Consider the following 140,916-nt stretch of genomic DNA (forward strand, 5'->3'; position numbering starts at 1 on the left):
GATCCGTCTGGAAATGCTGAGCATTGAAGCCTCACAAAATGAGTTGTTTTTTTTCCCTTCAGAATTTCTTCCATAGATAAATATATAGACACTGGTTAAGAGAAATGTAAGGAAGACTTGAACACAAACTCCTAGCTTTGTTGTAACGCAGAGACCTTGGTGACAGAGCACTGCTGTGCTGCAGGCTGAGCACTATTTGTCTCACCGCGCAGTGAAATTCCACATACGATCACGGCCCGGAGCCCTGGCCAAGCGGCTGCAGCCATCAGCCCCGGCTCAGACAGTGACATCACCCTGAGAGCACCCTGCATGCCTGGGATGAGCTCTGTAAGCTGCGCACGGTGTAGCTGCTTATTAAATAAATAATATAATAAACTCAGGTCCTGTTCATTTTTTATCCCAGAATAATTTCTTTAGCTCAGGCACGAGCCAGCTAAACAACTTTCTATTCAGCAATGCTGCCGTGCTAATTTTCATGCTTGCAAACACTGACATCCCAGCTACAGACTACAACAAATTGTTCAAAAATCATGTTGTTCTCTTAAAAGAATTCCTTCCCTTTGTGCGTGCTGCTTTTATGTTAAGCAGTCAGCACGTCTGCACGGTTAAGTTTCATTAGAGATTTTGCAAGTCTGGTTTTGAACTGAATATACCTTACAGCACCATTTGGAGCTGAAGGACAGCTCTGGGCTTCCAACCTTAGTGTAAGCCAAGGGATCCGGTCTGACCTGCAGTTATCCTCACCTTCCCCAGGTATGAGTGGCCAGCAGCGGCTCCTGGGCCCCAGTGCCTTATTATTAATACAGCAGTGCTGTATTAGATCCTAACAGCCATCCATGGTTTTAAAACGTGGTCTGTTAATGCCATTGTAAGCATTTGAGGCTTTTAGCAAAGCGGTCTTAGGAAATTCTCATCTGCTGGACAGGAGCTTTTCCAACCATGGCACCTCTCCTGCTTCTAAATAATGACACATCTCTACTTGCTCTTTCCCCAGAATCAATCTCCATATGGATGGCTGGGATCTCCTACCGGGTGATGCCACAAAGTCTCCAGCAGAAATGGATGGATGTGGCTGAGCTCAGCTGCTGTGTGCATCACACTCACTGCTTCCTGCCAGGTAACAGCGTTGTTAAGTCCCCGTGTCACGGATTCCTGACATGCACTGAACTTCCCGAACCAGGCGGCAGCAGAACACAGAGCTCCATACACAGCAGTTGTGTGCTTGTGGTGCTACTCGTAGCCTCAAACTGTGGTGGGGTGAGCACGTGCAAACCCTTCTGTCATGCTGAAGCAGGAGCCCTGCAGGCAGCGTGCCCTCATGGGGGCGAAGCTCAGAGGCAGTTGATCCTTGTTGGAAGGGTGATGGAACGCTACATCAGAGGGATGCAGAGTTGCATTGGGAGGACAGAGTTAGGACTGTGATGAACTACAGAACTGCTGTCACCGTGTGAGCGGATGCTGACCTACGGGCTCACACAGTGGGGTACAGAGTGGCGAGTGGCCCAACTCGGAGTGACGGGGCTTGGCTTTGGCCTTCACAGCGCTCTTATGGGGACAGTGATGGCAGGAAACGGTGGAAAAGTCGAACCGAAGCATCTGAGAGAGAAGCCTTCGGTGCTCGGTGAGAAGGGCGACGTGCAGGGTGAGAGCCCGGCCGTGCTTTGGAGCCTCGTGCTCAGCTCTGCGGGATTTATCGCTTCGTCGTGCGACTTTGAACGTGCAAAGCGGGACCGCCCCCGGCGGACTCCCGGGGCGCCCCCAGCCATCACCGCAGCCCCGACGGCACGGGACCCCCGAGCGGCTGCGGCCTCGCGCTCCCCGCAGCGGCGGGCGCGGCAAGATGGAGGCCGGGCATCCCCGCCCCGGCCCCGGCCCCGGCCCCCGTCCGCGCCCCCTCCTCCCCTCCCTCTCTCCCACAGGCCCGCGGCGAGACTACGAGTCCCAGCGCGCCGCGGGCCGGGAGGGCGGAGCGGGCTTTGTGCGGGCCGCGCGGCGGCATGCGGGGGAGCCGCCGCCGAGCCGGAGCCGGAGCCGGAGTCGGAGCCGGAGCCGGAGCCCGAGCGAGCCCGCCCCGGGGGGAGGGCGAGGGCGGCGAGCCATGACGGGCGGCGGCGCGGCGTGCTAGAGGGCGAGCGCGGGGCGCGCAGCAGCGCGGAGGGGCCGCCGCCGCCGCCATGGGGAACGCGGGGAGCGTGGACTCGCAGCAGACGGAGTTCAGGGCGCACAGCGTGCCCCTCAAGCTGCCCATGCCCGAGCCCGGGGAGCTGGAGGAGCGCTTCGCCGTCGTGCTGGTGAGTGCCGGCCCCATTGTCTGCGGGGCTGCGGGGCGGGCGGCCTCCGTGGCGGCGTGAGGGGCTGCGGGGCCGGGGGGCGGCGTGGAAGCGGCTGGAAACGGGAAAAGTTGCGGGCGGGGCCGCTCCGAGCCGTGCCGAGCCGTGCCGTGCTGTGCCGAGCCGTGCCGGGCAGCGGCCGCAGGTGGGCTCGGGCCGGCGGGGCGGAGCGGGCAGCGGCCGCGGGGCTTTGTCTGGCGGCGCCCGGAGCCGAGCCGATCGCGGGGATCGCTGCCGGGGGGCGGACACCTGCGGGCGGCTCGGGGACTTGGGCTCTCGTCGCCTCTCCCTTCACCTGGGGAGCACAAAGGGCCGGGCGGCCGGAACGGCGCTTCTGCGGCCGCTGCCGGGGAAGGGTAACGCTGCGGCCGGCAGCTGAAGTCGCGGTGTATTCGGTCGGTGGGTAGCGCCGGCGGGTTGCGGCAACGCGTAACTCCTCGCCGTAACTCTTTGAAAGCGGGGCTGCCAGGAGCCCCCGCCGGCATCACCGCTCTGCAGAGCGCCCCGGTGGGGACCGTGCGGGCACGTTCGGGATTATTGCCGGTTAGACCCAATTAGATTATCGTGTCTAAGAAAAGAATAAGCCTATTCAGCCGGGAACCCCCACTGGTGAGCCAAATGGCGAGTGAGATGTTATGATTATTAGTGTGCTGGAAAAAGCCTGATCTCATCCTGCTTTGTCGGGGAGAGCAGCGGTGGTTGCGCTGCTGGGATGTGTTGGAGGCTTTGGGTCATCGTGCTACCAAAAGGAGCTGGCTGGGGCCGTGTGTGCAGAGCAAAGTGGTGGTTTTGAGTTGGGACTGAGTGTCTGGCTTGGTTAAACGAGGAGACGTCATTTGGGGAAGGTTTCTGGAGGAGCAGACTCCAAGGCTGTGATTAGTTGTTTTTTTTCTGCAGCTCGGAGTGCTGTGCTGCTGGTTAACCCCCAGCACTGGGCAGCCATAGGAAAGCGGAGATTAATGAGAAAGGAATGGCGGCTGGGGGCAAACCAGGAACGAGTGTGTTCTGCAGTGAGAGCCGAGTGTGGAGGCAGGAAGGCTGAAGTTTGCAGGACTGAATCTCACCTCTCAGCATGACACAGCCATGCCTTGAACAGCGCTGAGATCCAGAAGGGCTTTGCTGACAGCAGTGATTTTCTTCTTGCTAATGGTGCCCCAAAGACCGTTTTTGATGCTGACAGACACGCAGCTTAGTGATATTGCAGCTGCGTGCTCCGTTTGTGTATAAACAGTGGGGCCATGCAGGAAAGGTTCTTCCCGTGCTGCCTCACCAAAGCACTGGGAAGTTTCATTCTTCTGCAAAACCAGCGTGATGATCCATAGCCTTCAGAACCACACACACCCATAAGTGGGTGCAGAATGGCCACGTTCATACTGTAAATGCTGTGATTTAACCATTATCTTATTGTTCCATGTGGAGCACGCTGCCCTGACCTTCTGCAATCCCTCTGTGGTCTGTGCAGCCTGCAGCCCAGCAGCACTGCACTTGGCATGGTGCACATGTGTATGAGCTGGTCCTTGCTGTTACCAGCCATCCTTTGGCTGAAGGTCTCTGGTGAAGAGTTTGCCCGCCTCCAGCACACACGTTCATCTTGTTGCCTCCTTGTTGGCCTCGTGCTTTGAGGTCTGAGATCCACACATTGCAGGATGTGATGGAGAAGTGCTCCAGATTGCTGCTTTTTCAGTGAATCTCTCAAATCCATCGGTGCCGATGTGCTCCTTCACCTGTAATGGTGCTGTTGGCATTACTGAGGATGGGCTGAGCCTGTACGCAGCACACAGGTAAAGGATGGTGGTGCCAGCTCCGTGCTTCCCGTCCCTGGGTTTTCCCTGGGTTTTCCCTGGGAATGTGTTGCCTGCTGAAGTCAATGTGCTTCCCTGGGTTCCCTGGGGCAATGAGATTTTACTCTTTTCTGCTTGAGGCCCACAGGGGTCATCTCCTGCTGCGTTTCAACACAGTGCATATGATGGGATATTAACATTCTTTTTAAAAGAAAAATGTGGAAGGTATCTTTGAGAGAGATCCAGGTTTGTCTCTGTGAGCTAAATGTCATTTTTTCCATCCCATTCAGCTGATGAGAGTTCTTCCCTTTTCTTAGAACGTGAGACAGCCCATTGGTTTCAAGCCTGTGCAGGACGGTAAGGTCCAGTGTGGTGGCACTGTGCTTCCATCCTCCCTCCTGTGCGTTCCAAGGTCCCATTGAGGGATGCAGGACAGTCCAGCAGTGCCTCGTAGTGTCCGTTCCTTGGCACCCTCCCTCATCATCCGTGTTGGATTTTTCTGGTCTTCTGCTACGGACACGTGGGCAAGTGTGCATAAATCAGTCATTGTAGTAAGCAGCCCTGATGTACTGAATGGGAAGCCGTTGTGCAGTGTGTGCACATAGACTTGACGGCACCGGTACCTGATCCAGTGAGGGGAGAGTGTGGGGCTGCAGGAGTGAGCAGCTCCCGCAGCAGGGTGGTCTGCCTTGAGCCGGTAACGGGTTCACATGTTTGCAAATGACACATGGTTGGGAGGAAGCAGCCGGGACAGAGTTGGCAGGGTGAATTGTTGCCTAATGAGCTGTGATTGACATAATTTGACTGCTGGATTACATATCTGTGGTGAGGCTAACAGGAAATATCCTCTTACCCCCACCAAGCGGTGCTCTGCTCTACAAAGGAGGTTTCTGTGCCCGGTGCCGGAGGACAGAGGGCTGAGTCTGCAGGGCACGGGGTGTTCTGCTGCCCTGCTCCCAGCTGAGGGGATGCTCCTACCTGGGGGCAGCGTGTCAGTTCTGCCTCTGGGAGCTCCTTCGTGCTGGCTCAGGTTCCTCCTGCAGGGAGGTGCGTCTAAGCATCATTTTCCAATCCAGGCAAGAGTTTCGTAGTGTCTATTGCTAAAGAATTTGAAAGCTCAGTGTGAAAACTCTGTAACATTTCCCAGCTGTTCTCCATTCTTTTCCCTAATCCTCTATCAGCTATATTATGCATTGTTTTATAATATAGGCAGTTTAGCATCTGCAAACCATTAAGGAGTGTGACATCGTTGCAGGAGGTATCTGGGAGGTGGCATCGCTGGGGCGCTGGGCTCTGTGCTGTGGTTCCTCAGCACGGCAGGGCTCACAGATGGGTGGCAGTCACCTGGTCCTGGATCAGGCAGAGTTTGTGCTGGGTATCTGGGGGTTTGGCAAACAATGGATATGAGAGGTGCTGGGTTAGCCTCAGGAACAGCGCTGGGAAAAGCAGATTCCTCAGATTTAACTATTGGAAGGATCTGATGTGTTTTCTTGCTCCGGCCTCTCTGGCTGATTTCTGCCTCTGGGCTCTTTCCTCGGGGTCTCATTTGGATGATTTGAGCAGTGACACATTTTTTGTTTGAAGAAGCAAGCTAATAAATCACATTGCTTCAAACCAGGTATTTCTGATGGGTTACATTCACAGGGTGAGCTGTCACTTCGTGGTAAAACATCCATCAGGCCGGCATGTGAGTAAATGACATTTGTAAGCCTTCCTGCCCAGAAATGGCAGTCGAATGCTTTTATGAGACTGCACAGCCCTGTTTGTTTGGGTGGCTGAGACACAGGGGTGGTCAGGGGGTACTGAGCTACCAGCAGGAGAGTCGCCGTGCTGAAACTTCAGTGCCTGGAAACGTGGAAGACTTCACAAATGGCCAAATGGGCGCAATATGCACCTATTTTCCAGCTTGCTTTAGTTCCACGTAAAAATAATCACCTTAATTTGTCGGGTTGCTGTGACGGAGGTATGAACTCATTCTGTCAGACTGCGTGTGTCACCTCCCTGTGACTGCGGTGTGCTGGGGGCTGCGGGGCAGTGGTGTGTTGGGGGTCCTGCAGGGTGCCTGGGGTGCTGGGTGTGGAAAGCTCCCCCCTGGCTCTGTGCATTAGCTGGCATTAGGTGGGGGAGAGCTTTCCTGATCCTTTTAATGCCATCCTGATGTTGTGTTTCCTTCCAAGGGATGCTTGGTTTGGGTGCCTGTGCTCCTTGCTGTTACAGCTGCCCTGAGCACAGCCCGGCTCCATAGGGCAATGTTGTTCACAGGCTGCTCACAGCCCGGCTCCATAGGGCAATGTTGTTCACAGGCTGCTCACAGCCCGGCTCCATAGGGCAATGTTGTTCACAGGCTGCTCAGAAGAGTGGCTGAAGGTGCTGTCAGCCAGCAGGTCTGACTGCAGGGCTGTGACTGACGTGCGGCAATCCCTGGTTTTCTCATTACAGTGAAGCTGAGCTTTGCCGTTCACTTTCTGATCACTTGTTCGGCTTTTGGAGCATTACTGATTAGGAAATCTAGTGCTGGTTCTTAACGTTTCTCCCAAATACATTCTGAATGAGGAGCAGTCAGGATTTGTGCTCATTTCTCAGCATCACTCCTTCCAACTTGGTAATAGAAAAGTGAAAATGAATCTGTTCTACCTCTCATTCTCAGACATAGGAAAATCCCCATGAGTTTCCAGTTTCGCTTTCTCTCTGCCCCATTCATGCTCCGGAGCAGCAGCCTGGGAGCAGGCCTGGCCGTGTCCCATGGGGCACAGTGATGTCCTCAGCTTGGCTTCTCTTTAAGCTGCTTTTAAATCAATTTGCTGAAGGGCTGCTCCTAAACACCATTCCTAAATAACAGAAGCTGCGCATTTAAAATCATTTAATGAGTACTAAGTTCCACTTGTCTCTTCTTACAGAGCCGCCTCCCTGGGCTGGGTTCTGTGTGTGCTGGAGCTCAGCTCTGCCTGCAGCACGTGCAGGAGCTGCACCCTGACCCTGCACGAAGCGCCGACTGGAGAGCTCTCCACAGCACAATGAAATCAATTATGCAAAACATGCTAATTCAGCAACACTCTCCAGCACCAGTTTATTTTTAAGCATCTGGGCCGTCTCACGCGTTTGAATGAAGCGCGTTATGATCAGCCTCAAAACGCTTTCTGATGTGGGAAACCATGAAGAGAATAGCAAGAGCAGTGGTTAGGTTTGCTGGTCCCCTTCGGGCTGTGTGATGCCGCAGGGCAGGGCTGCTGCAGTGTTCTGCCTTGTCTGTAAGTGGGCATCTTGGTGGGACCGGCACGTGGAGATGGAGCCTTTGTCACCGCGGAGAGAAATGCAACATGCTGCCAAAGGGGTTTGCTCTGGTAATGCACAGGAAGCCTCCAAGCTGGCTGAGAGGCAGAAATACATGCTCTCTTTTCTGATGGAGGGCTTTGAATCGCGCTTCCCAGCAGAGATTGCAAAGTGACAACTGGAGCTGCTTGGGAGGTTCTGCAGCCTGTAGCGTGGAGCTGCGTTTCAGACAAACTGAGTTGAATTATTGTTTGTTTTCTTTCTTGTTTGTTTGGAAGAGTCCGTCTGGGAATTTGGTATGGGAAATAAGTGACATCAACTCACTTAATTTGATTTATAATTGTGTTAGAAAAATGTCTGGCACAGGCCTTGAGCACCCCAGAGCTCCTGCATCACCGGAGCTGAAGGTCTCAGCCTGCCAGCCAGGTCAAGCCAACTTCAGCTGGTGTTGCTTTGGAAAATACTGGTTTCCACACAGCACACCCTGCCAGTTTCCGTTCTGAAGGGTCAGTGTGATGAGATGGGGAGCGTTTGGGCTCTTAGGCTTCATGTGATTGCATCAGGTGCCGCTGAAGGGCTGAGCTCCTGGTCACACTGCCGTGCCCTGACACATGTTCTGCCCCAGCCTCGGGCTGCTGCAAGGTGTGCTGACCTGTGCTGATTAGGGTGAGATGTAATGCCTGGAAGTTGTGTCATGGGAGGGTTGGGATGGGAACGAGGAACCATTCCTTCTCCAAAGAGCAGCCAGGCATTGCACAGCTGCCCAGGGAGTGGGGGTCACCATCCTGGGGGTGTCCCAGAGCTGTGGGGATGTGGCACTGAGGGATATGGGGGGTGGGTGGGGGTTGATGTGGAGATCTGAGAGGGCTTTTCCAGTCTTGATGGTTCTGTGGTTTCCCTTGTTCTGACCTTGTGCATTCTCTTTCTATTTTTAATAACTCTGGATGCACGGCATAATGTGTGGATATGTTTGAAAATGTGAGCATTAATTTGTCCCAGCCACCATCTCTTCCTAAAATAGTCCTTTTGCCTTTCTCAAGTGTTTCATTGCATAAGGACTCAGATAATGTATAACTTGATTCTGTGAGCTTGCCCGTGCTGTGCTGTAACTAACATACTGTAGAAATTAGAGACATGTTGGTTTTCAGTCTACCGTGGGATCCCTTGTAACAAAACAAGTGCTTGTCTTCTGTAACTGTGCATCTTTAAACATATATTTGGGGAGGATATTCACAAAGCAGCACAATAGTCATATTGTGTTGGAAATGAATGGTCTTCAGATGAGCTCTGTGCAAGGCGTGGACCTCCAGGGCTGTGCCTTGCAGCTCTTGAGATTGGCTCTGTGTGCTGGGACGTGAGCTGGGAGCGTGCCCAGCCGTGCTGGGGACAGGGGGACACCTCTGAGTGAGCAGGGCTGGCTGGGGTAGGATGGGATTCATCTGACAGCACCAGCAGCATGCAGCCCTGCAGGGACGTGGCTTAGTGGTGTGGGGGCCATGGGTTGGTGGCTGGACTTGATGATCGTAGTGTTCTATTTCAACCTTAGTGAACTGATTCCATCAAGGAATAGAATGCATGAGATGGTGCTGTCATACATTCGTGTTCTGCACATGGGTGCGCTCACTGCAGCACCCTGCACTTCTGTCTGGAAGCATGAGGGGTGTCAGGCAGGAGAGGTGCAGAGCCTGTCCTGCTGCTCAGGTGGAAGAAATGGTCAGGTAGGATGGTGAGAGGTGCCCTTTGTGCTCCTGTATGAGTGCTAGTTTCACTTCTGCAGTGCCTTGGAATGAGCATAGGAGGATGCTCCAGCCTCCGTGCATGGACTGTTCTGTGCCACAGAGAAAGCTGCCAGGTGAGAAGGAGCCTCGGGCCAGAAACTGCTCCCAGACAGAGGTTGCAGAAACCTCTGGGAGGCAGTGAAGAAGCCTCAGTCTTTTTTAGGCTTTTTTAGGCTTTTAGGCTTTTTTTAGGGTGTATTTGGGTGTTGTGGGAGAGATCTTAAAATACAGAAATCAGTGTTGTTGTTTTCTTTTTTTCTTTTTCTTTTCTTTTCTTTCTTTCTTTTTTTTTTTTTTTTAAAATACATGATCTGGCCAGAAGTCATTTTACTATAAAAGGACTTGGGGAGAGTATACATTGTACATCTGTTACTTGTTTGCCTCCTAAGTGACTGCACGGTCGAGGCCAAAAGCAAAGAATAGAGGGTTGCACAAACTGGCAGAGTTTCTGGGGATCTTTCAGAAGCCAGTAATTGAAATGAGGAAGCAAGAGATTTGCTGCACACTTTCGGGTTGCTCACCCATCTGATGCTCTGTGGGCTGCTCTCACAGGAGGCAGGGCTGTGCAGTACCAAGGCTCTTGGAGATGATGGATGTCATTCGGCAGAGCTGGCGTACAGCAGTCCTGCGACAAACCTTCCCAATAGCTCTCTGTTTGGGTGTGCTTCACAGGGCTCTGCCCAGCTCTGGGAGCCTCACAAGTGAGGAAGATCAAATAAACTAACTATCACAAATATTTAACTTAAAGCATGGTGGAGTAGGAGCTTTGATGTGGCGTATGAGACCCTCTGCATGGCTGCGGATGTGTTAGATGACTGGTGTGTTTTCCTTCCCTCAGATGTAGAATCATAGGTTGGCTTAGTTGGAAGGGAACTTAAAAATGATCTAAAATTATAATAAGCCTAACACTGTGGGTGCAAGTGGTGCAAAGGAGTTCCCATACCCATGGGCTGGTGTGATGCCTGGCCCACAATAGAACGTGTGTTGAGGGCCAGGATCCACCTGGAGCAGCATCAGTCTTCCTGGCAGAGGTTGGCCCTGAACAGGTGATGCTCACACTGTCATAATTCTGATGGCTGCCCCTACAAGGAGCATTGCCTTGGAGATGTACCATAGAATGAAATAGGTTGGAAGAGACCTTAAAGAGCATAGAACTGCAGAGTAGCTAGCTTGGAAGGGACTGCAAACATCATGGAGCCATGAGGTGGTTGGGTTAAGGGGGGAATTGCTGTGTCCCAACTTGCTGTAGCCACTAGGGAAGGAAAAGGGCCATGCTGCAGCCCCCCAGGCCATGTGTTGGACACATTGGGAAGCCTGCTGTGCTGCAGCTCGTGTGCTGATGTGAGGCCTGGCAGCTGGCATTTGGCTCTTTGAAGTCACCTTTGTGGATCCATATGAGCTTTCCTTTCAAGTCTTTCATTTGTCTCGCTCCGTTACACAGAAGTTGAAGAGCAGCATTTTAGTTTATTTTCTGGCATTTTAAGGCATCTTCTCTCTTTGATGTATTTAAAAATCTCATTTTGTCATCTCCTCTGCTCTTCTTTGCTTTTCACCTTCTGTTCCTGTTCTTTGTTTTCTGTTGTATCCGGAGGTGAAATGTTATTTTTTGTCCTGTGTGTGTGTGCATGTGTGCTGAACCATGTTCTTCTGGTGACCTCAGGCATATGTTGTGTTTTTTGGACCTGTGAGTCCAAATGAAGGTGGGGGAGGCTGCAATGACCTGGATGGAACTGTCTGGTGCTGTGGCTTCCCTTTGGGAAGCAGAGGAGCTGTGTTGGGTCCCACTGGGGAAAGGACGATGGAGGGCAGTTGTGAGGGGCTGAGCGATCATCTTGGCTTGGGAATGAGTTCTGTGTTTTCTTTCCATAGTAGGAAACTGATTTCTTCTTTAATGCAAAGGCTCCAGAGCAGATGAATGACATGCACAAAGCACAAGGGGAAAATGCTTTTCTTTGTAATTTGGAAATATCTGACACTGCTCCTGCAGCCCCAGGGATGCGGAGGTCACTGGTGGCAGCTGTATTTTCAGGTAGATGAGGATCTCAGATGCCCACAGACTTCAGGGAGGCGCAAATGAACTGAGCAAGAAGTTCCTGTTGCAGTGGGCTCGGAGAGGCAAGATATACCTGTGAGGGAGAAGGGCTTCTGGTAAAGCTCATGGCTCTGTTTGTTTGCTTACATTTATTTCTCATGAAAAATCTTTGCTAAAGGCAACTCATCTGTTTAGTGCATGAAGTGAGAACTACCCTGATGCACTTGAGCAGTGATCAGTGAGGTGCTACAGCGTGTTGCTGTTGGATGCTCCAGCTCTGAGCACTACAAAAAGTCCCGGTGTGGATTTGCTTTGCTTTCAGAAGTGGTCGGTTTCAGAATGACCTGCTGTGAAAACTCCCTGTCCCAGGGCTGTAATGCTGGTGTCTCACACGGAGCCCTCTCGGGGCTGCACTGAGCCGTACAGAATCACTCACTGTTTGTTGCAGCAAGAGCTTTTCTCACACAGATACCGGTGCAGAAGGAATCTTCTGCTGAGCTGTAAGACAGCGTAGCCAAAACACTGATGGAGGCCTTGAACGTGGCTGTGCTTGTCCTGCTGAGTGTGCGGTGTGAGCTTGTACAGCATAGACAAGCCTACATAAGCTGTCTGGATCCCAGCGATGCCGTGTTTGGCTGCAAGGTGCTGCTGCTTACTCAAGGTGCCAGGAGCCGCTGGCTGCTTCCTCCTCTTTCAGTTAGTTTTCTCAGTCCCTCGGTAGCGATTTCAGGTTTGACACGTTGCCTTTCCTTACAGAAGCAGAGGTGGGACCTGGGTGCTGCTCAGCATCACATAGCTGCAGCACTGAGGGCTTTGAGCAGTGCTGAGCACAGAGCAGCTCGGGAGGCTGATGGCTTTCACTGGCCGGGGTCCGTCCTTGGATGTGTCTGTGCAAGTCCCTGTGTAGCTGGCAGCACGCTTTGGTCCTCTGCAGGTGCTGTGTTTGCATGGCTCTCACTGCCATGGAACCATAGAGTGCTTTGAGTTGGAACGGAGCTTTTAAGGCCATCTGGTGTAGGGACACCTGCAGCTCAGAGTGCTCAGAGCATGGTCCAGCCTGACCCTGAGTGTCTCCAGGGACAGGGCACCACCCCTTCTCTGGGCAGCCTGTTCTAGTACCTCCAAGTCCTTATTGTAAAGAACACTTTTCCTTCAATCCAGTCTAAATCTCCCCCTTTTAGTTTGAAACCATTTCTCCTCATCCCATCACAGCAGACCCTGCTAAAGAGTCTCCCCATCCTTCCTACAGCCCCTTTAGATATTGAATGGCTGCTCTCAGGTCTCCCCAAAGGTTTCTCCTTCAGGCTGCACAGCCCCAGCTCTCAGCCTGTGCTTGCAGGGAGGAGCCGTGCTGCAGGCTGACACACCATGTGTGCCCCTTAGAGAAGTGAAAGGTGCCCGGCTGCACTGCAGGCTCAGCTTTGCCATGGGCAGGGCATTGCAGGCTCCGCTTAGGAGCTGCCTGCGCTCTGCCCCTGGTTATCTTACAGGCATTTCTGACTTTGTGGGAGGGAATGTGGCTGGAGAAACATCAACATGCTGTGAGCGAGCGCTGCTTGAAGTTTTTGTGTTAGTGGGAGGCTGAACTGTGGTGTTTCTGTCTGGTGGATGATGTTGGTGGGAAGCTGGGGGCAGGGCCTGCTGTGCTGCTGAGCTGCAGGGAGAGGCTTGACAGCACTTAGTGCAGCGTCATTCTGATGGGCGAAGCTGGATGCTGGGAATGCCTGAGCTCAGTGAGCGGCATCCTCACGGTGTGTTACCCCCCTGATGCTCTGAGCTGTGCGTGCTGTGCCACCAGGGCCCTGCAGACACCACCTGGAGCACCATGGCTTGTCCTGCTGCTCGCCCTGCTCACGCTCCTTGCTGCTGACATTCTGTCCTTTGCAGCACAGCTGTGTTGCTGTGATGGCACTCTGTTATACAGGTGCCTTGACGCACTAAGAAGGGCTTTTTTGTTTTTATGTTTTAATTACTTGGAAGCTGTGTGTGCCAGCACTCCATGTATAAACAAGATCAGCTGAAACGAATGTTATTGCCCTGCCCTGGTGGCTTTTGTTGCATGAAATGTGTGGCTTGCTTAGAACATCTGGTGGTTATTGCCTTGAATTGGAATGCTGCTGATGTTTCTGAAAGATGCTTTTCATTACATTCACGGGGCCTGGTTTCAGTGACATTAAAGGCTCTCCCACTCCTAGAGTGATACAAAGGCATCTGGGTTGGGGGGTACATGAATTGGGCTTGGAGTTGATTTAGAGCTGTGCTGTCTGGTCGTGCTTGGGGCCTGAATTGTGAGAAGTCTTTGTGCCAAGGTTGGCAAGGGCTGTTGGTGGTGATGTGTGTGTAGGTGCAAAGCTAAGCTGTTGCCTTCACCTGACATACCTGGGGGAGCTGCTGCATCCCAGTGGTGGCCTCTGCTCCTCCTCCCTGGTCAGCAGCTCGGGCTCCTGTCACAGTGTGGTAATACTTGGGATCAGGGAGTGGGCAAATGGTTTTCATTCACTTGTTTGGGAACATAAGATGAAATTAGTACCCACAGTTCTCTCAAAGAACTCTGCTGAGGCGGTTGAGGGCAGAATTTAGTCTGTGTTTTGTTAGTTTTAACGTACAGCACTCTGTATTCTTAAATTGGAGAGGATTCATCCTAGAAGTGCACACAGTCAGTGCTTCAAAATATACCAAAGCAAGCATGCCCCATGTTTCCTTTCTGGAGCCTGATGCTATCAGCATGCAAAGAGTAAGCGAGCTCATAGGTCAAGTTCTTTTCTTTCCGGTTAAGTAATGTCACTGAGAACCAGGCAGAAGTAGATACTGACTCAACCTTCTGCTTTAAAGCTGACGCAGAGTAGCAGAGATTGTTACACAAAGCTATGAACATGTTTTCAGCTTGATGGTGCTCCCAGCATGCAGGGGTGTCTTGTGCTGCTCATGGGTTAGGAGGGAGAATGGCTGCATAACGTTGGTTTCCAGCCCTGACTTTCTGTTGTCATCGTGAAAGCCAAGTGTGGAAGTGCCCTGGATGGTGTGAGCAGGAGCTGCTTGGAGGCTGTGGTGATTTGGTGACTGCTGGAGGATGGTTTGCAGTGGTGGATGGGGATGGTGGTCTGCTGCCCCGGCACACTGAAGGCTGTGGATGCATCTACCAGGCTGGATGTCCCCTCTGGGTCACCCATTAGAAATCACACTGGAGGGCTAGAGGTGCTGACAGCCCCAGCCACAATCATAGAGTCATTAAGGTTGGGAAAGGCCTCTAAGTCCACCATCCCCAGCCCACGGGCTGCTCATATACAGAGAGAGTTAGTGTATTTCTTTGGGTAGGAATGTTAGCTTCACTGTCACAGTTTTCATCCATCACGGTGAAGTCCAGCTGCTGCAGTGCAGGTCACAGTGCCGGCTGGGTGGTAACCTGGGCTTGGCTGGTGCTGCGTTGGTTGCAGGTGTGACTATGAACCCTATTGACCAGTCTGCTTATATCAAATCCCAAAAAGCTGTTCTTCTGAGTGTCAAGTCATTTTTATTAATTTATGTGTCGAGAAGCCAAGAAAACCTCAAATGAGATTTAATAAACTGTTACCAGTATTTATGTGTAAGATGAATTGAATAATAGAAAAAACACAGAGCTTTGTTCATGTATTCCCTTTCTTCTTGCTATCCTGAAAATGAGGTAGAAGGGTCGAGTGTAATAGAAACAGCACTTGGAGCGAAACAATGTTTGCTAATTGGCAGCTAATGGATTAGCAGCTTTTGAAATGAAGACCAAAAGCAGGCAGTCTCACATTCCCTTAGGTCACGTTTAATAATCACTTCTGGGAGAAGTCCTAATGAGAAAGGAAGCGCTGTCCTGTTGGGGCCGAGCAGCAGAGGCTTGTGAGCAGCCCAGGGTGCTTTGGTGGCCATGGCTGATTGCAGGTGACCAGCAGCATCACTTCTCAGCACAGCTCGGGATGCTTTCTCTCTGCAAATACGTGATGTGAATGCTGATTTCCAGCTGTCCAGTGAGCGTGTTGTGTTTGTTTTAACTTAGAATGGAAGAGCTAGAAATGCACCGAAGTTACAGCCGGGATAGATCACTAGGAAAAATGGTAAATGCTAAATGGGTCATGTCCCTGTTAAACCTTGGTGTGTTGGGGAGAGTCCTGTAATGTGTTTGCTGAGTGAGCAGGATGATACCCAGCGGGGCTTTGGGCTTTGCAGTCTGAGGGTAAGTGAACCATCAGCTGGGCCATGTCACGGTGCTCTGTGCAGGGGAGCTGGAACCCATTGGTTCCATTGGCTGGAACCACGTGTGTGCAGCTGGAGAGAGGCTGCCAGCAGCTGGCCCTGGGGAGCTGGGCACGGTGCTGCCCTGCCAGGCCTGGAGCTCTTTCTCCAGGGAAACAAGTTGGCCCTTCAGCCTGGGATGGTGGGGATGCTGGGCAGTGCTGCTGTACTTGGAGGGGAAGGCTGGGGCTCTCATGGGTGGGAGGGATGAAGCAGAGCTGTTCAATTATGCAGCACGTTTCTACACGGAACTGTACAGTGGAGGTTATCGTCACCAATATGAGTGTCCAGCACTGGGAGAATTCTTTCTTCCTCCTAAGCAGCTTCTCAGGATACACTTACAGTCTGTTAAAACAAAATCAATTACTTCCAAGCAGTAAATACCTTGTGAATACATTGAACTTCTATGAATTATTAAATACCCATCGTGTTCCTCACTTGCAGCAGCAGCTTTATCAGCTTGTTTTCACATTTGAGAAGACAAGGAAGAGATTTGCTATTGTCTGTTCCTTTTGTTGAATTTCTCAGCTGTATTTGTCTTGGATGCCCCCTTTTTCTTTCCGTTCCTTCAGTGACTGTGAAAGGGTCTCTTTCTTCCTCTTTTTCCCTTGAGGGGAAAGTCCATCCCTGCCTCATCTCCACTCTGCCAGCAGGATGTGGACTGGGTGGATGGAACCATTTAAGAGCAGGACTCCTGCACCGTGAGTGCTTGGATGCCATGTGCCACCTCTGGCTCCATCAGCTGCTCCCCGGTGATGCAGTAACTTCAGTGTGTGTGCCCCATCAAGTCCCTGTGTTCTGCATCCCCGCTGTTACACACAGGGAGCTTTGCTCTCACCTCAACCGGAGGACTGTGAGGGATGTAATTTACCAACATTTGGGCTCCCTTATCTCAGGTAGCAGCATGGTGTCTGAAAACTCCCTTTAATTTGGGAATCCCCTTTCCATCCCCGACCAGCCCCCTGCCCTCCTCTCCCCTCTGGCCCCTCCTGCATCCCCCTGTGGTTCCAGCGCTGTCTCTTCACAGTTTGCATGCAATGAGGAGAGTTTTCCAGCAGTTCCCTGCTGGGATATGCAGTTGCAGCCATTCTGATGGTGGGTTGCTGTTGCACAGCAGGGCTGGCCGTGGTGTCTTGGGGTGCTCCAATCTGGGCTCCCTGCACTGTGGAGCACGTAGCACCACTTCACCATCCCCAGAAGTGGTTGGTGCATGGCTTTGGGGCCAAGCTCGCTGCAGAGAGTCACTGGTGGGCTGCAGGGAACAGTGCAGGGAGACAGAGTGTTCTGAGCTGCAGCCTTCTGCTGGTGGGAGCTGGGCTGGCGATCGCTGCCCTTCTGCCAAGAGAGCTGGTTGGGAACCAACCTAAACACAGTGCAACGTAAAGAAGCGTGCCTCTGGCTCACAGATGTTTAGAATGAATCATGCTGCTTGTCTTTCCTTCTCAGCTGGGGTTAACTCCTGGACTATGGAAAATAAAAATGGTCTTTTTATTGCTTTGGAGGCCGCGTTGTTGAGCTTGTGCCATGGATGCTTGGTGATGAATACTGTAGCACCAAACAGCTGTCTTTGAGAGCGATACAATTGCGAGGCAATATGCAGTTTACTCCTCCAGCGCCAGGATGCGATTGAATCATGAATAGATACACAGAGCTTTGTGTTTTCTCTGTGTTTTCTGAGCAGGGCTTCTCTTCCAGTGATTTCTAAAAGATCAGAACTTAAAGAAATGAGCCAAGCAGTGCAACACACCCAGCAGTGCTCAGCCCTGCCGCGTTTCTCGTGATGAATGTCCGTGCGTTTCTTTGAAGGCAGCAGCATTCATGACGTAGTGAGAACTCAAAGCAGCAGTTATAACCTTTATAGTCATTAATTTCAGGCATGGATTGGAAAAACTGGGATGTTCCTTGGCTCCATCAGCCCAATGCTGGCTAACAGCACCTGGCCTTTCAGGTAGGGGTAATTCAGTGATGGAGGAATACATGCGTAAGTATAAACATACATAATTAAGAGGGGTGGCACAGCCTGGTTCCTCAGAGCAGTTGTTAGGGAAGGTGGGAAACAAGTGGCTGAGGGCAGCTCAAGGCAAACTGGTGATTGAAGATGCAGTGACAAGAGAAGGCAATATTTCAAGTGCTCCCACGTTTTCAGCAGTATAAAAGTTACCTGTTTTGGCCCATTTGCAGAAGTTGCCTGGTGATGGAGCTGCTGGAGTGGGGTGCTGCAAAAGAGGATTCACTGAAAGGTGCTTATTGCTGGGCATGGAAGATGTTAATCAGGAAAATGGGACATTCTGCTAAAGTAAATTCATGTAATTGCTGTTCAGATTTTCTGCACAAAGAGGGAACGATCAAAGTAATTTTACTGAAGCAGGAAGGGCATGGAGAGGCATCTCTTTGTGGCAGGCAGCAAATCAGTGATAGTTGTCACTGGAGGACCCCAGCTCCAAGAGTCCTGTAGCCCAGTGCTCATTTTGCTGTGCCCTTACACTTTGGGACAGACAATTCAGCCTAATTAGGCCTCATTTCTCAACTGGCCATCTGTTCACTGAGCCCTGCTCCCGCTGCCCTGCGGCCCTGCCTGGCTCTGGGCTGCCTTGTCAAGTGAGACAAGCCAGGCTGTGAGCCTACCCGGACCTGTGAGGAGCTTGCACTGCTGTAGTGGTTTTGGATGGACTTAATAAATGAGTCTATCTGGACAAGAAAAGACCCAAAAGACACACATGACAGCAAGTTAACAAACAGCTCCGGAAGACAATGGCCTTTTGCTCAGCCTCAGACTGCATGTCTCTCTGGCTGGGTTTCTTTTTGTGAAATGCCAAGGTTCTTTTCTCTCCTTTTTCCTCCTGTTTAAACTCCTTTTCTGTCCCAGATCTTCATTTGACTCCCAAGATGGGGTTTTTTCCACGCCTGCTGCAATGTTGTTTGCAGGCAGTGCACACACTGGTGATTAGTGCAGCTGATCAGCTTTCCTGGAGCACAGTGGGAAATCCCTTTGCTGTTATTGCTTAACGCAGAGCAGGGAGAAGGCAGGGCAGGTTTCCCCTTGCTGACCTGTGCTTGTGGCAGCCCTCAGAGCCTGCACTGCTGGGTGGGCAGCCCCATGTTAGTGCATCTTCTGCAGGCACCCTGCAGGAATGCGTCTCAGGAATCGTCCTGTCCAGCAGCAGCACTAGGTCCATGGATACCTGCAATCTTCTGGCCTCAGGAACTCAAGATGTGTTTCATAACGATGTGTTTTTTCCCCTTTGCTGTTTGGGTGCCGTACTAAAGGAGCTGCATGGCTGAGTTTTGCTGGGAGCCTGGCCTACAGGGCATAGCTTGGAAAGCAGCACATGACTTGAACAGCAGTAACTTGAACAGTTTTTCCTTTTCTTTCCTAATCGTTGCAGATAGGAGAGAATAGAGACACTGAGTAGCAGAAAGACTGTGGGCCTTTAGACGCAGAGGCAGTAATAGCTGGTTTTGCCTTTTCTCCTAAAACACAGCAGAGAGGATATAGAGATCTGACACCAACTTGAGCAGCCACCTGGCCGTGCCTCAGGGCCAGCTCTGTAATCACAGCCATCTCTGTAGGCAAAGCCTGGAGGTGCTGGTTCTGGGAAAGGGAAGGTTTGCATTGCTGTGTTGCAATGGCAGGGTGTAAGCGAGGCTCTCGGCATTGCAGAGCAATGAGCTGTTTCCCGGTTTCCGGAGCAGTAGCTCAGTTTGTAGGTACTAAAGACCCTTATCCCAAAGGAGTTGCGTCCTAATGTCATTTAGTTCTGTCATTGTAGACTGTTGGTGACTTCACTGTTCCATAGTGCCTGAGAGGTCAGAGTGAAGGTGAGGCATCCCCCATTTAGTTAAACACACCTGGGCCTGCTCTCAGTGATCCTCGGTGAACGTTTCTTTGGTGACATCAGTGATATTTTGATCAGTGTTGGGGCATTTTACTGGTGACACAGAATGTAACACAGAATGTAACACAGAATGTAACACAGAATGTAACACAGAATGTAACACAGAATGTAACACGGTGCAGGTGATCCATACACTTTGTGGCTTTTCCTTTTTTCCCTGCTGTGTCTTAGCAGTGCTTTGAGGTTAGACCCTTATCCGGTGTGCTCACCCATTCTTTATGGAATGATGGATCGTGGCATAATGAGAAACCAGCTTTTCCTTCATGGCATCACGCTGTACCTTGTCACTGCAGAGCTATATAGGAAGCAGCTTTGGGCTATGTACCAAAGGTTTCTATTTCCTGACCATCGCATGAAAGTTCCATCTGTGCAGATACAGTTGGTGATTTATTTTCAGGAAGGATGGAAGTTTTGTCCCTCTGGTGGCATCTCCTGAGTAATCAGTTTCATCCTTTGTATTTCCTGTGTTTTCCTTTTTAGCAGAACGCAGCCTCCTTAGAAGAGCTCCATTTCCATTTAATTCACATCGGGCTCTGTATATATTTGTGGTCATATTCTGTTTCCAGTTAACTTATAGACAACTTCACTGACGTCAGGAGGGGCTGTGCATGGAGCAGCGCGGCTCTCCGTGGTTGTGCACATTTATTGCTTTCCTTTTGGCTCATGGAGGGGGAGCTCTGGTGTCTGTCATTACAAAGAACAGATGCCCCTCATTTCAGACCCAAATTTATTCCTATCCCACACAGATCTGGTTAGTGTTCCTGCCCCGCTATTGTTGCACGCTGCACAAATGCGTGTGAAGTGGGAGGTCGTGAAGCCGAGCATACGAACGGTGATAGATGTTGAAGTTTTGCAGTCTCCCAGCATTAACAGTTTCTCACTCTGCTCTTTCCACATTCTTAATTTGGCATCAAGCTGAAGCAGACTGGGGGTTGTGTTTCTGTATGTGTGCAGGGAGAGGCGCGCAGTGGGTGCTGACCTGCTCGTGCCGTGCCCGCTGGGTGGCTGTAGGAGCATGGGCTGGCTCCTGCTCCCTGGCTGCGGCTGGGTTTGTGCATGTGAGTGAATCAGGAATCGCACCTTTCAGCTTGGATGCTTTCCTGCTTCTTTGATGTCTTATTTGTGAAGCAGAGTGAGCTGCAGGCGCTGCCCTGGTGCCCCGTGGGTGCCGCATGCATGTCGGGCAGCGGCAGGCCCTGCTTGTGGTGCTGGAGCCGTGCTGGCAGATGTGCAGGCTTTTAACCTGCTGACAGCCAATGTGTGCAGCCTGACAGCGGGCCCTGGCTGTGCTGGTGGGTGCTCTGAAGCGTGCAGGGATCCCTGAAGGAGCAGCTCTCTGCTTGGTGTGGTGGCAACTGCTGCTGTGTGCTGTATAGCTGTGCTAAGCACCGGCCATCAGAAACCAAAAAAGAACAACTCTATGTTTGAGTTGTTGTATTAATTGGAGAAGAGCAGGATGGGATCTGCACCTTTCTGCTTCTTCCCTTTGATGAGAAGGTGAAGCAGCAGCGGCTCTGTAGAGGCTGGGAGATAAGGGTGAGGCCAGGTTGGGTGCAGGTACCTGGCACAGGCCGGGGACCAGCTGGTGGGGCAGCCCCCAAGCATGGCCATGGAGCTCACGCTGGGCTGGCTCTGGCTCCTTCCCCTCTCCGCTCTGTTGCGGAGCTGATTTATAGATGCCAATACAAAGGCTCCCTGTTGAAGGCTCATTGAGTTTAATGAAGTCAGTTTGCTGTGCTTGGAAATGAAATAAAAACCCCAGCAAGTCAGTAACCTTGAAATAAAAGGAAGAGGGTGGTTAAAATGCTTTATCCTGAAATGTCTGGGATTCTGAGCCATTTACTGCCAGGCTTGCTGATTCCATAGGTTCCTAACTAAAAGTAACTATGTGCTGATACCAGAGGAGGAACATCTCCCATGAGTCACTTCTCCGGAGCCGCACCGCAGACACATCCCTGCTTCCAAGTCAGATCACATGTCTGAACATATACTTTTTGCATTTTTGTGCTGGGCTCATTGTAAATACCTGCCTCTCTTCACGGAAAGGCGTTTCACAGGAGCTTCTTCCTGCTGTGAAATTACACCTTCAGTGCTGGACTTGCTGAAACATATTCTTGCCCTCGAAGCTGCTGCGTTTTCCCCTCAGTTCCAGCCTGAGCTGGTGGGGGGCAACCACCCTATGGAAGGGATGGGGCTGGGGGCTGTAAGGACCCTTCCAACCCAACTGTTCTGTGATCTTTGAGATCCCTTTGAACCCAACCATTCTATGCTTCTGCTATCGATGAGGTCCCTTGCAAGCCAAGCTGTTCTGCAGTTCTTAGAAATCCTCATCTGCAAAGGTAAAACAAGCTTAGCCTTCCCTGCGTCACCTCCAACTCACAAAACACGGCATGTCCCCATCTCAGTACAAAGCATGTGGGTGAAAAGCAAGATGTGATGCAGAATCTCCCTGCTGCCGTGTCACAGCTGTGCTCAGCAGGCACCTGGGCTCCTGTTGGCCTCTCAGCCAGCTGGGGCTGCTTCATGGATCTCCGCTGCTGCCTTAAGTTAAGCCACATTAAGATGCATCCAAGTTGGGGCTGTTGTTGAGTAGAGGCAGAGAATTGTTCCTTGGGTCTGGCTGAAGGATGAGCTTCTTGCAAAGAAGCAAGAAAACGCGGTGTGACATGAAGAAATGTAAATGGCCTCGAGTTTGAGTGAGCTGAAAACAGCTGTGTGAATTCTTTTGTTTCCCTGAATGATTCTGTGTTGCTCAGTTTTGGGGTATTTTTAGATTCAAGCAGCTCTGCTGTGTTGCTGAGTAGATGAAGTTCTCATGCTTTGATGTGGCTGTGGAACTCCGAGGTGTTTGGCTTTCTAGGAGCGAGATGGAAGAAGGGAAGCAAGCCTGGGTTTCTTCAGCTCCGTATGGGAGAGGAGACGTTCAGTTGGTGATGGGCTGACAGCTGGACTTGTGATCTCAGAGGTCTTTCTCAACCTTAATGATTTTGTGATTATTCCTTAATTAGCTGCATGCCAGGGAAGTTGTGCTACCCGTCTGCCTGCCATGTGCAGCAGTGCCAGGCGCTTCCAGCCCTGGTGCAGGACTGCGTGCAGCTGTTGGCACCTAGGGACGGCAGGAACACGCCTGGATCTCCTTGTTTCAGAGATTATGTTAAGTGTGGCTTCACCGAAAACTTTATTTTCTTACGCCCACGTGTTGCTCACTTCCTTGCCGTACCTGGCTTTCGTTAAAAAAAATCCCCCGGCAAATGGCTGCTTTTGTTGTGGTTGGTGCAGTGATGGAGCAGCAGGTGATGGAGCAGCAGGCGCCGGGCAGAGCTCAGTGCTCTGGGCTGCATCGCTGCCTGGCTGCGTGTGCCCGAGCTGAGCTGTGGGGCAGCACAACGCAGAGCCTCCATTGTGCTCCTGGGGAGCATCCGATGGGGGCTGCCATTATACCCCAGGGAAGTTGGTGGGTGGCACCTGGATGGCAGTGAGCTGTGCTCCATGGACACACTGAGCCCCATGTCCACGTGCCCTTGGGGTGTGTGGGGCTGTGTATCCCAATGCCTGACACCTCATGGTGCTGCACGTGGCCTTTGGGGGCGGGTGGTGTTGGTGCTCCGGGAGCTGCCGGCTTACCCCGCTGCAGGGAGTTGCTCATCAGGAGAGCTTGATTGCAAACGAGCCAGCAAAGGCGTTTCCCTGGGAGCATTGATAATATATCGGGGTAAACAACTTTGGAGTGTAGCTGCAGAGACAGAAATACTTTTCTTCCCACGTCTGCTGATGTTGCAGCAGCCCTTTTCCCAAAATCTGGGAGCAGCAGCTGCCTCAGCCTCTCCATTCATCCTTCAGCATCACCAAGAAGGCACCCTCTGCCTCTGCCTTCCTTCACAGCTGTGCTGCCAACCCTGCCCGTATCCTCACAGCACTGGGCCGTTTGTGGTCACGGTGTCACTGGGTCAGCAGCACGTCGGCATCCTCGGCTGGCCCCAGCACTGCACTGTTCAGCCTTGCCATTGCTCTGGACACGCCGTGTGGCACCGTGCCATGGCTCCCAGGCTGCCTCTCACTGTCCTGGCTGGGTGCCGGTAGCTCCCTGGAGGATTTATGTATAAATCTATAAGCTGGTAATGCGGCGTGTGGGCAGAACGCGTTGGGCATCCTTGAGATCAGAGCAGGGGAGAAAGCTGTGTGAGCACATGTGGGGTGAGCTGGGGGCTCTTCTGCAGGGCTGGAAGATGTGCTGAGCATCAGCATGTGTGTGTGCCCTGCTGTGTGCTGGGGGAGCCTGCAGACAAAATCCGAGCTGGGCACTTCTGCAGCGAGCTGCCTTTGTTCTGCTGCCTCCAGTGCCCGAGCAGCCGCTCAGGTTTGTTTGTAGAGTGCTCTGAGATGTCTGCCTGTGAAGTGCTCGGCCCTCCAGGGTATAACAGGAAAAAATAAGGGCTTTCTTGGAGCTGCGCACCTCTCCTCCCTGCTTGTAAATTGCTGGCAGTGCACTTTCTTCTGGGTTTTAAGCCTTTGGGATAAAACGGGAAACAATCAGAGGTCAAGTGAAAAGAAATAGTTTTGCTGCAGAAGAAAAGAATGAGGCTGGGATGTAGGTCAGATGCACGCAGCACAGGATTCGAGCAGCTATTTTCTACAGCTAAATTGTACTTGGAGACTTTTTGAAGTTCACATCTGGTGAGCAGATTTAAGGTACGGGCCTTCAGTGTTTGCATAGTAGTTCCTTTGCTTGCTTTCTAAAAATATGACCTGGAGACCTCCCTTTAGTGAAACAGTTCCCAATCTTGCTAGGCTCCTCTCCCCTGCACATTGCTCAAATGACTGCGAGGCTCCAGAAGTGCAGCCAGTGGGTGGAGGTGTTCAGTGTCCGTGTTGCCAACCACCTGCTGCTTGGGCCTTGCTTAGAGTCACACAACCACAGAGCCATTCAGGCTGGAAAAGTCCTCTAGGATCCCCAGCCCACCCCCCTACCAACCTTCCATGCCCACTGCCCACATCCCTCACTGCCACATCCCCACGGCTCTGGGACACCCCCAGGGATGGTGACCTCCTGCTCCCTGGGCAGCTGTGCAATGCCTGGCTGCTCTTTGGAGAAGGAATGGTTCCTAACATCCAACCTGAGGTGCAGGTGAGGAAGGTGTCAGCAAGCAGGAACCGTTTTTTGTCCTGTTGAACCCCAAACCAGGGCTGTCATCTGCAGGAGTGAGAGAGGAGCTGCTGCTGGGGCAGCAAGGAGCAGGGGGTAGTGATGTCCCCAGAGCTTGGTGGCTGTGCTGGTGCAGCCAGGGGCAGTGGGAGCATCCTCAGGGACACAGGGGTGGGTTGAATGGCCCAGCGTTACTGCCCAGTAGGGCAGGGAAACTGATGGAGTTCAGGTGCAATGGAAAGAGGGGTGTCAGGGGTGTTCCCACAGTCTTGCTGCTCTGCAGCATGGGCCTGGCTGGAGGTGCTCCAGGCTGCGTCAGGCAGACAGTTCCAGCCCTCTTTTCTCTGACATAAATCTGGAAGAGCTCTGTTAAGGCAGCGGAGCTGCAGAAAAATATTTATAGACAGGAAGGGAATCTGGTCTCCCCCCACCCTTTGGCAGAGTAACTATCAGTTTCCTTAAGATACGCGCTTGGCAGCAGTGAATGTACTTCATCCCATTGAGTATATTTCTCCCTAGCATTCGTCAGATGTAAAATGTCATGGATTTGTCATGTAATTTAATTTCTTCCATTCGGATGTATGCTAGGAATGAAGTCAGCCGAAGGGATTACAAAAGGAGCATTGATGTTGCGGTCCTTCAGCACATCTAAAGGATCTGATTTAAATGAAAGCGTGTAGCTGGTGTGTGGGGCAGTTGGAAACTGTCGTGATCCTCTAAACAGTCAGTGATCCGTAGCTGTGGGTTCGTGCCCTGCTCTGCCTGTGTCTGGGACCAGGCAGGCTGACGCTTGGTGATGTTCTGTTGCCACTTGCAACATTTAAGGAACAGCCTTATACTGCTTCCTCACCTGTAAGAGGGTCATCATTCTCCCTGAAGCAACAAAATACATCAGAACTGATGTAATGGGAAAAGTTAGAGCAGCAAAAGCAGCATTTTCTTCTGCTTTTAGAAGGGATGCTGCTGTGTCTGTGTGTAGATGTGGCCTTGGTGAGATGCGTGGTGAGGATGCTCTGAGTGCTCGGTCACTGCAGTGAGGAGCAGGGGGGCTCAGGGAGGGGCTGAGAACCGAGCACTTTCCTGTGGCACAGTGGGATAGAGCTGCTCTCCGTCCTGGCTCAACCAGCAGCAGTGAGATGGGGCCGGGCTGTTGGAGGCACTTGGCAGGCTCAGGCTGCCAGCCGCAGGGCTGGGCTTCGCCAAGACCTATATTTGTTTGGTTTTGGTTGCAGTGGATTCGGTGTTTGCTCAGAGCTTTTGTGTTTTGTATAAATAGTCTTTAGCAGGCTTCAGATGAAGACATAATCTGTTTTATCGCTGCCATCTCCTCCATGCCTGCCTGCCCGTCAGCGCTTCCACTTTCCAGACTTGCTGCTCCATGGAGCTGCTGCCATCTGGGGCTGAGAGACAGGAGTGGGCTGCGAGGGCACAGAATAAAAGCCAGAAGGTGCCGTGGCTGTGATGTTCTGCTGCTGGGGACAGCCTGGAGCAACTGCAAGGGCAGGAGAACCAGAGCCCAATGCAGCCCATCTCTGAGAACTGCAGTGATCGACTCCTGCCAAGGGATGTGGTCACAGCTGACACCAGCAGTCGTTCCCCAGGCAAGTGCCCAGCCTTAAGTCAGCTGTGGCTTTTTGCATGCTGGCAGGGTAGCTGTGGGCTTGTTTGGTATTCTTTCTATTTAAACATGTAATGCTGGTGTGGGTGAGTGTACCTGATAGTGCTGGGGGCTCGCTGGGATGTCCAGCCCTTCTGTCACTTCTAGGGCCCTCTGTTCTCCTGAGTGGCTGTCCTTGGGAAGAGAGTTTCACCTGTAGCAGAATGTGCAGGGATTTTGTGCTTGGGATGGAGGGGAAGCCCCGCTGCCGCTGTTCTGATTATGCAGATTATGGAATAGCAGATCCCCATAGGTGTAATTAGATGCTTAAGTTGTGGGATGTGCTCATGGACTTTCTTCCTGGAGATCATACGTTTTTTGAGTAATGCCATTGTGCGTATCCCTGAAAGTAGCCCTTGCACAATCCTTTCCAGGAAGGGAAACGGAGCCCAGCTTGCCTCCCAGAGCCCAGCGGAGGAGTTTAATATCTGAAATTCCCTTTAATTAAAGGTGAGGAAACTGAGATGTGGAGATTAAGGACCAGTTTTCTTAGGGAGCGCAGCGGCTGCTCAGGACTGGATTTTCCAAGGAGCGCGGCTCCCATTGAAGTGGTGAAGGAGCAGCCAGGTCTCAGAGCATCCATCCATCACGCTGGGCACTGAGCTGGTGGGGAGTGGTGCTGGGGCAGAGTGAGGGCCTTCCTGTCCCTCTGTGCATGGCTGTGGGGACGGTCACATCCCAGCTGAGTCAGTGTAGTGCATGGAGAGACAGGTGCAGGTGCTTGGGGCTGAGTGCCTGGGCTGCTTTACTTCTGGGTAGGGTTGAGGGGTCAGACACGGAGTGCCCTTCTCCTGTGCATTGGCCGTAGCCTCGGATGTGTGGGTTTATATCATAGGACTGTGGTATCATTAGGGCTGGAAAAGACCTCTCAGATCACCAGGTCTGAACGCCAAATAAAACTAAGCCTGTAGCCGTAAGAGAGCCACCATCCACAGAAGGAGACATAAAACTTAGAGAAGGCACCATAATCTAATTTGGAGCCTTTGCTGATTTAGTACTGGAGATACTTCTTCCCTGAGAGCCATTGAATGCTGTGAAAAATAAAAGGGCATGAAGAGGTCTGAAAGCCAGTATGCCAGGTCACTGTTGCTGTTAAAAATACTGAACATAGCGACTATAAAGTGACACAAAGCATTTCTTTTCCGTGGTTTGTTTTGCATGGAGATCCCGATGTGGCGGAACTCCCCGAGGAAGGAAGGCAGAATGTGGCGTGCAGTGATATTTGAGGCAAATAGAGGCGTAGTAAATGAAAGAAAAGCAATTTTCCTGTCGAAGTGCTTAGAGTTGCAGTGTGTGTGCATGGCAGGAAGCTCAGTGCTGCAGAGCAGTGATGCAGAAGGCAGACCCTGCCCTTGTGCTGATTGCTGGCAGCCCCCAGCTCAGTGTGTCTCGGGGCTGTGACAGCTCCAGCTGCCAGCGGAGCTGCTCCCCCTTTCCTGCTCCTTTCCTTTTGGCTCAGCTTTGCTGCGGACCCCTGATGGCTGCTGCCTTCCTCCCTTGATGTGGCTGCGTTCAGATGGGTCCCAGCGATGCAGCTTCCTTTTATTACAAGGCACACACAGATGCCCACAGAAGTTGCTGTGTCCCCTCTCTGGTCCTTTAAAATCCAAGTGCAATCCCAAGTTGTGATGCAGATGTCAGCGGTTGCTGTGCCGCACAGCTTCAGTGCAGGCATTCACGTGGTGCTTTTGAGTTAGCAGGTTTTCTTCCCTTTCTTCTCCCGTGTCTTACTGTCTGTCCCAATCAAGTTGTCCTTTTCTCCCAGTTCCTCATTTCTTTTGAGAGGCAGAACAGTTCAGAAAGAAAATGAAGAGCGCTGCCTGTGTCCTCAGCTCATCCTTATTGCAGCAGGATGGCTCCTGCTTTTTTTTCCTGTTCTGTGTGCATACCCTCCATCTCAGAGCAAAAACCTTCATTACAATTGTGTTAATGATGGTACCATGTGATGCTGCTCTCCTTGCAGCAGTGTCCCATGCAGATGCAGTGTGTGGTCTGGCTGTGCCTGCAACAGCCCTGCATGCAGCTACCAGGGCAGAATTCAGCTCTGTTGGTGGAAAACACATCCCTTACGTGTTCCTGAAGGAGACCTTTCATTTTAGTCTGGTGGGAGAGACCAGCCAGTGTAAGGCCAGCTGAGCTGAGGTAACGCTGCATTGTTTGCCAGATGTTTCCAGTCAATGTATTTTTTTGGCCGCCTCCAGGAACTGACTTGTCTGATTTCACTGCTGGGCGCAGCAATCAGAACTGCCTGCACCTTTGCTGGGGCTGTGCTATAACTGCTGCATTCCCAGCTGGCACCCACCAGCCCTACATCATTCCCTGCCGAAATTTTCTTTCCCATTCCCATTTTCTTGTCCTGAACACCCCAGGGCTGTGCCCTGAAGCAGGTAGTGTTGATGTGTATTGCTGCAGCTCGCAGTTGCTACAGGCACCGGTGCATGCAGCAGGAAGGCACAGCCAGCCCTGCATGAGGCATGGGCTGCTCTGGGGCTCCACTGTCACATAGCAAGTTTTCCGTGGAGGGGAGGGAACAAGGAGGAAAGGAAACCAACAAATCAGAAGCTGATAGAAAGGTACGGCGAATCTGTGGCAAGATTGGAAGGGATGTCCTTTGTGTATTTCTTTCCTTTCTGAAAGTCACGTGCACCAGCCTCTTGTTTTAAACAGGTGCACAACCAGTACAAGCCAAACACAAAAGAGTAATAGGAGCCAGTTCCCTTATAGAATCTTGTCATCACTAAGGTTGGAAATGACCTCTGGGATCTTCCCACCCTCCCCACCCCCTTTCATGCCCACTGCCTGCATCCCTCAGTGCCACATCCCCACAGCTCTGGGACACTCCCAAGGACGGTGACCCCCCCAGTCCCTTGCAGCGGTACCACTGCCTGACTGTTCCTTATGGGAGCAGCTGTTCCTCATACCCACCCTGGCCATTCCCAGGTACAACTTAAGGCTGTCACCTCTCACCCTGTCACTGTCACCTGGGAGCAGGTGCTGTCCTCCACCTCGCTCCAGCCAACTCTCAGGAGCTGCTGGAAGTTGTGAGGTCTCCCCTCAGCCTCCTCTGCACCAGACTGAACAATCCCAGTTCCCTCAGCTGCTCCCCATAGGGCTTGTGCTCCATCACCAGCTTCATAGCCCTGCCACATCAAAAGGAAGTGTATATTTTATATAGGTCCTTCTGGTGTGCCATGGGTGAGTATAAGTTGTCTTCTTCTGTGTTGCACTTATCTAGTAAATGGCTCATGGATGGTGGCCCTGCTTCTGCTTCGTCCCTTCGTTTACTGAGAGCCTCTCTCACTGTTTCTAGCTGTGCTCAGTTTGCATTTCCAAAGCTTTGTGTTTTTGCTCCAGGACTGAGCTAAGCAGTGGAGCGCCAAAGGGCCAATGTAAAGTTGTTCTTATTACTGTCCAAAAGATAATTGTTTACTTTACCATTGCAAATGTATACACATGGCACCAGCAGCTGCCTGGAATTATTCGGGACCAGATTCTGCTTTTGTTGAAACTGGTGGAGCTTCCAAATCATTCCTTTGTCCTGTGCTGCAGGCAGCACGGGGCCCCTCGGAGCACGGACAGCTCCTCCATAGAGGGCTGTGAGTGTGAATGGGGACGAGTTCTGTGTTGCTGTATGGTGAGGCCACAGAACACACTGTGTTTGCTCTGGGCAGCAGTGGTGCCCAGCAGGATGCGCGCCATGGCCTGGCCATTGCTGTGCTGGGGCTCAGCTCTTGCAGCCCAGAGCCCACTGGGTTATTGTGCTTGAAAGGCAATGGAACTTATGTGCTAATTATTTATGCAGCTGGAATTAAGGATAGAGCGTAACTGTGGGAAAGCACTGCAGAGCAATATGCCTTTCTTGAGTGGTGTCAGGCACGGCGCCATACTGTAAGTGCATCCTGTTTTCAGTCTGGGATGCAGGGCTTTATGAAGCATCCTGCTGCATGTCCGTAACTCCAAAGGGCGCGCTGCAGGAGAGTGCATCCTGCAATGAGCTGGGCAGGACACTGCTGAGAAAGAGCCTGTAAAGCGTTGTGGTAAGAGGGATAGATTGGAGTTTATCCATAACGGTGAGCCATAAGCGAAGGACTCACACCAGACGTGAGCAGTTTCAGGTGGCTGTTTGTGTGCCAGCCCCAGCTGTGCTGTCATTAGTTGGTGTTCCGGGTATGCAGGCAGTGCTGGGATAGCTTCCCCTGGCCCCGGCTGCAGCCGCACCGCTCCCTACACCCACACTGTCTGCTCACCGAGCGTGTTAAAGCTTGACATCACCGCTCAGCCCCATTCTGGTTTCGCAATAATAAAAAGCAGAGTCTGGAGAGAGAGCTGCCAGTTGTAATAAGCGGAGAACACACCCAGCCAAGTTTACTTTATTGTTCTTGGGATACACAAAAAAAAAACTTGTTTGTACAATAACATATTTCGGAGGGTTTGGCCGATTCCAGCCTTTCCTGCCTCCTCCTTTGTTTTCCGGATACATCAGCAGATGTCCATGGAAGTGCTAAATCTGCACCCTGCCTGACCTCTGCTATTGAGGAAGGTAAATCACTTCTGGCAGGAGGCTGCCCAGAATATCTGCATTGCCGCTGTAAACAAATCTAATTAAAGAAGAGTCTTACAAGGATTTTTTTCCTCCCTGCTAATATTTTAATCAGTAACCTATATTGGCACAGTGCCTACGTGAGGTTCTTCTACATTGTGGTGCTTTCTCAGGAGGTGGAAAGTTTTGCCGTTGTTTCTTCTTAAAACATCTTTTGGGCAGAGAATAACTTGGAGATCGGGTCAGAGGATGAGAGATAATGCTTGGAACATGGCTTGGAGCAAGGTGCATTAAGCCTGTGTTCTGGGAGTGTAGCTGTGCTGCAGTCCCTGGGCTCTCTTAGCCCGGTCTGTGGCACTGCAGGGCCAGGAGGAGCCTCAGCTGGAGGGGCTGGGGGTGAAGCAGCATCCATGCTGAGCGCTCGGTCTCTGTCTGGTCAGGTTGGCTGCTCAGCCTCCCGCTGTTGCTGTTTCTATGGGTTGTTCTCTTGATCCTACCCATCTTATTAACAATTTTTGTTTGCTGTTTCATTGGCAGTTAAGGAATCCTGCTGGGATCTAAGGGTCGGCTCCTAAATCTACCTGAATTCGGCAAAGTAAGCATAGCCCCTTCCTAAGGTGCTGCCTGTAGGATGTGGTGCACGGACCTGCTCAGCACTCAGAGCTGGCTTCTCACCTCCTGCACAGATGTCCTCTGCTGGTCAATTTACTGCACTGATCAATTCAGTAGGACATAAGGGTGGGGAACTGCACCTGTCTGGAGTGCTGGTAGTGAAAATATTGACCTCTCGCTGCCTTCAGTGGGAGTTGTTGGCTTGGGCTGTTTGCAGCATAGCTCTCGCTCTCATATAATATAGTAAAATTATTATATTGATTAAAAAAATAAATAAGTCAAACCACAACTCCTACATATTAGCAAAATAAACACCGACATAAATATCAGGCTTTGTACTTTGGCTTAAAACAGCTCAGACAGGAAGCTAATACCAACGCCCATTTCAGCAGGAGTCGTGTGCCAGGAAATCAATATGAGGCATTTCCAAATAAGAGCCACGCTCTGCAGGCAGGGAGCCATGAGGGCACGGCGTCGTGCAGAGCTGCAGTGCCCATGGGAGCACCAGCCCTATGGGGCACAGCACTGCTGTGTGTCCCTGTGCTGGGGGGCTCCAGGTGGGGGGCTGGGAGGGAGCAGGCAGGGCAGAGATGGCTTCTAGGAGAGAGGAATGGTATTGCAGGGCTGGGGGAAACCAGGGTGAGCTCTGAGATATGCACAGAAGGTGATGGAGATGAAGTGTAGGCTTCATGGTGGCTGGAAATGAGGCATGCGGTGTGCGCAGGTGTCAGCTGATGGGTTATTGGTTTCCATGGGCTGCTTTTAAGGGATTGGGGCAAATGCTTCCTAGGTATCTGTGGCTTAGAATCTTTGTAACCTTAGGGGCAGCCCAAACTGAGGAGGCCCCTCACTGTGCTGTGTGTCTCCTCGACAGCTGTTCCTGAGCCGCTTTCCTCTGAACCTGGAAGATCCATGCTGAGATATTAAGGATCATTTCTTCTCCCAAAGAGCGGTCAGGCAGTGGCACAGCTGCCTATGGAAGGGGGTGTCACTGTCCCTGGGGGTGTCACTGTGGCACTGAGGGATGTGGGCAGCATTGGAGCTGCACCATCGCTCTGCTGTCACCTGCCTGTGTTGTGACAGCTCTGCATCAATGCCTGCTGGCTCTATGGATAGGAGTTCACCCAACCAGTTTGTCCCTTAAGCCCCTGGCTGATGTGCTGGCATCAGGAAATCAAAAGAGCAGCGTGCTGACACGCTGTGCTGTTTTTAAAATACTTGATTGGGGTTGTGGGATGGGTTGGGTGGCTGCTCCGTGTGTACGAGCACTGAGGGCAGAAGTTCAGCGTGGGTTGGACTTCCATAAGAACAAAACTAAGCTGAGTGTGGGGAAGGATATCTCCCTTGGGGCTGTGTGGAAGCCAGGTGATGGTAGGAATAGGAAATAGTTCTGCAGTCTGCTTGGAAACGTCAGCAGAAGTTTCTTTGGGCATTGGGAGAAATCAGGATCCTGCTGCATCCTAACCCTGTGTGTGTTGAGTTATGCTCTGAGAACTGTGCCTGTGGGAGCAGCACGGGGTGGGAAGGAAAGCGGTGCTGGGCAGTGAAGTTTTAAGTGCACCTAAATGGCAAAATGGATAACAGAGAACTGTGCTTCATTAACCTCATTGACATGGACTTAACGGGGTTCTGAGAGCTGCCTTGCAGCCTTAGAACAAAGCACCTGCAGCTTCAGACGGTGCCTGTAAAACTCCAGGACGTGCACAGAGTTTCATTAGTGGCTTTCCTGCTCTGCGTTAGATGTTTTGGTGAATATCACAAGGTCCTAATTGGTAAAACATGTTCTGTTGAAGCAGCCCTCTGCCCTCATGCTTGGCTGGCCATCCAGACGCTGTTTGTCAGGGAACATAGGAGGTGCAGGAAGGCTGACATCTCTTTGCAGCTACGCCCTGATGGTGCTGGAGCAGGGTTTGCTGGGCGTAGCTGCAGGAAGATGTGGCCCGGTGCCCGTGGGGTCCTGCAGTGGGCTGCAAGATCTCCTCTGGGCCTCTGGTAGGTGGGCTGGAAGGGTGCTAGGACAGGCAGTAGGTGCCGGCATCCACCACCAAGCAGCAGACCCCTCTCTGCCTGCTCCCATTTGGTTGGGGCACTGAGCATCTCCTTGTGCCCCTGTGGGCCGCTGGGCTGGGCACTGAGCATCTCCTGGTACCCGCTGTGACCGCTACAGTGTCAGACTTAGATTTGTGACTGCCGGGTGGGATGTTCTCAGCCTACAAAGCGCACAGTGATTTGGGATGGCCCATGGGACGTGCCTGGGTCCGTGGCTGCTGCTGCCTGTGTCACTGTGCCGGGTTTGGCTCTGTGCACTGGCTGCTTTGCGGATGAGCTCTGTTTCTGGGAGGGCTGGAAGTGAACATGGTTTATTCTTTTTCTTTCTGAGCAATTGAGTGATGTTCAATTTTGGGTGGTTCTGTTTTTCTTCTGACAAATGCTTTTGGAAGAGGACAGCCGCAGCAGCGGATTGCACAAGAGGTGCTGGCCAGCAGCAGCGGGGATGTGGGGGCCGGCACCTCCCGGCCAAGGGGAGAGGCTCTCTGTGTGCTGCTGAGCTGATCCCAGCACTGCCTTCCTCTGTCGGTACCAGAATAGCCTTAGATCTGGAGACACGGTGCATGCACTGAGAGCGTATCTGTGGAGCATGGGAGAGGTGCGACCACAGCCTGACTGCAGGCAGAGGTGCCAGAGGAGTTAATTAAGTGTCCTTCAACAGATACTTTTAGTCCATAGCGACCTTTTGTGTCTGGTCCTACCTGCCTTCTGGTACTCTTCCCATTTTTGGGCATATGGGCTCTTCTTTCTCATGCAGATGTCCTTCAGCTGCAAAATTCAAGGCTTCCATATGGAAGATCTATAGCTGCTGCTTCATAGAATCATAGGGCCACAGAGTAGCCAGGTTAGAAGGGACCTTAAGGAACCTAGAACTGCCGAATGGGTTGGGTTGGATGAGATCCCAGCCCTGCCATGGGCTGCCTGCCACCCAGCTCAAGCTGCCCAGGGCCCATCCATGGCCTGGGACACCTTCAGGGATGGGGCTCCACAGCTCTGGGCAGTGCCAGGGCCTCACTGCCTCTGTGTAAGGAATTCCCTCTTAGCATCTCCCCTCTTTTAGTTCAAACCCATTCTCCCTTGTCTTATGGCTGTCAGCTCGCTCTCTGCATGTTGCTTTGCAGCTCTCATAGAAGAGGTTTGCTGATGCTGATGGACATCACTGCAGAGGTGATGGTACAGAGAATGAGTGCAGAATGGTTCCCTGCAGGGCAGCACGTTGCTGAGGAGCCCCTGCTATTCCTCCCAGCCATTTACTGCAGGCTGTTGGCCATCAGCTGTCAGAGCCCGGTGCCTTGGGAGCAAACGTGTGTGTCTGGAAGGAGCATTAATTACCGCTTTTTGAGCTGTGTGATTCGGGAATTGATCATCTTTCCTAGTCCCTCAGTGCTGTGAAGGAGCCGGTTGCTTTGTGTTTTTCTTGGCACAGTGTTAGGATGGGCATTAGCCAGCCAGATCTGCACTGGCTCCTGCGGAGGGGAATTAAGATGGATGTGGTGCTCGGGGAGTTTCACACCGGCCTTATAATGCTCTCGTTCTGTCTCATTTTAAGCTAACAGCGCGTCATTTTGGCTGGTACGAGTGGTGTAGCTGAGCAGCAAAGCTGCCCATTTTAATGCTACCAATTGCAGTTAATGGGAAATACTGGCTGTGAAATAGGAATGCTTACCTCTGAAGGCGCCTCTCTTTTCTAGCTGCCCCTCTAATGAGTAGAAGCGATGGTTGGACTTGCCCCAGGACATTCAGTGCTAGCTGGAATATTCCCTCTGCTTGGAAGGCATGGGGAAGATTTTGGTTTGCAGAGATGGGCCGTGTCCCCATCCAGCTCCCATACTCAGTGCCCCTCAGGCTGATGCTCTGTGCTGCTCTGGGGAGCTTCAGGGTGCTTTGTGCTGTGTGTGTCCCCTCCAAGCAGGGTGACCCTGGTTGTGACTTGTGCTCCACAGCCCTTCCTGCTCCAGGACTCACAGGAGGGCCTGACTTCGTGCGCTTTAGAGGCTGGTTTTACTAATGCTTCCTACTAGACTTAAAGGAAAAAAGTCTTCCTGTTGTTCTTCTCAGCATTTCCCAGGACGGCCTGTGATCTCCTCACCCTTAGGGTGCTGTTCCTTTGCTGGATATCAAAGCCTGCACTGGGAGCACAGCCCTGCTGAGCTGGGAGGGGCCTTCTGGCATGGAGCAGAGAAGCACAGTGAGCTCATTTCCCACTCCTGAAGCGGCCTGTGGACTGAATTAGCCACCTGCTCCAGAGATGGGCCCTGAGGATCGAGCCCTGCCTCTGCATGTACTGCGACCCTTGCAGGGCTGGGGCAGAGCCCTGAGGATGTTTGGGGCAGAGCTGTGGGGATGTTTGGGGCAGAGCTATGGGGATGGATGGGGAGCTGTCTGTGCTCAGCCCCGTTGGCCCTCTGGAACCCCATGGAGTGAGAAGGAGGTGAGCTGAGGAGCAGAGCCTCTCCCAACACCTCACCTTCAGAACAGGACTTCAGGGCTGCTTCCAAGGAAGAATCTTTTGGCTGTTTCCTCTGTTACCAGGCTTTGCAAATATTTATAAAATAACACTGTGAAAGCTCCCAGCCTGTGAGCCGGACGTGTGGGGACCCCACACTTACACTGTGCTCCTCAGTGGGTCCCTTATAGCCTGGAAGCACTTGTGTCAAGTGAGTGGGAGCTGCACATGTGGACACGCACATCCTGACCCTGCCATTGCCTGGGATGCTTATGCTTCAATCCCAGTGCACAGAGGGGCATGTTCATAGCACACAGCCCAGACTTGTTCTTGTAAGCTGGATTTCAGTTTCGCACATAAATGGGCACAGGGGATGGGCAAAAGACCATGCAGCATCTGGGAGTTGGTCTATTAAAACCTCATTACCGCCTCATTTGGAGCAGGTAAACCTTAGAAAGCTTTCACTCGTTCTTTCTGTGCCTTTTTGACCTTTCGGTAGCAGAGACCTGGCTGCTTGTGCCTCTGACCTGTGTGGATGGGGGCACTGAGGTGTGAGCGTGGCAGTGGTACATGAGTGCAGGGAGGAGTATTTTTCCCCCTTGCCATCTCCATGGGAGGCTGAGGGCTGCATGCAGCTGGAGCACAGCGCTGGCTCTGCAATCCCTCTGCCAGGGTGCAGGGCTGCAAACACCCTCCCAGTATGGAAGTGTCCTTTTTTAATCCCTTTCTGTGGTGGATCCTCCCTCACCTCTTGGCAGTCTGGGGATGGATGGGGGCAGGCAGCTGAGCCCTGTCCTGTGGAAGCCTGTGCTCCTCTGTGTGCACAGCAAAAGGCTTTGGGGGCTTGCACCAATTTGCATGTGCTGCTTGCTCATACTAATACTTCCTGGTGAGTTGTTGCTTTAAGGAGGAAAAAATAGATGTAACTAGATCCCCCCAATCCCTTTAATAAATACCAGATGTGCTTCCATGAGAAATTCAGGTTTCCTGCTCAGCAGCCGGTCCCTCTTTTTGCTCCATGGTGCCAGGCAGGATTCATTCCACTCACCGCTCGGTGATGCTGCCTGAGAGCCGAGGCTCATCCTCATGCAGTGCCATGCCTGGTTCCTGTGTGAGTGGTTTAACCCAATTCCCATCCAGCGTGGGAAGCTGCAGGGAGTCAGGGCTCAGCTGCACGGCAACGTCTTCGTCCTGGCATTCCTAAGGGCTCTGAGTTCATGCAACTCAGCCATTGAAAGGACAGAATGTCACTGGTGCTGGGCGATGCCCTTTCGTGTAGGTGCCTCTTGGTTTGTGTAGCAGGCTGTGTGCATGGGAAATTAATGTGCCTCCACGTGGATGCATGATGCGGTGTGCAACAGGGACTAAAACATGCTCATGAGCAGAAAAGAGCCCCTTGGTAAATAGCTGTTCTCAGTTCTTGGTTGTCCCTGTGCCCCACAGCCTGCAACTCCAGGCTCATCCCAGACACCTCTGCTGACAGTGCTGGCGTTAATGGGGGTTAATCAAAAGAGCATTAGCACTTAATTTGGGGCTCTTAATGAATGGCAGAGCCTTCTGGAGAGGCATTAGGTAGCTTAGCCTCCTTTTCTTCTTCTTTTGTTGATGTTTACAGTGTCAAGGTCATCAAATGAGAACTAGAGCCGAGGCAGGGGAGGGCTGTGCGCTCCTGGCTCCCTTCTGGAGGGGTTGAGCTGTTTGCCATTGGCCTGAGACAGTGCTTCCCAGGAAAGCTGGTCTGGAATGAGACCCTACGTCCTGTCTGGACAGTTGTGCAGCAGCCCTGCTGCTCCCTGCTGCCGTATCATTTCCCACCGCAGTGGGTTGGATTTTCCCCTGCTACCTACAACACCCCTCGCAGTCTGCAGGCGTATGTCGGCCTGTGTGAGCTCAGGGCTGGGGAGCAGCGCGGGGGCACTGCTGGAACCTCGAAGAGAGAGCTTTTCCAGATGACAGTGCAAGCTGTCTGGTCTCCACACGCTGTAAAGAGCCCAGACAGAGCTCTTGAATGTCTCCACCCTAGCTAAGGGATGGGGCTCCCATCCCTTGGTGGATTGCTGGCATGAAAATAGGAATATGGGGGTGTATTAATTCCTAGAGCGTTCACGTGAGCCGGGGTTTATTTGTGGAGCTGTGGGGACTGCAGGGAGCAGCACAGCCAGCACAGCTCACTCCCCAGTAAATGCACTGTGTTATGATTAACTCAGGAGAGATTTATGGTCAGGTAGCAGGCAGCTTTCAGAGCCTAAGCTGGACAGTAATAAAACATCTGTATATTCATCAGATGTAAATACGACCTCGGTTTTGTTAACACCTGTGGATTTTCTCCATCCCCTTGGCACCGAGGGGGGGATTCTAGAAGGATCCATCAGTGCAGTCACTAATCAAAGCCATCCAGCATCTCTCCAGTCGCTGTGGGTAACACACTCCACAAGTGCCCTGTGAGCCCTGGTTGGTGCAGCCAGCCCTGCTCTGCCCACACCTACACCCTGCGGGAGGAGCTGCTCCAGGCAGGAGGTGCAGTGCTGCAGGCAGTGCCCTTGCACATTTATGGCTGCTCTAATTCATGTTTATCAACATACATCAAAGGGATTTTTGATGAAATACAAGGTTCTGTTTACACTCTTCACATATTGCGCTGTGAAAATGATGAGGCGGATACCTTGGTGGAAGCTCTCTGAGATTAAATGAGGAGTGTATTGGTGGATAAACAAAGGCCGTTGTAACATGTGTGTTATCATCAGGTGAGAAAACCTGCAGGAATAAGGAAGACAGTGGAAGTATGACTGGAGCCAATGTGCCCCTCCCCTGCTGCAACCTGAGGCCATCACCTCTCATCCCATTGCTGCATCCATTGCAGTGGGTTGCACCACGTAACCTGTGTGCAGAGAGAGACCCTCATGGGATACACAAAACACACTTAACTGCTTGTATGTGGCACGTATGAAGCACAGAGCTGTGTTTCTGGTGGCAGGTATCTGTGTCAGTGTGGTACCATTGCGGTGCTTCTGACATTTGGTGTTTGGCCTCTCACAGAGGTGAAAAATAGTATCCTGACTGGCCCACTATTTTCCAGCATCTGAGCAAAGAACTCGAATGTGCACATCTCTGCATTAGTTATGTTTAATGCGGTTCATGGCTGAGTGTGCCGTTGGGTGATGTGTGCCATGAGTGACTCAGGGACGTCCTGTGAAAGTTTATTGGAAGTGGATTAGAAGCAGCGCAGCTTTTGAAGCTCTGGGAAGATGAAATCCATGATGCTTCAGTGACTCCGGTGTGTGCTGGAAACTTGAGCGTGCTGATCATAAGCAGAAGCCCAGAAAATGTGGTTAGGGCTTTATTTGGAAAAAGTAACCTAGTAGAAGCTTTTATGGAGAAGCTTTTATGGGTCTAGCATTGAACTTTAGGATTGGTTTGGGGATGGCCGCAGTAAAAGTGTTTAAAGAATAACCAAACCTGTGCAGCCACTCAGTTGCTGCATGTCTTCCAGAGGGGTTTTGTCCCGTGTCTCAAAGCTCAGAAGAGTTTCTATGTTGCTGCAAGGGTTTTGGTGCCGGGCTCCATGTCGTTGCTTCCAGATTTTGGGAGGGAAACCAAACAGAGCTGCTAGGCCAAGGGATGTGGCTGTACATGTGGTAGTGTACTGATAGTGCTGCCTGTGCTGGGATGAACATCCTGGGGCTGCAGGGTTGGTGCTCATGTGGGGTGAATGGGGAAGGCTGATGTTTGGAGAAACTCCACTTCCTTAACCCAAAGCTGGGGATAGTACAGTGCATTGGGTCATGAGGTGTGCTCTGTTTGCTATGGCAGCTATTCATGTAGCAGTAAATTGTAGAACCATGGAAGCGTTAAGGTTGGAAAAGATCCCTGGTGTCCCGTGTCCAACCCCACCCACCCCCCCATCCCCACTGCCCACGTCCCGCAGTGCCACATCCCCAGCTCTGGGACACCCCTGGGATGGTGACCCCCACTCCCTGGGCAGCTGTGCAATGCCTGGCTGCTCTTTGGAGAAGTATTTCCCGATATCCAACCTGAAAGCTGCTAGAAACAGCGTTTGAGACTTGTGTAGTGCCCATGTGTGCCATTGGGTTGTGTTGGCTCGGTGCTGTGTGAGTGCCCTGCAAGGAATTGCACAGCACTCGAGGCCGCCTCTGCCTGCACCAGCTCCTCATTCATCTTTCATGGCAAAGTGTCTGGCAGTGTGTGTGCACTGTGTTAAAGCTAATGTAGTGCTCAGTTTGACATTGGGAATGCTGTACAATCTCCATCTCATGACGGTGAGTGAGCTGGGAGGCAGAGGAGGAGGAGGAGAGCAGGAGCTTTTCAGTGGGGATTACCTGGCTATGGACATGGGCAAGGACAGCCTGTGGCTGTCAGGAGGGGAATGGGCTTTCTTTGCAGCGCTGTGTTTTTGCAATAGTTATATTCCCAAATCGGGCCAAAATAACATGAGGGAAAATGAAGGCTGTTGCTTGGGAGCTGTGATGACAGTACAAAAGGAAAGAGCACTGCTCTCTGTCGAGGACATCTCTCTGCCAAGGGAAGCACTGCTGATGCAGCTGCAGCAGGAGGGGTCCTACATGCACAGGGGTCCTGGCTGGGGACCCCATCAGTTGGTATGGAGTCCATCCCCTTACTCCAGCAACTTCATAAAAGCCTGCAGTGAAACGGCTGTGAACGTTCCATCAGTGAATAGGCATGTTGGGGCCTTGGTGGGAGCAATGGGAGGGAGCTGGGGCTGCCCAGCACAGAGCAGCCTTGTTTGGGACAGGCCCTTGTGCAGTGCAACCCTGCCATGTCTCAGACCCATGTAGGCTGCTGCGAGTGGTTCATGTATTCAAAGTGAGCATTGAGTTCTCCCAAATACAGCCAGTTGCCTCATGGTATATGCAGCCAATTGCATAAACAGAGCTTTGCTGCTTATAGGTGATTTGCTTTACCTGCTTGTTGCAGGTGATGTTTAACGATGCTCTGGGGCTGCTGCATTCTCTCCTGGTGCTCTCAGGCTTCCCCACCTGCCACGGCTTTGCCTTGTCCTTAGAACACACAGGCAGACGTAGCGTAAGGATGGAGAGCCCTGGGGGTCAGATGTTGTGGGGTAGGAGATGGGGCGGCCTCAGTGCACGAGGAGTTTCTCATTACAGCTAGAAAGTCACACGGCTGTGGTTTTCTTTGGCCATTTGCCCCTTCTGTTGGGTGCAGTGGTGCCGGTAGTGGTCAGACCTGTAAATATTCCCAGTGTAAACCAGAGTTTATGGCATGCCTGTTAAAATTCACATGGCGTTGGAGCCTGGCGTATGGGAGCCTCTGCTCATGTTTACATTTTTCAGTATAACAAACTTCCAGATAAATTGCCTTCACAGTTCATCAAGTACTTGAATGCAGAAAAGAGGAGGTAAATAGTTTGCACTGTTTAAGAAGTGCTTATCGCTTCAGCCTGTTTTGCTGTTTATAGCTTCTTGTTTGCTTAGTCTAAAGCACCAGGTAGGTTTGCCTCCTGGAGTTCCTGATCCTCCTGAGCTTTGGCTTCCTGACCTTGACATCTTTTCCATATAGGAGTTATTTAAGAATATCACCAAGGGATGCCTTGGCCCAGCGCACGCAGGGTGGTTTGTTGGTGAGCATCTCCTCCAGCCAATGGGTGCAGGGCACAGGGCTGGGGAGGGAGCCCTGAGAATCCTACAATGACCTGTGTTGCAAAGGCCCACAGTGCTCATCCAGCTCCAACTCCCTGCTGTGTGTAGGGTCACCAACCAGCAGCCCAGGCTGCCCAGAGCCACATCCAGCCTGGCCTTGAATGCCTGCAGGGATGGGGCATCCACAGCCTCCTTGGGCAACCTGTGAACAGTGCGTCACCATCCTCTGGGTGCTGCACCTGACAGAAGAGGCTGGGTAGGCTCAGGCCAGACACCTGTGTGCTTTAAACTATGAAACTGATCAGACTGTTTTTTAACTGGACTGTTAATTACCTGATGAAGTGTTACAAGCTGTGGTTGCTACATGTGGGTCAGCTGCCTCTGTCCTCCCACTGAGGTTCAGCTGCAGGACGGGATTCTCTGTGAGCCCAGTGTTCTGTTACACAGCACCAGGCTGTTTGGGAGATGGGATTTACACCTCTGGATAGAGCTGACTGTTCCGTAAGGCTGCTTTTGTGCTGAGCTTGTGCAGCCCTCTTGCACAGATGGCTTTTGACAGTCACTGGTAGGTGCTGCTGGCAGTGCTGCTAATTTTTCCTTTTCAGCAGAGTGGTTGATAGGCAGCTATTCGGTTACACAGCTGGGTCTGCAGCGTTGGCTCTGGGGGCTTTGTAGTGAACAACGTCAGGCAGAACGGGAATCCTGGTTAGAGCACAGCTTTTATTCAGAGGAATCCTTGTAAAGCTGATAAGAACTAATAAATGGTAAGAGGAAGAGCCCGTCAGCAAGTTGGGAGACTGTGATTGTCCCAGTGCTCAGCCTTCACCTTCTGTTCTGCACTGCTGTGTGCTGGCAGGGGATCAGGAAGGTGCAAGTCTACAGAGAGGAGGAGGTGTGTTGTTCTGGGCAGCACATTCAGCATTTCATGGCAGTGGTAGAAATGAGATGTCCAGCACATCTCTGTGCATCTCCCACCACGTCCTGACACACGGTGCCCAGCAGCTGCTGTGCTATGGCTCCTGGCTGCTGGGACTGCTCCCAGCTCCTGGCAAGTGTGAGCATAGGCTGGAGCTGGAATGCACTTTCCCAGACATTTCACTAAAAGCTCTTTAATTTTGGATTATGTGGTGTGCCTTATCAGTGGTGAGTGCATTTGAATGAGTGAGTAAAGCGGTGAGGCCGTAATCTTCCGGGATGGGTGAGTCAGCTGTGAGCTGGGCTCTGGGCTCTTGCAGCATGAAACAGTTTCTCAGTATCGAATTAATGAGGTTTCAGCTTTTCCGAAATCTGAAAAGTATTAGTCTGGGTCTGAATTTCTGAATGGTATAAACAGCCCCGTGGTGAGAGCAGCCGTCGCTGGCCACCAGGACGTTCGAGATGCTTCTCAGATGGAATTTCAGCAGCCAATGTCAGCAGGACCCAGCTTGGCTCACACCTCTGCTCCTGCCCCGGGGCTGCAGCTGCAGCTCCCACTGCTTGCTGGGAGCACTGGGAAGGAGCTGAGCTCCCCACCATGTGCACATGCTGTCTGTGTAGGATCCCCATGTGTGCATGGTGAAACACATCCTTACCCTGCTGTTGTTTGCGCAGTGCTGATGCTAGTGGGGGTCTCAGTGGAGCAGTGTGAGATTCACGTCTCAAAGAGCTCTCAGGTTAGGATAGCGTGTCATCAATGTGCATATGTTACTGCTGAGACAGCGAAGAAGTGATCTGCAAAGCAGCACAGCAGCTTCAATGGGGACCACGGAGGAAGGAGCAATGAGCGATGTCAGCTGTGGGTATGTGGGGTCGGTGAGGAGCCCTGGGATGCACACACATGTGTGAATGAGAGTCCTGCACTGCGTCCCAGCCCTGCACATGGATGTCTGCAGGGACAGCTGCCTTGTTGGGAGCGTCTGTGTGTGCCGGGGTTTTAGATCAAAAAATGGTTTGACAGGGAAAAAAATGGGGGAGAAGGAGGATTAGAACAATAAGTAGATTTAATTTGAGCCCTGCATGGATTCCTCGTAAAGTCAGCACACCCAGAATTGCCTCACTGGCCTCTGGCTTTCCTAAATAAACACACCATAGCAGAACTGAGAAGTGAAGCCATGCAGAGTTACAGAAAGCTGAATTTTAGTGTTATGCAGGAACATGAAGGGCTCTTTTACTATGGATCCTGGAGTTAAATTGTAACGCTGTACCAAAGCACAGAGTGCTGCCTTAGTAGGCAAGCACTGAAGTCAGCAGCAGAGCTTCACCAACCCGCAGGGCTCCCTGCTGGGAAGGGCCGCCTGTTCTTCCTCAGTTTTACAGGTTGGGAGGTATGAATTTGACTTATGGACCAATTTTGGACTTACTTTGTAAGAACTCACAAGGCGTTAAAAAAGCTTTGAAACAGTTCAGGCAGTGCCATAAAACAGTCACGGCCGTAACACAGGAAAAATGAGGGTTGCAGCTCATCATCATGGATGCGGCAGAGATAGAGGCGAAAGGCAATAGCTGGGCAGTCAGCAGTGCTGTGCAGAGCCTGCAGGGAGTGAGTGCTGCTGTGAGCTGGGAAATCCCAGGTGAGAACAGGAGGGGTGCAGTCAGCAGCTGAGGAAATGAGCAAGGCTTTGGTGGCGGTGGCTTAATCTGAACGCAAGGAGACCAAGGATATTGTGTAAGCTTCAGTTTGTTCCATCAATGCTACCACGAAGCCGAAAATGTACGCAGGTTTGCTTTCCTCTCTCTTGTGGTTGTACAGATTGGAAATAATCCCACTCAGAGGAAACGAAGAAGGAGAAAGTGAGCTGGGAATTAGGGCTCGGGAATATAAGCTGCCCTGCCACGTCTCCCAGAGGAGCTGGTATTAACCTGCACCATGGAGCCACTGGAGCTGCACATGAGCATTCCTGGTGTTGAGGATTCATTAGCAGAATTGAAGTGTGATTCTGCCGTTGCAGCTATGGGACGCTACGTGGCTCTGTGTTCTCCTCCACTCACATTATGCCTGCCCCAGGCTGCTGCTGGAAGTGCAGGGGATGCATTGCTGGCTGTGTGTGAGGCTCTGATAGGTGGCAGCGTCTCTGCAATGGGCACTGGGCACTCCATCTACTGCCCCTGTCCTGGGCTCTTAGCAGTGACACACAAAGGAATGGCTGGCTGTGTCCTTGGGCTTCTGGGCACGGCTCCCCTGGGAGCTCCCGAGAGTAGGAAATGGTTTTCTGTCCTCAGAGGCTGGTGGCAACCTCTCATGGTTTGGGATGGATGCGCTCTAATTGGCTCACTATCGCACACAGGGCCTTTGCTGCGAGCGGATGGATTAGGAGGAGCCTGTCCTGTTTGCTGCTGGCACGTTAATGTCATGATTCATAAATAAAAAGGATTTAGACTTAAAGATCATAAGATTAGCAAGAAAGAGCAACAGCTTAGTGCCATTAATTAGCAACGCTTCTGCTTTTAAGTCACTCAAGATGCTGCCACGTTTGTTTTCCAAAACAATAAGCCTGTAAATTGTCATTAAAATGAAGAATAAGTTAGAAAGAGCTGAGTTCTGTCCTTGCAAGGCAGCTGGGAGAGGTTGGGGTGGTTCGGGGCCGGGCAGGGGGTGCAGTGTCATTCTGCAGCCTGGGGATGCTGCTGGGGTGCTGAGTTGGATGGAGCTGGGCTTTGTCCAATGGGTTAATACATGTATTTCCTTGATGCGCTGCTAGTTTTATTTTTAACTCTCAGGCAATTTAATATTTTGTGGCCCTGCTAGTATTTCCCCCTGGTTTTCCATCTGCTACTGTGATTAAATGAAGTTGTAGCTTTACAATGCCAGTCCAGAGCAAACGAAATGGAAACCTTACCTATATGACTTGGCACGTGGACAGTAGACATGAATAACTTTGGAATTTGTGGGGAAAAAAGAGAAGTTATGTGTGCTTGGAGCCAGAATACGGCCGGGAATCGGCCCCTGCAGACAGGATCGAGCTGTGGCTGCTGTGCTGGATGCCAAAGGCTTCTGAGCCTGAGCTGCCTGGAGGGGGAGGGTGGGAGAAGCGGCAGTGGTGGGCCTGCAGGTAGCCAGAAAGTGCTGTTGTGTGCGATGCCCCTCACCAGAGGACATGGAAGTGGCTGGGAGACTTCTGGGAGTCGTTTCACTGGGCTGCAGGGAGCAAGAAATAACAGGCTGTGAATATGTGTGGTTAGTTGTGATTGGAGACAAAGCTGTGCAAGCAGAAGGGTCGAGCCAAGGCGGTGGAACAGCCTTCTGTGCCATAGCTGCTGATGTAAGAGATGTAGAGTGGGGGAGTTCGCACTTCGGAATGAAATCAGAATTAATCTGTCGTGAAGTGCATTCACCCCAAACCACTGCCTGGCCTTGTTTCCCTCTCTCAGGCTGCACTCATAGAATCATTAAGGTTGGAGAAGACCTCTGAGATCCCCAACCCCCTCCCCCCTCCCCATGCCCAATGTCCACATCCCTCAGTGCCACATCCACAGCTCTGGGACACCCCCAGCGATGGTGACCTCCCACTCACTGGGCAGCTGTGCAATGCCTGGCTGCTCTTTGGGGAAGGAAATGTTCCTCATTCCCAACCTGACCCTCCCCTGGTGCAATGTGAGGCTGTCACCTCTTGTCCTGTCACTGTTACCAGGGAGCAGAATTGACCTGCACTTTGCTCCAACCTCCATTCAAGGAGCTGGAGAGAGTAGCTGGGCTCTGCTGAGCTCTCAGGACGGCTTCTGGTCCCAGCACCAGCTGATGGGGTGGAATAAGTGTTGCAGTAACCAGGGAGGCTTCCCTTCCAGCTTAATATACAGCTTAGCTCTGAAATATGTTTGCATCGTCACAGGTAAGGAATGGCACTTGACAAAGCCCCAGGAAAAATACCAAGGAGTGCATTAAAATGATAAGCGGAACTGATAAGGTGTATGGTGAGAGACTGAGAGGGGAATCAAGGGCAGATAGCATCACAGCCTGTAAATACTATTGACATGACAGCACGGATGAGCAAAGAGAAGAGTGTTTGTTATCTGATAGAAAACAAGCTTCAGGAAGAGCAGCAGCAGAGCAGTGGAAAGGCTCTGGGAGTGAGTGATGCTCATCCATTGGTGGAGGTGGCTCAGATCTGGTGGAAAGTCAGCAGGGATGGGGTGGGAGAGCAGGTGCTTGTGTCCTGGAGCGAGGTATGCGAGCTACAGCTGGAGAGATGCTTCGTGCTCTGGCATGTGGCCTTCCTGTGCCGCACCCTGCTGATGGGAGGCTCTGGAGATGAGGTGCTTGCAGAGCTCTCCTTGTGCTGTGCTGATGGCATTGGAGAGCTGCCCAGGGGTAGGCACCCAGCTGGGCTGTCCTGCACTGCGTCGTGGTGGGCGGCTGTGCTCCCAGCTCCAGCATCACTGTTAGCCAAATAGGGCTGCGTGTGGTGATGTTTGAAAACCTGAACAGCATCCTGCTGTTAAAATAGAATGAAATGGCATTTCAGGACCTTGCCTGGAGAAAACCAGCCTTGTGCAGCGCCCAGGTGCTTGCCTTATCAGTGTGCTCAGGAGTGGAAGGCTCCCAGTGCATCCTGCAGCACGAGGGGCATTGCTGGCACTTCTGGGGCCAAAGGCAATGCTGAGAGGGGATGTTCCTGAGTAATACCATCAACAGGAATTCTCATAAAACAATGAGGGTGACTGCAGCCCTGCTGCCTCGGTTTGCTCACATCTGCTGCCTCCCAAACCCTAACCTGCTGCCTGATGCTCCTTTCTCTCTCTCTGCAGAACTCGATGAACTTGCCTCCTGACAAAGCCCGGCTGCTGCGGCAGTATGACAATGAGAAGAAGTGGGAGCTCATCTGCGACCAGGTGAGGTGGTTGGGGGGCTGATGGCACACACCTCACTAGGAGCACACTTGGGGTTTATCAGTGCAGGACCCTAAAAGGGCACCTTGTAGGAGATGAGCATTTGGGTGGTTTCTGACACTCCTTTCTTGGGCCTCGTGCTCCATTATTGGTAACAGACTCATGGAATCTGTGTGCAGTGGTTGGGTTCTCACCTTGTAAGTAAACTGTGTGATGTCAGTGAGTGATTTGATGCGCTTGGGCACATGGCTTTCCCCATCCTGAGCCACTGCCCCATATGGCTGTATCTGTCACCTTCAGTGAAAGACAAATGGCGATACAGCTTGAACTCCCCTTCACCTCCAGAGCCTGAGCAGCAGCCTGGGATTAAGCAGCACCATATGCTGAGGCATCCCCTCATGCACGGCTTTGTGGGGGCAGGCGTGGCAGCAGTGTGTAGCAATTAACAAGTTGGTCTGCTGTGACAAGTGGGCAGAAACTTCGTTCTTTAGAGAAAGTGAAGCATGTGAAAGGTGGGGTGTGCGTCTGTGAGCCAGCAGCAAGATCTGCCATGAACTTCAAAGTGATGCTAACGAAAGTGATTGATCCGGGTCTGAAAGAGTGGGATGCTTCCTTGGGATGGCAGTACAGGTACCGGGATGATGGTTCAGCAGAAGGCAGTCGTGCTGTGAGGTTAGGAGTGTCATAATAAATAGGTTTGTGGGACACTTCCTTAATATCCATTATAGTGCCAGAGCCTCCGATGAAATCCAGTTACCAGATCCACCTTTCCCTGTGTCCCACTGTCCCAGGGGTCGTGCTTAGGGCTGCAGATCTGCAATCTGCCACAGCTGCCCCATGTCCCTGCTGGGTGCTCGCCAGCCACTGAGGATTGGAGCAGCATGGAGCAGGTGTCTGTAACAACACCATAGCACGGCATATGGTGTGTGAAATATTTATATCTGTCCGTGTAATTATGGGACGTGGCTGCAAACACTTCTAGAAATAGATTCTGTATGGAATGTAAGCTGTTAGAGTGGAAGCAAACTTTGCTTGATGTTTTCTATAATAATAAATGTTGTATCTGCTCTAATGAGGTGGATGTGCTTTCTGGTGAGCCACTGCAGGGCTGGCTGTGGGGACTCAGCCAGGGTGGTGCTCTCTGCTCCTTTGTCCTTGTTTTGGTCCTTGTTTTGCCACACTTTGCTGCAGCTTCCCTATAATCACAGCTTGCTCCCTGCCTTTCTGGGTTGGTGAACAAGGAATACATCTAAGGAGGAGGAGAAGAATGAAACCAGGTCTGGAGGACATGATGTGAGCAGACGACTTCCAGGCAGGAAGAGGAGATAATATGCCCTGCTTGATGATCCAAGCCGCTCTCATGGAGTGTTTGGTGGCAATGCTGGCATTTTGGTCCGGCTGTGTGCACTGAACTGTTGGGGGGACGTGGATATTGAGAGGAGAGGTTGTGAGCATTTAGGAAGTTCTTCATTGCCCTCTAATGGCAAGCTGTGGCAGGGGTGGAGATGGTGTCCTGTCCCTTGGAGGTACTGGAGGTACATGGAGAGTAACTAATGAAGAGCACCGAGATGGAGGCAGTGTGATGGCACCCAAACTTCCTGCCCTGAGCTGCTGCTGGAGCTCTCTCCCTACAGTGCTGGGACTCCAGAGGAAGGAAGGGGCTGTTTGGCAGAGTGGTGGCAGGTGTGGGGTCATGGGGATGGTGGTGGCTTCTCCTGAGCTTTTAGTGCCCAAGGAGCAGTGCTGGTGGTGCCCAAGGGGACAGGGCTGAAGGCCAGGCTGTGCGTGAGCCCAGAAAATGTGCTGTGTCAAAGTTTTGCCATCAGAAACAAACAGTGCTCCAATCAGCCCATGGAAGAATGTCTGAAACCACAGAGGGACCCTGAGACTATCTTCATTGACACTGAGCTGAAAGGAGCTTTGGCTGTAGTTGTTAGATCATGTTCTTAGGAGAGAAATGTTTATTGCTGAGCCCTCCATCCTGCCAGAAGCTGCGTGGTGACTGAGTGCTTCACATCAGCTCACGCTGCCCAGATGTGCTTCTACAGGGCAAATGGTGCGCAGCTTTCCCAGCAGTGCCGAGTCAGACCCACTGAATGCTTACCTGGACTGTGTGAGCCCTGAGAGCGGGATGAGCCAGCAAGGGTAACGGTAATAACAGATGTCATTAACACAGAAAGCATCCTGAATGTTTTTGGAAGCAGAATATTTCTGGAAAAGCCACAATTTCCTGGTTTCAGAACAAATACATTTCCCAGATTGAGGTGAAGAAGGGATGTATTCAGTTCTTCTTAGGACTGCGTGGAAAGGGAAATGCAGGAATGTAGCAGTTCCTTCTCGTTGCTGAAGTGAAACCCCAGCCTCCCTTACCGTGTCCACCAGGTGAAATTTGCTTGGTGAAATTTGGGGAGGTGAGTTGGGGTTGGAAGCACTGTGTGTCTGTGGGGCAGACCCCTGGCCTCACACAGTGGGAGACTCACCGCCTGATACGTTTTCATTTTGAAAACACATTTGGCCCACGAGTAGTTCTGGGTTGCCAAAGGAGGAGAGGACAGGAAAAAGCAGTAGGTTTAGCTCTGTTATTTCCGGTACTTATTTCTGGTTAGGGGAGGATAGCAGTAGGGTTTGCCTCCTCGGGGAAGGAAGAGCTGAGGAAGCAGAGGAAAGGGACCCACATTTCCCTGCGTGGGACCTGGTGGTGGCTGCAGGCTTCCCCAAGACTGCAACCCAAATAATTCCGCTATGCGATAATGAGCGGTATTTATTTAGTGACCTTGTTGTAGAGATCATTACACAAGTACATAATTGTGGCTGGATTTAAGAAAACAAACAAACAGAAGTGTGTGCTATCTGCGTCACAGACTGCTGGGCTTGCTTGCTGAGTCTCTTCAAGTGGTTGGTGTTGAAGACTTCACTTATTAACCCTGTGGCTGGGAAAGCTCGTGCTGCTTAGCAGGTGATGCCCCATTCCTGAATAGGAGATATGACTCTGAAAGAGTAAAATAGCTTCTCTGGAGGATTATGTATAATGCAGCAGAGCCAATGGCATTAGGAGCTCCCCAAAAAGAGGATCAGTCCCATAGCTGTCCCCCTGCTGCCCACACCTCCCACACTGCTGCCTCCAGGGATGGCCCAGCCCTCCTGCTGCCCCAGGGCAGTGCTTGGGAACAGCCAGCACGCTGCTATCATGATGCTTCAATTGCTCAGGAGGACATCAGTGCTTGGGTTCCTGCCTCTGTTGTTTCTCCACAAGGAGCAGGGTTGCACACCCATCTGCAGCACTTCCTGTGATGCCACGCTGCTTCTTGCACTTGGCTCTCCCAGCAGCCTGGCAGCAGTTCCAATTAGCAGCAATTTAACTACAGTTGTGACATTTCCTCAGTGGTCGTATAGGCACAGGGACAGAAGAGTCTAATGAAGAGAGAGACACACGAGCACGTGAACTGAACACACGAGCTTCCTTGGCCCCCTGGCAATTCACCAGCCCGATAACGAGCTGGTGGCAGTGATTGCCGCCTCTCTCAGCTGTTAGATTGGGCCTCTTGAAACCAGTCCTGTGTGTGGCTGCTTGTTACATGAGGGCTTGTTCTCTGCTGTTATGGGCTGCGTGATCCAAATGTTCCCTATTCACTTCCATCATCACAAACTGTTAATTTCTCTAAGGTTTAAAGGGTGTGAAGGGGCTGACCCTGGGCACACAGCTCTGTGGTTCCTGAGCTGTTTTTGAGATAAAAAGGCAGTACCGAGTTCCAGGGCTTGCATCTTGGCTCATCCATCTGTGAAGGTGCATGGGAAGCATTCCTGTTATAATGCAGGGCAGAAATGTCTGCTTTCTATCTTTAGGAGCTGTGGCTTGGGGCTGCTGGACCCCAGGGTAGATTTGTGGGTTCATTTTTTCTCTCTGACGGTGATAAATAGCCTTTTTTACAGCAAGTAGCAGGATAATAACAGGAACAAGTTTGGTGTTCAGACAGTGTGTTCTGGTACTGGCAGCAGCATGCTCCTTGGTAGGAAATAGCATCCAGTTAGTGCAGGCAGAATTGCATCCTGCTCTCATATGTGGGGTTTCAAGTATCAGTTACAGAATGTGAAGCTGTAGCACCAGGAGGAAATTGTTATGAGGCCTTTCCTCAAGAGAAAGGGCAGAATAGTTTACAACTCTTCCAGGATGCAAATAGTATCAGAACGTTCGGTAATGCTCTTAGCAGGTCTGGATGCAGCGTTCTTGCAGACTAACTCATGTTTCACTGCAGCTCCATAGAGCTGGGGAGATGAGGGGAGAGCAGTGGGTAGTGTGCACCTTGCTGAAGTCCAGGCTTTGATGCCATCTCCCATAACATCCTTGTAGGTAGCTGTAGGAAGTTTGGGGTTGGTGAGTGGGCAGCGAGTTGGACTGAGAACAGGCTGGAGGAGTAACCACACACATCAGTATGGGTACTGGGCTGAGCTGCTGGAAAGGAGCTCTGCAGAGAAGGACCTGGGTGTCCTGGTGGACAACAGGGTGATGGTGAGCCAGTGGTGTGCCCTGGTGGCCAAGAAGGGCCCATGGTACCCTGGGGTGTGTTGCACAGAGCATGGCCAGCAGGGCAGGAGGGGCTTCTCCCCTCTGCTCTGCCCTGGGGGAGCACAGCTGGGCCACTGTGCACCATGTGGGGCTCCCCAGTCTGCGGCAGACTGGGAACTGCTGGGACAGCCCCATGGAGGGCTGCAGAGCTGATGGGGGATGGAGCATCTCCTGATGGGGACAGGCTGGGAGCCCTGCGGAAAGAGGGCTGAGGGGGTATGAGTGGTGTTGATCCGCACCTGAAGTGCGGGGGGATGTGGTTGGGCTCTGTTCTGAAGTGCCTTTCAATCCAGCATGGGCAAGTACTTGCTCCTGCAGCACTTCTCTTGCCCTCCATTATTCCTGCTGAACAGAGGCTCTGCAGTCCCAGGTGTATTTGTTTGTGTCTGTAACTGGAATTCAAAACTGTGATTGAATATGTAAGCCATATTTTTATGCATCCAATATAAATACCAAATTTCAGAAAATCAAGATACATGTAAATATGGTTTATTTGCATGCATATGGTATATGTGTAGATTATAGATGAATATAGGGTATGTACGTATATATTTACAGCGTGTTCTGTTTGAATATGTATGTGTATGCATGCACTTCATACATATCCTAAGTAAATACAGAAAATGTTATTGATGGTTGATGTTTCTTCTTACATCCTTTCCAGGAAAGGTTCCAAGTGAAGAATCCCCCGCACACGTACATCCAGAAGCTGAAGGGCTATCTGGACCCAGCTGTCACCAGGAAGGTGAGGAGCATCCTGTTTCCTCCTGGCTGTCCTTTGTTCCTGCAGGAGGAGCTCCTGGGGTCCTGACTCCTTCCTGCCTTTGTGTGCAGGGCCCCATGGAGCTCTCAGAAAAGTCCTGGAGATGTAACAAAATGCAGAGAGAGAGGAAGGTTGGAAAGGCACTGCGGCTTTTGTGGCTTAGAAAGCAGAACAGATGTTGCAAAGAAAAGGGCCATCTGACACATGAAACAAATTGTTTTAATATCTTTAGCTCCAATAAACAGTCTGACAAATTGTCACTGAGCTGTGCTCCAGGTCTGGCTTCCCATGAGGGCAGTGCTGGTGGCAGATAAATTCCATGTCGATGCACCTCTCTCACCCTGTGGAAGGGATGATGTTGCAGCTCTATGTCTTGTTCTCTGGGTATGCACATGAAATGACTGCACGCAGTCACCTGCTGCTGGCAGAGCCATAGGAGAGCCCCATCTGTATCTCTGTGTAATACATCTCCAGAGCTGGCTGCTTCTGACACTTCTGCACCACTCCTGTTGGCTTACTAATAGCCTCTAGGATTTCAGAAGTGCATAAATTCACGTCCTGTTTAGAGGACCATCACCAAACCTTTGCTATTCACTCGCATTGGACGTCAGCTCATATCCTGTGTTGATCGTTATAGCAGCCTAAAGAGAAGGCAGCAGGGCAAGCAGTTCCTGCCGTCGGCTGGCTCTCAGTGCTGCCCTGACAATTGCTGCTTTGTGTTGCCGTGCAATTAGCTGAGCTGGGAGCCCTGTGGTAAGATGTGCATCCTGGCACATTGCTGGGGCCAGGGCTGGCTGGAAAGGCAGCAGTGCACCCTGCTCTGCAGGCACAGGAGGTGGGCACCCTGCCCTGCTGCCCGCACCCTCCTTGCTCTTGTCCTGGGGGCTGCACTGATGCCTTCTGACAGCGCTTCTCTTGTTGGAGGCTGCCACAAGGAGCAGGAAACCATTTAGGAGGAAACCTTGAAATGTGCCTGCAGCTGGTTATGTGGGTTTTGTTTTGTTTTGTTTTGTTTTTTAATCTGAACAGGGGTCTTTGTGTTTTTCTCCTGCAGGGTTTTTGAAATTCATTTAGTGTTTGGCTTTGCTCTGTGGTGAGCACACATTGAAGTCTTTCTTATCCTAATGCTGCTCTAAGAGTCCCATGACAAATGACAAAACTGAAGGAGCCTAAAAATAACTGCATTGAGTTCCTCCCTTTTGTTGTGTTATTCTGTACCAACAGCAGCCTTTCCTCAGCCGGGGCCTCCAGTCGGAAAGGTTTCCAAGAGGACCTCTGGGCAGATGCTCGCTGCTGTGGGGAGGGCTCAGGTTACCCCATTATTGCTGTCACTGGGGCTGGGGCAGCGATTTCGCTTTTAAGAGGAAGTTTTTCATGCAGAGGGTGGTGACGCACTGTTCACAGGTTGCCCAAGGAGGCTGTGGATGCCCCATCCCTGCAGGCATTCAAGGCCAGGCTGGATGTGGCTCTGGGCAGCCTGGGCTGCTGGTTGGTGACCCTGCACACAGCAGGGGGTTGGAGCTGGGTGAGCACTGTGGGCCTTTGCAACCCAGGTCATTCTGTGATTCTGTAACTCCCAGCACTGCCATGAGAAAGTCTGTCCTGGTACTGCTGTTATCTGTGTGCTTGGGGCTGTCATTGAGACCCTAATGACTTCCCAGGGTAGCAGTGTCTTTCTGTCTCATTTGAGGAGGGACATAGAAAACCTGAAGGGTGGAGTGTGTTCACCAAGACCTCACAGTGAGACTCATTTTGTGCTGCCCATGGTTTTCTGAGCCCAATAAGCCACTGGTGCTAACTGGGCTGTGCCAAAGCCCTCGTGAAAAGGGCTGCTGGTAACCTTCCAAAGGCCATCAAGGCAAGGTGGGTCCTGGGCTTTCATCATTCCCCCCTCAATCCATCCACTCCTGAAGATGGTTCAGGGCATGGTCCTTGGAGCGTCACTGTGTCTTGACAGTTCACAACCCTTCAAGCCAGCATGTCACATCTGCGTGGGCTCTAATGGTGGCCAAGTTGGTTTGTAAATGCTGCAGTTCCAAGGTGACACTCATCATCCACATCATTCATGGCCACCATTTGAAGACCTCTTTCCAGCTTCTGGTTTTGCAGATGCTATTTTGGGTGCCCAAGTTATTACAGTGTGTGGATGGGAGCATGCATGTGTTTCATTATAGACTTGCACCTTCAAGTTTAGTCATTATACAGAACCTGCAGCATTTTTTTGGTGTGGGGATAGAGTTGCAAAAACAAGATTAAAGCACAGGGCTGAGGGTGAAGTCCAGGCGCTGTCGTTCTCGGTGGACAGTTTGATACTGAAACAAAGCCTGTACTGTAAAGAAATGTGTGTTTATCTCCAGGGTTTTCCTTTTCTTAATCCTGGAAACTCAAAAATGTGCATGGGACCAGCATTTATTTTCCTGCATTTGTTTTTGTTGACTGCCTGGCTATTGCTGTCGCATTCCTGAGGATCTGGAGGGCTCTCAATTTACCCCAATGTTTTATTTGTTCAATCTGTGCCGTAAGAGATGCTGATATTTTTAATAGCGTCGTGGGAGTCCTAAGAGCTATTTTTGCCTCCTCACTCCGTTGCAGAAATTCAGGAGACGAGTCCAGGAGTCTACACAAGTACTCCGAGAACTGGAAATTTCTTTGCGAACAAACCACATTGGGTAAGAATTTTCGATGCCCTCTGTTTTCATTGGGTTCACATCTGCTTGTGGATGTCCTTCACCTTGCATGCTAAGCAGTGATAGCACCAGTTGGTTATTGGAGTCTGAAGGGTCCTGGGAAGGGCTGGCTGGGCAGCCCTGATCTATTTGTGGTGGGGTTAATGCACATCTCCATTAGGCCAGGAAAAGACTCCAACCAACTTCTGCTCTCCATTGGTAACATAGGGCAGGAGTGAGAATATTGGCTCTAGAGTAGCAACAGTATTGCAGCTATGAAAGTATGTATATTAAAACACGCTGGCTTATGGCTTTAACACAATACGGTTTGTGAAGCCTGACCATAAGTAGTGTTGCCAGTATTTTGCTTTCACAAAGCAGAAATTTCTTCTCAAATAGCAAAAGAAACACAGGGACTCGAGGCTTTATTGAAGAGGTCACATTCTGCTGGCTGGTTCCATCTGTCTGCTCAGGGTCCCAGCACCAGAAGCCTCAGTGTGCCGGCTGTATGATTTATTTGGTTTTTGTGCTGTGATCCCAGTGTGTGCGCAGCCACCTTACACCCATTTTACAGGGTGCTGCCCTCATTGCTAGGAACAAGATTAGCGTTAAGATCTAGCTTAGTTAGCTGCTATTGCTCCTTCCTGGGTGTCTTTCCTGTGGCGGATTTGTCTCCAGTTTCTCTGGAAAGAATTGCAGTAGTTGCACAAGCCCAGTGCAATGCTCTGATGTCTCCTGATTTTTCCAACAGGTGGGTCAGGGAGTTCTTGAATGAAGAAAACAAAGGCCTGGACGTACTGGTGGAGTACTTGTCGTTTGCACAGTATGCAGTCACGTAAGTAAGGCTTGCCTCTGCTGGGGCTTTGAGGTCCCTTCTAAACAAAGCTATCCCATGGTTCTGTGATCTTTAAGATCCTTTCCAACCCAACCATTCTGTGCTTCTTTAAGGACCCTTTCAACACAAGCCATTCCATGGTTTTATGATTATATTTAAGGTTATACCAACACGGATTTTAGCTTTGGAGCCTCAGACTGTCTTAGGGTATAATGCAAAACCAATTCAGGCACTGCTTGCCCTGTTCCAAGCCACATCCCCACCCTGACCGCTTCCAATTTGCCATTCTGTCTCATGGCCAGCTTGGAGTTGGATTTAATCATTTAGGCAATAAATCATTAAACATACTCTGCTAAAACAAATAAGGAGAAAATCCGTTTCCATTAGTCATTAGATCACACAGTTTGAAATGGATGCTCAGGTGAGGAGCTGGTTTTGCATGTCCACACGTTTTCCTTTCCATACATTGGAGCAATCTATTTTTATACAAAATAGTATGAAAACAAGCAATGAGTTAAAGATACCATTGTAGTGTTGGGAACTTGAGCAGAGCTGATGGTTTGTTTATAAAGTGATGCCATCAGATGTACATTTGCCATCACACAGAAATGAGATTCTTGGTGGAGTTGCAGTCAAATTAATGAAGGAAAATTATATGTTTAAGAAGTCACTAATGCTGGAAAATACTGCACAGCAAAAAGATGGGTTTTGTAAAGACTTTGTTCCTAAAATTACACGAATGCGTGCATGTTATCCTGCTGGGTTTTTTCCCTCTCTGACGTGGTAAACATGAGTAATAACCTCAAGAGCTGTAAGGGGAACAAGCAGTTTTTCCTTGCAATAGCAGTATGGTGGGCACAGGGTCAGAAATCAAGGAGAATGTGTAATGATGATGCTAATATATCAACTTGAGGCTGGTGGGGGCCAGTGGGCCGGTGTGAGCTCTTTGTAAGGGAGGAATCTGTACTTTTACGTGTCCATTTATTAGAATAAAATGGAGACAGCTTTGAGTGTTCTTCCTCTTTCCTTCAAGGCAAGGCTGTTCATCTGCAAAGTTTATTTTACACTGAAGTACAATAACGCGTGTCTGTTTGATCCTTCTGAGCTGTGGTTAGCTTCCCCCTTTTGGCAGGGACAGAATTTGCTGCAGTGTGGATTTGAAGCTCGCTCTGAACTGCAGCTGAGGGGAAATTAGTCTGCATCGCTTTCTTCCTTTCTTTTCATAATCTTTTGGGACCTACAAAATCTGCAGATGTTTAACAGGAAGGAAAAGGCTATGTGCATCTTTGCTGTCTAACCCAGCCCCAACATCTCTATTTCCTTTAGGTTTGACTTTGAAGGCTTGGAGAACAACGTGGAAAACTCAATGGACAAGTCCAAGCCTTGGAGCCGGTCGATCGAGGACCTGCACAGGGGCAGCAATTTGCCCTCACCAGTTGGCAACAGCGCCTCGCGCTCAGGCAGGCACTCCACGCTGCGGTAAGGCACTGAGGCCATGCAGGTGGCCTGCAGGCAGTGAGTGCCCTGTGCCCGTGGGGCTTTCCAGTTAGGCTGGCTTTCATCTTCCCTCTTTGCACAGTGCAGGCTTGGCACATGTAGGAAATGTGTCATTGCAGTGATGGTTTTGAGGTGGAAAGAAGTGCTAAGCTCATAGTGCAGGGCAGCACTGCGGCAGTTGAGGAAGTTAGATGAGTAGTGCTGCCTCTATTTCCAGTGGCTGAGTGGTTTAAGAATGCACGGTACGTTTCCGTCAGGTACGATGTGCCTTGCCCAGAGGAAGCACTTACTGCTCTCCAAACACTGTGTCAGCATTTCCATGGGCCCAGCCAGGCCGAAGCTCTGACCTGGTGCCTCATTCAGTAAGAGCTCATCCAAAAGTGTATCCATTCCATTCTGCACTGAACAAGGTTTATTTGTTAAGGCCATTTCTTTCCTTCAGACCTGGTAACTCAAGTCACCACCTCAGGCCTTACTTTGAAGTCTCCCTTTCTGAATACTTGTTATTTTTCTTCAGTTTGTGGAAAAGGCAAGATCGCTTCCCTGGAGCGAATGGCAGTCAGCTGTGTTACAGAACTTCATGTTCTTACAATCCTTCACTCCTACAAACCAGACTAACTAGCGTTTATAGCAGCACAGTTCATTAGGGGCACAGCTCAGAGTGCTGGATGGGGCTGTTTTTATACATGTTCTGCCTCTTCTGGCTTTTGTAGAGCTTTGTTCCGTGGTGCTGTGAGCACAAAGGAGTCCTGCGGAGATGGAAGCAGTGAGCAGATTTTTGCTGCCTTCCAGCCCAAGTTCAGCTTTGGTTTGTCAGTGCTAACATGGGCTGTGTGGCTTGTGTTCAGGACTGCCACCCATAGCTGAATGGTGGTGGATGTGGTATCTGGAAGGCATCGAAAGCATCAGGGAGAAAGTAGAGAGGAGGAGGCCAGGCACACAGTGCTGGCAAAAAGATGTGGGCTGTGGAGTGCAGCAGAATCAGTTGAGTTGTTTTTATTTAGTGCTGCAGAGGTGATTTCTGTGTTGTTGTTGTGCTTTGATTTTGATGTACTTCACAGGAGGTAGGGCCTTATGTTTGCAGGAGGAGGCCTGATGCTGCTCTGTCTTTGGGAGGTACATCAGTGGTTCGTTGTGCCAGCAGTGCATGTCAGCTCTACATTACCTGTCTCTTACACTTTTTCTCTTCATTTCCTTCCACCTATTTTTCTTTTTTCACATCCCCCTCCTACCTTTTTTATTTTCCATTTCCACATCCCCTCCCTCTTCCAAACCTCCCTTCCTGACTTTCCCTTCTGCATCCCTGACCCTCCTGCCTTCACATGCCATCAGCATGGTCTCTCGAACCGAGCAGCTTCAACTCAAACACCACCAGGGCTGCTTTTCTTCCGGCTGCCTCTGGAGTGGCTTCACTTGGCGCTCTGCTGATGGGGCCTCGAGCCAGAAAACCTTGTAAGTGCCAGGGTGAGGTGACACCGCATGGGGCTGCCCTGTGTGTGGGGCCCTGCACTGCTCCCATGCCATATAATCCCATAATCACACTGCGTGGGGAGCAGCCCTGAGTGCTGGGGAGCCTCAGCCTACCCGCTGTGTGCTTATCGCATTATAGCTTCCCACTGTAGTCTGCTTCCATAGAATGAGCTTAGCTAGAAGGAAATAAAGCATATTTTACTTAGAAACAAGATATTAGTTTGCTTGTTGTATTGCAGAAAGCTTTATCCCTGAGACACCTGACCTTAATCGTTGTGTGCCTTTGTTAATGTTTTAAATAGAAGTGCTGCTGGAGCGTTGGCTCACTCTTAGATGTGGGCAGGGGCTGCTGGGTTCGGGGGTGACCTGGGCTGGGGCCCCAGCAGTGCCTGGCACCGTGTGACTCTCTGGCAGAAGCTGTGTGTGTTGTTTTGCATCATGAAGGCCTGTGTTCTGCAGGGGTGGGTCTTCTGTGGATGGGGACTGTGTGCGATAGGAGAAGTAATGGCACGGAATGTATTTGAGAGTTATTTTTTAGTAATTTTTGGATGAATTTATAAATACTGTGCACCACACACGCATACCAAATAGTGCTGACATTTGGTTTGAACAGACACATTTTGTGCTGCCTTTAGCACGTGGTTCTCTCATGTTGGTGCCTGTTTGCAGTGTCGCAGTGCTGCTCTCTGTCTGCCCTCAGCTGCAGTCACTGCAGCCCTTAGGATGTGTGCACACAGAGGTATGGTAGCAGGAGATGAGCACAGAATCACTCTTGGAGTGCTGGGCAGGGCTGCACCCTTTAATGCTTGCAAGTGGCGCAGCTCTGTTGTAGCAGTTGGTTTCCTTGCAAGTAGCTGAGCCATGGTATCCCCCATGTGCGGTACATGGGCAAGATGTGGGGTGCCCTGTGCAAGGTGCCTGCTGCCAAGAGCAGGGTGCCCTGTGCCAGGTGTCCTGCTGCAGAGGGCCAGGTGCCCACATGGCAACTGAGATATTTTTTTTTGCCGGAAGAGGCACAGGGATTTGGGAGGCAAACACCAAAACGAGGGCAGAAGGATAAAAACGGGGATGAATCGTAGGGGATTTTGTTGCTGCTTTTTGGGAGGGAAAAGAGCAGTACTTTGATATGAGATTCAGACTTTCCTTTTGGCTAAATATTCATACAGACTTAGCCATGTCCCAGCCCATTAGAAATTCCCTTTCTTCTGAGTCAGATATTTCAGTTTCTATGTGGATTCAATTCAGAAACTTAATTTTTTCTTAATCCAAAAATAGCCTTTGAGCGCATTGAAAAATTGGACTCCCCTTTGGCACTGCTTCTTATGCTGCATGTTTGCAATTGGATGCTGCCATTAACGCTGTGCAGCTGCATCTCTGTGTCAGGCTCTGTGCTCTGCTGCTGGCCCTGTGCTGGTGCTGCGGCTGGGGAGGGAGGGGGAGACCAAAGCAAACTGTCTCTATTGCTTTTCTGGCTTTTTGGAAGCAGCAAAGTTCTCTGCAGCTTTCCGGGTGGATGACTTTGCCAGATTCCGTCAGATAAGACAAAAACTGGAGGCCCAGGATCATTCATTCTCTTCACATTTGTGGCTCAAAACCTTGTTGCCTTGGTTTGGAATGACAGAAGGGAAAGGTTTGGGCACTGCGGCCACCTTCTCTGCATCACCCAGCATCTTTGTGCCCTGATAGCAGCACAGTGCTTGGGGGGGCTCCCGGAGGCCCTGTGCACCCTGCACAAGGAGCAAGCTCAGGATCCCCATACCCAGCGGATCCCTCTGCAAGAGGAGGAATCCCAAATGTGCAGCAAATAGCAGTGTGTCCCACTTTCAGAGCCCCTGTCTGCTGTCAGAACAGCATTCCTATTGCAAACACCTCCAAATTCCCAATGGAACCAGGAGTCCCAGTGCACGCAGGTCCACTCTTCTGGGCAGGGTGGCAGGGGAGCATGGTTGCGGTGCTGGCAGAGAGCTGCTGGAGCTTTTGTTTGCTATGAGTGCTTTACAGTGCAGCTCTGTGCCGTGGGTTGGGTGCACATCCTCGCCCCCTGCATGGAGATCCCCTCGGAGCTGCTGGCAGTGGCAGCAGCTTGGTTTGAGCTGTATGCACACTTACCATGCTGGGAAGGGCTATACTTGGAGCATCCCATTTGTGTAGGTGTTTTAATGAGCTGTCCACGTGAGCTGTTCTGCACTCTCACATGTTGCATTTCAGTACAACTGATGAACTAGTTCTTCCAGAGCAGCTCTGGGTGAGGAGGAGGAGCTGGCACTGCATTGCAGCCTGCCTCCAGCCTCTCCTGGCAGTGCTGCTCCCACATAGCTGCGGTGTCCCTCTGGGGAGCGCTGGGTGCTGGCACAGCCTGGCCCTGTCCCACCACTGGGCACTGTGAGGTGTGACACAGCCACACGTGGTTGGGTTTCTGCTGCTGCTGTTTTCAGAAGTAGGGTTTTATAGTTCTCCCTTAAAGGGGGAGCGGAGAAAACAAAAGCGGAGCCATCTGAATTGAATTAGCAGAGTAAACACGCTCTTGGTGACGCATCTCTGACCTGCAGCAGGCAGGAAATCAGAAGCAGCAGCTCAGCCAGATGCTTGATGTTTGCTAGCAAGAAATAGAATAAAGGCAGGAGCAGATTGTCCATGCTGTGTGAAGGGAGGTGGTGGGGACTACTGCTGGCCTGCACTGCACAGGGAGGGGACAGGCTCAGGGTGTTGCAGTCAGCATCAGAAAGCATCATACTCCCTGATCCCATCATTGGAGAAGAGTTTCTGTACAGAAAAAGCCCGTCACTTCTTGACACTCATGCTTGTGAGAAGAAATTTGCATCTCTTCAAGGATACCTGTCTAAATGTTGGGCAGAATCCTGTCTGTGCTGGGGATGTTTTCCCTGCGCCGCAGCTCTCAGTTGCAGGTTGCATGTGGGTTTCTCAGCCCGGCCACACAGTGGTATGGATGGGCACAGGGGGTGCTGCCTGTTCCCCGGCCCCAGAGCAGGAGGGCGGCTTTGGTGGGCACTGGGCTGGGAATGCCAAGCTCCAGCTTTGTGCTTGGTTCTCTCGGCTGGGGGAGCCCAGCTCCCACTTGGTACATGTGTGAAGGCGCTCTGAAATGGGGGGAGATGGAGCAGCAGACACAGAGGAGGATCGTTCCTTCTTGATACAGATCTCATTGCTCTGCTTATTAAAATTTAAAAGAAAGTAATGTATGCAGCCTTGAGCAGTTCCAACCTGAGATAAGCCGTTACAGCGAAGAGCTCTGTACGACTGGAAAAAGCTTTCCATCTTTTTATTGAGGCACTTCTCATATTTAGTGAGCTGCCTGTGGAAGTGATGTGTTGTGCTCACATGTTGTGCAGCTGTGTGTTGTTGACACCCAACAGATACAGACAGGTCAGGAGACTGTCGCCTGGACAGTATTCCCCAAGTACAGGTGTAGGTAAACCTTCCTTAGCTCTGCTCCTCACAGTGTGGGTTAAAGGGAAAATGCCATCCATCTCGAGAGAGTTACCCTGGAGGATCTGCAGGTCCCTTCCAACCATTGTGATTCTGTGATGTGGTGAATTGATACTTGAGGTCTTTCTGTGTCAGTTCTGAGAATGCATTGTGGTTCTGGGGATGGCTGCAGGGAAGGGCCCATTGCAGCACCCTGTGCTCCTGCAGCGTGCAGCTGGGGCTCCTTGGCCATCCCTGATCCCACAGGGAGCAGCAGCACAAAGCATCCAAGAACCCCAATGATTGGGATGACATTGAGGGATGTGGGCAGTGGGCATGGGGGGGTGAGTGGGGGTTGAGCACGGGGATCCAAAAGGGCTTCTCCAACCTTAATGATTCTATTATGGGACACGTTGAGGGCAGCTTGGAGTGAGGCTGCTGGCCCCATAGAGCCTTCCCTGACACAGGAGGGAGCGAGCAGCAGGGTAAAGCCAGCACCTGTGGGGTTTTGTTCACCAAATCCCAAGGTACCCACATCTTCCCTGCATTAATCCCCTGTTCCCAGCTCACTGCCTCCCCAGTGTCTGTGCTGCGCTCCTTGGGATTTGCTGGCAGTGTGCTGAGCTCTCGCTGGGGCTCAGACAAAACTGGGTCAGATTTCCCGCAAACCCAAATCGTTCTGGAGTGCCCTGAGCTGATTTATGCATTCATATCTATGGGAAAGAAGAAAAGCTGCTTGACTGAATTATGCTTTGAATTTTGGGGTTTCTTTCATGTCAGCACTGCTGGGGAATGAAGGCAACGTGCGGGCACAGCTCTGTGCAGGCCAGGCTAGTTCTGTGCCATGCTGGAGCTCCCTGTGTTTCCCCTCTCCTGCCCTGTTACTGCTTGTCCCTGTATGTACTTAACCTTGGCTATTATTAATTATAATATCATTAATTGTTGATTTTATAGCTACACTTCTAAGCAAAATGAATAGCATGAATGAAGCAAGTAAGTACACAGCAGCATTGGAATTAGTGGGGTTGCTTCCCTCCTGGTACATTCTTCCATCTCAGGCAGTTCAGATTTAATTCTCCCAGCCTAAGGATGATTATCTGTCAGCCCATCCTATGTTCATTGCTCCCAATGGCTTTTCCCTCTGTGAACCAGCCCAAGTGCTTTGGCAGCGCTCTGTGGAGCCGTACAATGAGCAGGTTTGCTTTCATCCCATCACCTGGGAATGGCATCTGATGCCACTTGGTTCCCACAGTGCAAGTCATAAGGACAGCAGGGGCACAGCTGCCCAGGGAGTGGGGGTCACCATCCCTGGGCTGTCCCAGGGCTGTGGGGATGTGGCACTGAGGGACGTGGGCAGTGGGCATGGGCGGGGAGTTGGGTTTGACCATGGGGATCCTAGAGTGCTTTTCCAACCTGAATAGTTCTAAGACTGCCACGGATGTTGCCCAGGCTGCAGAATGGCACTGGTGGGGTGAAGCTGCAGTTGTCAGAAGTAGCCTTGGCTTTACCAGTATTTACTATACCAGTTGAGTTTCATCTGCAAATTTCTTTTGCAGAACAAGTGCCAGGATTTGCAGAGCTCTCAGCTGCACATGTGTCACGCTGCTTTCCTTTCTGTCTGCCTTTCAGCAGAATTTTATGCTTGCTTCCTTGGCTTTCAGTTTGGAGTGTGACAGTTTGCAGTGTGTTGGTGCCTTCCCCTCTGCTGGGCTGCAGCTGGGGACATGCAGGACCAGCCGCAGGCTCTGTCACTTTGTTCTCACCTCTCTCTTACATAGGAGTAACTTAGGATTAAAAAATTGCTGCTTATTAAACACTGTACATGGCCATAAGAATCTACACGTATTTCATATGGCAGCCTGTCTCCTTGTCTCCAATTTCCTGTGCTCAGCTCACAAAGTATGGTTTTCCTTAAAGAAAATAAGCAGCAACTTGGGAAGAGCTGAAATGTGGGTTTCATTTACGATGCTGTAGAAGCAGCGGATTGAAAGATTTCCCTTTGTGTTTATTCTGTGCACTTATTGAATTGAACTCAAGGTTGATTTACCAGCTAGGGGTTACAATTAGGATAATTAATGCCTCTGTTTGGGGACAGTTCCTAAGGGCTGGGTTTCCTCAGTTTGGTGAGCTTTCAGGAAGCTCAGCTGCAGAACAGAATAGAGGCACGATTCTTCAACAAAATGCACCAGAAATTAATACATTTGCTGCTGCCTACAAACGTGCAGTTTCATTAAAGTCCGTGCAGTTGCTGGTATGGGTCAATGCACACCAGCAGGGCACAGCTGGAAGCACAGAGCCCATCTCTGTCGGGGTGCTCTGCCCTTCCCTGACGTCTGCTGTGTGGAGGTTCCACAGAACTGAGAAATGTGTGCATTTAGCCCAGTGGAGAAATATTGCTTCCTTCCTCCCGCCTAAGAATAGCCCTGTGACTGATGGAGGCTGTTTCTGTTTGCAGGTACAATACTTTACCGAGCCGAAGAACTCTAAAGAACTCCAGACTAGTGAGTAAGAAGGACGATGTCCACGTCTGCATCATGTGTTTACGTGCCATCATGAACTACCAGGTACTGCCCTTCTCATTCTTCTGGCCCGCAGCGCCGTTATTGTTGGGGGGAAAGGTTAGCTGCACACGGGACAGGTGAAACTGATGTGAAGGATGGAATTCTTATTGTCAGACAGTGTAGCTGGGAGCTGCCTGGCACAGTCCTTGTGCACCCGCACGGTTGGCACGCGTGAGGACACAGATAAGAGCACACGCATGTTCCTGTTTGCAGTGCTGGGCTGTGTTGGGACTAACTCATTGGACATGCACTTATGTGATGACTGCTGTCACAATTTAGCATTAACCTGGTGGAAAGAGGAGGATTTTTGAAGTGTTCTTTGTTAGACATTGGTGGAAAAGAGAAGTTTTCACTTTGCTGTATGTTGATTGCGAGGCTGTTGTGGTAACTGCAAGTCAAAGAATAAACTGCACCAAACTAATCTTGTTTCCATGAGTTTCTTCTCTACTTGGAGGTGTGCTGTGGTCACATGGCGTGCCCAGGTCACTTCTGAGATGCCAGATTTTTTGCTAAACCAGTAACAACTAACAGTTATGTGCTTCAAGGAAAGCCTGGCATGAGTCGTGTGGTCTTACAGGGGGCTTCTGGCACTGCAGGAGCTCTGACAGAGCTCCCTACCTCTGATGGGAAGGTGACAAACAACAGTGCAGTTATGGTAATAACCCATGCTGTGTTTTCCAAAGCAGTTCCTTTCTTTGGTTTTGGAAGCAGACCCAGCAGGACTCAGGCAGTAGCTGCATGCAGCAGTTGCTCCGTGGCAGCATGCGTGTTGTAGAAGTGATTTTAGCCACTGAGCTGCACAGTCAGTGTTAGAGAGGAAATGGCACACTTGGCTGTCGGTGTTAACAGTGTTGGGGAAGGAGGAGCAGAGGGGCTGGCAGTGGGGTGGGATCAGCCCTGGGACCCCTTTGGGTGGCCAGTATGGCCAGGCTGAGTGCTTTGGGCATGGCAGTGACAGGAGAGCAGATGGGCATGGTGTGAGATGGGAATGTGCTGAGTGTGTCTTGGTGATCTCAACAGCCGGGTCCGGTCAGACACGCATAATTTGTTGGGATTTAAAATGAATTATTTTAGTTTTGGAGCAGAAACATTATTTTCCTCTTCTCTTTTCAGTATGGATTCAATATGGTCATGTCGCACCCGCATGCCGTTAACGAAATTGCACTAAGCCTGAACAACAAGAATCCCAGGTAGGCTGTGCTTGCTGTTAGAGCGTTTAAGAAATAGATAAGTGAAGAGTAGAGGGATTTTCATGGATTTGTGTACAAAGCTGTAGCGAAAATCAACCTTTGCTCTGACTCAGATTCAGTTTGTGTTACAGTGCAGTTAGATGGGGGATTGCCATTTGGTTCCATTGGTCTCAGAAGCTGCTGACTCTGCAGCTCTGCCTTTGCTGCTCAATTCAACTGCTGCTGCAGTGCAGACCCTGCTGATCAAGAGCAGCTTTGCATGGGATTTTCCTAAAGAAACTGAGTTTTCTGCAGGTGATTTTGTTGAAGCCATCTTCAGGTTTGAGTTCCTCTAAGAGCACATTCTATACTTGTTCTGCCTCTGTACAGTGCCCGACTAAGTGTCAGGAATTTCTTTAACCACAGCAGCAGTCCTGTAAATCACACTGTGGAACTGATTGCTGCAAGGTTATGTCCCCTCTCCCCCCTGCACACATTTGTGAGCTGGTACCTACATCCAGCTGGACAGGAGCTGCAGGCATCCCACATACCTGACGATACCAGAGCTGAGTACTGGTGTTTGACGGGGAAGGGAAAAGCAGGAATGATACAAAACTAAACTGTACCGGATAGGAAGAGCTTCCTTGCCTAGGCTGCCTTCTTGCCATGCAATGTACTGCTTGAAACCTTGGCCTGATGGAAGTGGGTCCTTCCTTCCTCTTTACTGTTTAGGCTTAAGTCAGCTAGCATGAATGGGAAAGATACAGGAAGTTTGTTGTGATCATTTGTGGTGCCCTGTGCCTGGAAATCGGGTGATTAAGAGATAAATGATGCCAACACAGCAGTGTCCTGTCCCATCCCTGCCCCATCGCAGATGCAGCAGGAGAGTGGGTGCTGCACCTGATGCTGAGACCTGGGCATCCTCCTGGCGTCTGTGTAGCTCACAGCCCTTCAGAGGATGTTGCCAGTGGACCACAGGGAGAGCTCCTCGAGCCTGTCTGAAAGAGCTTGGGTTTTCTTCTTGTGGCAGGACAAAAAAATGGATGAGTAAGAGTTGAAAATGATCCGTGTAAAATTTCCTGGGGAAGTGAACATTTTATCTGGTTTCCAAAGATAACCTTGACACTTTGAAAGCCAAAAGGTATTTCTTTTTCTGCAACATCTGGTTTAATGCTCAAGCATGAGACTAATTTCATGTGTGTCTGCATGGTTTCAGTATCTGCTCCCAGCTCATCTGGCTGTAAGATCCCATTGGTGCTTTTGCCTTATGTGAACTGTGTAAGAGAGAACTGGGGATCATTTCTGTCAGATCTACACTGAGTGTTGCATGCTTTTCTTTCAGCAGTCAGTTGTATCCTCCCCTCCCTGATATGCTGTGTTAGTTGCCAGTCAGCACCCAGATTTCAGATACTGGAGGTTGAGGTGTGTCAAGGCACCCTGTGTTCACTTCAGCGAACCATGTCTTGCATTTTTTGTGGCTGTGAATAAACCAACTTGTCATAGAGAATAACTGAGATGAGCGTCAGGGGAGTGCAGATAGAACTAAAAGCCCTGGCCAAAGAGAGGCTGAGGCATGAGCTGCTCCTAGCAGCGACACATTGCCCCATGTGCTTCCACCTGTGGGATTGTGCAGGAGAGCTCACACCGTGCCAGCTGCCAGGCTGATGCAGACACCATTGGTTTGCTTGGATTTCCTCAAGTATAATTTGTGATATAAATTAGTGCATCTTTTGGGAAGTGTTAAAATGGGGGAGAGTTGCACGATCCTGGGAGGCTCAAACTACCCTGGATCAGATATTGCTCAGCATTGTGTCCTGCAGGTTTGCTTGTCTCAAGAGGCTGAACCACTGGATATGCAAAGTGCTTCTCCTGGTGCCTGCACAGCACTTTGCAAACAGGTAGAAGGTATTCCCCACCCTCTTGTCACTGACTGCTGTGGCTTGCTTTCTTTGCAGGACAAAGGCCCTTGTCCTAGAGCTCCTGGCTGCTGTTTGTCTCGTCAGAGGAGGGCATGAAATCATTTTGTCTGCATTTGATAACTTCAAGGAGGTACGTATTCTGCTTTGTCAGAATTTCATGTGTGTGTCCGTAGTTCTCCTAGCTCTTGGATAGAGCTTTCACATTCAGCTCCATTTCTTAGACTAAGAGTTTTCCATAAGCTGCAGATTTTCCATGTGTCCATGACATTGTTTTCTGCACTGTTGTGTTCTAGAGCTGGAATCTCAGCAGGGTGAATCCTGTCTGTGAATTGCTGCCTTTACCTTTGGCCAGTTGAGCTGTGTCCCTGAGGGGGAAAAGTAATGGAGGTTTGGAGAGCGTTACTGCAGGTCTAACTCTGGATGTTTTTGTATGTTCTTAGGTGAAATAACTGGAATTGCTGTGTAGATCCACCGTTTTCAGGGCCGCTTACACAAGCCTTTGAGATGCAAAATTCCTGGTTTTGTTATCAGTAATAATTACTATTTGTAAGGAAATACAAAAACCAAGTTTCTGTACCCCTGACTGCTGAAATTAACACAAGCATTTTGGTGTGTTCAGCTGGTGCTAAACCGTCCTTTGTGTCTGCGTACATCCAAGGGTGTCATGTTTGCGCACAGTGGCTGATGGCACTTGAGAAGGTTGTGTTCAGAACTGCTGGTGTGGGAATGGAGCCCAAGCAAGCTGCGGTTCCAGTAGTTGTGGATATTGGGTATAGGTGTGGATTTATTATCAAAGGGAAAATGAATCTAGTCTTACCAGCTCAAAAATGGTTAAGCTTGACGAGTCCAGGCTGGACTGTGTATGAACATGCTGCTTATTTCCTTATTTCCATGTATTTCCTTATTGCTGCTGCTGCCATGGGTGGTTGGTGCAGATGACCAACAAGCCCAGTTATTTCTTTTTTCTTTTTTTCCTTCTTTGTATGCTTTGGGAATTGTTTCTGGTGGAGAGACACTGGTCTCTGTTTTATATCTGCTATGTTTGCCCAGCACACATCCCCACTGTAGCTGTGGTGCGGGGGGGATTGGCAGCACATGGAGCCGGAGCAGAGGGTGTGCTGGGGTGCTACCTCAGCTTGGTGGGACCTGCCCAGCAGGGAGGGTGAAAATAAGGCATTCAGTGTCCAATGGAATAGGGTCTGTGGGGCTGGAGCTTGGAGTTTTGGTTTGTTCTCCTGGAGCAGGAGAAGCGGCTGTGCAAGGAGGGGAATTCCTCCTTTGCAGTTTACCCAATTGCTCTGCGTATTCTCACTGTGTACTGTTGTTTTCCAGTTTCCTCCTTGGCAACTTTCAGTAATAGTTTCAAGCATGTCTTTAGCCCATTCCCATGGCACTGTGGGATGTGGTCACTGGGCACAGTGGGGTGGGATGGCAGTTGGTCTTGGTGATCCTAGAGGTCTTTTCCAGCCTTTGTGATTCAGTATTCAGAATATTAAGGACCTCTGAGCAGCCTAAGCTGGAGGTTGTGTTTGCTGCTTCCCATAAGCCTGTGTTGTGCTGTGCTTCCTTCATCCCAGCCACTGGGATTGTCAGACAGGATCTCTGCCACCCTATCTCCTCGCAATGAAGTAACTTCAAAGGAAGCAAAGCTCCTGTCTCATGCTCACCCTGCAATAAAGTCAAGAGGAAAACAGGATACTTCAGACCAAATTCGACTCTCATTTGCATCAGGGCAAACATCAAATATTTCATTAGGCTTTGAGCTTTGCAGTGATGTAAATGAGAACAGAATTTGGTTCTCAGGGTTTGACTGAGCTGGGAAACCACAGCTGATCTGAGTCTTGTTGAGGACTCGTTTTGAAAATGGCTTTTCCTTTGAAAATGATTTGACGGGCCAGGTTTTTTCTGTCTGGGGTCAGGATGTTCACATGGGTGGTTTTTCTTAAGGTGTCTCTTGAAAGGCATTCACTTATTTGAACTGAAATCCTCAGCTCTGCTGTGCAGGCTGTGTGCCCTCACAGGGGCTCAGCTCTGCGCGCTGCCCAGCGCTCTCCTTCAGCAAATAATTGGGGTAATGTTGGAAGGGTCCCTTCTGGAAATGGAAGCACGTGGATACCTTGGAGCCACCAGGAGCGTGTGACAGCCTGGGAGCTCGAGGGGGGATTTGGTACAGAAGATCTCAATGGGGAAAAATACAGAACTGTTGTAAGTAACGGGAAGCCAGGTGGGAAAGAGTAGTTTGGGGCAGAGTAAGAGGTGGGAGCTGGGTGATGCTTGGCTGAATGCTGCTGCTTTTGTGGCAATGGTGAGGAGTTCTGTGTTGCATATAACCCAACACAGTGGCTGGTCCTGTGCCCTGCTGTGTCTGTGAGCTCCTGGCCCTGTGCATGTGCTGCCTGCAGCCCCTCCTCCCAGCACTGCAGCATAACTCTGTCTGCACGGCTGTGGCAGTTTGAGCTGCACAAACTCTTCAGCCCTGACACCACCCCTGCATTTACCCACTTGCAACTGAGCTTCCTTAGCAATGTTTCTGGGTCCTTTGTGCTTGTTTCCATGGATCTGTGAGAACTGGCTACACCGTTTTATCCGAGTTGCCTGGGATTTGTGTCAGAGGATGAGCAAATGCACTGCAGCAGAATGCCTGGGGGAAATGAGGAGAGTTGGCCTCAGGGATGGCTTTGCAGGGGCTGTGGGTCACAGAGAAGATGCTGAGAGCCTGAGCCCCTTTTAAATTGAAGTGGGCCGAGTGCACTGTTGGAAAACAAGATGTATCTTCCTAGTGCTTATTCAGAGGAGTTAACTCATTTGAACAGCGTGAGTGCACGTGTGGTCATACTGAGAATACAGCTGCTGTCTCTTACTGCTGGCTTTGCTTTGCTGTTATATCATTAATAGGTCACCTCATTGCCTCTATGCCCACTAAGCCGTGTCCCTAAGAAGAACAGGAGAGTAACCAGGCTGCAGTTCCCATGTCATGGTTTTGCAGTGAGGGGCAGGTGCCCATCTCCCATTCAGACAGCACTTCCACACCAGGGGCTATGGCTGGGGCAGCCTGTATCCTGCCAGGCCTCCATCCAGGGGGTGTGAAGTGAGTGTGGGAATGCAGCACTTCATGCAGGGATCCATGAGGGTTTATCCAGCCTTTCTGACTCTCTGATGCTACGATCTACATATATCCGTGTATATGTCAGTGGATGTATGTGCTCACCTCTGACTATTGGGTTAGCTTTAAGGGCCTTGTGCTTACAGAGGAGTCAGGGTATGAAAACTGCTAAGAGCATCCAGAAATAGAACAAAAAATTCTCATTAAATGGAACTTACATTCTCAGGCTCGATGAGCCTTAAAAGCTGTTTTCCTATGAATTGTGGCCTTCCTTCCAAATCATTGTCAGCATTTCTAATCAGCTGTCTTATTTATATGCTTTATAACTCGTTGACTAAAGGCGCAGTACCCAATAAATGAATGACTGCTGTTCATTTACCAAGATAACTGTGTTTGGGAAGGTGAGAGTGTGCTTGTGTGTGTGCTTCTCCTTGTGGGAAATAATTTTAGTGCATCAAAATAGAGCGGAGGTGCTTTTCCTGAGATGAGTTGTATTTCTCATGAGAACCCCTCATTTTGCTGCAAGACAAGAGGAAATGCCAAAAAGACTCTTGGAATTCAGATAATCCAGAAGGCTTTAGGGCAGCTCATCCTTTGGTGGTTATCCAACATCTGGACTCTGCCCTGTGCTCTGTGGAGGAGAATCAGCGTCGTTCCTTGGGGAGCAGTGGATCAGGAAGGAGCAGGCCCGGGGTGCCCTCTCATTTAACATCACTTTCATTGACTTGTGCAGTACCTGACAGGTGAGAACTCACACTGTCTGCTTATGGCTCTGACCGTGTGCATACCACGGCAGGTGGGGCTGAGTGGCTGTGCAGTGAGCTGGGGAGCTGAGGCATGGCATGGGACGGTGTTGTTTGCCTCCTCTGTAATCACTCCGGCCAAGTGAGACCATGTTGTTCAGCCCTAACTTCTGACAGTACCTAGTTCAGAGTCACATTTCCCTGTTAGAATAATGACTGACAGCAGTGAAAGCAGCAGTTCTGAATTATTCTTGTGGGCCATTGTAACAGCTCAGTGTGAGAAGAAACAGTTTGCAAGTGCTGGAAAATGTAAATACATTGGTTGTTTTTTCCCCCATGGCAGTATTTTGAGAGTGCCTTAACCCTGCTGGTAGAGGAGCACAAGGTATTTTAACCTAGTAAGCGTGAACAACTGTTTACTTAACCAGTAACTTAGGAGAAAATTGCTTTGTTGTTCTTCAGAAGTATCAGCAGCATCAGTCAAAACAAAGTGGCCTGTGAGCACTGCCTGCCTGCGAGGGGCTGCTGCCCACAGAGGGCTGTTGTGGGGCAGAGAAAGCCGGCATTGTGCTGCTGGGACAAAGCAGTGCAGGCAGGAGGAAAGGTTTACAAAGGCTCTGGGAATTTTGGGCTTGCATATCCATCAGGCTGTTCATAACGCTGTGTCCAGCATGGGCTGTGTGCTGCGCTGTATGGTCTTGCAGTGGGATGGGGCTGCTCTCAGAAGCTGGGGAAGGAGGAGGGAGCAGCTTGAAGTGACCCCAGGCAGCATGTGGATATGTGGCCAGTTCTATGACAGAAAATGTCTTGTACCACTAAGCCCTTGCTAAAGGTTATGTGTTTAAATGCTCCCTGGCTTGAAGTCCTTTGCTGTGTCACACCATTCTCACCTCAGGTGTAAATGCAGACAGAATGATTTCATTTTCTATATGGACTTGAGGCTGCCAGCTGGGTGAAGGGATGGAGTCCCTCCTCAGCATGCGTGGTGATGGGATGGGGCTGGGAGGAGTGGCTGACAAACCAGAGGGCCGTGCTGCCATTCATTGAGACCTGGATGGGTGGACAGGAACCTGATGAGGTTCATCAAGAGCCAGCGTGGGTCGTGCACCTAAGGAGGAAGAAGCACACACATCAGTATGGGTAGCAGGCTGAGCTGCTGGAAAGGAGCTGTGCAGAGGAGGACCTGGATGTCCTGGTGGCTGACAGGCTGATGGTGAGCCAGTGGTGTGATGACTGGGACACAGAAAGTTCCATACAAACATGAGGATAAACTTCTTCACTGTGAGGGTGGCACAGCTGCTCAGACTGGAGAGGAGTCTCCTTCTCCAGAGATATTTGCACCCACCTGGACACCGCATGCAGCTGCTGTAGGGAACTCCTGTGGGTTGGGCTGGGGGCTCTGGACGTCCCTTCCAGCCCCCACAGCTCTGGGATTCTCTGCTATGCCCTCCAGCAGAGCAGAGGTGCTTTGTGCCCTTAGGCAGCATTAGGTGCAGTCAAGACAGGAGGATGAGGTGCTCCATCAGGCTGGGCTTTCACTTTCTGACGCCACACAGAAAGCGGTGCCGTGTTTTCAGAATAGCCCAGCTGCCTTTCTGGAGCTTTTTAGCAGTGGGACCATATGAGTGGGAGCATTGCGAGGGCTGCTGGGTTGAACTTTGCTGCTGGGTGGTCTTGGGGTGAACCTCCTGACCTGAAAGCATTGCCCGGTGGGTATGGGTATAATTGCCACTGCGTTTTTCATAACTGATCCTATTTGCTTCCTCATAGGATCGCGTTGTACCTCTGTAATGGATCTGCACGAGGCGTACCTCGTTAGTGCTCAGAGCCCTTCCCAGGACAGGACCCTTCGTGGGTGGTTTCCCATAAAGCCACATTGTTCTTCCAGAATGATGTGGGCTTGATGCAACCTAAAAGGATTTTTGTGCAACCTAAGTGGAGACAGAGGTTTTTTTATAGCTGTGGTAGCCTGTTTAATCTTTCTTCTTACATAGAATAATGCTAATAAAAGAAAGATCAGTCTTTCTTAGTCCCAGCCATGCTTTCAATGCAAATGACAGACCTTGGAAATGTATTCAAATAGAAATGGCAACATATGGTTTCATGCGGTGGGATTTGATTTCAGCGTTCGTCTTGGATTTGGGCCAAGCTTCAGGCTGGAGGCTTCATCTACAGTTTCACTCCCTTTAATCTTCCAGGATAAATTATATCATTTCATGAAAGTCAGCTCGCTGTCTCCTGAAGCGCACATGTTCCCAGCTCTGACTCATCTGATGATGGTGTGAGATAGCTGCCAGAAGCCACCGAAAGCTGCAGGTTGCTGCTGCTCCTCTTGTTGCTGTCAGCTGCCCCCAGGCACTGCTGCTGGAGCCCCGGGCTGGCAGTGGGCTGCTGGGCTTGGGGCTGCCACTTGCTCCGTCATTGAATTCCTCAGCCCTGAATGGCTCGGAGTTGTTCGTGTCGGCTCTTCTCACCCATGTGCAACTGTTCACATTAGATTTCCCAGAAATCTAGTCAGCTTTTCCTGTTGAGTGATCATGTGTGCCGTTGTTGGGTTCCTTCCATTGTACAGGAAGGACCTTTTTTTATGTCAGCTCCATTTTCTCTCAGTTGGGTACAAGAGAAGCACAGTTGTTTTGAGCTCAAACTTGAGACGAACCCTTCTGTTCTTCTCTTGTATCAGCTCTGATTGCTTTGTGGGGATAGGAGGGTGCAGGGAGCATAGGAAGGCCTTGCAGTTGGTTGGACTGAAGTGCCATCCCATGTGCTGTATCAGGAAGTAAATGGCCTGGCCACTAATGCAGGTCTGAGTGCAGCTGAACAGTCTATGGGGCAACTCAAGGACAGGGTTCTCTGGGTTCACTTGGAGCAGGGGCTGGATCAGGCCCAGGGTACACCTCCAAAGTCAAACTGCACTGCAGGAGCTGCTGCCTTTGATGCTTGCAGAGCGTGTGGGTTCCCCAGGCCCTGCCAGCTCCTGCTTTTCTCTTCAGCTTTTCCTGCTGGAAGCCTCCTTGCAGCCCTGAGCTCAGCACTTGGCCAACAAGGGCATTTTCTCACAAGGTGCATGCTTTGTAAAGTGTGCTTATTCTGCCTTCTGAGTTTCTAAGGTTTAGCTGGAAGCACTCTGCACTTCTAAATACCACGTCTGTGAGTGTCTGAGTGTACCCTGAGCACCCTGCATGCAGGTGGCTGTGGGTTGCTGGGCCTGCACAGGGCCCACAGGTTCAGGCTGTGGGTTGAGGCCATGAATATTGATGGTGTGTTATTGAGTGGTTCATAATAAGTGCTGTCACCCACCTCTGATGGAGATCCCCTGGTAGAATTCCCATTGCTGTCAGGTACTGACCATGTATAGCTAAATAATAACACAGTTAGGAAACTTGCATGGGAAGGAGAGTGTATACTGGAAATATAATTCATTCAGCCATAACAGACAGCAGAACATGTAGAGGGAGATCACCCAGCAACCCACTGCAGATGGAACAGTCATCTCCATTCAGCTTCCAATGAAATCTGTGCAAGAACTCCCCCCGAGCTCAGGGCCTTTGTCTCTGTGGAGATGCACACTGCAAGGCAGATGGAGTTGAAAAGAGAAATCTAATGGGGAGATGGCAATAATAATGCATATTTTGTACAGAGTTTGCTTTTGAGGAGTGAGTAGAAACCTGCATCGGGGGTTTGGTTGTGTGCTGCGGAAATCCTTGCTCTGGAGAGTTCAGCTTCTAAAGAAGTGTCTATGGCTGCCACCAGTCCTTCCTCCAGTCCTCCCTCACCTTTCATTGGGTAATTTCACAGGAATACTGGGTAGGAAAGGAAGTTCTGTGGAGTTTGCTCTTCACACAAAGGAGGGCAGCAGTGCCCTCTCACCCTCCCTTTGGCTTATCAGCTTATTTGGTGCTTTGTGATGTTGTTGTGAATGACTGCAGGTCATTCATCTACCAGGAAAACTAGGGCCACTCTGGGGAAGTAATGAGATTTAAGCAATATATGGAGACCTGCTTTATCTTAGATCTGATTTCTCCCTCAAGTTGGATGCGTTTCCTGCCACCAGGCCTGTATTACAGCTCTGTAATTCTGACCAGCTGATCGTTACACTGATGTACTTTGCTCCTCATTTAGCCTGTGATAACTTTCCTTTTTTCCTCTCTGTAATCTGGTCTTCTTCCTAATTACATTACATTACAGTGGCGAACCAGTTCTGAGGCATAAGGAGGCCGAGGCTTCCTGTGGCACAGCCTGCTGGAGCTGCTGTGCACGTTTGTGCCAGCACTGCTGTCACTACACTTGTAGGGGAAAGAAGGGTAGGCAGAGTCAGGGTATCATTGTTGACCTGTGGTGTCTCAGTTGCGTTTGTCACAAAGAAGAATACTTATAACAGAGAAAACCTGCCCGGAGAGGTACTGAGCAAGCATGAGGGCTGCTCTTAAATGTTCTTAATGCTCTCTCTTGCAAGCTGTACTTTAACAAACAGTTGGGGATTCTTTTGCAGGTGTGTGGAGAGAAACAGCGCTTTGAGAAGCTGATGGAGCACTTCCGAAATGAAGACAACAACATAGACTTCATGGTGAGCACTCCTTATCTGTGGACCTTGCCTTTGGTGTTGGCTCTGTGTGCTCCTACTGCCACGTGCAGCATTTGGATGTACATGGTTTATGGCTTCTGACCGTTGGCCTGAAATCATTGCAGTACCATTTTTTAACATTCCAAAGTGTGCAATATAACTGTCATGCTTTAGCTACAGTTTAATTCTCTCCAAGAAACGCTGAGTGCCATAGTGAGGTTAATGGGAAAGAAGCTTTTGGCTGTGTGTACTGTTTCTGTGTGGCAGAATAGCAGCATCTGCAGTATCAAGAAGCATATTCTGTACGTGTGCCAACATCCTCAAAATCACAGACAGGGAAGTGTGGGAGAGACTCATTGCAGCTGTCTGTCCTTATCTGGGGGTAAATATAGCAGTAGTTTTCACCACTTTGGTTCCTCATGGTGCATGTGCATGATTATTCACCAAATCCACTTCCCTAGAGCACAGCAGAAAACAGCAAGAGGGGAAGATCTTAGTGGCACCCACAGATGGAGATGCCAACTTGCACGTTACAGACATGTGAAGGACTGAGGGTCAGCACAGTGTTTATGTATTTGGTACCAGAAATACTTATGTGTCTGTGTCTTGAAGTCTGTGACGAGTGAGTGGTGCTGATTAGAACTTCATTTTTTAATTACAGAACAGATGCAGCTCAGGTACAGTCAGTGCAGCCTCCCTTGCACTGCTCATTATTGTGACATGATCCCATTTGGAGGTGAGAGAAGAGCAGGAGGGTTCCTCAACTGGTGGCATTCACTGCTCTGTTGTCTCTGTTAAGAGTGCACGACACTTCATACTGTTCAGTGCAGGCTTTTTGTTAATGTCTTTCTGCCAGCAGTTCGGTGTTAAACCAGCTGGTGTGGTGCCTCCTATGGGCCAAGAAGATGTGGGTGCCAGTGACTTGCAGGACCAGGCTTACACCCGTGAAAAGTGCAACAAAATGAAAAATGAAAAGAACAAAATAGGACGACCTTTTTAACTCCTAGTCCAAAAGGAAAGTTACAGAGATGTCTACAATGTTACTAAAGTTAGCAAGCTGCTCTCAGTAACTCTGTGATATGTTACATTGGTTTTGGTCCTTGTTATTGCAGTCCCAGTAAGGACGTGTTGCTAGTCACAGCACTGGCTAAGTATCCTCAGATGTACACTCAGTTAGCCTGCAATTTAACAGATGGATTTGTTTGTCCCCAGTGCCCGACTCAGTCATTTCTGCCATGCTGACAGGGAAGGTGTCTGTGAGCAGGAGAGCAGTGCAGCTTAGCGCAGGCCAGAAGCAAGTCAGTGGCAGCCCCCGAGTGCTCCTTGGGGTTGAGAAGGGGCTGTGAGGAGCCATGCAGGGGCTCCTGCTCACCCCTCCACCGTGCTGTGCTGCGGGGCTGTGCTGCTTGCCAAGGCAGTGCTAAGACAGCAGTCCTTCCTTTCTGCAGGATGGAGTCAAACAAGCCCCAGAGCCAAGTCTCCAGGATGTAATGTGAAAGCTCGAGTAATTCAAGTAGTTGCAAGGGCTGAACACAAACAGAGCTGTTCCTGCAGGAGCTGGCTTTCAGGCTGCCCTAGATGGAGAAGACGAGAGCTGTCTGTGAAGTTAGAGCTGAAAGGGGTTGCAGTTAATTGCATTGATCTGATGGGAGGAAAGAGAAACAAAAAGGCAGAAGTATTTTAGGGAAGGTTCCTGTTGTTGACATTGACATACTTCATTTTAAAAGCAACTTTCTTAGATTAATTTTCTTTGACTTGATAAATTCCTTAGTTGTATATGTAAGGATCTGAGAAAGGAAATGAGAGTTTGGCCCCAGTGCTGCAAGAGCCAAAGCAAGTATAACAAGAGCACTTTTGAAATACGGGAACTTGGCAGTGAGTGATTTGACAGGACAGCAGCGCTCAGCTGGCCAAGGCCAGCTCCAGCACCAGGAGGAACCAGAGCTCTCCAGGGGAACTGGAAGGAGTCTTCTGCTCCACACAGACTCAAAAGCTAACGGCATGAGCAGTGTGGTTTGTGTAAGAAGCAGGGCATGCTGAGGGACAGGAGTAAGACATCACAGAGCTTGTTGTGTCCATGTGGTCCCTGATGAACCCAAGCTGGCTCAGGCTGGGAGGAGCACTGTGGACATCCCAGCCAAATCTGCAGACAAAGGCTGCTGGACAGCAGACACCTCCCTATGAGTTTATGAGAAGTTGGTGTTACTTCTGTCTCTACATCTACAGTGGGTGGGTTCTGCCCTTCTCAGACCCACCAAGGACAAGGCAGACTTCTTCTTCTTGCAGACTGGAGGTGGTCACCAGGGGGCTGAAGGAGTACAGGGGATGTGCAGAGAAGGATTGGGCTGTGCCTTACATTCCTCAGCAGGGCAAACCTTTGTGAGGCTTCAGGCATGATTCCTGCCCTTCTGCAGGTACCTTGCCCTGCTGTCTGAGGGGCTCTGCCTCCCTTTGCTTGAGGACCTTGACTTGCCTGCACTGTGCTGGGGTGCAAACCACAGTTTAAAAAGCATGTTTTCTACAAATAACAAAGCACCAAAGTCTTTGCAAGCCTGAATCCAACACTGATGGAGTAGAGAGCTGCAGATAGTAAATGGCAAATAGCAAAATGCCATCCCTGGCAGTGCTGGCTGACCCAGGGAACCTGGTATCCCTTTGGGCTCCAAGGGCCTGATCCAGTGCTTGGGATTGGGAGCTTTTGGAGAGGTCCAGAGGAGGCCATGAGGAACTCCTTCCCTATGAAGACAGGCTGAAGGAGCTGGACTTATTTGGCCTGGAAAAGAGAAGGCTGTGGGGAGACTTCATTGCAGCCTTTCAGTATTGAAAGGGAGAGTTTATAAACATGAGAGAAATCAACTTTTTACACAGGCAGATGGTGACAGGGCAAGGGGGATTGGTTTTAAGTTTAAAAAAGGGAGTTTTAGGTTGGATGTCAGGGGGATGTTCTTTACTGAGAACATGGTGAGGTGTTGGCACAGGGTGCCCAGAGAGCTGATGGGTGCCCCATCCCTGGTGGTGTTTAAGGCCAGGTTGGATGGGGTCCTGGGCAATCTGATGTAGTGCATGAGCTATGAGGGGTTGGACCTTGATGATCCTTGAGATCCCTTCCAGCCCAGGCCATCCTTTGATTTGATGACTCAGGGCAGTGACATGCTGATGTGTGGTGGCTCCTCTTGCAGGTGGCTTGCATGCAGTTCATCAACATCGTTGTGCACTCGGTGGAGGACATGAACTTCCGGGTCCACCTGCAGTACGAATTTACAAAGCTGGGCCTGGATGAGTATTTGGATGTGAGTATGACCAGTTTCCTGCATGTGGCTTTTGGAAATGATTGTTTTTCATGTATGATCTCAGCTAATGCTAAAATGCAGAGTGTATTCCTGAATGGTGGAGGTGGCCGAACTCCCACTGCTCTCCCTCCCCTTTGCACTGTGGGCAGTTCTGGTGCTTCAGACTGCTGCCGGTGTGAGTGACACCTTTTTGGTTTTGGCTCCACAGAAACTGAAACACACAGAGAGTGACAAACTGCAGGTGCAAATTCAAGCGTATCTGGATAACGTTTTTGACGTGGGAGCATTACTGGAGGATGCTGAAACCAAGAATGCAGCCCTGGAAAGAGTTGAAGAACTGGAAGAAAACATTTCCCATGTTAGTACAAAACTGGAGTCACCTTTCCCTGTGGAGTGATGCACAGCTGCTCTGCATGTGTGCTGCAGTATCTGTGTGTGTGTGCTGCAGTATCTGTGTGTGTGTGCTGCAGTATCTGTGTGTGTTCTTTTGGAAGGTGGACATGCAGGTGTAGCTAGATAGAATCCTTGGGGTGAGGAGTGTTCAGGGAAACCTGTGGACTACTGTGCTTTCTCTGTGGTGGATGATCAGATATTTGGCAAGTGAAGGAAGTCTGGTGCAGGTAAACTTCCTGGCTGCTTCCTTGCTGTTCCTTTGAACCTCACATGGTGCGTATTTGTGTTAATGGGTGCACCACCTGCTTCAGAGATTTGTTTGTAAGGTATTTATTGACCTGAGAAAATGTCTTTTTTTGCCTTTTAATTACTTTCCTATTTCACTCAGTCCCCATGTTGTTGTGAAGGACTAGAAGGGACTTATTAATGTGGGGCTCACCATGCAATTTGTGTGTATGTCAAGGGACAGTTTGGTCTGGGCTGTGCAGAGCAGGAACATGGTGGCTTTCACACCCCAGGGGTTTCTGGGGCCTGCAAGAGATAAAAATAAATTAAAAGACCACAGGGAAAAAAATAATATTGTGCAAATTTCTTCTTTATTCCTTGCTTATTAAATTAGCTCTGTTGCGAGGAGATGTGTTTATAGGTATGACCACTTCAGCATCTGTTGACTTTGCAATGGTGCCGTTGCAATGTTCTGTGGTTTGGATCAAACTTTGATGTTTTTCCAAATAATGGCATTTGAAGTTCTTTATTATGGGGTAGGTTCCCTGAACTGGACAGGGTCATGCGTGCAGTCCAGCCAGGTTGCTCGCTAGTCATAGCTGAAGGGTAATGCTCATCATCGCAGGACCCTGCAGCTGGGCACTTAGTGTCACCTGCCTCCACACACACAGGAACCCTTTTGCTTTCTAAAGAAAGATTCAGGATTTGGTGGGATATCAATAGTTTACCACGTACTGCTGCTCCAACAAGTGTTGATGTGGTTTTGTTTGAGAAAGGTGTTGTTACTTCTATAATCTGTTTCTTTATGCTATGATAGTTATCTGAAAAACTCCAAGATACGGAAAATGAAGCCATGGCAAAGATTGTGGAACTGGAAAAACAGCTTATGCAGAGAAACAAAGAACTGGATGTGATTCGGGTAAGCGTGATGGGAAAACTCTGGCTGGATGCCACGTTTCAGGGGAGGGGTCTGGTGTGCATTTTGTGTCTGGGAGGTAACGGCTGCCTTAATGGGCTGAGCAGTTTCTGCTAGCTTTCTAATTCTGAACGGAGCACAGATTTCAAGTAGAATGTCCTGTCTGTGCTCTCAAAGAAGGGCATTTGACTCTCTGCATATGCCAGCAAATCAGCAAACTGGATGAGGACATAGTATTGCTCAGGTCTGTTGTTTTGCACATGTGGTTTGCTTTGGAGAGGAGTTCAGGGTGGAACTGGAGTCTTCCAGACTTAGGTTGCAAAGCATCCAGCACAACCTGCTTTCTGTGTACAATCCAGACATTATTTCTTGGTATGCTACTTCAATAACAAAGATTACTAATATAATATTCACTAACTTCAGCCTAAAAGTTGTCCCAAAGCATGACTGGTATCTAGGCTTCCTTCTGAACGTCTGCCTTGGCTACTTGCAGATACAATCTCCCCTTCAGATCAGGAGCCCTGTTCCTACTTCCCTCTATGGGTCAACATCTGCTCATAGGCAGAGCAATCAGCAAGGCATCCAATACTCTGTGTTCGAGGAAAAACTGAGGTAGCATCCTAGTTCTGTATATTTAAGATTAACATAAGAAATGGAGACATTATAGCAATCAGAAATTCCGTGTCCCCGGGTGTTGGTACCTGGTGAGGTTTCTCACAGGGCTCAGTGCTGCACACAGCCTTAATGCTGGCGTGGGAAAAACATAAAACAAGTTCTTCCTTACTCATGAAGATGTATGGTTTGCATGAAAATGCCTTGTTAGATAATGCCTGGCACAGTGCACAGTCTGGTGTCAGGCTGCCTTCTGTTTCTGGTGCTGGTATTCTGTTTTGTGAATACAAATGCAAATCGCTTGTTTCTGTGGCATTTGCAGGAAATCTACAAAGATGCCAATAGCCAGGTTCACACCTTGAGAAAAATGGTGAAGGAAAAAGAGGAAGCCATCCAGCGACAGTCAACACTGGAGAAAAAGATCCATGAACTGGAGAAGCAGGGGACCATTAAGATCCAGAAGAAAGGCGATGGTGACATCTCTATCCTTCCTGTTGCTCTGGCCTCTGGGATGGTGCCTGTGGGGGCAGAGGCTGCAGCTGGCACGTGTGTCACACCGGCTGCTGGAGCTGCATCTTCTGTACCACTGCCACCACCTCCACCACCGTTACCAACCTTAGCAGCATCAGAAGCAGGTAAGAAGCGTCGTGTCCCCCAGCCACGAGCTGGCTGTGATCTGGAGGTGGTTTGTTATTCTGGGGTCAGTCACATTGGCCTTATGCTGGAAAAACACCATCAGTTGTTGTTACGAGGTTGCAGACCATGTTTGTTTGATCCATTTCTGAGCTCTTAATTAGGCATTGGAAGGTACTAACTCCCTTGTTTGTATGTTTAGGTAATTTGTTGAAGGGGTCCAACGAATACTTGGGCTCGTATAGTCCTTGGGTAGAGATGTGCAGTGGGGGGTAGGGAGGGTAGTGGGCCCCGCTGGGAGTGTTTCTGTGTCTGCTTGTGCCGCGTTGGCTCCTGTTCATTCAGTGCCTCTTCTCCTTTTCACAGTACAAAATGGCCCCGTGACAGCACCAGCGCCACCTCCACCACCACCGCCACCTCCACCACCACCCCCAGCACCGCCACTGCCAGGCCCTGCCCTGGACACGGCTCCTGCCGCCCCGCTGCCCCCACCGCCCCCGCCGTCAGCACCCCCCCTGCCTGGCACCTCCTCTCCCACCGTGGTGTTCAACTCAGGGCTTGCAGGTAAAGCCACCCCCGTGCCTGCCCAGCACCTGGAGTGTTGACTGGGGGTGGGGGGCAGGATGCAGAGATGGGGCTTCTTTTCTCTTTATTGCCTAGGTAATACTCTTCATCTCCATCTGGTGTTATACTTAGAGGGGTTTGTGAAAGGAAAGATGTATCAATTAAACAGATTTGGTTTGATCTGTAGGGGAGAGCTTCTTCAGTGAAGCTGAAGCTTCTGCCAGAAATATTTTTCTGACGTGATCATTTTTGGCTTTAAGTGAGCAAAAGTGCAGAACTTGATGGTTTTGGTTTCTTCCCAGGGCACGATGAAGGAAAATCTGTGCAAAAGAATAGCAAACTTTTTGTAATGCTTTGGAAGGAAGGAAAATTTCCTGACAGTCTTTAATCATGTTTTTATGTACTCTCTATCCTATGCCAAGCATCCCATGCAGCAAATGGCTGTTAATTGGTATCACACTCCTTCCCCTCCAGGAGATCTCGAGAGCACATTATGATTTCAGAAAGAGGGACTGAGGAGCTCTTATTAATAGCTTTTTTTCTTTTTTTGAGAGCTGATAAGATATTCCAGCCTTTAAAACTAATGAAAGTGAAAAGCATCAGGAAGAGGAGCCAGAGGGTCCCAGGGTAGATTGAAATAATAAAGAAAAAAAAGAAGAGAACAAAAGATGAAGCATGGTCGGGGTTACAGATTAACCTCTCCCCGATGGGAGTGGTTCTGCAGCACTCAGTGCTCGTTGGCACCATGGCTGGGGCAGCAAAGCAGAAAGCTGGCAGGCAGGTGTGCCCTTCTGCCTGTCTGTGCTGCAGTTTGCTGTGCTGATGGACTGGGAGGGATCCATGGATATGGCATCACCATATCTGTGGGCGGAGCTGTGTTCTGCCTTGCTGCTTTTTCAACCCGAAGCTGCTAGTTTGATGTTTTTCATGTCCTTTACCATGGGCTGCAGGGAGAGATTTTATCAGAGCAGTTTAATATGCCCCTCTGGTTTCTGCTGCCAGCTTTGTGCCTGGGCTGAGATGCTGGGGTGGATTGTCAGACTGCAGAATGTTTAAAACCCAGCTGAGTATCCAGAAGGTTCCCCAGTTATGTACGCAGGGTCTGGTGGCCAGGGGTGTTTGATGGGGCTGTGGTAGAGGTGGGGCATGTCCACAGGCAGGCAGGATGGGCATTTTGTAGTGAGTTAGAACTGAAAGGGAAAATGAAAGTGCCTTTTCTTGACAAACCAGTTACATAGCAATTAATGTTTCTCAAGGCAGGACCCTTCTGGGCTGGGGGGGAAATGGGTGCAGTGATAAATCCCACTGTTCTGACCACCGCTAACATATTTTTCTCCATTCTTTCTGCTTCCTGGTAAGACGGGCCGATCAAGCTCTTCTGTAGGTTGCTTTCTGCTAAGTATTTAACTACCCTTCCCTCTGTCCTGCTTTGCTGTGCTCTATGTGTGCCCGTGACTGTGTGTGTCAGTCCAGGAGGTGGTGGGAGGGCCGAGGCGGGTGCAAAGGGGTTGCTGGATGTGTGTTAGCTGGCATGTGTTAGCTTTGGGTTTGCTGCCAGCCAGCAGGATTTGGCCTTCCTAGGCCCCGATCCAGCAAAGCACTTCAGCATGTAATTAAGATATGGCTTCTTTTGGGCTGCCCTCCAGCCATGACTGTGTCCCTGCCCTGAGCAGTGCTATTCATGAGGACATCACCTTACCAGCTGACAGCAGGGAGAAGATTTTGTAGGAAGAGGTTTTGAAGGCATTTTGTTCAGCTGCAGTGGGAGCTGGCCCACAAGGCATTTAGCTTCCTTTCCTGTCCTGAAATAACCCAGGAGCAGTTACTAATCTATTCTAATGTATGCATGAGATGAAGATGTGTTTTTCGTGGGTATTTTAGCTTGGAAAGAAAGTCTTTTTTTTTTTTTTAGAAATGATTTGGGATTAAACACATTCATTGTACAGAGAGTAAAACCATTTGGTTTAGATGAGCAGAAGTTGCTGGTGTGTTCATGTCTTCCAATTGGATAAATGTATTTCTCAAAGCCTTCAGTCTTCCAAGCCGAATACTGTGTACGTTCCCTGTTATTCATGGACATTTGTTTCAAGCAAATTCTCTTGCTGGAAATTTATTCTTTGCAGCTTTCCTGCAAAAGGAGCGTGACTTGGAATGTACATGGACACACAACTCAACTGTTGCTTTAGAAGTGGTAGGACAAAGCAAAAGAGGTGCTTCCAGCATTCACCTGGTTCTGGTGCACAGCAGTGGTGGTCTGTCATGGCAAAACATGCAGCATCAGCAGGGGAAAGTAAAATAGTTATTTGCTCAAGTGCTTTGCAGGCTGGGAAAGCGTCTCCTGAAACCAAGGAGAAAATAATCTAGCATCTCTATCTAGCATCAGATAGCTGGCAGGGTGCCCCTGCTATGGATGCTGGGTAGGCAGTGGTCAGGACTTCCTTGGAGCAAGCACTGGATTGAATTGAGTCAAACACAGACTGTCCCCATCTTGGAGAACCTGCTGTGGGGTGCAGTGAGCCCAGAGCTGGGTGGGAGGGTTTGGACATGGAGCACAGTGCTGCTCACCTGCCTGGCCCTGCTCACAGGGAAGGGGCTCTTTTCTCCAGCACTGGAGATGAAGGACCAGGGCTTCTGTTTCCTGCTTGCAGTCTGGAAATAAATGTTTTCTTTACTATGATTCTGTAGTGACACATTGATCAAACACTATAATGAAGATCCTGAATTTGCAGCAGCCAACAGCCTTGTGTTTTCATCAGCATACAAAGAACTGAGCACTGAATTACCAAAACCGTTCGTGTGCCCTCCAGATCTGTTAGAACCAGGAATGAAGTTGTTTTCTTTGCTCTGATGTTACTTCTTGGACTGTGTTCTCTTCTGAATGAGAGTTTCCATAGCTTCTCTATGTGGGTTACTGAGACACTAATTCTGCATGACCTGAGAAGACGAAACCCATTATTTAAGCTGTGTGAAAGCTCGTGTGTACGAGGTTTGGCTTTAAAAGGCACCCCTGGCCCCTCTGAAAGAGCACTGCCCCATTGCAGCAGTGGAACCTTGGGAAGGAAGCTTTTTTCCTTCTCGTCACCTATTCTGGATTGAATTTTGTGGTGCATCTACTGCCAGTGATGCATCCTTCCTCCACATCAGTGACAGAGATGTGTCCTCAGCTGGCAGTTCTAGCTGTTGCTAAAGGCTGAGGCCATCATGCCTTCACTGATGTGGATGGTGCTGCTTGCTGTGCTGCCCGTAGCAGCTGGGTTTGGACTGTACATGCTCAAGCAGCCCTACACTGCATAGCCATGCCCCAGCTCGCACTGAGGTGGGCTCTGCAGCCAGCAGGACAGGGTTAAATTTGGCTGCTCCATCCATTTTCTTTAGTGTTTAAAAATAGCATGGGCTTTTAAAGCAGTCCAGACAACATGGGGCAATAAAAGTAATAACACATTTCCTTTTGTGTAGTTTTCTCAGCCTCTGGCGTTCAGTCCCATTCTGCAGACGCTGGCCCTGAAGCAGCCAGAGGGTTGGATAAAAGCCTCTCTGCACTGCCTGCCTGTCAAGGCAGCAGGATCTTTTCAGGCTTCTCAGGGTGATCATTAGCTATGGCCAGTTCTTCCTCCAGTGCTGGAATGCCAACTCTAGAGGCTGCGGTCTGGGCACACGGGGTGTTTTTCAGCTGCTGGGGAGTTGATTGTTTCCTTTCCTCTGGTGTCTTTAGCTGTGAAAATCAAGAAGCCGATCAAGACCAAGTTCCGCATGCCAGTATTCAACTGGGTCGCCCTCAAACCCAACCAGATCAACGGGACGGTGTTCAACGAAATAGATGATGAAAGGATCCTGGAGGTATGAGCGGTGCTTGCTGCCTCCTGCTCCCCGTGTCTGTCCACAAATCAATACTGGCCTAAAGCAACCCAGAGCAGGGCTGAGCACTCAGGTGCTGCGTGGTCTCTGTGCTATGGATGCGAATCCACATGGCTGAATAAAGTCTGAGCGCTAATGTGAATATTTGCCTGAGCTTCTGAACATGCATAGGGCTGTTGGGGACAGAGGCCAAATTTCCTGATTACCAACTCAGGAGTGCATGCTTACTCCACTGTACAACCCCTGCCTGAAGTTCTCTGCTGTAGCCACAGCTGCCACGGGGTCTTACTGCAGTTCTGGTACGATGCTGGGCAGTGTGTGATTTAATACTTGCCATGGGAGGGATAAATCACTTTCTTTCCTTTTTAGGATTTAAATGTGGATGAATTTGAAGAAATATTCAAAACAAAAGCCCAAGGTCCAGCCATCGATCTTACATCAAGCAAGCAAAAAATAACTCAGAAAGGATCTAACAAAGTCACATTACTGGATGCAAACAGGGCCAAAAATCTTGCCATCACTTTAAGGAAAGCTGGAAAGACGGCAGATGAAATATGCAAAGCTATTCACGTGTAAGTCAAACACTTGTCAGCAAAGAAATCATATTTGAGATTTACTGTGGTTTTTGGTAAGTGCAATGACTTAGAATTGGCAGTTGATGTAAATGTTTTTGCATCTGGAAAAAATCCATCAGTAGGGATGGAACTGATCTGAATTCCCACAAATCGGATTCCCTTGTACTACAGTATGTTAACTTGCACTTTTGTGTCGCTCCATCACTATATGGGCTTAACAAATTAACACATATTTTGTTAAAGAAGCTAATTCGCGTTCACCCACAGTATGCCATTACATTCTGAATTTCTCATTTGACGTACATGGTATTTTCTGTTCTAATAAACACTCAAAGGCAGAGTATCAGGAAGACACAACCCTTTCAGCTTGCTCCACAAAGCACAAGTTGAGTCCAAGTGCACTGGAAGCATTTTACATGCAGTGAGGTTTATGTAATCGCCCCACGCAGTGCCAAACCCAAATGTGATACAGGTGTGTCAGAGCATAACAGCAGCATGGGATCCTGCCATGCCCCATCCTGTGGGGTACGGACCCAGCCTCCCAGCTCCAGCCCTCCAGCTGTGTCTGCTCCTTCTTTGGAAACAGAATCAAGGTGCCAAGCAGCATTCACATCAGCACTCGTGTCTGTGCTGTCTCTGCGCAGTAAGCATGTTAACATCTCTATGTGCAGACAGCTTCATGGGCAGGATTGTTCTCACAGCTCTGGGACACCCCCAGGGGTGGTGACCCCCCCACTCCCTGGGCAGCTGTGCCAGTGTCCGACCGCTTTTTGGAGAAGGAACCATTCCCAATATCCAACCTTTGCCTCTCCTGGTGCCGTAATCTCTCTTCCTATCACATAGGTTTGACCTGAAAACGCTGCCTGTGGATTTTGTTGAGTGCCTCATGAGGTTTCTGCCCACCGAGAACGAGGTGAAGGTGCTGCGGCTCTACGAGCGGGAGAGGAAACCCATTGAGAACCTGTCTGATGAAGACCGTTTCATGATGCAGTTCAGCAAGATCGAGAGGCTGATGCAGAAGATGACCATTATGGCATTCATAGGCAACTTTGCTGAAAGCATCCAGATGCTGACCCCGGTGAGTGGGAGACAGCCCCTGGAGATGTGTTAGCTACAGGGAAATGGTGCCTGGGTATTCAGCCCTCCTGTGGGAGCTGCTCTCTGTGGTGCAAGTCAGGCCTGCAGGGCACAGTGCAGGTTGTAGAGATCTTCATTTTCCTAAGACAGCGATGGTTTGAGTGTCACAGAGTCGTTCTGAGTTCTCACAGCGGCAGAATGAGAAACAATTATGTGAATGAAAAAGTGCTTTTCTACGTATATTTTCATCTAACAGTGACTCGGATCCCAGGCACAGTTTCTATGACAGCTGGAACCCTGAGCTGTTCCACATCATCCTCTCTCTTCACTCTGTACAAGTTTAAAACCAGTTTAAATGAAAATCTATTCGTTTGCACCATCAGGGAAAATTACTTTCAGTGCTGGTCTGAGGGCTCTTTGAAGTATGTCCCGTGCATCTTTCACAGTCAGAAGGGCTGAAATACAAATACAGTTTTCCTCAACCACATCTGAGTGTTGGAAATCTGCAGTGCAAATTAACTTTTGGACATGCTGGGGCAGGATGGCGTTCATGCTGGGCGCACCGTATGGGTTCAAAACAAGTTTGGGTTTTTTGTGTGTGATTTTTTAAGAGCAGAGGTGTTTTGAATTGAGTTTTACTTTTGGGTTCATTGTGCATTAACCAAATTTCTCCCTGTGTTCACCTGCAGCAACTTCACGCCATAATAGCTGCTTCTGTCTCAATAAAGTCATCTCAAAAGCTTAAGAAAATTCTGGAGGTAAGTCTGATTTTTTGGTTGCACTCAGCCACTCAGCAGTGCAACCCCTTATGTGTTCTGAATGTGCACCTGGGTGTTTGCATACTGACTCTCAGAGCTTTCTGAACCGATGTGCATTTGCCTTGAAAGTTGACTCTCCGCTCTGTTTTGCTCTGGCAGATAATCTTGGCTCTCGGTAACTACATGAACAGCAGTAAGCGAGGAGCGGTGTATGGATTTAAGCTACAGAGTCTAGACCTGGTGAGTAAACCAGAGGTTACAAGGGGATACAAGCTGAAATGCATTTCTTGTAAATGGAGAGTGGCTGCTGGCTGCTCGGGGCTCATCTGTGCTTCCCAGCCAGCAATGGCAGAGGCAGAGTGTGGAGATCAGGGAAGGCGCTTCCCTGTGCTCTGTATGAAATGACTATTCCCAGCATTTTGGTTGCCCCTCAGGACAAGGCCACAAACACCCCTTTGGTCACTTTGTTTGGCGTCCGCTGTGCCTTAACCCAGCAATCTCATTGCTTTTTCCTCCCCAGCTCTTAGAAACGAAGTCAACAGACCGAAAACAAACCCTGTTGCACTATATTTCTAATGTCGTCAAGGAGAAGTACCAGCACGTATCCCTCTTTTACAATGAACTTCATTACGTGGAGAAGGCTGCTGCAGGTACTGTAGCCACGGCCACGTCCTTAGTGCATCTACTGGGCTCTCAGTGCTTTCCCACTTTCCTAAGAATAAAACCATGTGGTTTCAGTGTTATCTGGCAGTGTAGTAGCAGAGCCTACTTAGGGAAGGACCCTTGGTGCCAGCAGGTTGCCTGGCATAGCACACACGCCAGGGATTTGCTGTCAGCATCACAGCAGTGACCTCCCATGTTTGGTGAGGGGCAGTGGCAGCCACTGCTGTGGTTGGGGGCACTTTGTAGCAGGGAGCTGGTCATGCTGTGGGTTGGGTGATTGCACGGCAGGAGCGATTCAACAGTTTTGTTTGATTTCCTAGTGTCTCTAGAAAATGTCCTCTTGGATGTGAAGGAGCTCCAGAGAGGCCTGGATCTGACGAAGCGTGAGTACACCATGCATGACCACAACACGATGCTGAAGGATTTCATTCAGAACAATGAAGGAAAGCTGAAGAAACTGCAGGACGATGCCAAAATTGCACAGGTATTTCTTAATTCTTGGGGTCTGAGTGCCTTGGAGAAGCAGAGCGTGCTCTGTGCATACATTGGGTGTTTTGTGCTGCCTCTGAGTTACTCTGCAGTGGGGTTTGAGTAAAGAGGATCAGAATCTCCATGGTTCTCCTCTGTTCTGATGTGAATGTATAAAATGCGCATTACTTGGAAAATGAGGAGTTATTAGTCTGTCATGGTGTATTAAAATTTCTCCCATAATGTTACCCTCATGCATTGTTACCATTCATTTTTTTCCCTTTGTGGTGAGGCCAGCCTTAGGTTATTTGCTTGTGCTGGCATTTCCTTAGCAGAGGAAATGCTGACCCTTCACACCGAGATCTGTGGTAATGGCTGGTGAGCGTATCTTGAAGCATGTACTTTTTGTAGGATGCCTTTGATGATGCTGTGAAGTATTTTGGGGAGAATCCGAAGACAACACCCCCCTCAGTCTTTTTCCCAGTGTTTGTCCGATTTGTGAAGGCCTATAAGGTAAGCAGGAGCATCCTCCCCTTCTCATCATTCTCGTCATGATTTGCTATCTGTAGTCTCAGGGTTCCCAACAGCACAGCTTGTAGCTCCCCCTAGCTTCGATGCAACGTGAGCACAACAGCAGCAGCCCAGGGCTGTGCAAATAGTTGGTTTGGGATTATTGTCAAGGCTGAAAGGCAGCACAGCTGTCTGAAACACCAGAGGAGTCCTCAGAAACAGAATGTCTGTGAGGTCAAAGTGCTCACCTTCAACCCTGACTGTGTCCTTTGGGATCGGGGTGGGGGGATTTGTGTGACCTGGGGGGTCTCTCCCAACCCACTCGTTTCAGACTTTGTTTAGCTGAACTGCTACACACTCAGTCTGCCTCCTTGGGAAGTGTAGCTCATTTGTAACATTCAGGTTCCTTGTAGTGATTCGAAGCTGTAACTTGTTGGGTCTTTGTGTGTGTGTGTGATAAATAGCAAGCAGAAGAAGAGAACGAGTTGAGAAAAAAGCAGGAACAGGCCTTAATGGAAAAACTGATGGAACAGGAAGCGATGATGGAGCAGCAGGACCAAAAGGTACGGAGCAGACAGGTCTGACAGGTGGGAAGTGTTCACCTGTTTTTCCTCACAGCACGGAACCTACAGCTCTGTGTGGAGCTTGAGTTGCGCAGACTTAGAGCTGCCCAGAAATGTGGTTTCTGCAAGTTTTCTCCTTTTGTGGGGAAAGTTGAAATAGACTGAAAGAACCCAAGAGTACAGTAAATTTCTTTTTTTCCCTCAGCAAGTTCTTTAGATGTGCTGGAACTTTTCCACAGCTCCAATGGCTTTTGCTTTGACTGAAGCTGCTCCGTGCAGCTCCCATGCTTAATAGATGCCCTTACCCCCAGCCAGGCATTTTCCAGCCTGTTCTCCTTCACTTAATACTGCTTGGAGTAGAAGGCTTGGAGTCTCAGTTCCAAGTGAGGAGAAGGCTTAGGACTGAATTGCAGACCTAAGAAAGAGAAACAGCTTGGCAGCCAGGTTAGGTTGTAACTCTGGCCATCACCCCCAAGAGCTGAGCTCACCATGTTTTCCTTGCAAAACTGGGCAGAGAGGTGGCAGTTACTGGTGTTGACTGTTGCAGGTGGGGTCACCTGGTCTTTCAGACAGAGGAACCGGAGCAAAGATCCTTACAAATCCTTACAAATCCTCTCTTTTTTGCTTTTAGTCTCCTTCTCATAAAACAAAGAGGCAGCAGCAGGAGCTAATTGCAGAGCTCAGGAGGCGGCAGGTCAAGGATAACAGGCATGTGTACGAAGGGAAGGATGGTGCTATTGAAGATATCATAACAGGTAAAGCTCTTTTGTTCCATAATCTCAGAGGCCCTTTCAAGAAGGTTAAAAATGTATATCAGCCTAATAGCTATTGTTCGTGCATTATGTGATTCATGTAGAGCTGCTGGAGCACAGCTTAGGAGATTGTTTACATGGTGTGAATCAATTATAGAAGGTTTTGCTGAGGGAACAGATGGAGCCCAGTAACCTCCTTGTGTGCATTCACTGTCGGTGCTGCCCGTGTCTGTCTCAAGCACAGACCTTGGGCACGCGCTGCTTCTGACCTCTTCTCTTTCAGCACGTTGGGACACACTTGGTCTCTGATCTCTAGAGTAGGCAGCTCAGATCTCAGCAGATACTTGGTGGGGATGTGCATGCTGTGTAGATCTTTCCCAGAAATCTTTACTTTCCCATAACTGGAATGAATGACAGATGTTTAACATTATTAAGACCCTGCATTTTCATTAAAATGTACTAGCTGTAATTGCACCACATTATCGCACACTTACAGGAAATCATTTAGTCAGACCTGAATGATGGATGGCCCTAAGCAGCTTCTGGTTTCACTGCTTTTCAGTTGGGCAGAAGTCTGCCCTGATCACCACCATAGGGCTGCAGGGAGGTGCAGAGCCCACCGTCAGTGCTAGGGAAGCAGGGACGTTGTGTGCTGCTAAAGCTGTCTTCTGAGTCGCGCTGTGCTCAGCAGTCAGCTCCTTTTGGGCTGTGCCACCGCTCTGGTTGCAGTGCTTGGATTTTAGTGCACATCTTCACCTGTGGTGTGGAAGGAGCGAGGCTTTAAAGCTTTGATAGCTGTACAGTATCTGAGTTCTGTTGCACATAAAGTTAGCGAAACAATCTTTGGGCAGGATGGCCTTGGCTGCTTCTCCCAAATGTTTGTCATACTGTTTCTTCCCTCTGCGAGGAGGAGGAGAGCTGCTTTACCTCTTAGTGAGGAATTTTTGCCCAGCTACATGAGAAGGTTGGAATGCTCTTGGAGAAGCTTTCACAACTCTTGTCTAATGTTTGATTAAGAGATTCCTAAGATAATATTCTTTGTGTAAGAGGCAGACTTGCTGTAATACCTCATCACTTCTGCTTCTGCATCTCCTTTGGACTCCTGGAAGCTGGTGTGGTTTGGTGAAGTGGCTCTCCTGCTCTGTGGGAGAAACAGATGGTGCAAATGATGCCAGCCTGCGTGCAGCCCTGTGCCAGGCTCAGCCAACCTGACCATCCCCTGTGGTGTCCAGCCCTTCCAGCTATGGGGTGCCCTGGGTTCTCGGGCCACACAGTGACACATGGGGCACAGAATGTCAGGTTGAACTGAGGTCACTTGGATGCAGCCTGTGACAGCTCGTGCAGTGGCATGGAAATAATCAGGGGTGTCACTTGACACTGGCTAGTGCCTCGTTAGGTGCACAGGGAGGCCCTGCTGGCTGCGGCAGGATGGGATGTTGTCTGAAGCCACGCTCTTCCAGCGTCATAGCCTTTACCTTTACCTTTAGCAACAGTCTTTCTAAACCAGAAGCAGATACGTAGTGACTTAAAACTACCTCCTTACCAAATCCCCCTGCACTGCAGTGTTATGAGTTGGTTGGAAGGTGCAAACCTGTTCCCGGTTGTCCTTAACCACGCGCTAACCGTGTACTAATGCCATCGATCTGTGCTTCTCACTGCTCTGTTTGTTTGGCTGTTATTCCCATGCAGTGCTGAAGACTGTGCCCTTTACAGCTCGAACCGCCAAGCGGGGCTCTCGGTTTTTCTGCGAACCTGTTCTCACTGAGGAATTCCATTACTAAACTATTCCTCTTTCACATCTGATGCTCTTAGACAAAAAAAGGTTGCCGTAGATTTTTTGACACTTCTCCATTTGTATGGACCTCAGCCAGGATCGTGTGAATGTTGAGTGTATAGCAATGTCCAGCGTCTGAAGTCGTATCGATGTCACCTTCGTTGCATGCGTTGTGTTTCATTAACGTTTTATTTCATCCCATCGAGTCTGTGTTGGATGCTTTTGGCCATCCTTGCATTTGAAAGGCATTGCTAACCCTCGTGACAAGTGCCATAGAACAGCAAGTGGTGGAAGTCGCAGTAGGTTCAGTGCTGGCTCCGTAGGACGGGCAAGGCTTAGTCTGAATGCAGTCATACTGTGACAGTTCACTTGGTTTTTCTATGTCATCTGTGCTGGCTGCAGATCTTTTTCTATATGCAAATGTACCTGAATAGTCTGCATGTAATAACTGGGCTGTTAGCCAGAGAGAACTGTCTGCATGGCTTCGGTGGGACCTCCTTGGGCTTTGCTTTCTGTTCTAGAAGGGTTATCTGTAGTAACGTGTCCCCTCTGTGAGGAGCATCGTTTCGGCCTTTCTAACCCTTGCCTGCACGCTTGCATGTTGGACACAGAATGGAGTCCATCTTTTCTCATTTGTTCACGTCCATATTTAACTTTTTCAGTTCCATGCCAACTTTTATTGAAATAAAACCAGCAATGGTAATTGTGTATTAACCAGTTTTCATGGAGGCTGGTGCGGTGTCATGCAGTGAGAGCTGGGGGGGTGGGAGGCAGCAAGGCTGGGCTGTGCCGGCCCACAGCCATGGGCACAGGGCAGAGCTTGGCATGGAACTGAGCACCATGCATCCTGTGGTGTGCAGTGTCAGCAGGGTGTGCTTAACCCCGCATGTCTCTTAACACTGTTGTCTTGAATTAAGGCCGGATGGCTTAAGAAGACAACAGTGTTCACTTGGCAATATGTATTTTTATGAATGCTTCTAATAAAATTGCAAACTGTAATCAGCTCAACGGTTTTTTGCTCTTTCAAGTTAATTGCTGTATTATCTTCCTGGAGCCAATCTTCAAAGCAGCTTGGAATTTGGTTAGCAAGAGGGAAGGGTGGCCCTCGTGTCCTTTCCTCTCCTCCTCTAACCTCTCATGGCCTCGGCCTCACCCCTCCTCTTGCTCTGCTGGCTTAACACGCCTGCCATTTTTGAACGCTGAGTTGACTTGCTCTCCATTTTCCATCCCATTTTTTACTTAACCATCATTTTTTTTTTTTTTTTCTGTTTAGCCCTAAAGAAGAATAATATCACTAAATTCCCAAATGTTCACTCGAGGGTAAGGATTTCTTCTAGCACACCGGTGGTGGAGGATGCACAGAGCTGGCAAGCATCACTTTTTACTTAGCTTCCTCCTCTCTCTGTATGCCCAAAGCCTGGCAGTAGCTGTGGCGTAGCATAGTGCTGGTGAGGGCCTGAAGGCAGCTCCCACCTCAGTGTGGCAGGGGGTTGCTGAGCTGCTGGCTGGTCACCACCTTCCTGCTCTCTCTATTTTGGCCCTTCCATGTTGAGCCCGAGGTAGGCAGCCTCATCCCCAGGTTGTTTCTGCCCGTAGATCCCTGGCTGTAGCTCCCAGCTCCTGCTGCCCGGTGCTCTGCGGGTGTGTGGTGCTGCAGCCCTGGGAGGGGAACCAGTGATGGACAGTGGAGGCTGAGAGCACAGGGCAGCGTGGGTGGCTTCTGCTGTGCTGAGAGCTGAGGAGTCGGGCAGTGGGGCTTAGAGCAAGCTGTAAGTCATCCAGGGAGTACATGGGAGGGTTTCCCCAGCGAAGCACCCATTTTGTTTTTCCCCAGAAAAAAAAATTCTGCTTAAGTTACGTGTCAGGCGCACCAGGCGTGCTGTGTAGCTCATCTCCGTAGCACAAGAAGCCAAGCAGTCACCTGTCCTCACCACGCTCTTAACACGGGCTTTGTTAAACTCCCACCGCTGGCTTTCTCCATCGCATGCTCAGTACTGCCCTCCTCCCCGCTCCCAGCCCCAGTAGCAGCCCAGCCCTGCACCCCTCGGGTGGCAGCCGTGGCTGCAGGCTTGCAGGCTGGGTGCAGGGGGATGCCTGCTTTTTCTCAAGGCACCTTCTGGTAGTTGAGTGGGTGGATGGGCCGCGTAGATGCATGCCTGTTTTGGTGAGCACTTATCCCATCGTGTCCTGTGTTTCACGTTCACTGGGTTCCATCCTGCATCAGAGAACTCGTTCAGTGCGGGGCGGTGAGGCCATGGCACTGCTGCCCAGAGCCCCAGGGGTGCCTGAGGCCGCGGGGCGGAACTGGGTGATCTGTAAGGTCCCTTCCAACCCTGTTCCCTGGTTCCGTGTCTCTCACCTTCGGGATTTAGAGGCTACACAAACAATGTTAGTGAATACCAGCTGCCCATAGGAGGGCGAACACCCAGCCCGGTGGCACGGCTCCGTTAGTGCCCCCAGCACTGCCTGCTGCTCAGTGTGTTGCCATAGGGCCATCAGCTCGTTGTTGCGGTGGGGCCCACTCCCTCCTCCTGTTGCTACCCAAGCTGCTTTGACTGGCTTCCAGCAGCCCCGATCCCTGCGGCGCTGCGCGTGTGGTTTGAGCCGTGCCTGCTGACCAGCGCCGCTTTCCTCCCCGCAGATCTTCGAAACCAGCCGTACCGCCGGGCCGACGCGCTGAGGAGGAGCGTGCGGCGGCGCTTCGACGACCAGAGCCTGCGCTCTGCCAATGGCACCGAGATCACCATGTGAGCTGAGGCCTCTGCGGAGCTGGGCTGCCAGCGGTGCCCTCCCTGCCCGCCTTGGGAACAGTACGGTTACCCCCTAAAGGGCTCAGACACCTAGAAATGCATAGGAACGTCAGCGATGGGCTCTCCACTCAGCCGTAGCTAACAAGTGCCTAAAATGGAAGTACCTGCTCAAATTAACTGAAGCAATAGGACTTGATTTGATTGGGTATCTTTTGACACCAATACATTATTCAGTATTTTTAACCAAAAAGTAAAGTATGTGTTGTTTTGGGGTGTTTAGTTGGGTTTGATTATGTGAAAACTTAGCGATCGGTCTTCTGTTGGCCGGACCTGGATCCCCACTGGTTGGAAGGAGGTAACTCTGGATGTGCTCTGCTGCTGGGCTTCTACATGCATTCCTGTCCTTGGCCGAGGGCTGACCTTGGCTTCAGCTGCACTTACTGGCTTTTCTTTTGTTAAAGAAACAGAACACTTAAGGGCTTTCTGTATCTAGTAGGGAAATAGCGACAAGAAGAGCTCCGTACCTTGTTCCGCCATACAGACCCCGTGTGCCACAGCTGGACGTGGTAACGCAGTTGTGTGCTGAGGAGACCTGTGGGCAGGGAAGCCTTTGTTGGCTGTAAGGCTCGGGGTTTGGTGGTGTGCAGTGTGGGGCTGAGGCACGAGGGGCACGGGGGGAACCGGCACATTGCGATCGCACAGCGTGGGAACGGCAGAGAACGCATCGCCTGCCCTTCAGCTAGAGGCAACTTTCATCTAACAGTATATTTATTAATTAGCACTAAGGTATTAACATCTCAGTTATCACCACTAGGGTTCCGAGGACCATTACAGCTCCATACTAGCACAGAGATCGCGTTAGTGCCCCATGCAGCTGCGGCTCCGTTTGACAATCGCGCTCCAATTCAGTCCCAGGGCTCACACATTCATCAGCTGCCCTGCGAGGTTTGCAGTCACATCCCAAAGCTCCCAACAGGCCGGATTGGCGCCCTGTGCACCCTGCATGGCCTGCAGCACTGCCTGGAGCCGGCCCAAAGGAGGAGTGTGGCCGCAGCCCTGTCTGTGCTTCCGAGCTCGTTTGTGCTCACAGCTTCCCCTCCTGGCATCGCCGCCTCAATACGTTCATTGTAAAATTTATTGTATAGTATTTAACCACTGAATTTCTTTTCTTTTACGTTGTGCTTATGTGAACCACTGGTGAAGGTCCCGTTTTTCTTGGATAATGTGTAGTTATATGATAATCTGTTTTTAAATGTACAGATATTTTGCTACAAAATTGGTGCCGTTTTTTATGGTTTTTACACTCCTTTCACTCCCACTTTTGCCTCTGGGTAATATTGTAAATATTGTTTAAAAAGCAAACAAACAAACAAAAAAGCATCAGCCTGTGCTATACAATCCGAATGTCGACTTAACTTATCGTTTGTGTTTTTATATTTAACCGAGTGGGCAGCCGAGGGCTCAGTCACCGCATTGACCTCCGCTCATTCATCCACACAGCGCTCCCTTCATCGGCAGCCAGGCGGTGGTGGTCGGCGGTGGTCGGAGGGCTGGGAGCTCTGCTGCCTCATTCCTGTGCTCAAAGGTATTTTTCTTTTTTAAACCTAAGGCAGAAACGATCGTTGGACTGCAGTGCAACGCTGGCATGTTCTCTTTCATCTTTTTCTAGTCATAGATCTGCTTCTTAGCAATATTAGAAGTGTTTTATAAAAGCAGTTCATGTTACTTTCCTGGTCTGTTCCTGGCATAAGAGCAAATAAACTATTTACACTACTACACCGTAATCCATCCTTTCCTTCTTTTCAAAGTGACTTTTACAGCGTTTTCTTCCCCTGTGCTGGGGCCGTGCCCCATTGCTCAGCACTGCTATGGACAGAGAGGCTCCACGCTGCAGCGCAGCTCACCCAGGGCAGGAACACGGCTGTGCCCCAGCAGTCCTGCAGGAAGAGCTCCGCGCAGAGCAGCAGTGGTGAGTTGTTCCCCTTAAATATTAGAGTCCTAAATGTACAGCGAGCAGCACCATCCAAGCTGCGATCCAGGTGTCATTGACAGGAGGGTTCAGCAAAACAGCAGAATCGGGGCTGTCACCTGCAGCTGTCCAAAGCAAACCCCCCAAACACTGTGTCACAGCCTTTGAATTAAATCCTGCTTCCCCTGCCTTGGTTGGAGTTGTCTCATCTGAAGGTGCCATTTTTTTTGTACCATAGCTGTTATAAGGTGGGAAAAAAAGCCCACAAAAAGCCCCACAGCCCAAACAAGAGAAATCCTGAAAAGCACTTGGCTGTTAATGCAATGTGAACATAAAGGTTCACCTTCCCAGAGCTTGTTTGCTCGGCCAGGCAGAATGCACTGAAACCAAAAGCTAAAGGTGAACTCGGAGTGTTTTACTGTAAGCAGAGGTGGCTTAAACTCAGAAATCACAGGAACTGATCAGAGCCGCACGCAGCGTTGAAATAGAAATAAATACCAGCAGACAGCAGGAGACAAGGTTTAATCATTGATAGAAATGTACAAAAATATTCCAATCAAAGGTTGCGAAGGTACCACTGCAGCACGGCGCTGCCAGGGCTGGGCTCACGCTGACCTGCACAACTGCTGCTGCTGGTGGTACATTCTTCTGCAGATTTGTAAGGCAACGTCTCAATTTACAGTTTGATTTTTAATTCTGGTGGTGTAGATAAGCACAGAGAGCAGCTGTAGCGGCTTTATGTGAATACAGAAGGTGGCTGTGAGCAGCAGCACCCTCTGCTGATGGCACAGTGCAGGGCTGAGCGCAGCCACGTCTGCTTTTAATTACTGTACAAACTCACTTGGAAGTGATTGTTGGACACGGATCTCTCACAGTCTTCTGTTTCACATAAGCACTTGGTAGGAATGCAGGTCATGAAGGAGCAATTGCAATAGCTGACAGGTTTTTTTTTGCAGTACAGAGCAAGAAATGGATTCTTTACACCCATTGCCTTCCCCCCCTTTCAAAAATAATAACAAGTTCATAAAACAAATTAAGCCACAAGAAACTATATTAAGAATCTTTCTAAAAATGAAGCTCTACCTGCCCGCACAGCCGGGAAGAACAGTTACTGCCTTTCCAGGAAGGAGTGCACGGCGGTGCCACGCTCTGCTCAGCCTGCAGGTGACGTCCAGTGAGACCCGAGGTGTCTTCCATCGCTGTTCCCATCCAGGACTCCCTCCAGGGGAGCAGAGCGCCCGTGCTGCCCAACAGCAGGCGGCGTTAACTCAGGATTTCATTCACTTTTGTAGGCTCGGTGCCGGCCCCGTAAGAGTACTTGGATGTATTTATGTGGTACAATTAAAACCCACCGTGATTTCAACAATGGAACTCAGGATATCAGAACCCACATCCTGAATTAGACATTGGTTTCTTTTATTATGCCACAATGTAAACATATTTGGTATAAATAATCTTCTCATTGATCTTCATCCAGTTGTTCCAAAAGAGTCCGCCTCTGCTTTTCCAACTCCCCTTCGCTCAGCTCGCTGCCCGAGGTGTCCCAGTTGCCCTGCAGGGAGAGAAGGGGTGGTGAGAGCCTCACCCTGCTCTGTGCAATGCAGCCTCTCTGCTGTGCTGCCTGCAGGAAGACGCGGATGAGCGCCACGTTTTCCAGCAGGGTATTTTTAATGCAATATATTCAAGCATGGTGATCCCAATGTCACCTCACAGAGCACACAGGGCAGAGCTCAGAGCAAGGCACTGCAAGGGGAAGGGCTGAGCTCCTCCTGTGCCTGTGTTCACAACCACAGCTGAGCTCCTGCTCTCAGATGCCTGCATTCAGCACAGAACTGGGCTGGCCAAAGCAGATAATTTCAGAAGGCACAACAAAAAGCAGCCGTCTGCCCCCAGCCTCTCCAAGGCGAACCGTACAGGGAAGGACGGCACCATCAGCACAGTGCAGTAACGAGGCAGAGCACTGCCCCTCATGGAACCCAAAGAATGCCATTCTGCTCATTTGTTTCCATTCAAACACATCACTGAAACACTGCTCTGACCCTTCCAAAACAACCAGTGCACAGAACTATCACAGCAAAGAGCGACACTGCGGGCACAGCTACATTTCTGTGCACCTTCCCAGCTCAAGAAGGACAAGAATTAACTTCATCTTCCTGTGTCAGACTGGCAGCAGCCCAGCACTACCACAGCAGTGACGAGGGCACTCAAACTCCAGAATGGGAGAGCTGTGCAATCACCTCGGTGTTTGAGCAGCCGTCCTGCTCATCTCCTTTGAGATCAATCTGGCAAATTGGATGGAGAAAAGAAAAGCAGTTTGCTCATAAACAGCACTCTGCCACACTATGGGCTGTGCTTCCTTCGGTACCATCCATAAAACAGGCGGCCTCATCCACACCTTATCTCAACTGGCAACAAGTAGCATTAGGCCAAATAATAAATCCATTAGTAACAAACATTAAATGAGGGTGTAGGAGCTGCGTGATTCGGCTCTGCTTGAACATCTGGTTCCTTTTTACATATAGAATTGGAATATAAATAAAGCTTTAACACCTTATTGAAGTAAACTGTACAAAGCTATAAAGTTGGCATACTATAGCATCCCACTGATATATAAAGCCCAAAGGCAGCACATAAAAAGGAAAAAGAAAGCTTACAGAATCTTTTCCAGGTCGTTTTTTAGTCGGAGATTTATGTTTTGACTCAGATCTTTGTCTAGCTCTATCCTTTTCACTTTCTCTCTCTCTTTCTTTTTTGTCTTTTTCTCGTTCAATATCAGATTCTGGTGAATCCTTTGTAATAAAGGGAAAATATTCAATATTATTAAAAGTGTTCGGTATTACGGTTTATAGAATACTCACACCTCAGAGACATCTGATTTCATTTTAATAGAGGCCACGTCAGAAAGAAACTGCTGGAAGTGGCTGTGAGTTTAACACATCATAGTAACCAGGGCAGCAATAAGTAATGCAGAAACATTACTGAAGTTATTGCAAAAGGAGAGAGTCCTAAAAGACATTTACCACTTTTAGTGCATGCAAAGACAGGGCATGCTGGATCCATGCAATCAATCCCTTCTGTACACAAGTGCCACTCATTCCGTAACAGCTTTGCAAAGGGTGAAGTCTGCTAATTGTTCACCTGTTAACGGGGCTGCTTTGCCACCTAAGAATGCTCTCACACTCCTGTACTTAGCCTGCACTGAGGGCTCAGGTGCTGTGGCTGTTTCCATTCTGCATTTCATAAGCTAAACTTATTGACCCTGTCTGCATTGCAGTCCATCATCGATACCTTACTCCATGCCTAACACTGGTATCCATCTCCTCTTTGTGAACGCTGCCCACAGAAGGGCACAGCCAACTGCTCAGGAATTAAAGAAACAACACAACATCGTTGTTCTGAAAAGTTCTGCAGCAACCTGAGTTCAGAGACACCGATTTCATCCTTTACCTGACTCCAAAAATACACTTTGGCCTCCAGTGATGTACACAGGGGATGAAAGCTCTCTTTCTACTCTTGAGGTTCTACTGACGCTCTGGCTCATTTGATGTCAGAGCTGCTAACTCAACCCTGCTACGCAGGCAGATGAAAGGACTGATGCTCAGCATGAGGGGAAAGGAAAAGATCCAGCGCTCCACAACTGAAGTCAACTCCAAGACGTGCTGCGATGACAAGCAGCCAGGAGCAGGATACTGCAGTCCTCCCTATTTGCTTCAATAGCTGCAGTTTAACCCACCCCTCACGTTACTGTTCTAAATGGTTCAATGTTAAGGTACACGTAGCCTAGTGCTGATCTAGAGAAGTGCTTGCTATAAAGCCAGCTGGTAGCTGCCAGTATTTAACAAACAGGATTACTGTGACTGACCGTGAGGTGTCACGCTGAGCCTTAAGCCAACCCAAAAGAAGTGAGTTGTACTTACAGACTTGTGTCTTCTTTTCTTGCTCTTTTTCTTGTGCTTTTTTGACTTCTTGTAACTTCTCTCTGCAAACAAATGGAGGGGGAAAAATAAAATCAATAAAATTATAAATTAATTATAATTTAATACTGATCTAGTATTAAGCATGGATGTTGGTGGCCCTGCATGCAGCAGGGTGTTGGAGCTTGATGATTCTTGAGGTCTCTTCCAACCCAAGGCATTCTGTGACTCTATGGTAGTTACCCAGCAATAAACCACTAACAGCCATTTCAAAGCAAAGAACCAAAAGTCTCATACCAGATTCTGCGCTGGAGGAACGCTCAGAAGCGGATCTAGATTCTGAACGTTGCCTTTTCTTCTTTGAATGGCTGTCATCATCCTCAGTCTCTGAGCCCTTGAGACAGAGAACGTGGTTAGCAAGAGGACAGCAGTGCCCCAGTGGTGATAGCAGCAGATGCTGAGACATGATGAAAGGCCTTACCGAGCGAGAGCGGGACCGCTTCCTGTGGTGCTTTTTGGACTTTTTAGAGTGTTTCTTGTTCTTTGAATGATGATGCTGACACTCGTGCTGGATGGAGCACAACATGAAAAGATAAACGTTAGTCTGCAGGGCACACCGTGAAACCAGCAGCATCTCACATCATGCACAAGGCACCTACAGCTAGCAGTGATTAAAAATGGGATTACTAATAGTAGTGCCTCATTAAAGTCATAACAAGTGTATGGTAGCAAGGGAACAGACAGCTTCAGGTATGGATGCTTCTGTTACCCACATCCCTGCTTCAGTGCTTCCTATTTGAAGTGATTGCTCAGGCTGGCCAAGAACAGAACACAAACCTTGATTTGCAACATCTAAATTCTGAATTAAACCATTTTAATATCTGCAGACTGCAGTGAGTGAAACAAAAATACATCCCATCACCCAGGAAATGAGAACACCTCCCTGAATGAGACTGACGTGCCAAGATTCCTGCAAGTCAGCTCTTACTGTGGCTGATCCAGAAGCTAAGGGTGAGACTCCATTATAACCCCACGCACCACCAATAAGCTGCTCAGTCAAAATCTGAACTCCCCACAACTCTAAAACAAATCAGGGAACTCTGATATTAACTTCTGAAACTCCTCGCAGTGCAGATCAGAACCACCATGGATCAAATAATGCTGAAACGTTTCTGCACTCATCACTTTCAAGATGAGGTTTTGATATCCACACTTTTTGGTAATGCAGACCCTCCCCGTTCTGTATAATTTCAGAACCAATCAACTAAGCACTGTATTCCATATATTATCTCATCAGGAGAAAATAAGAATTACCTCGAGTACATGCATGAAATCTTTAAATATTCTTTTCCTTTCAGACTCCAGAGTGATGTCTTCAAATGCTGGCTCCTTCACAAACCTATCTCTGATCTGTTGGAGGAACAGCAGTGAAATACTGACATGAAATGCGGACACTGTGAAGTTTAAAGATGACATTACTCTGCCAGCTGGGAAAGCCATAGTGCCGTTAAAGGCTCACATTGTTTCTTGTCAGCTTTATAACCAGCAGGGTCTTTAATACAACTGCACAAATGGATACACGTGCATGCAGAACTGTTTTTTTTCTGCCTATGCTTCACAGGCTTTAACCTCCTCTTAAACCATTCACTTAAAAATAAACCAAATGGAGGTACTGATAGAACCAAATTTTTCAACTCCAATGGTGAAGTCTGCTCAAGAGGTGACTCATTCCTATGGGCCTGTGTAGTATAGACAGAAACCATGACCATAGAGAATGCAGGCTCATGTATCAATCCGCTGAATATATTCGGAATGGCTTCCACAATAGAGCAGCAATACGTACATCTTCCCAGACAGCGTCCAGCTCGATGGGAGGAGTGGCTTGTTTCAGCATGCTCTTGAAGGCCGATTCTTTCCGCTTCATTTTGCGAGCTTCTTCTTTTTCCCTTTCTCTTTCGCGGGCTTCTGCCTTTTCCAGCAGCTGCATCATATTCAAGTTGTGAGATCGTTTGAAGGATACCAAAACAGAAGGTTAAGAGTTCAGATTCATGCAATTTTTGGAAAGCCCAAAGTTCAACTTTGGAGTTTGCTGTTTATCACCACCCAATGCTTCAGAGCACACAGCGGTGTTTCTCAAACAGAAATGGTTGTAACAGTACATGGAACACAAGAGCTTGTTTTTGGTTCACAGGGATTTCATATCCATTCCTGTATATCAGTACTTACACTGTTGAAAGCCAGTTTGATATTTCCTGCATCTAAAGTGGTGGCTCTCTTAGTTGAGCTGATGACTGTAACGAAGTCTTCAAAAGAAGTATTCACTTCAACTACAAACCCTTTATCCTGTAAAAAACAAACAAATTGACTGTCTTGGCAAGGGAGAAATTGGCTACATGGGATCTCCCACTGTGTTCGTGGCCTATCTTCCAAAGGGAAACCTGTCCTCAGAAGAAAAACAGCACAACGGGGCGATTTCCCCTCTCACCTTTAAGATATCTTTTATGATCTTCTTCTCATCGTGGTAACGTGCTTTTAAGTCTTCAACGTAGAACTTGAAGAGATCAAGTGCTGTTGATCCTGATGAAGAAACTAGATAAGTCAAAAGCGAGCTCTAATAAAAGAGCTGCCTTTTTTGAATTATTTATAAATTTAAAACAACATTCAGACAACCCTGCTGCACACTGCCCACAGCTGAGAGCTTTACCTCTACCTTTCACAGGGTTGGAAGTATTCACTCTTACCAGGCTGACCAAGCATATTCGTGAATCTGATGTCAGAGCTGATGGTTGGGTACAGCTCCATCCACGAGGACATTGAATGCAGCTGTCCGTGCTCGTGCAGTTCATCTAAAAATATCTACAAAATACATCAACTACTCATTAGCTTCTTCCCAAGGAACGGAAAGCACAGACTATGTAATCATTTGACATGTCCAAGACAAACAGCAAGTCCACCAACCTGAAAAGATTCTCTGTTTTTCCTCTGCCTCCTTCTTTCTCTCAGTAAACTTTTCTGCTTTTCTTCTTCCTCCTCTTTTTCCAGTGCCCTGATGTGTTCCTCAAAGCAGATCAGTGCATCCTCCTTATCCATATCTAGCAACAGGTAACAATAGAGTAGTAAGTGTTAAGTGGTGATACTCACCAACTCTACAGTGTTCTTAAGAGACAACTAACTGCTGCCAAATTTACTCTTGATGGAGTGAGGGAAGATTCACTGACCACTGAACTATGTCAGACCCAAGCAGCAAATAACCCAATAACAATAAAACCAAACACCAAAAACAACAACAAAATCCAACCCGCTTCCCCTCCAACCTGCCCAGATTCTCACTGTCAGTACGGAGCACAGAAGCCTTGATGAGAAAAACAATCTCTCTCTACCTTACAAGGCAGCCTACTTTCTCACTGTACAATAACGATCACTTCTAAGCAAACAAACACAGCAGGACCTCAGCCTAGCAGAAGGCAGCCTAACTGTTTGCTACACTGGTTGTGCTGCCAAATAATGCTTCAAATTTCAGGGAGTAACAAATACCAAAGTAGATGGATCTCCACGGAAAAGGAACCCCTTGGTTTATCACTGAGATTACATCACTAATGCTTTCAGAAGCTGATGCAGCTTCCCCCCACTAAAAAGACACCAGGTCTCCATTCCTGCTGCTCAATGCCTGTCACAGCCGCTCCTGACTGCGAGCAAACCTTAACCAGGAATCCTCACTGCTAAAACAAATCCACTCCCTCATTCCCAACATATGAATGGACTTTGCACATACTCTGAAGTTCCTCATCTTCTGCAAACGTAGGGTTGTCCATCAGATACTGCTGAGCCTCTGACCAAGTGGTGCAGTAAGTGACGTTCGCCATGTTATCGAGGATGTTCTTCAGAGCCTCCCAGTTCCTCTTTCGTAACTGTTTGGCTTGTTCCTGCACAGAAGATGCAATAATGCAGCAGTGCTTCTACCTGGTTCTCAAATGCCTAATCCTACAAATTCCTCCCCTTCTGCCTGCATTTTTTTGAGCAATGCACAGAACTGCACTGCTTGCAAGATTTCTGTGTTCAGAGGTACTGGCCAATCAGCTTGCAAGTCAGAAGAACAGCTCTTAAAGACAGTTACCTTTTCTTTCTTAGAGAGAAAAAACAAGACATCTTCATAAATTTCCAGGCGGTCGCGCTCAGATATTGCATTCCAGACTTCCATCTCCCCAAACATTTGTTCAGCTTTTCTGTACAAAACAAGGGAAAAGCACATAATAATGTATTGGTGGTGACTGACTTTGAATGCCCCGCTGGCCTGCAATCATGTCAATCAATGCCTCATCAGCAGTAATTCTGTGCAACATCTCCCTCATTCCTGTCCTGGACAGCCTGGCTGTCAGCTTTCTCTCTTTGATATACAAACAAAAAACCAACCTGACTTTCACATACATTCTCTCATCTGTCTTCCTATCAGTGTTTCAGTTACAAGCTTTACAAGGCTGAGCACACAGCAACGTAAGCATTGCCAGGAGCAAGCTGGAAAGCCTGAAGGCCAAACTGGTTGAGTTGATAAAGGCCAGAAGTTGATTTTGGAATGCCCTTACTTGTATCGTGTCGTGGATGTCATCTTCTCGTGGTTTTCCAGGAAGCGCTGGAAGGACTCTTTAGCTTCTTTGTATTTTGATCTCGCTTCTTCTTTTTCTTCTTTTTCCGTCTGAACTTTATAAGCATTGAAGGCCTGCTTCTTTTCACTCAGCTTCGCCAAAGCGCTTCATAGCGAAAAGAAAAGAAAACATGAGTTACAGGAAAGGTGATTACATTTAAAAATCAAAACCGAAGACACAAAGCATGAAACTGATTTGAATAACCCAAATCTTTGAGACAAAATTAAATCTCATCCAAACAACCAGCCACAGTCCTGCCTCCCTCAGGGTTACCAGCAGGCTGTACTCACCCATTTCATACTGCAGTACGACTTTTACAGTGGATATGAGCCACTCTTATGTGGGTGTTTATGGCAGGCACCCGTTCTGAAATAACTCAGGAGGTATTTATCTCCATCATAACCAAAAGCGTGCCTTTACTCCTAAGCAAACTGTATGGACTGTACAGAATACCAGCTGACAGCTGCCACATCCTTCCCAAGTCACGAATGAATGCTCAGACCTGCACTTCTAAGTGACACCAGCCCATTCCAGACCCTCATTTATGGAAATCAATTATAAGTAAAGAATTGAGCAGTACCTGTATCTGGGATCATTAATGATCATTTTCATGGCTTGCTCCCAAGAAGCATTGGATGGCACCCGCTGTCAAGACATGACACCATTACTGATTTAGCATCAACATCCAACAATGAAAGAGAAATGCACTACACTCTTGGGGTCAGGAATACATTCTTTGTTTTAAAATTGACTTCAAGGAAAAATAAGTTCTCTCTAAGACAGACCAGCTCATGGGAATGCTGCATTCCAAACTTCAGCCTGTCAACCTTCTACTTGGATCTCTAACCTGTCTCTGAAGCACCTCGTGAAGGTGCCCATCCAATTACTCACTGCTCCAGACTGAATTCTGGAGAAACACCAGTTGGTTACACATTACAGTGGTTACACATTACAGTGGTTACTTCACGTTACGATGTGAGTACCATGTAAAAGAAGGAACAGAAAAACAACTGAGAGCTCTGATGAAAATCATGCACCTTGATCCTCATTCAAGATGTTCCTGATAAAGGCTTCAATATCTATGCTGGTCTCACAGTATTTTTCTTTTCTCCCATTTCTTGTCTAGTGTGTAAATCCTCTTCCCTCAGTGCAAACAACTCTGAGCAACAACAGCAACAGAACTCGAGCTATTCCTGGTTAGTGCAGCTCTGCCAGCTGTAAAGCAGAAAGCAAGCTGACTGAAATACCTTTTCTTTCAGGAGTTCTTTAAATGCCTGTTTCGCTTCTTCTTTTGTATTCCAGGTGTAGGTTTTTTTAACCGGCTGTGCATCATCGCCCTCCTTCTTTGAAGCACTATAAATAAAAAGACACCATTTTCATTTAAGCTTTTTTTTCCCCTAAGTTAAAACCATTCAGAGCCATTCAGGGTAAACCTATAATGTTACCCCAGAGTACCATGAAGTGTCTGAACCACAGACTGCTCTCTGGGAGCTTTAGGAGAAGGCTGGTAAGAGGAAGGCACTCATTTCTCTTCAAATAGGTTTAATAGTCCTTCCACTTATTCATCCTTCTCTGCTGCCACTGAGACTGATGCTTATGTCTCACTAACGAGTTGTCAAAGCAGACCAGTCAGCTAGAATGGAGGGTGAACCAAGTCTGCAAAGAAATGAAGTGCAGAAGAGCTGAACCCCACAGAACAGGACTTACTCTGCTGAACCGTCCTGCTTGGAGTCATCGGCTGCGTTAGTGGCACTTTCCGCACTCTGTTCCTGGGCTGCAGGTGCTGAAGTTGCTTGCTGTCCCTGATCCTCAGCTGTGGCTGCAGCAGCACTCTCGTTTTCCACCGCAGCAGAGGCAGCAGTGGTTTCTGTTTCGGAGGCTGCAGCAGTGCTGGCAGTACCAGCTGTGGCAGCTTCAGCAGCAGCCGTGGCTGTGGCAGCTGTGTTGGCTGCATCTGCTGCAGCAGTTGATGAAGCAGATTCTTCAGTCTTGGTGCTGTAGGTAAGAAAAATGGGAACAATCACGTTCAAGCCCAGGAAGACATAACAGCTTAGGGGAAGGCTGTAGCTTAAGGAAGTTAGAGATGTTCAGGAGCTGTTACAAAAAGTGTACCTAGGAGGAACACAATCTTAGCTCTCAAATAGGAAATGCTTTACTGAACTTGCTTATCTGTGTAGACCAGTCAGTTCAGTCCAAAAGAAAGCCAGAACATGAACATCTCACTGAGATGATCAAAGGCTGGAGCACCTCTGCTATGAAGAAAGGCTGAGGGAGCTGGGCTCATTTAGCTTGGAGAAGGGAAGGCTGGGGGAGACCTTGTTGTGGCCTTCCAGTACTCGAAGGGAGCATTTAAACAGGAGGAGGAACGGCTGTTTGTGAGGGTGGGCAGTGATAGGACAAGGGGGAATGGTTTGAAAGTGAGACAGGGGAGGTTTAGGTTGGATCTTAGGAGGAAGTTTTTCCCCCAGAGGGTGGTGACGCACTGTTCACAGGTTGCCCAAGGAGGCTGTGGATGCCCCATCCCTGCAGGCATTCAAGGCCAGGCTGGATGTGGCTCTGGGCAGCCTGGGCTGCTGGTTGGTGACCCTGCACACAGCAGGGGGTTGGGGCTGGATGAGCACTGTGGGCCTTTGCAACCCAGGCAACTCTGTGATAATTAAGAATTTCTATATATTAAGGCGCTATTTGGAATGCAAATCTCCAAGGGCCATGATTTATGATTCAAGGACAAGATTCTACTCTTAAAAAAGTAACAGACAGCCCAATATGAAACACAACAGTAGTATCAAAGTGAAAACACACCTGTTTTCTTCAGCTTTGATCAGTGCTAGAAGGGGGAAAACAAACAACACTTAAAATACAGTATCAGAAAAAGATGTTTTATGCATTGTAAAACGTTGCTGTATGCACAATTTAGCTTTCAATATTGTTGTTCTATTCCCTTTAAAACTAGAAAAAAATACCATCTAAAACAAACGTAGAAATCCCATTAAGTAAAAATTAAGGGTACGTTTCTGCACTTAAGATGATGATTTCAACTTCAACAGAGCAGTTTAAAGGACAAAGTCAGGCTTACTGGCATAGATCTTTCTTTTTTTTATGTTCAGCAGTGACTGTTAGAATAAGTCCTACCCAAAGTTTCTATAGCTTTCCAAAGGACTGACTGCTAAGTAATGGAGAATGGGTCTGCAGTGGGTCTGAAATAAAGGAGTTGAAGCACTGCCTGATGTAATGATAATGAGCTGCTGCTGCCACATAAACAGGGAAAAATGGGGGGTATTAAGGAAAAAGGGCTGGTGAGGTAGAAAGCACAGAAACGAGTGCTCCATAGACATCTCAGCCTACATTCTACTGTGCACAGCTAATGCCTCACAGATTTTTGCTCTAACACAGCTTGCAAACCCCCACCATCCCCTCTGCTCATCTTTGTTACCGACATTACCTTCCAGATCTTCGAGTTCTTTGGGTTTTGCCCAGCGTGATTCCTTTGTTTGGGAATTATAGTAGTATGGCTTTCCAGAATCAGATTTGTACTCTTTCCATGGGCACTTAGACAGCAATTGCTAATGGACAGAAAACCAAAGACATGAAATCAATCTTACTGTAGTATTTTAAACCTAGAAAGGTTGCTGGAAGTGAGCCTGTGATACTACTAAGCCAAGTGACAATTCAGGGATCAATGAACACAAGGGATCGTGTTCACAGTGTTCACTGACCCTCAATACTCTCTAGTGACACAAACACGTCACTCAGATAAGTGCCATCCTTTCAATAAAGGAAATTTACCTTAGAATTGAGGAAAAGATGTTTAGAATTTTGTTCAATTTGCAGCTTCAAGTTGCACCAATGTAAGGAAGGTGGTAAAAGCAGAAGAGTTGCAAAAATGTCTATAGGCTTTTGTTCGCACTGATAACAGTGTGTTGGCCCAGCTATGCCATGTGGCAGTCATGGAAGTCAACTGCGCCTTCACACCAAGTCACACAACAGCCTGTCTGAACTGTTACCTCAGCAGGGGTTTTAAGATCATCCGGCTTCTCCCACGTGGACTGCTTCGTTTCAGTGTTGTAGTAATAGGTTCTTCCATCAGGTGATTTGTGCTCCGTCCACGTCGATTTCTAGGCAAATTAAACAGAACGTTGATGATGACCAATAAATGCTGGCCAAGACGGTACTGAAAGCCAGCAGGATAAATTGGGTACAAATGGAAAGCAGATAAACCTGTTTTGAGTGCTCCTCACTGCCCGAACTGTTGGTTGTGGCTGTTTGCTGAGCTGCACAAACCACGGGATGTGTTGTCTGAGGGTGAAACAAAACAGAGCTCTGAAAAGACATCCTGATTACTGTTTGTTTTTCATTTCAATGTGCATATTAAATACGCTAAATAATTCAGTAGTGAAAGAAAGGCAGCAAAACAAGATCTAAGCAAATTTAAGTCAGTACTGTCTTCAGTAAACTCCTTGGTGTTGTCGCCTGCAAAGCACCCCTGTGTTAAGAACAGCACGGTAACTGCAGGCAGATTTCTACCACATGCTGTTCAGGTGGGTCAAAAATACCTCAAGAAGGTCCCAAGGAACTGTCACATCTACTTGGAAAAGCAGAAATAAACAATTCCACCGTTAAAAAATGGATGTCGATATAACAGAAAGCACCTTCTGCTTTAGTTGCAGCTCAGTCTCTTTAAATGAAAACGCTAAGGTCACAACAAACAATTGTGACAACCATATTTACTTGGTTGAGCAGGAGAGAAGCACCAGGAGCTATGAGCTTCAATGTTAACTTCAGATTGATAATTAGTGAAATCTTAAGTCACAGAGCAGCAATATAAGGAAGAAAACCAAGAAAGCCCAGGCTTTATTTTCCATCTGTGAAGCAAAGTTTGCACAGCACCACACTCAGAGACGTCCAGAATTCTGCTGCTCACTTACCTGAGTTCCAGGAGGTGTTACACCTGGTTAAAAAAACAGAAAGAAAAACCTGGTTGCTTTATTCCTCCTTATAACAATGCAGAAAGACTCAGATGAAAACATTACTTGTTTTTATAGGAGACAACAAAGGGAAACGATGTTTTGCAGAGAAATGTATTTTTCTTTTCCCCCCAAGACCTGACCTGACTTTGCTGAAATGCTTTGAAAACAGTAACAAAGAGCTCCTACTTACCTACTTGTGCATCCATGCTGTTCACCCCTGGCTGTGGAATCAAAGGACAGATATTTAAGCACTGACTGCAACTGTAACTTCATCAGTAAATACAGTTCTTAGCCCCACAACTGCTTCCAGCAGCAACCTGCTCTACTGCCTTACATACAACTTCCCAGCTTCCCATCAGCATTGCATTTATTACCGCTCCTTAAGGATGCGATCAGAGACGCTGAGCTCCACTGCACCAACAAAATGAATGTAAGAAAGAAAAAAGAAATCACATCAGACTGATGTCAGGACGTTGGTGGCCCTGCATGTGGAACTCCATGATCCCTTGCGAGCCAAGCCTTCCTGTGGTTCTATGAATTAGGTGAGACATCAGCTGGTAGCACTAAGCCAGAGGAATGAACCATTGATAACATTTACGATTTCAAAAAGGATTCTGTAAATTACAATTAAAAAAAACAGCCATTCTGTGTTTGTCTACATGGGCAAGTACTGCCAGGACCGTGACTGACTTCAGTGTCTTCTGACAGTGACCCATACACCACATCTCTTGTTTACCTCTCCAACTGCCAACCTCATCTGTGGTTGCTCTGTGGGCTGTGTGTGTTCCCCCCTCCCTTTTCCATTCCTTTTGGCTCCAGCACTTTCAGATTCATCTCTGAACATCTGACATTTTTTCCATAAGCTGTTATAGGAAATCCGTAATGACTTCAGCACGGGGGACAGAGGAGCATCACTAACACCCGCTCTGCTTGGCAGCTTTTAAAACACTCAGCACATCACTAAGTAGTTACATGAGCACAACAACTAACAAAGCATCACTGCCATGAATTAACCTCAGGAGTTATTAAACTTCGCTTGAATTACACTAAGAGTGTAACACACAACTCATTGAACAACACAGCAGCAGCGAGAAGCAGACCTGTAACTAATTAGCAGGTGCTTGATGAAGGCCCAACACTTCAGACAGTTCACAGCCTTTCCCTAGCATCACCACTTGGTCACCCAGTATGGCTCAATGTGAGCACTGTCCTCCCTATTGCTGCAATTAGCAATACCTTTCTCGTATCTAGTTGAAGAAAAACAAAGATTTGTCCATGTGAATCCAGAACAACAGCCACGCAGACATGTTAAAAGAGGGAAAAGTGAAATTAAACTCACCGGAACCGTAGGCTGCATAGCAGCTTGGGACATGTGAGACATCATCATTCCAGGCATGACCGACTGCATCATCCCAGGCATCTACGATTGAACAGTATTTCAGTGCACTTTATGATACTGCCCAAGGAGGCTGTGGATGCCCCATCCCTGCAGGCATTCAAGGCCAGGCTGGATGTGGCTCTGGGCAGCCTGGGCTGCTGGTTGGTGACCCTGCACACAGCAGGAGGTTGGAATGGATGAGCACTGTGGGCCTTTGCAACCCAGGCCATTCTATCAGTATGTGATATTTCAGATGTTGAATATGATAGTTCTTTATTTCGTTTGTTTCTAAGTATTTACATGATACTACACGTTAATGCAAACAAGCCTAGAAAGAATCTGGCAGCATCAGTGAAACTTGCAGAACTCTGATTCCTACAAAACCTATATTAGGAATAACACATCTCCCACAGTCCAAAGTCGTGTATGAAATAATAATAAAGACAACTATTGCAACTAAAGAAGAGCAACAGTAATGAATGCGCCGTGTGATCCTTTAGGAAAGCTGGTACTGAAATCCTGAGTTAGAACAGGAAAAAGAAAGGTTTGTGGAGATCTCCTCTAAACTGCATGCGGAATTAATGAAACACAGGAATGATAAACTCAGGTTAGTTCTGCTCACAAGTTTTTGCTGCTTTCAGGTTGCCTCCCTTTCCTCTTGCCTCTGCAAGAAGTAGAAAGAAAGACTTTAAAGGGGCACTGGAGGAATGAGTTTCTCCAAATAACTTCAGTACGGAGAGACCCGTTACATTTAAACAACAAAACCTACAACGTTTCTCAGCTATTTCTTTTAACCATCTGAACACATCCTCAATATGAGCATATAATTGGAAGCTGTACACAATACGAACCTGGCAATGGGCACATACACCGTATCACAGAACATTAATTGTGAGTCTGGGCTTGTATCTGAGTTTGCTGGGTGGTCTGATGAGACAAAGAGCAGCCACGGAGCTGCCACCCAGATCAGCCAGCCTCTGCTCTGATTGTTCTGCTCACCATCTCAAAGGGATGGTCATGCAGAAGTCATGCACTGAAGGGATATACACCTCAAAGATGCAACAGTTGTACTGGAAGTTTAATATCTTGCATGCCTACTGTTACTTTCTTGCTGATATGGCTTCATAGAACTACTGAGCCATTAAAAGAAAGTGACAAAAGGAACTTAACTGAGGTCCCTTCCTATGGGATTTCTTGGCCACCGATTCCAGACAGACCTCTAGAAGTCAACCCCCTTCAATCTTTCAGTTATGTCCTTTTACCTTTATTGTCCTGGCCAAGTGACCATATTCCCCCAGTACCTTCAGGGAGCATCAGGGTGCCACTCTCCTCATCTTGCACCTCATGCAGAGAGAAGGATATGGGGTAGGGCTACTGCTCCACCCTCATCCCATAAGGTTTTGCTGGGAGGATGAGGGAGGAAAGAAAGACTGGAAGGCGCCCTACCCCCCATCCCATTCCTTGCCATCCTGTAGAAGCAGGAGAAAGCACTCTTGCCCCACTGCTACTTCCATCAGAGGGACTCTGAGGTTGTTGAAGCTTCTTAAAAGCTCCAGCCCAGGTCCTCCAGAAACCCTGGACACTGCCTGGGCTCTGTGTGATGCCAGCACAACAAAGGAAAGTAAAAAAAATAAGGCCTTCTTCTGCATGATGCTGCCAGGAGGTCATATGTTGCTATTGCCTGTGCAAACAGTCACCTGCCCTACAGTGTTTCTCTTCAGAAAGCAGAAAAACAAGCTACAGCAATGTTCCATCCTGCAAAGTTTTGCAAATAAACCTCTGATAGATGCGGGAAGAAAGAGGTTATCATCCACAGGATCAAGCCAACATAAGCTGACACCTTCACACTTTTGGTGTGAGTGTGTCACTGCCCTATCCCATCCTCAGAGCCATAGGATAACTAAGCCCTCTCCTTGCCATGCCATTTACCTGGAGCTTGTTACTCTACAGCTACCAAAAATGCATGAGTTCTCCATCCCTATTGCTCACTAACACACTGCAGGCTAAAATACTCACAGAATGTGCAAGGACAATGGAACAGAACTTAAAACCAACACACCTCTTAAGCAGAGGAGCAAAATGGAATTGCTGCTGGAGTTTAATAAATGCAAACAACAGTTCGCCTGCTCTAACAGGCTGCAAAACCATGCTGAAGATTCCTCTCAGGCTTTTACATAGGAGCAAAACAAAAATCCCCATCCGCAGGTTCTATCCAAGGTACTGCAGAGGAAAACAAGAAAGGAATTGCCTGCATGACCCTGAGGGCCCCCTAAAGAGCCTGAACAAAGTGCATCAATTACCTGCTACAGTTTCAGTGTTTTCTGCCTGGATAGAAAGCTCAGAACACCTTGAATTATGAGCCTCATTTGCAACTTATCATGTGTTGGGATGACCTGACATCATTACAGGAAGAAAGAAGAAATAAAGCAATGATACAAATGGCTCACCTGCCCCATTGGCGGTCCTCCCATTGGGGGCATCATCTGAGGCATCATGCTGTGTGGAACCGGGGGCATGTTTGGTGGCCTCTGACCCATAGGGTGCATTCCCATGGGTGGGTAATGCGGCATCCCCGGGTGTCCCATCTGAAAGACAGCAACAAACAACACGTGAGCACGAAGCTGACAACCCCCACATGCCTCAGATAGCACTAATAGAGATGCTCAGTGCTGAAACTTATTGACTTGTATTTGGGTTTGAGCTCAATACTGCCTAGCAGCAAGCAAGATAATGGCCATAAGCACCTGGTCTCCTACATCCCCTTGTCAGTCTGAGAACTAACAAGGGCATTTCAACCTCAAAATCAACACGCAAGCAGGAAAAAAACCCTGTGACAATCATTTATCTTATGGCTTGTCACAGGAAAACACACTGAATTTATGACTTCTAAATGTATTTCCATACAGCTCTGATCAATGCAAGTGAGACGAGCAGAAGCTCTCTGTCTCCTTGTGAGTGAGAGCAAAACACATCAAATACGATCATCACCGTCTTATTTTCCTCCAAACACGGGACCTGCTGCTGTTCCAGCACCTGGCACAGTGACGAGGAGATGCCTAGTAGATATATTTTCACAGAATCACAGAATTATCAAGGTTGGAAAAGACCTAGAAGATCATCTAGTCCAACCATTCCCAATACTTCCAGGCTAAATCATATTCCTCAGCACCACATCCAAGTGTTTCTTGAACACTCCCATGGTCGGTGACTCCACCACCTCCCTGGGCAGTGCATTCCAGTGCCTCATCACCCTTTCTGAGAAGCAACATTTCCTAATGTCCAGCCTGAATCTCCCCTGATGCAGCTTAAAACCATTCCCTCTAGTTCTATCATTGATTACACAAGAGGCCAACCCCCAGCTCACTACAACCCCCCTTCAGGAAGTTAGAGAGAGCTAGAAGGTCTCCTCTGAGCCTCCTCTTCTCCAGGCTGAAACTTCATATATTTTATTTATATATATTTTATCATATATATATATACATATATATATATATACACCACCCACATCCCTCAGTGCCACATCTACGGCTCTGGGGTGGTGATCCAGCTGCAAGGGCAGCTGTCAGCACCCACACGGACACAAACACCAGCACTGCTTGATGCTGGGGATAAGAGCAGGTCGCAACCACCCCAGAGCAGCGGAACCAGGCGGTACCTCATTGCAGCCTTTCAATACCTGAATGAAACTTACTTCCAGGAGGGGAGTAAACTCTTGGAAAGGGCTGACAATAGCAGGACACGGGGAAATGGTTTTAAGTTAAAAGAGGGAAGATTTAGGTTGGATGTTAGGGGGAAGTTCTTCACTAGGAGAGTGGTTAGGAACTGGAACAGGCTGCACAGGGAGGTTGTGGATGCCCCGTCCTTGGAGGTGTTCAAGGCCAGGTTGGATGGGGCCATGGGCAACCTGATCTATGGGGTCTGTATGGGGATCTATGGGGTCTCTATGGGGATCTATGGGGTCTATGGGGTCTCTGTGGGGATCTAGGGGGTCTCTGTGGGGCCCCCATTTCGAGCCCTATCCCCGTCCCCCCTTATACCCGCACTCACCATGATGGCGCTGCGCTCCCCCGGTCTCATGGCGGTGCTGAGCAGGCTGCCCCCCCCGCAGCGCCCCATCATTCTCCCTCTCAGCGGCTGGCGCGATGTGGGCCCGAACGGCATCAGCGGCTCGGGCTCCCCGCGGGGCGGGAGCAGCGGGGCCAGCAGGCTGACTGGCTTCCCCGCCGGCCAATCGGGACGGCCCGTCAGCCTGCTGCCCTTCGGCGATTGGTCGGCGGCCGAAGCCACGGGCCGGACGGCGTCCCCCGGCGTCAGCTGCATGAGGGGAGGGGGCTTCGGCAGCGAGAACGGCAGCGCCTGAGGGGAGGCCGTGGCCGCCGCCGCCGCTGAGTCCCCTCCGGACATGGTGGCCTAAAGCCGGGAGCGCTTCTCCGCCCCACGGACGGGAACGGCGAGAGCAGGAAGAGAGAGAGAGAGAGAGCGAGGAGCGGGTGCGGCCCGGCCGGGCGGAGAGAGACAGAGCGGGAACTGCGGCCGGACCGGGAGCGGGGCCGAGCGCGGGGAGCGCTGGGAAAGCGATCACGTGGGCTGCGGGCGGACCGCACCAACGGCGCCGCGTGAGTGGGGGTGTGGCGCTGACACTTCCGCTTCTCCCGCCTCAGCGAGACGCGAGGATTCGGCCTCCTCCCCCCCCGTCCCGCGGCAGGTGGTACGTGCCGGCGCTCAGACGCGGCCTCAACGCGCCCCCCCCCCGCGCACTGCTGACTTGGTACGTGCCGGAGCGGGGAGGAGGCGGCCACCCCCAGCAGCGCCGCGATGTGGTACGAGCCGACGGGGCATGACGGTACCACAGAGTGAGCAGGGATGGAACGGACACCGGGGATCATGGAGTTACAGCACCCAATAGCAGGGACACCAAACATACACCTTGACTACATCAGGTTGCACAGGAGACCCCATAGATCCCCACAGAGACCCCATAGACCCCATAGATCCCCATAGAGACCCATAGACCCCATAGATCCCCATAGAGACCCCATAGACCCATAGGTCCCCACAGAGACCCCATAGACCCCATAGATCCCCACATAGACCCCATAGATCCCCACAGAGACACCATAGACCCCATAGATCCCCATAGAGACCCCATAGATCCCCATAGATCCCCACATAGACCCCATAGACCCCATAGATCCCCACAGAGACACCATAGACCCCATAGATCCCCATAGAGACCCCATAGATCCCCATAGAGACCCCATAGATCAGGTTGTGCCCATGGCCCCGTCCAACCTGGCCTTGAACACCTCCAAGGACGGGGCATCCACAACCTCCCTGGGCAGCCTGTTCCAGTTCCTAACCACTCTCCTAGTGAAGAACTTCCCCCTAACATCCAACCTAAATCTTCCCTCTTTTAACTTAAAACCATTTCCCCGTGTCCTGCTATTATCAGCCTTTTCGAAGAGTTTACTCCCCTCCTGGCAGTAAGTTCCCTTCAGGTATTGAAAGGCTGCAATGAGGTCACCCCGCAACCTTCTCTTCTCCAGGCTGAACAAACCCAACTCCCTCAGCCTGTCCTCACAGGGGAGCTGCTCCAGCCCCCTGATCATCTTCACTATTTGTGCCCATGGGGCCGGTGCGGCTGATCCAAGTGTTTGCTATGGGGTGACAGACAACGCTACATGTATTACAATCCAGTATCATGTATGCGCTGTGTTAACGTCGGGTCTTTGTGTTATTGCTGTGAGGTTCCGCTGGAAGGTGCTACCCACACCACGTTGTGGGTTGTGTAGGACAGGGCCCATAATTGGGTTAGAACTTATGTTGAATATACTCAAATTGATGTGAACTTCTGTCACTGAAGAAGGAAACGTCACAGGGAGCTGGAGCTGTTGGTCTGGATGAGGATTTTGCTGTGATGGCACTTGGGCTGTGTTGAAGTTGGGTGGGTTGAATCGCTGTGTGATAAGAGGCAGCTTGTGGGCAGGATATTAAACCTTAACATCACACCAAACAACGGCAGTATCTTCATTGCTCCTTAAAGCCAACAAAAGCTGACATGTCCAACTATGATTTAAGACTTGATTATTACAGTTGAAATTAGAGTTTTTTTAGTGCAAAACTACATGCTTTAATGGCTGTATTTCATCTGTCATCACAGTGAATCTGAATCTAACTTTTGGTCTCACAAACTGCCCAGTTGATGCTTTCCTGACCAGGTTTCCACATGAACAGCGTAAGCACGTGGCTATGTAACGTGTAATGCTTGGGAAAGGCTCATCATGATGCTCATCATGAGAAGGAGTTGGCCCCGCCTGAGAGGTCTGGGGTCCTGATGGAGAAGCTGCTGATCCCCCTCACCTGTGTCATCCGAGTGGTTTGAGGTGAATCAAATATGACGGTCTATATCAGAAACGCATTGGGAGTTCAGCTTCGTAATTATTTATAACTGATGTCTCTTGAAGAAGTGCTGAGAGCTGCTATCAAGATGCAGATATGGATGGTAAGGAGTGTCCGCTGGGGGCTGAGCAGGTGACAGGTGTTGGCTTCCTCTAGTGCTGCCCAGCACAGGAACCCCAGGTCTGCAGTTTTTAAGCCTTTTCTTGAGGCCTTTTGCATTTGTTTTACGTTGTTAAATACTTGTCTTTCTCCACCCTTCCTCTCTGGCCTCTGTGTGGGAAGCAAGCAGTGGTTCGCTCCTGTTTCTTGCTCACTCGTGGCCAGCAGGGTGAGGCCTTGTCCATGGAATGAATGGGTTCCAGTCTGACCAGCTGAGGGCAGAGTTTGGTGCTTCTAAGTCTTGGGGTTCTGTTTATAAACCAGGAATGGCTGTTAAAGGCAAGGGGAAAAAAAAAGAACACTTCAAAGATACATATATTTTTTCAGTTTCAAAGGGAAAAAATCCTGTCCTGCTCCATGTGTGCTGGGAACAATCATTTTGGTTGCAGTCGTGTTAAGTAATGAGCAAATGGGTCTGAAAAACAGGGTTGCCTTAGCAACTACAGCCTCGGCTTCTGGATAGATCGGAGCTATTGGTTTCTAATAGATTGAGTTCAAGAAATCTTGCTGGGCTTTAGGGGAAAAAAAGGGGCAAAATGGCATTCAGTGTGAAGGCAGCCGGGTTGTGGTTCAGCTGCCGTCTGGCTGCTGCATGGCACGTGCAGCACAGCTTGTTTTCCTGTTGGAGCTTCAGCACTTATTCAAGTGTTGAATTGATGTGGTTTATTAATAACAGATATTGAAAATGATGCTGTTTCAAGGTTCATTGTGTTTTTAGTCCGTGTTAAAGTTCTGGTTTAAGACCGGCGCCTGGTAACCAATTTTGATACGGCTAATGTGGGATTTGATGCTGAATATTGGTGTGTCCTATGCTATTGTTTTCACGTGCTTGTTTTGTTTTGTAGGAATCATGCCATCAAACACAGATCAGTAATGCTTGTTGCTTGATCCTGCTGCTGGATAGCTGATGAATTCATGGATTTAAGGCAAATAATCCGTATTTCATTACCAGCAAGTGCTAGAAATAAAAATGTACTCTGCACTATTGCTTGAAAAAACAAATCCTCAAGTCATAAGAGAGGATTAAAGTTGGGGAAAAAAAATCTCTCAAGAGAAAAACGAAGGGAGTAACGACATCTGCTTTGTAGGATCCAGCCCTTCAGCTGGCCATAGGGACCTCTGGAGCCTTTATGCATGGAATAAAAGGGGATGCGGCGAGTGAGGAACAGCAGAATAGCAAGCAGACCAGTGCCAGTGGTGTAAGATGGCATTAGGAGGAGTGGAGTTTTGGTCTAATGGGTCACGGAAAGTACGTTCTACCACTCATAATGCTGGTGCCTAGAAAGAAACTGTGTTACTTTTGTTTCATTTCCTTCCCAGGATGGTGTTCCTCCATCTATAAAGCCATTGGTTGCAGACTAATATGCCAATTCAAGTGGCTCTATTGAAGCTGTAAGGTTGGAGCACCAGTTTCTCAGTAGTGGGACATTACCTGGCTGTGAGCTGGCCTTGCTCTGGTGGGTGTCCTGGTGTTCCCCCACAGTGAGCTCTGTTCTGGTTCTGTTGGAAGCCTTCCTGGTGCTTCTGCCAGGTTTATATTCCACTTCAATATCTGGCTATTCAAATGAACAACCTTTTGGAGCGTCTCATTTGACTTTGACTTAAATGTTTGTCTGGATAAGGAGCTACGAGATCTGGTTTAGTGGTTTGCTGTAGCTACGGTAATGGGAGGATGGTTGGACTGGATGATCTTGTAGGTCCTTTCCAACCTTGTGCTTCTACAATTCTACAAGATATGGTTTGCTGCTCCTACTCCTTCCTATGGAGGCCTTTTTATAGATACCCTGTAGCACCGTGGTTTATTGCTTAATAGAGACGAGCATTTCCTTAAGCTTATGGGGGGGGGTTAACCACAGTTACGGGTGAGTTCTTGAAGCATTTTTGAATTTAGTGCTTTTATTTAATGTTTGTAAGCAAGTTCAAAGGAGTCAGATACAAATGTCTCATTATGGCACGAGGACAACAGCACGGCGTTGGGGATTGAGCTGTTCTGTTGCAGCGCACAGAAATGTGGCAATGAACTTTTTCCCTTGTGCTTTAGAGCATTAAAACAGCTGTTTTGGATCAGAGCAAAGTGGGCAGCAGCTGTGGCAGTGATCTGCCCGTGATTAGTGGGCTCAGGCACTCATGGAGTCGCAGATGGGCTTTTTGCTCTTAAGGGCATTGTGCTTTTAGGGCTCCCACTTTTGCACCGGTGTGCTTCTTAAAGTGCTAAAGGTTTTCCCAGCTGAACGTCCTCACAGCATCACACAGCGAAGAGCTCTTGGGGACAGCATCCATGCAAAGACATTGCACGCTCCGCCTGTGTCCCAATGGGCACAAACGGCACTGATTGCATATTAAAGCCATTGTCACCATCACAACCTGGGAGGAGAGCAGAGTGCCAGGACACTGCGGGACCCTGAAGATTGTCTTATAAATAAACATCTCAGATTTGTCTGAAGCCGCAGCGTGCGATGTATGGAGCATTGGATTCTGACCATGTTACACAGAGATTGCTGCTAATGGCTTTTGGCAGCGCAGTCACCAAGTCAGAAAGCTGAGATGATTGCAGATTGTCTGCTTCCATACAGACCATACAGCTGCCTGGAAGACAGTGGAGGAAGCGCTTAATTGATGTTTGTTCTTGTCAATGTGTGATCAGGTTTTGATGCAAGGTTCTCCTCTTTTGTGCTTTTTAGGTCCAATTTTAGTTAAAGTTTGTATTCTATACTAAACAGTTGTGCCAGTGCAACCATCAGCATCTGCCACCGAGGAGTTTAAATTTAGGACGTGTTGCGGAAATCTGAACAAGTTTTACTGTTTGGGTTAAAATGTTTTCGGTGTTTTTCCTCTTCAGCTGCTGCTCTGGGTGCCATAAAACAGCAATCCAAGGGGTTTGCTCTGAAAGCATCTCTTTGTGCCCTGGGCCAGTGACCCCACTGCTGTGCCAGTAAATCATGGCAAGCTGGAGGAATCCCCCTGATTTCTGAGCTCCTAATCCTGCAAAGCCTGTAAATGATGGCTGGCTTAGCTTTGTTTCTGATAAAACGAGGCTTATGAGATGATGACATTTGCTGCCTGCTTCTCCTCTGCTCTGTTTCGTGTCACCACCCAAGAGATCTCTGGAGCCCCTCAGTGCAAGGCTGTGAGCTTAGTGGTACAACAGTACTGTCTGCTGGAGACCAAGGAAGGAGCCTGGGTGGGACAACAAAGTGCTGCTCCTGGTTCATGGCTCTTATCTCGCACTAATTTGAGGTATTTGATATCAAAATACATTTTACAGCCTGCTTCCTTTATTTCAAAAGGTGTTTCTATTAAAATAGCTGTTGAAGCTCAGACGTGGCCACCCAGCAAATGATGCACTGTGAGGGGTAGCGTTCTGGAGGGTTCTTTTCTGCCTGCTTGTCTTCAAGTGCACTGCAGAGCACTCGGACCTCTTACAGCACAGCCCTGGGGATGTTGCACTGTCTGTAGCTGCCTTTGGTACCATGGAACCGTGCCTTATGCTGAGCCTTGCACCCTTCTGAGCACAGTCAGCTCCCTGCTGTAGCTTGGATGTGTCTGCCCATGGAGGTGCAGGGCTGGGGCATTGTGCTCTGAGGCCGTGGAGCTGGAAGAGTGGAGGAGCAGCACCACTGTGCTCACAGCACACTCTGCCTTTCTTCTTTATTTTATAGCTGAGCTCTGGATGGAATCATGGTCTTTCAGCCATAACCACCCCACGCCATCTCCTCCCCTTGGACAAGTTTGAAATGGTTTCGGTGTTTGCAGATGATTCACCGTTCCTGCGTTACGCAGCGTGTGAAGCTGTTGCCTGTGCTCGGCCAAGCACGCCCAACGTTCACTGGGGATTTTCAGAGGTTATTTTTAGCTTTTCCCAATAATTCACAGATTTGGATTAAATTTCACTCTATGGAGCAGTTTAAAGCAGTTGGTGTATGCTAAACGTCTGTCACTGGAAACCGTGACCTACAAAAACTCTGCTATAATATCCTAAGCAGTGACTTACATCCACACACATGCTGGAAGTGCATCCAGACCGAGCTTTGATTTGCATCGTTGCGTCATCCAGGCTGTGCTGCTGCTTCCCTTGGTGGGAAAGGAGAGTGAAGGCCAGAGATATTTGAGCCAAGTGAATCAAAGGAGAAGCAGAGGATTGTAGAGTTGTTAAGGCTGGAAAGATCTCTGAGGTCACCAAGTCCAAACCCAGCAGCCCTTCCCCACCGTGCCCACTAGCTGTGTCCCATGGCTTTATGCAAGGAAAACACATCAGATTGACTTTTCATAGTGCTGCTGTCTCTGAAGGGTTTACTTATATACTTTGTAATGGAAGTGGGGGCTTTTTAGTTCAGCTTCTTTGAGTACACTAGAAGAAAAGCACAAGTAGAGGAACTGTCAAGGTATCTCAATGGCACCTGGCTAAAGAGAGGTAAACTGATTGGCCCCAAACATGAGGAAATGTGCATTGCTTGTGGGGCTGCCAGCAGAGCTCCTGAGGCCTCGGCTCTTGATGCAGCATTCCACTTATTCCCTCCTGTTTCTTAGAACCATAGAAAGACTGTGTACTGTGATACTGTGACTTGGATGGAAGGGGCCTCATCTGGTTGCCAGCCCTTAAGCACAGCCATGCTCATGTGGGTGGCTATTGAAATGCTTCCCCTGCAGCACAGGACTGCTCATTCCCCAGGTACCAACCTGGTGCAGTGATCTGCATTGACCACAGTAACTGTGAGTGTAACTCTTATGGCTGGAAGAGAAATAACGTTGGCTTTTGATCTTGGGATGCAGCTGCGTGAAGAACTGAACATGAAAGCAAAGAAGATGACATCCCGGTCAAGTATTTCTCAAAAGAGACTTTTACCTATCATGAACTCTCTTATTTTTAGGGCTTTCTAGGACAAAATCTGCACGTGAGGATGGAGCTCTTGGTGGGAGCATGCTGGTGGCTGTGTCATGGCAGTGCTGAGCAGTGCTGACCAGCCCTGCTGCTCTCTTGAAGCCAAAAAATAGATGGCAGTGCCATGGTGCTGCTTGCAAGCAGGGCATCCCAGGTAAAAATAATCCCCCCTAGATGATTTCCTTCTACATTTCCAAATGGATTTCACCTCCTCTGTCATCCAAGTGCTTGTTTTTAATCCGAGTTCTGCCTGTGCCTCCATTCCAATTGCACAAAGACCATCAGGATGGACTGAGGAAGGCAGGCAGCGAACAGTGCACTTCGGTGGCATCCATGGCAACAATTTTCCTGCTGCAATTAGTTTGATTTGGGAGACAATCAGACCATTTACCACACTCGGGGTGAGGGGGGGAGGATTAACAGGGAATAGCTGCCATGCATCCCACTCTTTGTCTTTCATTTTTGCTGGATTAACATTCATGCTTTATCTTTTGGAACACATTATCTCCCAGATGTGAACTGGGATGCTCATCTTTTGCATTTGGTGGCATCTGCGCGGGGTCATTTTGTAAGGTATGTGCTCTTTGTGTGCCTAAGAGAAAAGGCACTGGTCTATTTCAAGAAGCATAAGCTGTGTAGGAAACATATTAAGCCAATAGCTTAATGCGGGGATGATATTCCTTTAAATATAGCGTATTATATTTGTGTATGATGTGTATGTTATTAAATAGAGCATATCCTACAGTTAACAGTGCAACGGCCTGCCTCAAAGCCACCCTGTTGCTCCAATATCTCACGGCACAGTGGAGAGATGATTTCTGGGGCTGATGCAAGCAGATCCTTTGGGGCTCCTGGTGCATGGAACAGCTCTGTGCTAACCCAGTGGCCAAGGGCCCAGCATGTACACATCCAGGCAGCTCCACCCTGCACCGAGTCACAAGTAGTTGTGTGGACTGGGACCTGTCCTTCCAGCAAGGAAGGAGCTGCATTGCCTCTGCTTGATTTACAGATCCTTGTTCTTCTTGTGCTGCAGTAAATCAGCTTTATTTTGGTCCAGCAATTGAGATTGCAAGCTATAAAACTGGTATTGGCATTTGCAAAGAACTCAGGAACCTGAGCAACTTTCTCCTTGATCTTAATGGAATTGATTCCAGACTCAGAGCGGTCATAAAGGAAGGGACAGGAGCAGCTTCTGTTAATGCAGTGCTGTTAATTTCATTAAGTCTTAAAATAAATATCCCAGAAGCTCCCCGTTTTGTCTTACCGTGAGCTGCTGGGAACAGCCAACTAATGCTGCAGCCCTTACAAACTGTGAGGCTTGATTAAAAGACTCAGAGCCATCAAAATGATGGGATGGATGTTTGCAGGGCTGCTGAGTCCTACTGAGAGCAATCAGAGGGGCGAGTTGTGCTGCCCAATTAGCAGAGCGAGGAGCAGAGCTCCTCATTCATTCCCTGTTGCTGTGAATACCAGGAGGAAACAATGGAGATTTATTGTTGAGAAAGTTTGTAATCAGGCTTGGCTGCAATCCTTGGCGTAAGGAAAGCTACGTCTGTGTCTTTTAATTCTCTCCACTGTAAAGGCCCTAAAATTTAATTCTTTTTATAAAAATTACTGTTAATTCCAATGGAATTCCATTAGTAGAACCTAAACAGGAAGGAGCTGAAAAGCCACAAGTGGAACAGCACCTGTATATTCAGTAACAAAACGAAATGTGCTTGTGAGTGACAGAAACAAACCAGAAGCAGCAATGAGAGGAGCGGGTGCTCCTGGCAGTGTGGGCTGTGTTGGATCCTGGCAGGAGAGCTCAGTTCATCCCCTTCTTTATGAAACATTTTGGTAGAGGGATTTATTTTCCTGTCCTTCTTCGTGTGTTTTCCCCCTTCTCCTCACGGTCCCTGTGTGTGATGCACGGGAGGAGAGCAGAGGAGCGTTCTCTGCTGCCATAGGGGTCCCTTGATGTGAGCCCTGATGTTGCTCCATCGCCGCTGCAATAAAAAGCGTTGATTCAACCTGTTTATCTCTGGCTCTTCTGCCCTGAGCTCAAATCTTTCACTTGTGCATGCGCTGCTGGAAGGAGACCCAGAAAGCAGCCTGGCTGGGCTGGCTGGGTTGCCTTGCTGGCTAACTCAGCAGCAGTGCATTTTAAGCACAGTGTTTGTAATGTAAAAACCTCCCAGCTCTGTAGCAAGTGATTGAATATGGACTTACATAGCAGTGCAATACACGTGTTATAAATAAATGTTGCAGAATATCTGATGTACAATAGGGCTGCATTAATACGATGCTTTTCATTCGGTTCTTCTCTCAGATGTGTGAATTCAAACATCTCTGCCTGCAGTCCCAAGCTAACAGTTGGCTCCTGGCAGGTTTTGCCCTCATTCAGCTCCTGGGAGCCCTGAGAAGCAGAGGGGAGCAGTGCCAGGGGCACAGCAGCATTCAGCTGGAGCTCAAAGCCACGTTTCAACAAAGGGAGTGAAAGGATTTGCTGGGCACGTGCTGCCAAAATCCCATAAAAATACCCACGATCCTGAAAAGCAGGTTTACTTCATGGATCAGATCGGGAAAGCTCGCTTTCCATCCACAGCCTTTTCTGTTGCTGGGTATTAATGAGCTATTTGATTGTGCTTTCATTTTGACTTCTTTCACACCCGGCTGGAAAGCTCTGAGCGTGTCAGCATCACCACAAAGAAGCTATTATTTTCAATTAGCTGCTAAAGGCTTTGGGTTGGATACGGCCTCGCATTTCAGCCTGCCTGTGTTTCTTGTGGGCTTTGGGCTATCAAATACTGATTACTGCCTTTGATCAGAGCCCAGCCTGGTTCCTAATGAATTATTGAGTGCTTGAGGAAGTTACACACTGTCTCCAGTGCTCCAAGAGTTCCTTGTCTTTCTTGTGCTGGACAAGCCCCATGTTGGTTTCAGATCTGACCTCCTGAGCTGGGATGTGACCTGGTTAGGTTGGCTGAAGCCTTCAGTGCCTTCCAGCATCTTAGAGTTAAACAACGGAGTGGCCTTTACAAAGGCCAGCCAAGGAGAGTGCGAGATCTAAAACAAAGCTTACCAAGAGGGCATGGCGTAGCTCACATCTTTGGTGCCCTGAATTCCCATTTTCATCATGGACAGCACAGCTTTGAATTACTGATGCCACTTTTTTTCTTTCTTGCGTCTCTCATACTAAATTGCAAGAGTAAAATCTGGACAGCTGCCTTGGCATCCAGTAGAGACATGAACGCTCAAGAAACCATTTGAATAATGTATTGCTGCTTTCCTGGCCGGTGTCCTTAATATCAACTTCCCCACTCTCAAGCAGATTGGCACGACTCCTTTGAAGTGTTATGTAGGCAGACCAGGTCTGTCAGGGCTACATCCTGGCAGGGACTCAGCTGGTCCTTCCTGCTGCCCCTGCTGAGCCTCTGCAGCATCTTGCTACAGCATCTTCTGCTTCTCCATCTGTGCAGCAGAGCACAAGCAAGGGCCAGGCTTGCAGCCACACCATGGGTGCTCTGATGCAGGCAGGCTGCTTGCTAATTCTGCTGCAACATTTCACGTTTGATTATGTTTTACCAACAAGACTTCTTTCTAGAGGTTATTTTCTGCTGTGGCCAGGTGAATTATCTTTGTTTTGTTTTCATATGTGTTAATATTGAGTGCTCTTCAACCCTGTATAAGCACTAGCATCTTTACAGTCCCTTGCTTCCCTCGAGAGAAGCGGAACAAGTACAGCCATGCACTTAGTGTCAATAATTTATCTGTTTGTTAGTGCACACAGATTTGGACCCGAGACCCATTTAAAATGATGCTTAACGAAGTGACAGCCTTTCTTATTGTGAGCAGGTGTTACAAACACTTCTGCCAGCGCGTTGTGGCTTCAGTTCCCAGTGCCTGCAATATCCCTGCTAGTTTGGTACAGGGCCGTGAAGGACCCAAAATCTCCTCTTGCTGACTGCAGGCATGGAGCCTGAGCTCCAGGGGGCATCACTGGCTGGTCATCGTGGTGCTATGAGGCTGATGGTTGGTCCTGGTGATCTGAAGGGTCTTTTCCAGCATAGGTGGCTCTGTGATTCCATGATCTGTGTTTCTATGATTCTGCGGTGTGATCTCAAAGTGTGAGGGCAGGCATTCATTGCTCCCTTCATAGCCATGCTTTCTTCAGTGGTGCCCAACGTGCTCCATGTACGTGGCTCTGATGGCTGTGCTGGCACTTTGCCTTTGGACAAGCTACAGCACTGCAGTTAATCTGAACAGAGATTTACTCTGCGCTGGCTGCATGACTACCTTGTCATTTACCATGTCTGACAGCTTGTGTGTCAGGGATAGATCTGCATGGGCACACACTGGGAGGAATATGTCCCAAAGGAAAAGATACCATAGAATTACAGAACCATAAGGGTTGGGGAAGACCTTTCAGATCTCCAAGCCCACCCACCCGCAGTCCTGCAGACCCCAGGAGCAGCCAGCAGCTCCCAGAGTGCTGCCAGCTGCACAGAGAGGTCAGTGTGAGGGATTCAGGCCAGCAGGAATGGAGACAAGTAGTCAGAATGGAATAAAGAGAGAAAGGCTGCTCTTCCTAATGAGTGCAATAAAACAATAAAAGTGCAATTATGCAGTAAAACTATTGTCATTTTGGGCTTGCAAGATAATGCACTAGGCAATAACACTCGTTTTAGCCTGCGTTTTCAGGCTGTTTTACCCTCTGACATTGTAATTATGCACTACTATCTCATTCCTGCATCTCTTCATTTTTATGGGTCCTGAAGCACTGCAGCATGATGCTGTCAGATCCAGAAGGTCTGTAACACAGCCAGCCCTCAGCACAGCTCTGTTCTGCCAGCAATGGCACACTCACTGGGCTACACTCAGGTAATGGGATGGCAGGGAGATAAATACAGCTAACATACAAGGTGCATTCCCAGGGCTGAGCTCCACGTATCTGCTCCTCCTGCACATGAAATCTAGAAATAGTAACCTCCTGCCTTTGGTAAAGCACCATCGCTCAGTCTGTAATTGACTGGGCTCTAATCCTTAACAGTGCTTCATTCTGAACACAGGGATTTAGTCACTGCTTTTCTAAAGGTTAATATAAATCTGTAATGAATGGTACAGATTAAACACTGGTGACATTCTGTTTTCCCATCTCGTATAGATAAAATATTTACGCTTTGACGGAGATCAATTTAGAAAGCAGGTGCAGCTTTGATGTTTACATCTTTTAATCAGCAACCTTAATTAACAAGTTGTTTGCTAATGATTAATCACCTGCACAAATACCGTGTGGGTCTGTAAAGTTGGAAGTTCCAGGCATCTCAGATGCTGTTTTTTGGTTATTTTTTTTCCCTTTAAGGTGAAAAACGACATAGGATGATGATGGCCGTGTAGTTCTGGATGCCTGAAGGGAATTGCCCTCCTGCAGAGCAGAACTTTGGCTTCGTTGTAGGTGGAGAAAAGAGCTGTGGCATCCTACACCAGCAGCTCATGGTGTCCATCTGTTTGCTGTAAGCTGCCATTGGGAAGGGCAGGTTGACTTCTGAAAGTCAGCATCCATTGGCCACAAGGAGATGCACCCCAATAGCTTGGGCTGCAGAGCAGGGATTGCTTCAGGGTGTTTCCTTAGCTGGGATTGAACAGTCCCCAGCAGCTTTGTAGCCGAGGCATCAGGTGCACAAAGGGAATAAGAGCCTCCATGCAACCTACAATTCCGAGCACTAACAGCAGCTTTCAGCCACCATGATCTGTGTTGTTCCATATGGTGCACAAGGATTTGGTCTGTTTTAAGGGACCACATGTGAGTATTAACTTACCAGAGAGACAGCAAAGCTGCATACAGCGTTAGCGATGTGCTCCTTCATTTCCATGTACTGTGATATATTATTTTTTCCTCCTCATTTGCAGTAATTTAAAGATTGATGCATAGTAATTAAGTGCAGCTTATAATGGGACTATTTTCTTTTAAATGCGTATCTAAATCTTCAGTGAAAGCGTACTTAGAGATGGTATTTCTAATAGGGAGTTTCTTTTCATTATTTCTGCTGTTTAACTGGCAATTAGATATCAGCCTCTGTTGGCTTTCTTCACCAACCCACACCTCTGGGTTGGACACTCTGTAAAGCAAGGCTTGGTGTGAGCACAGTGAGGGGTGCTGTGTTTCAGCAGGGGTGACAGCAGCAATGGGTCACCTCTTATGGCACTGATTTCTACAAGCACACCATGCAGGCTCTTGTTTATTGCTGGCACAAATGCACAACTAATGGCAATGCAGGGGAAATGCTGAGTCACAGCTGGGAGCAGTGATGGAGCACCTGGTGGAAGGCAGGGCCAACCCAGGGGAGCTCAGGTGCATGCAATGTACCTGAGTGACTGGAAGGGGTGGAGCCAGGATCCAACCCTTCCTAGATAGACCTCATTTAAGAGTTGGTCATAGAGGTGAGTGGCTCTCATCTGACATCTCCACCTACCTAAGGACTGTATGGGCCTTCCTGAGGTAAGCAGATTCTTTTACTGCTTTACTATTGCATCTGAGCAGGCCATCCCTCACCTTAGTCCAATTCCTTGCTACTCCTTCTTGTTACGACAACTGTTGAAAAATACTGTTTTGTAGTTGATAATTTGACTCATCCAACAGCGTTATTGTGTTCTTTGTAATGATTTCTGCAAAAATAAGAGGCACTACTTTTGCAGTGAGCACCAGGTACATGGCCCAGGGCAATTCGTCTTCACTTGGTGTGGTCCTGGCAAGCACGCAGTTTGGCCACCCATGTGGTAAAGGTTTTGGAAGAGGAGTTTGGGGTAATGGCCTTTCAGCATTCACAGCAGCCCTGAGGAAGTGAGAGAAGAGGGAAGATATTTGCTGTTGTGAATTTGTTGTTGTTTCTGAGAACTACATCACTTGCCCAGGTCTCTTTGTACTCACACTGGCTGAGTTGGACCCAAGGTAAAGCTTTAGGGATGCTCTGCTGAGCTGTAGAGCAGTGAGTGGGCTTTTGCTTTCAGTCTTCTGGGTGCTGGGGTTGGTCTGAATGCTTCTCCCTCTACTAGGGGAGGTCTGAGGGAGCCCTGCCTGCCCCCTGCTGCTGCTGGGTGCTAGGAAGGCTGATCAGTGGTGGTAGGGCTCTGTCACCCTGCACGATTCCTGCCTGGAGAAATGTGACAGCACGAGTGCTGACTGCTGCACTGAGGCAGCTGTTTAGGCAGTGCTAATGAGGATGTTAAAAGACTCTGATGTTCCCCATGCAGCTCTCAGTGGTATGAGCATAGGGGAGTGGTGAGCAGGTGGAACCCCAAGCATGTGCCAATAAAAGGGTGTTAGAAATTGCTTTTATTGTTCACCCAGCTCTCGCCTTGCTGTGCTGTCACCCTCTGCTTCCTGGGACTTGAGGTTCAAGTGGCCATCACAGCACCAGCAGTCTGTCAGTAATCTGCCCTTATTTCTCAGCGTGTGTGCTTCCTGAGGAAACGATGGGGGATCTTGCTTCCTTTAGGAATTGCGAAATGATAGTGAAGGAGTTCATGGTTTCTCTGTTGAGATCTCTCTGAGCACGGTCCTGGAAACAGAGGGCTGCTGCCATGTCTGCAATATGGAGTGTGATGAGCAGGGCTATCTTGTTGGCAGTATCATCGTTACAGAAAATAGGCTTCTGAACCTGTGTAAGGCTAATGCATGCCTGGGGGGAGGGGAAAAAACATTAGATTTCTGCTGTAAGATGGATGTGTAGTTTTGAGGAACTATTCTGGGATGCAGATACTGTTAGCAGCTGCTGTCATAATTCTTCTTGGGTTATAAAGGAAGTGACAGGCTCTGTGGGGTTTGTTTTGGTTGAAGTCCAAAAGAGAAGAAAATAGGGTTTCAGGCATCAGATTCATCACTGGGGCTGGAAATGAAGCTCTTCCCCACTCATGTACAGCAGGAGGAAATCTTGCAATCTCCAAACAGGGAATGCAGCTCCATGGCTGCAGTGGATCATAGAATCCCAGAATGGCCTGGGTTGCAAAGGCCCACAGTGCTCATCCAGCTCCAACCCCCTGCTGTGTGCAGGGTCACCAACCAGCAGCCCAGGCTGCCCAGAGCCACATCCAGCCTGGCCTTGAATGCCTGCAGGGATGGGGCATCCACAGCCTCCTTGGGCAACCTGTGAACAGTGCGTCACCACCCTTTAGGTGGATCATAGGTCAGGGATGCCCCCTGTGCTGGTCACAGCTCTTGGATGCTGCTTTGGCATAGCTGCAGGGTCAGGCATGTTCTGCTGCATTGGTTAACAAGTGTTGACTTCATGACTACGTGAATATGGAGACAGTAGGTCTGTTCATTTAGAATGAAGTGGAGGGGGATTGGTTGCAGCCACCTTGTTTTCCATGTGAAGGTGTGGCTGCTGGCTCCTGTGCTAATTTAACACAAATTTTGTAGCTGGCCATCGCTGTAGCAATGCACATCACAAATCTGTACAAAAATCCTTCTACCTCTCCCTCAAACAGCCCAACTGGAGGAAACAGAGGTTAATGTATTGCACAGCAGGTGGCAATGGTAAAATGGTATAATAGAGCAGAAATAGCTGAATGGTTTCTTCCCCTGTTCCCTAGGGAAGGGATGATTCACAAAGCGATTAGAGATGGATGCTGTGAGCCTTAGCGGTGTCAATGACTGAGGGGACAGTGCTTCATCTACCTGCCTGGTCTATGTGGGCAGCAAACGTGCTTTCATTTTAAATTTTAATGAGCACATGTAAGTCTCAGCAGGTTTCCAGGAAAGCCTAAATCATAAGAGTGTTCCCAGAAGCTTCGTTTCCTGCTTGAAACCCTCTGCTCAAAGCTAGAGGGGGGAAGTGATAAAGCTGGCAAGCCCTGAGCAGACGGCTGTTGAGCCAGCACAGATCCACGCCTGGTGCTTGCGGTGGGAGAGAAGCTGAAGGTGAATTATTCCTTCATAGTCAAGGACCTCTTGTAATGAGTTTCTCTAGGGACTGCTTTGCTCTGCTTGGCTTGCCTGCCCTCAGCTCAGCCGGTCAGCTCTTGGATGCATTCCCTCTGGGTGAGGTGGTGTCCCTCTGCTGAGCATGGGGTTGGGTGTAGGTGAGGATGGTGAGGCTGTTCTTCTGACAAACTGCTTCTGGGATGGAGCACAAGTGATGGGAAGTACTCATCCTTGTGTGAGTTCATCCTAATGCATAGGGATCTGCTGACTTCACAATGTAATTTGACTTTGGGTTCTGTGGAGCAACAGGCTTAGCCAAAAAATGGTGCAGCTCTGCACGGGATTTCTTCTGGATTCTCTCAAAAGCCTGGCTATGAAGGGCTGTAAGGGAGTTGTCACAAAACAGCCCTTCCTTTCATCTAGCGCTCATACAGCAACCAGTGTCTGTGTCGTGTGGTTCCCAGCTGTGGATGAATTGGTTTGAGCTCTTTGCTGTGGTGCTCCTTGACTTGGAGAAGCCACAAACTGACCATGGATACAGTTTACTGTGCACCATGTGTAGCCTTCTCTACCTAAAGCCTGGGAAGAAGTGGTGTTTTTCAATTCCCACTGCACATCTCTGTTCCAGGAGCAGGCAGCATGCTTGCGTCTTCTCAGGAATCCATTTGGCACTTCTTGTGAGCAATAAAAATCAGATGTGAATCAAAGGACAAGGTAAGTGAGGACAAAGAACAGCCTGTTGTTCTGGAGTGAGAGCCAGAAGAAAATATCCTGCCCAAAGTGGGCTTCAGTTGGGACCTGGCCAGCTGACACAAGCAGTGCAGAGCTGCTTTCAGCACAGGCTTTAGAAGAGAGGACCAAGTACTGGGTGGAAGCACGCCTGGCCATAGAGCTCCCAAGCCCTGGGGGTCTGAGCCATGTAGGCTGGCACAGAAAGCCCTTCTGTCATTGGAAATGATCAGAAAAAGGGATTCTCACGTCAGCCTGCTTTGGCATTGTGTGTGTTATGGCAATGATGGCGTGTTGCATCCTTTGTGCAGCTTGAGAAGGCTTTTCTTAGTCCTAGGGCTGTATGCATCTGTTTGAACCTTTTCAGCATCATATTTGATCACCTCTAATAAGAGTAAGTTTCACAAGTTAATCAAATTCTTGAGCAGCTTTTTAGCTTCCCCCAGGCACAAAGTTTGTAATCTTGTACATTCCCTGAAGGTGCAGAGCCTTAGAATGTATGCGAGTTCAAGGTGGAATTTATTTTATGACCAAACAGGAGATACTTGCAGCTGAAAACTAAATACCAAGAATAAGTCATGCATTTTTCATCTCAAGTGGAGCGTGGAGAGGCGAACAGTCTAAATATTTAAAGTGAGCCCTCTGGTAGCCAGCACTTCTACTAAACCAGACCTTCTCTCTGATAAGAATTACTTGCTGGCCATTGGGGTTAATGGTCACCCACATCCTCTGTCCAGCTGAGCAGCTTTGAACTGTACATGGGCTCCCAGATTATTGCTATCACAGTTTCCTCCTTCTCTTCTACGCAGTTTTCCTTATCAGAGGTAATGTGCCTCTCTGCAATGGAAGCACTTCTGCCTTTAGCTGTTCCCAGACAGTGGCCAAAACACCTGCTGGTGCTGATGGCTTTTGGAGAAAGAAAATCAAATGTTGTCTCAGCCAGAAGGCGGCTCAATTAGCTCCTCCTGCTGGGGATAATTAGACCCGAGGCTGTGCTGTTGGGAGGAATTGGTTCTTAGCATCGATGCTAAATGAATTAGGGCTTTGTTGGCAACAGAGGGGAACTTATCAGGGCTTGACAGGCAATAGCAGAGTGCTCCAACTTTAAAAATAAATACACAAAAATCAGGTGGAGTTCACCTCTGGAACACCATTATGTTTCACTGAGAAACATGTTTAAATGAGAATGTCCAAATATGTATTTGATTTTTGAAAGAGAATTACAGGCCAGGCTGGATGTGGCTCTGGGCAGCCTGGGCTGCTGGTTGGTGACCCTGCACACAGCAGGGGGTTGGAGCTGGATGAGCACTGTGGGCCTTTGCAACCCAGACCATTCTGGGATTCTATGGTTACTTTTACAAAGCACAGCTGAGCAGCAGAAGGGATGACCTGCTGCTCCTTCCTGGCTTGCACTCACAAAAAACAGTGTACTGTGCTGGGTATGGGGACTTTGAGCTGAGGAGGGACACAGCCCTCAGTGAGGCCAGAAAGGAGGGGGAGAGAATCACAGCCTCTGAGCAGCAGTGGTAATGGAAAGTGCAATTAAGGTATGGATGTCAGATTCCTCTCTAATGGAGTCTGTGCTGCACATATAGATGTTTGCTTGTGAGTAATGGTTGTGGTTCTGCAAGCTGCACGCATCTGATGAGCGGAAGGTGCCAAAGGAGCCATTCAGACTGAGCTGTCATTCCTCACAGTGCTCTAAGCACATCTGTCCTGATTTCTGTGACTTGTTTAGATCCAGGATGGGGATATTATGGGGATATTCTTAATGCATTGAGCCGATGGCACAGCCTCAGTGTGGGCTTGTGGTGTTGCAGCATCTGTGGATATCACTGGTGTGTGCTCAGCCAGGGCTGCTGGACTGGAGGTTTAACTGTGGGCACTCCTAACAAGAAACTCATTTTCCGCAAGTGGGAACGTGATAGTCCTTGTAAATCAGCTGCAGGCTGACTGTGTGCCTTCTGTGCTTTAATGGCTGGAAAATGCCTGGAATCGGAGGACAGCACTGTATGGTTTATAGCTCTGCTTCAGCTGGGATCCAAATGCCTTTCTCGGTCACGGTTTGCTCAGAAATCCAAAGGGCTGAGTGTGAGGTTTATCACAGTGTGCCGGGGTGGTTGCACTCACTCGGCTGTCCCAGCCCTGATAAGGTGAGCAGAGCCAGACAGCGCAGGCTGAACCCAGCAGCCTGATAAATCCCTGCTTCCAGTATTAGCTGGGCAGGAAAACACACTGCTTTCCATGAAATGTCCATTAGATGCAGCTGTACGAGGGGTTTGTTCTCTCCAAAGGGAGCAATAACTCCAGATAGCGGACAGTGCAGCCTGGATTTGCTCTCTCCAATGTCTCGTAATGATAGCGGTGTTGATTGAAGGGAGATGATGCTCCCCATGGCTTGCATCAGAATTGTTTGGTGTGGAGGAGCAGTGGATTTATTAGGTGTGCTTTGTTACTGTGATCAGCGCTTCCCTTTACTTTTCAGGAATGAACTAATGCTAACAGATTGCTCGTTTAAGAGAAGATAATGAATGTGAATGCAAGATGTGAAAGCTGCCCGGCATGGGCAGGGCTGCCCCTTGGCTGCCTCTTCTGTAATGGTTGTACCATGAGCTGAGGAACTTCAGTCTATGCTGAAAATCTGTTGGGTAATATGGGATCAGCCCTCTCATGAGGGAATAAACGCACGTAGTTGGGTGGTTGTCTTGGTGGATGAGAGAAAGATCAGCACAGTTCTATGTGCAGAGGGGTTGGACTCGATGATCTCTAGAGGTCCCTTCCAACTCCTACAATTCTGTGATGTGTGAGGGGAATCTCTTGTGTAGATGGCAGGGGTGATGGTGGGATTTGGGGGGCTGAGCCCATTTCTGGCAGGACCAGGTCTCCTTACCTTTGCAGCTGCCTTTCCCTGCTGCCCAGTGGCTGATTGAGGTGATCACTAATTGCCCTTATTTCTCTATGGAAATGAGCCTGCTGTCTCTTACCTTGACCCTTTTGCATGTGTTTCCTTTAAATGCTTCATCTTTTGCACAATGAATGTAATCCAACTCTGGGGTCTGCACACAGAGCAATTTCAGACTGATGACGAGGGGCTGCCTTTTGCTGAAGCCTTTGAAGTGTAGTGTTTGATATTTGTGGCTTTCTCAATGTTTCAGATGTCTCTTCTTTTTTCCTGCTGTCATGAAGACCATGCAAGATGTGGGACAAGACCCACATATGTCAATATGTGCACCACTAGCCCTCCTTTACCTACATTTGGCCAGATAGGAGACACCCTATGCTAGCCACGTATGGCCCTTTGGCTTGGGCTTTACTTCTGTATTTTTAAGCTCAGATAACTCATCTGATTTTATGCCGTTCATCTTTCAGTTTGTGTTTTATTGGCATTTTTTAGAGGATGTTGGATGATGTTCTGGTGAATAAAGCTTTAATGGGTCGTCTTCATTCTCTGGTCTCCCCCAGCCTGGGTTAAGAGAGCTGATGGTTGTCAGTGTAATTAACTGTGATGTAAAAGGTTTTTCTTCCCTTTGTGGAACTAATTACATGGGGTTGTGTCACTGAGTGTTCAGTTCAGTCATATTGCTGCTGTTCAGTAACTTTTGGTGAATAAAGCCATAAAAATGAGCGGTGATGGAAAGGAAGAAGCAGCCGTTTCTATTCTAGCCTTGACTTGATAGAACTTTCTTTTCAAGCAATCAGGAAAAATGTTTGCTTTCTTGAGAAGAAACTTTCCCAGCCCATCAAATGAGCCGGGTGCAAGTTGACAAGACCAAGAAACAAGCTCGTACGTGTCAGGATCTTTGGTTGCCGTGTGACTCACCTTGCTGCAGATGAGAACACTTTGATGGACAGCTTGTCAACTATGAATTGTATTACGGGAGACCTATGAATAAATTGCTTTGTGGTCTCGGAGATGAAAATGTGAGGAAAATAATAATTTCCAGATGCTCTGAGTAAAACAGGGTGTAGTGGTTTATGGACTTTCATTTCCCTAAGAAAAATGTCCGTTTGGCTGAAATAAGAGCTGTAATTCATAAAGTGAATTATGGGACGTGCAACCATCAAACACCACAATAGATTCCCTGGTGTTATGTGGAGATCTCTGTCCTTGATGCTGAAAATTAAGTGGGGCAAAATGCATAATGAGTGGGAAGGAACCCTACAGGCATGGATGCCCCAAGCAGTGCATGGCTCTCACCACCCGCTTGTTTATCTAATGGCATCCCTGCAGCCTTTTTGTGGTACCCTACTGGTGATAACCATGAACTTTTCTAACCTTTCTGCACTGCAGGGATGCAGTGATTTTGTGCTGTCCCAGTGCTTTCCTTGTCCTGACCACATGATAGTGGGGAGGGCAGGGAGCTGTGCCCAGGGCTGGCACTGTGAGCTTGGTGGTGTTTCAGCCCTCTGTGTTGGACCTACAGCTGGTTGTGCCTCTGCTTCCCCATTGCTGTTCTGCTGGTGGGGAGCTTTCTTCATAAAGCAATGAAGTGTGCTGCTGCTGGTTCTGTACTGCTCCTTATGGCTGCACTGTTGGGGGTTGTACTGTGCTGACCATTAATGAAATTCCCCCTTGAAAAAAAGGGCCCAAAGTCATTAACCAGCCCCATCGATCGCATCAGGATCGATGGCTTCTGCCAGCTGCACTCAGATCGGTGCTGCTCAGCAGCTCTGCTTGGCACAAACCTCTCACATACAGCACGGATCAGAGCTGGGTCCCAGCAGGTGTTCTCCTGGTGCACCTTCACAGCTCTGGTTTTATTCTCCCTTGTATTCAGCATTTGTTTTGTGTGAGTGAATTACAGCAGACTGCAGCTTGGTTGGTGCTCAGAGTGCTGCCTATTGACATCCCTTGGGTGGCAAAAGCAGAGTGGTTTGCAGAACACAGTGGGGGGAAAGGAGGAAGAAAGAGCAGGTGAACAGTGCTATGGCTGTGAGAACCCCCATCTGCATAATGAGTAACTGCTGCTCAGTGGAGGTGCAGAGCTTGGCTCAGGTTTCATGTGGCTCTTTCAATACAGACAGGGCTTGCTTATGTGGTAATTGTGGAAATTATAGGCTTTCTGTGTTTTGTTTTGGCTTGGTACGCTGTGTGGTGCCTCAGCCAGCTCTGAGCATCACAGCTGGGAGCAGGAGCGTGACCCGAGCTCATCTGCTGGGAGCTCACTGCGATCCCATCGACTCATTTTTGTCACAGCTGTAAATCAGCTGCAGTCTTTGCTTGGGCTGAATGCTGCCCAAATCTTGCTTCAATATCCCCTTCCAGCACAGTCTGGGTGTAGCAGTGCTCCCCTGGCGTGGGCTGAGTTCCACCATCCTGGTGCTAGGATATGAGCTGGTCGTTGCCAGGGCTGGCTTCATTAAATTAGTGTTCAGATGATCCTTGGTAGCTAATTGGGCATTAATGATCAAAACCTCTCAAGCAGGATCATCTTATTCCCCCTTTTCTGTTTCTAATCCTGGGGTTTCATTTGCAGCTACCTGGGGACGTTAAGAGCAGGGGGGAGGGAGCGAGGAAGGAGAGCAGGCTCTCTGAAGCCCAGTGGAAAGAAATTTCAAGGCATCAAGAATTTATCTGGCATTCTTTAATAGCTCAAATTACCTGAGAATCTGAAGAAGCACTCAACAGGGGATGAAGGAATAACGGTGATTTATGTGTGATTGACGAGGAGGGAGCAGGACCTGCCCCGTTATGCCTTTCAGCAGCATCTTCTAATCTGCAAATAGAGGGATAAAATATTCCTTTTAGAGCCATTGCCAAACAACAAGTTTTCCTACATCTGAGTGTCCTTGTAAGAAAGGACTCCAAGGAAACTTCCTGTGCTTTTCTATCACTTGCTTTTCTCCTTCTTATATAAAAATGCTAATCGAATGGGCTGGAAAAAAATGGGATAAGTGGTGCCAGTGTGTTCCCAGATGGCAGCATGGATGGGACCCCTAAAGGAAAACCATCCCCTGAAGCAAAGCCAACCCTAAGCTGTTCTGCAAGCAAAGCCATGCAGTGAAGCAGCAGGCAAGCAGGGCAGATGTGGTGAATGTGCCATGGGTGTGAGCTGGGGTTGTTTTTAGCCTGAAAGCGCAGTGCCTTTT

The 140,916-nt window shown here is 49.2% G+C and overlaps 2 protein-coding genes across 18 annotated transcripts; one reads left to right on the top strand and one right to left on the bottom strand.

Annotated features, from left to right (window-relative positions):
• Positions 1 to 1,958: 1,958 nt before the first annotated feature.
• On the top strand, positions 1,959 to 98,663 carry FMNL2 (formin like 2). 10 transcript variants are annotated; one of them, XM_015869099.3, is made up of 28 exons: positions 1,959 to 2,291; positions 47,149 to 47,232; positions 52,458 to 52,538; positions 55,149 to 55,225; positions 55,974 to 56,057; positions 57,384 to 57,536; positions 64,906 to 65,014; positions 66,125 to 66,201; positions 68,136 to 68,229; positions 76,438 to 76,512; positions 79,689 to 79,799; positions 80,008 to 80,157; positions 81,235 to 81,336; positions 82,268 to 82,580; positions 82,945 to 83,142; positions 84,502 to 84,522; positions 86,855 to 86,979; positions 87,367 to 87,569; positions 88,416 to 88,650; positions 89,339 to 89,407; positions 89,567 to 89,647; positions 89,928 to 90,057; positions 90,391 to 90,554; positions 90,950 to 91,051; positions 91,513 to 91,611; positions 92,243 to 92,366; positions 94,053 to 94,185; positions 96,779 to 98,663. In XM_015869099.3, exons 1-27 carry the CDS (start codon positions 2,175 to 2,177, stop codon positions 94,142 to 94,144), a joined length of 3,270 nt encoding a protein of 1,089 aa, XP_015724585.2. In that variant the 5' UTR covers positions 1,959 to 2,174; the 3' UTR covers positions 94,145 to 94,185; positions 96,779 to 98,663. The 10 variants fall into 10 exon arrangements, with proteins under 10 accessions (XP_015724585.2, XP_015724584.2, XP_015724587.2 ...); XM_015869098.3 differs by lacking the exon at positions 94,053 to 94,185 and adding an exon at positions 95,411 to 95,504; XM_015869101.3 differs by lacking the exon at positions 94,053 to 94,185 and adding an exon at positions 95,411 to 95,457.
• A 698-nt stretch (positions 98,664 to 99,361) lies between these two features.
• PRPF40A (pre-mRNA processing factor 40A) lies at positions 99,362 to 118,313 on the bottom strand. Of its 8 annotated transcripts, none has more exons than XM_015869149.3 (26): positions 117,803 to 118,313; positions 116,203 to 116,340; positions 113,717 to 113,797; positions 112,568 to 112,598; positions 112,336 to 112,358; positions 111,629 to 111,706; positions 111,415 to 111,525; positions 110,853 to 110,973; positions 110,213 to 110,237; positions 109,118 to 109,405; positions 108,658 to 108,763; positions 107,991 to 108,055; positions 107,351 to 107,515; positions 106,885 to 106,993; positions 106,543 to 106,693; positions 105,729 to 105,862; positions 105,512 to 105,626; positions 105,256 to 105,347; positions 104,997 to 105,113; positions 104,614 to 104,751; positions 104,085 to 104,180; positions 103,252 to 103,338; positions 103,068 to 103,164; positions 102,774 to 102,835; positions 101,511 to 101,645; positions 99,362 to 100,408 (listed from the first exon to the last, which is right to left on the bottom strand). In XM_015869149.3, exons 1-26 carry the CDS (start codon positions 118,157 to 118,159, stop codon positions 100,316 to 100,318), a joined length of 3,015 nt encoding a protein of 1,004 aa, XP_015724635.2. In that variant the 5' UTR covers positions 118,160 to 118,313; the 3' UTR covers positions 99,362 to 100,315. The 8 variants fall into 8 exon arrangements, with proteins under 8 accessions (XP_015724635.2, XP_015724633.2, XP_085408282.1 ...); XM_015869147.3 differs by having other exon boundaries at positions 105,256 to 105,359; XM_085552156.1 differs by having other exon boundaries at positions 111,629 to 111,730.
• Positions 118,314 to 140,916: the final 22,603 nt, after the last annotated feature.

The sequence above is a fragment of the Coturnix japonica genome, chromosome 7 (genome assembly GCF_054131305.1).
Source record: "Coturnix japonica strain WE chromosome 7, WE-NBRP24, whole genome shotgun sequence".
Taxonomy (NCBI): Eukaryota; Metazoa; Chordata; class Aves; order Galliformes; family Phasianidae; genus Coturnix; species Coturnix japonica.

Coding starts and splice junctions, on each gene's coding strand:
- PRPF40A (XM_085552155.1), bottom strand. CDS start 118,159: ATGTCCGGAGGGGACTCAGCGGCGGCGGCGGCCACGGCCTCCCCTCAG. Junction 106,994..107,350: donor ACATCCACGACACGATACAA/GTAAGGGCATTC, acceptor TGTTTTGTACAG/AAAAGCTGAACAAATGTTTG. Junction 103,165..103,251: donor AGCGGTCCCGCTCTCGCTCG/GTAAGGCCTTTC, acceptor CTCTGTCTCAAG/GGCTCAGAGACTGAGGATGA.
- FMNL2 (XM_085552152.1), top strand. CDS start 2,175: ATGGGGAACGCGGGGAGCGTGGACTCGCAGCAGACGGAGTTCAGGGCG. Junction 65,015..66,124: donor GTGCCATCATGAACTACCAG/GTACTGCCCTTC, acceptor TTCTCTTTTCAG/TATGGATTCAATATGGTCAT. Junction 84,523..86,854: donor CGGGCCGATCAAGCTCTTCT/GTAGGTTGCTTT, acceptor TGGTGTCTTTAG/CTGTGAAAATCAAGAAGCCG.